Here is a 144,179-nt window from a genome sequence, read left to right on the forward strand (position 1 = left end):
AGCTCTTAAGAATACCACCTTAGCTCACTGAAGGGTGAGACTCAGTGATAGATAAAAAGGAAAAGGAGAACTGAAGAGACAACTCTTGACTCTCTTTCTTTTCCTATTGGGGTCAGATATTGGAGGAAGTCAGCTATTAGGGAAAAGGGTGCTACATTTAGTTGCCTTACAGTGTTTTTCAGTCCACTACAAGGGCTCAAGAAAAGACACCCCAGAAATTGGTTTATATCGTTTTTAAAAGGTTTCTCTACCAATTTCATTCATATACCCTTCGTGTTCATTCCCTCCTCTTTCCCTCTCCTAATTCTACTCCTCCATCCCCCAAACAAACCTCTCTCTGCTATCTTTGTTACTGAAATCCTGTGATTTTTAATATAAAACACCACCCAAAACATACATACATACACACACACACACACACACACACACACACACACACACACACACACACACATACATCCTCTAGTGGAAAAACTAGAGAATGTCACCCTGTAATCCAAATGCCTCAGAAAATCCTTGATTCCCCAAAATGGGAGAATTCTTTGGGGAAGGAGGTGTTGCTGCTGGTCTGATGGAAACATTGCCCCGAATAGCTCCTTTCCCCTCCTTTGATAGCCAGGGGCTTATGGGACAGTAAAGCTGTATCAAGGAGAGGGTAGGGTGGATTGTCCAGGGACACTATAGAATAAGAACAACTCTTCTGAGGTGGGGAGAGCTCAAAGATACGTCAGTCCCCCAATCTTCTGTCCCATAGAGTCTAAGAGTTTGGAAGGAGCCCTTCCCATCCATTCACATGTGATTTTGGTGCTGCACTGGAGGTTTCAGTGGCCCCATGGAACAGTGAGGTGGTTCAGTTTCTTGTCAGTAAGAGCACTAGAGGCTAGGAACACACCAACCTCCATGGTGGAGAACAGAAAAAGGGAAAGGAGGATGAGAAGGGATAAAAGAAGTCAAAGATAGAAGAGAGTGTGCAAGACAGAAGAAGATGGCAGGGCCCTGCTCAGACACGGGTGTGTTTGCAGGTCCTCGAGGTGCCTGAGGTGGAGGGGACCTCCTCGTCTGCTGTGCTGCCTGAGTCTTCTTTGCGTAGACCAAGGCCTATGTGGGTCTGCAGGGCTGCTGGAGTTAGCCATTCCTTGGGGAGACAGCTCTGTAGAAAAGGGATGCATGAGCTGAAGTAGGCCAGGCGATTCACCCAACGAGGTATCTCCCGACCACACAGGATCTAGGAGGAGCAAACACAGAGAAAAGGACAGGTTTGATGCTGATGATACATAGTGATATAGTAAAGGACTTTCAGAGACACCTCACTACCACCACCAGTGCAAATCCCTGGTTCTGGTTCTGTGCCCCTAAATTGAAGGATCATAAAGTCATAGTTATAGAGGAGGCAGAAAGGTATAGACCATTTGACCTAGTCCCTTCATTTTATAGATGAAGAGACTGAGGCCTTACACAGATCATATGTGGAGGAGCAATAATTCAAACGCAGATCTTTTAACTCTAAATCCAACAGTCTTATCATTGTCCTATACTTCCACCAAGGGAGATCCAGGGCATGACTTTCAGCCTTTGTGAACCTCCAAAAACCCAATGGTGAGCCTGAGAAGTACTCCAAGCAAGGGTGGGCTGGGGTCTTAATTGGGCTTGATGGTTTTCCCATTCCCCTACCACCTTCCCCTATTGTAGTGGCACCCACCTCTAGACCAAGAGCAGAAGCCCCTATACTATAGGCTTGGGTACACCCAGGTGGCTGCAGGGTGGGGCAAATGATTTGGGTCAAAACCCCAGATGTCGTTTTTCAGCATTCTGCTTCCCAGTTTCAGGCCTCAACACCTTCGGGATCTAGTGGAACTACTTGAGGGGACAAACTGTCCAAACAGAAATTTCTGTTACCTCAATGCCAAAACCTCTGCATGGTTTCTCTAATCTATTATTCCACTTAATGCCATGGCATCTTCTCCACTAGATAAATAGTTCTTCAAAGAGGGACAAGCTTGAAAGCAAATTTGTTTACCATTATCAAAGGGAATAATAGGAACCCCAAATCCCAAAGCCAGATTAGAGAAGGAAGGACTCTAGAGCCCTCTCAATTGAACAACATAGACTTTTCCAGCTGCTGAGAGAATAAACAAGGTGCGTTTTAATTAACCCTTTATTACATCATATTGTCTTAGGAAACACCATTGTGAAGTGAAAATGTAATATTTCATCAAGAATTAGAATATTTCCATAAAAGTAGTCTGTTGTATAGCTATGTACTTAACTTCAAAGAGCCTCAGTTTCCTTAGCTTAAAAAAATGGGAATTATATTTGTTTCACATCACTAAGAAGTTGTGAGAAAAGTAATTTATAAACTTTTTTCCTCTTATTTTTATGGCTATCTTTTCTTTTTATGTTATTTTCATTCCAAATATACCCCTCCCCTATCCAATAAGTCAACCCTTGTAACAAAGATTTAAAAAGAAAGGGGGGAAGTTGTTTAGCAAAACCAACCAACACATCAACAATGTCTGACAGTGGATGCCAAGTTCCACATGCCTAATTACCTATATCCACAAAGAAGGTTCATTTTATAATTTCTTCATTAGGGCCAAACACAATTACTACAATTTTCCTGGATTTGTTTTTTTGTTGTTGTTGTTCTTTATACATATCATTACTGGTAACTGTGTATATTGTTTCCCTGGCTCTACTTACTTGAATCTACATCAATTCATATGTTTTCTCATGCTTCACTGGCATGTTCATATTGTTTCTTCTTATAAACTTCCTATATTTATAAAATTTTTCTATTATTATAAAAATTTTCTATTATTATCATATAGAAAATTTTGTTTAGCCATGTTTCAATGGATAGGCATTGACTTTACTTCCAAAATTTTCTATTTTGAATATTTTGATTTATAACCCAGTTATTTCTGTCATTGCCATCTGTAACAGCAAGCAAAGTAGGATCTTTGCTGTTTTTCTGGATTGAGTTTTAGCCAATCAGATATATGCGTGTGGGTTCTAGCCAATCAAATACTGAGTAGAACTGTATATAAAGAGAGAGCTGGTGTTGCGAAAGCAAACATAAGGAGAGCCAGCATTGAAGGGGTGAGCCAGCATTAAGAAGAAGAAGAGAGCCGAGAGGAGAGCTCCCAGCTGAGGGAGAAGCCCTCTGAGAGCTGGGAGAGGAGACCTCTGAGAGTGGAGACTCTTCCATGAGAAGGAGGCTAAGCCCCTTTTGAGAGCTGTCAAAGTGAACTGAGCTGTTATCATTGAGCCCCTAGACTTCGGAAGTGAATTGAGATGATGGTCCTGGTGGTGTGTGCCAGTATTGTTGTTGTCCTATTGAGCTTTATTTTCCCAGAGGCCGAAACTTCAGAATGGAGCAGGAGCAGAGAACTGTCAACATGTGAATCTAGGAGAAGGTCGAGAGTGGTCAGTCCACAGAGGAAGAGCCATGGGACTTGGAAGTCATCCTCCAGTTAAGATGAAAGAAGACTTTATTTGGACACTAGGTGTCGATTAAGGAGATTGTTCTTACGGTGACCTGGGGTGGAGAGTGTGGTATTTTGAAAAAGGACTTTACTTGAATTCTTGGTATTGATTAAGGATGTTGTTATTTTTATGAGATATTGTGTTCGTTACCAAAGAAGACCATGCCTTCAGAGAAATAATAACATGACTAACACTTGACTTTGTTTTGAGTGAGGGAGGGCTGTGCAGGTCACTGGCCTCACTTCTCCCCCAGAGCCATCTGAATCCTGTGACTAGATATTCATCAGGATGACTGGAGATGACCCAGGATGCACTGGGAGACCTTGGTCCCTTTAGGCCAAGGTCTTTGCAGGTACTCACTTAGGGTGAGGCAATGCCCATTCATTGAATAAACCTGTTTAAGAAGTATCTAGGGCATGGCCCCTTTAATGAGACCAAGAAAAAGAAAAACATCAGGCTGGGTGAGAAACAGCAACAGTTACTATTGATAATCACTCTAAAACTAGGAGGGTCTAGAGGAGCCCTTAGGCAGGGGCCCATTGACTTTTCAGTTTCAGAGTACAGTTGGTTTAAGGTTTTGGATATACATATATATTAAATGTTATGTTTTACTTAAGGACATTGCTGTGAATGTTACGCTTTACTGTATTGAACAATGTTTAGTTTATTGCTAAATAAATAGAGAGTTCATTGTACTATGCGATTAGACCCTTGAAATTATTCATAGCAGCAGTCCCTATGCTTCCATGACTGGTTTTACACCATCCTTGGGATATATGGCTAACGGAATTTCTGGGTTAAAGGATATGAACTTTAAGTCTACATGTGTAGACTATGCTTGGTAAGATGGAAGTTACAAAGAAAGATAATTCAACAAGTATTTATTGAGCATCTACTATATGAAAGGAATTGTGGCTGGTGCTAATATATGTCATAGTCTGTGCTGTGAAGAAGATAACAGATGTGAAGGTCCTTTGAAAAGTTAAAAAGGTTACAAACATTCAAACTATTATTCCTTCACCAAATCTCCTCCAGTGCCCCATCATGGCATGGGGGTGACTGAGTTCTTGAAGATTTATGCCTGTAGAGTAAAAGCCCTGGTGGGTCATATCAAGGAAAAACTTTATGTATGAGCCCAATAATCATAGAATCACAGAGTGAACATTTAAGGGGACTTTAGAGGTCATCTAGTTCAAAGCTCCCGTTGTATAAATGAAGAACTAGGCCCAGTATATGTGTTGTCTGAAAACTAAACCTAGCTAAATTCGGGGAAGGTCATCAATAGAAAGTGAGCCACCAGGTAATGAAGTTATTTGGGGCCGTAAAAACTCTTTACTAAGACATAGAGGGGGTTGTGATTGAGGGAACAGCCACACTGATGAGAAATCACAATCTTGAGGCATTGAAGTATAACATCATTATTGCAATAATAATGATAGTACCCTAGGTCAGTCTGGCAAATCAAATAAGAGAACCATTGTACAAAAAGCATAGGATTTTTAGATTTGGTTATATTCTCATCAAACTAATATATGAGAGGATATAAAAAAACAGTTATCTGAAGAGGCACCCTCAAACTGCTCATTATACTGAAAAAACAAGATTATACTGGGAGCCTGGAGACCCAGGTCCTTGTCTTGGCTTACCACTAATTAGTTGTGTGACCTTGGGCAAGTCATTTTACCTCTCTATGTCCCAGTCTCCTCATCTGTGAAATAAGAGTTGGTCTATCAGATCTCTCAAAGTCCTTGCCTAACCTAACATTCTAGGCTTCTCTGAGAATCCAGTGCTTTTGGAAGCTTAATGGAGTTTAAAGATGAGGGAAGCAGGAAAGAAAAAAGAGACTGAGAGACAGAGACAGGGAGAGAGAGAGTCAAAGAGAAGGAGAGAGAGAGTGAGAGCACTAAGTAGCCACACAAACAGTAACCCTGGAATTTCAGGTTTGAAAAACTTGTTCAGATTAGGAAGCGGCAGGAACAGCAGCTGTTTGGGGTTTTGTTCTGTTTTCTGGCTTTCAGCCCAGAAATATTTCTGGCTTTCCCCTGATTGGTTTCTGTAAGTGTCTCAGGAGTAGGGAACAAGCTGAAAACAGTTTTTAGGCAACTCTGAACAACAGCTCAGCCATCATATCTCAGACTAGGGCAAGGTGCTGGAGGTAAGGGAAAGGTTCCCTTTACCTCTTCAAGTCAGGTCACACCACCCTACCTCAGAGTCAGCCTCTCAGTTGTTGTTCAGTCATTTTTCAGTCATGTCTGACTCTTCATGACCCCATTTGGGGTTATTTTGGCAAAGATACTGGAGTGGTCTGTCATTCCTTCTCTAGCTCATTTTACTAATGAGGAAACTGAGAGAAACAGGGTTAAATAACTTTTCCAGAGTCATTCAGCTAGTAAGTGCAAAGTCAATGTTATTGAACAGGAACCTAAGACTTCAGGAACCCACAGAATAGTATTCTATCTAAAAATGTGTCTCATCCCCCAGCTTATCAATGTCTAAATAGTCTAAAATTTGGGGTTCATTTCTAAAGCTTCAGGCTTCTCTTAATTCTTACCAGGTATCCACACAAATTCATCATAACTTGTCCAGAAAACAAGTGTGGGATCATTAAGGAAAAGTCATTCAAGGAAGGAATAATTTCCTGTTTTAATAGGATTAGTACATCAATAGTTCAAGGATGTAGTTAGCAAGAGAGCTGATCAAGTCTTTTATGAAGAAGAAACAAAACTCCATGAAAAAGAGAACGAAGTTAGTAAGAGAGTTAAGTAAGACAAGTTGGTGAGAAAAATTAAGCAACTAGTGAGACAAAGGGAAAGGAAATTAGGTGTGCTTGTCAAGATGTTAACAAAGTGGGGTAGTCAGGAGGACCTGAGTTCAATTCTTACCTATAACACTTAACTGCTATGTGTCCCTGAGCAAGTCAGTTAACCCCAATTGTCTCAAAAAAAAAGAAAGAAAGAAAGAAAAAGATGTTAACAAAGTGAGAAAGAAAATGATAACCCCCACAGGCTACAGTTCTCCTGGGGAGCAACTGTAATGGTAATTTAAATGGGAAAATCTTTCCCATTCATTAATAGGCTCATGTGACCTTCTTAAAATCACATAGAAGCCTAAGTCACATGTGATAGAAGGAGCTTACTGAACGGGTGGAACAGTAAAGGTGGAACACAATTGAGACAAAGTGAGAGCAGTTAGGACAGAGAGAAAGATGACACAGGCAAGCCTGTAACAGCTAGGTTTGTGAGTGTTTGTTTGTGAGAAGGCCCCAGCAGGCTGGGGAGGCTTGGGAATGGCTTTATCCCCTGCAGTGCTAATATGTATTGACTTCTTGGATACTATGATGAATTTGGCTTTTTGGTTTTGAGATTTGACTTTCTGGTATCTGAATAAATGTTTTTCTTCTGCCTTCTATTTGGAGAGTCTGTTATACTTTGCATTTGAGAACTACACTTGCATATCCATAGTTATCACCAGTGCTGTGAATATTAAAGGTCTCCTGACCCTGGTAGCAGGTAAAAGTCCTGCCTAGAAAAGTCTGAGCCTGGGCTTTGAGCCTCTGAATGTCTCTTCTTTTATGTGGTCCTCTCCTGAGCATAGGTGATCTTGGAGTATCAAATGAAATTTAGTAGGATGAGGCACATGGCTAGAATAGGGATCTGGAATGATAAACCATGTTCAAGTGGAAAAGGAAAAGGGGGTGGGGAGTGGGTGGGAATAGTAGCATTAAGAAGATATTTTTATATGAAGGTTTCTGTACCAAGAGTAGGAAAAAAGCATGGAGAGAGAATTTGGGAGAACAACGGAAGTCAAAACAGAAGCAATTGCCTATGTCATTAGAATATACTACAGACCACATGGACAGAAAGAAGAATAGATGAATTCAGATAAAAGTTCATAAGCCTAGAACAGAAAGATGGAATAATATGGATGAAAATCTTCCATTATCAATATCTTTGCTGGAGTTCTGTCTTTGTGAAAAGTCAAGTAGACAATACCTTCTTGGTTTGACTCAAGATTTTCATCTTTCAAACTGTGGAAGGCCAACGAAGGGAATTATATTTTTTCTCCCAAAAAGGAGTAACCGATTGTCAGTATAAAAGGGATGGGAATCTTAGGAGGTATAACTACTCCGTCTTAGGATTGGTGATAAAGAAAAAAAAATGGTGATGAGTGAAGTGAGCACAACCAAGAGAACATTATGTATAACAGCAGCAATTTTGTTTTAAGAATTCCTTAGTCATTTTGACTATTATAAATACAGAAAAATAAAGGACCTATGAAGAAAGATGCTATCTGCATCCAGAGAAAGAACTGATAAATAGAAGTGTGTATAGGGTAATTTTACATAGATGTGTGTATCTCTTTGTATCTAATGCAACCACCTCTAGGGCAAGGTGAGAGGAGGAAAGAAAAAAATAAATTTGTATGATAACATATGTATATATATACATATAACATATATTTCAAAGAAGTACATAATGGATTTTCAATTTCATGGACAAACATCTTTTTTATTCTATGTTACAGAAATGCTTGATTTAGTTCACAAATTTAAAATAAAATAAATTTTGAAAGAAAAAATGATATGTAGATTTCACAGGGTTCAGAGAAAGTCTATTTATTATTCCATGACCTACAATATTGCTGGGGAAGTCAGTCCAGGAAGGATGGGAAACTCTTGAGAACAAAAAGGAGATAAAAAGGGGATTTCTCATGTGAGCCATGTGAATGAACACACAACTTATCTCACAACTTAGATTTAAGGTAGAAGCAAGGGCTGGTAATGGATGGGGGAAGATAAAAACATGATACAGTCCGAAAAATAATGTCACATCAAAGATACTAAAGTTCAGACAACTGAAGATGGTGACGGAAACTACGGACAGTGAAAAGGATGGGTTTTAATTTTTTAGCTACACTGAGGGAAAGAGTTAAGTTCAAAGAAAGGATAGGACTCTTGCTCAAGGTTGATTGGACAATGACTGAGCTAAAAGTGGGAAGGGAAGTTAAGAATAACAAGAACAATGGTTTTTATTTTTTAGCTATATTGAAAAAAGTGGGAAGGGAAGTTAAGAACAATAAGAAGGATGGGTTTTATTTTTTAGCTATATTGAAAAAAAGATTAGGTTCAAATAAGGGATAGGACTATTGCTCAAGATGGATGGGTCAATGACACCCAATGACAGAGAAGACAAAGCTGTTCAGTTCTTATTTTGTTTTCATTTTCTATATCAAGAAGAATGATATTTGGACTGAAAGGGGCAGAGTGGCTCATAATGGACAGAGTGTTGGACCTGGAGTCAGGAAAACCTGAGTTCAAATTTGGCCTCAAACATTTATGAACTGTATGATCCTGCCTCAGTTTCTTCATTTGTAAAATGGGAAAAATAATACCTACCTCCCAGGGTTGTTGGGAGGATAAAATGAGATGTTTGTAGAAGTGTTTCACAAATCTTAAAGCTATATGTAAATGCTAGCTGTTATTACTAGGAAGTTGAAGTCCAAAATAAGTAAAGAGAAAATGAGAAAGCACTTGATGAGGTCTAGTCACAAGTCCCAAGTAAATGACAGTCCAGGTTATAGAAACAACTGGTACCTGTTCCTAAGATTGGGAAAATAAGGGCAATGCTATAGAAATAGTTTACCTAAATTTTAAGTAAATCATTTGACAAAGTATTTCATGTGATCCTTATGAAAAGAGGAGAGTTGAACAATAATAAGTTGCAGTACTTAGAAATGATTGAATAGCCAGACCAAAAATCTTGATGTCAGATTCAACAGAAGTCTTTAGATGAGCACTCCAGGGATCAGTGCTTGCTTGTAGGATACTTAACATTTTATTAATTACCTTGATAAAGGCATACTTGCCAAGCTAATCAAATCTGCAGGTGACAAAAACTGGGAGAGATAAGCTAACAAGTTAGATGACAAAGTCAGGATACAAAAAGATGTTCACAGACTAGAATGTTGGGTTGGCTCTAAAGAAGATGAGATGTAATTGGGAATGAGGTAAACTTTTATATTTGGGATCAAAAAGCAACTTTACAACTACAATATGAGAAAGAATGGCTAGATCCATTCATCTGAAAAAGACATATAGATATATCCTCAGAGTAATATGACAGTCAAAAAAAACTAATGCAGTATTTTTTTTACATTTTAGACAGTCTTTTAAATAAGCTTCAGAAAGCCAAAAAAACTATACAAATTAATTCCTTGGCTATTTCAAATACAATATAAATGGAATATGAACACTTTTCCAAAAAAAGACAATACAAATAAGCATTTTCAAGAACTTCTTTTATTGTGGGCAAGTCAACTTCTGCCTAAACCATAATACCTCTATGTAGATTGAAATATTAATAATTTTTCTTCAGTTAATAAGTATTTCTCAAGCACTTCTATGTGGCCAACCTTGTACTAAGTGTTGGGGATACAAAAAGAAAAAGCAAAGGAGCTCACCGTCTAATGAGGGAGACAATGTATAACTAAATATGTTAGTATAAGATATATGTAGAGGAGGTGGAAGATAACCTTAGAGGGGAAGGTTCTCTAGAAGAGCTGGAAAGAGCTTCGTAGAGGCACTAGATCTGAGTATTCAAAGAAGCCAGGGATTTTGTGAGGCAGAAGTGAGTAAGTTGGGAAAGAAAATCAGGTATTGAGAATAGCCAATGGAGAAAATGAGATAGATTAGGTTTTGCTGCAAAGATCAGCAAGTAGGCTGGAGGACTAGAATAGAAAGACTGGGAAGATAGGAAGAGGTCAGGTTATAAAGGATTTTAAAGGCCAAACAAAGGACTTTTCATTTGATCCTGGAGGTAATAGGGAGCCAGTTGAGTTTGTTGAATGGAGTGTTGGGATAACAGTTATGAGGAGGGAATGTGATGTCTAATATTAGCCATTTGTGCTTTAGGAAAACTACTTTGATCGCTGTGTATGTGGTGGCTCTAAGTGGGGAGAGAGTTGAGGCAAGGAGATAAATTAGAAGATTATTGCAATAGTCCAATTGAAAGGCAGAACTAGGATGGTAGTACTGTAAACAGAGAAAAGGAGGTCTGTAGAAGACATGTTGTGACAGTAGAAACAAGACTTGTAAGTGGATTGCATATTTGGGGTGATTGAGGGAAGAGTAAAGGATAGCACCAAAGTTGAGAAACTCAGTGGAAGGACAGTGATGTCTGGAACAATAATACAGAAGTTTGGAAGAGGAATGGGTTGGGGGGAAGGGGAAAGATAATGAGTTTTGTTCAGTTTTTGATGTTCAATAACAGTTGTTGCAAGATTGGATCTCAGGAGAGAAACTTGAGCTTGATATATAGATCTTAGAATTATCTACATAGAAATGATATTGAATCCATAAGAACTGATGAGATAGTGTAGGGAGAAAAGAGAAGACCTTGTGGGACAACCATGCTTAATGGGAATGATAATTAGAAATCCATCAAAGGAGGCAGAGAAGGAACAGTCAGACAAGTAGGAAGAAAATTGTGAGAAATCAGTTTTATGAGGGGCTAAAGAGGAGAGAAAATCCAGGAGGAGAAGATAATCAACAGGAAAAGGTAACCAAATGCTGCAGACAGATAAAGAAGGATGAAGACTGAAGCTAAGGCTGTTAAATTTGACAATTAAGAAATCATTGTTAACTTTGGAGAGAGCAGTTTCAGTTAAGTGATGAGTTTGGAGGCCATATTGTAAGAATTGAGAAGTGAAGGACAGGAGAGGAAGGGGAGGCACTGAGGTACAATTGGAACAGTTGTCCATATTCTTAACTCTCAAAAGTTCTCTGAAAGCTAGGCAATGGTAGAAGAGGAGGGAAGTCAAGTATTGTCCTTCCAAGTCCCTTCTCCTGTGCTATGCCCTAAAAAGTTCCAACAAACTACACTTGGCAGAGTCTTAATGGTCTCCTAAATAACGTGTAAAGGCTCCCAAATACTCTGTTCAGCACAGTTCTTAGACATTTTCTGAAGTAATGGTCTTTTGTGAGGCCCCAGAACTAGCATTGCTGGTGGACCTGAGGATTAAAATTACTTCTAAATACAAAGTTTTGTAATTCAACAAATGGCATTTTGCAAAGCTTATCCTTGATTACAATCTGCCTAGTGCTTATAAGGACTTGTCCCAACCCAAGTAACTGTGAAAAAAAAATTAAAAACTAGAATAATACAAACAAATTAACATTTGTGAAAAATACAGAAAAGGAGAAGAAAGAACTGAATTTCCTCTCAGAGAAGACTCTACTTCCTAGGGAGCTCCCAGAATATGTGGAGCTCTCCCCTTCGGGACTAGACTAGAAGTCTCACTCTCAGACAGAGTACCAAAACTTTTCTTAATAAAAATTACTCTGAGTCCCAGCAACACAAAAAGCGCTCGAAATTTGCCCAGTAGATCCCTGAAAAAAAAATAGGACATCCTAATGGATCCCTGTAATGCACAGAACAATCCAAATAGAGTTCTGAACTCATCCCACAATAGGACAAGAAGACCAAAAACAAACCAAAACAGAATTCAGATGAGTCTCAACACAAGTGACTCCCCAAAAAGGGATTAAGTACTTAACTTTTATTGGAATTAACCCTTCTGTTCCTGAATAAGGATCTAAAATGTAACAACAAAAACCAGGTCTGGGTTGATTCTCTCTTCCTCTTCCAGTCCACTAAGGAGCCACTCTCAGCCCTGGCTTCCAATCTCATTGTTCAATACTGGACCAAGATCAGACCTAAAGGGGCCCTGACCTCTATAGAGAAGGGTCAGTCTCTTTTTGTCACAAACTCCATCTCATTGCATCACTGCACTTTACATTACAGTCAAATTTCCAATGATAAAATAGACTTAAAAAACAACCACCACAACAGCATCAGCAGTACATTTTCCCATGGCTTGCATTTTCAACTGATCTATGGGGTACATGGAGGAGCATCATGGACCAGCAGATGTTGAGAACATCACCCTTGAGAACAGCTGCTTTAGGTGAACCAGGATGTAAACCCAGAGGAGTAATATTGTCACAAGATCAAAGCTCACTAAGGGCGGAGTTTAATTTCACATTTGCTGCAGAGCTGTGATAAGAGAAGGAAGCTGCTGCCAAGAAGAGATCTTGAGTCAGGCTCAAAAGATTTCTCCTCTGGCTCTTACCTTACCCTGTCCTTTCAAGCTCCCTGGTTTTAGCCATAAAAAAGCTCAGGCTATTCCCTTTACCTGTGGTAATCATATATTTCCTTTCTTCCAGAGAAGACAGGAGATGAAGATGAGGACGGAGAGAATTCCAGGCATGGCAGACAGCCAGAATACATGGGTTGCTGGAAGTGGGTCATAGGCTCATCACCTCAATCCAGTCTCCAATACACTATCATGCATTTGTTCCATAGTCCTTAAATTTTTTCTTTAAATGTTTCATGTGATAACATGTATTCTAGTTATTTCTCTTCCTTTGAATCCTCTCATGGTACTCAGGACAATGCCAAGAGATGTGAACTCAGTCTCTAAATCTCTACTGTGCATGCCTGAACATGGTAACTACTCAGCAGTCGTTATAGAACTTAGATGTTCCTCCTTCCTTCCTTCCCTCCTTCCTTCCTACCTTCCTTCTTTCCTTTCTTCTTTCCTCCCTTCCTTCCCCTAAAACTTTAAGCCCACAGTACTCTGAAGCCCATGCACTGGACAACAATAGGTCCCTGTCCAAACTCCACTTAATGGCTGTCTTACAGTGATTATCCCTAGTAACAGTTACTGTTGATTTAGTAATTTTTAGATTTCCTCCTCCCCCAGACCTATCATTTCATCATTATAAGGCAACTCAAACTCTTTGGTCTCAGGACTCCTTTGTACTCTTAAAAATCATTAAGGATTCCTACCTATGAACTTTTATTTAGATGGATCTATCAATATTTGCCATATAGTTTTAGCCTCACAAATACCCTGAAAGGATCTTGGGAACTCCCAAGGGTCCCCAAATCACAGTTTGAGAATTACTGATGTAGAAAACTTGCATGTGGAAATTCAAACTATCAATGAAGATCAGTAACTTATCTGCAACTTAGAAAGTTCCCTAAGTCACTGAGAGGTTAAGTGAGTTGCCCAAATAAATATGCAGCTAGTGTATTTCAGAAGCAGGGATTAAATCTGGGTCTTCTGATGTCAAGCTTGGTTGATCCATTATCCTCTATGCCAGAAGTTCTTATCCTGTTTTGTGTCATAACTCCCTTTGGCAGTCCCATGAAGCCTAAGGATTTTTTCTCAGAATAATATATTTAAATACTTGAAATTGTAAAAGAAATCAATTATATGGAAATAAAATTATCAATTAAAAAAACAGGTTCATGAACCCCAGTTTAAGAATTCCTATTCTATGCCATGCTTAATCTGACCCATATAGTCTACCCCATTTACTTTTATAGTGGGGTTTTGGCACATTCTAGACCACCTAAGTTTGGTGATGTCATCTTGGGGGTCAAAGTATGTGCCAAACCCCCATTACAATTTTATAAATGAGATCCAGAGAGAAGTAATGACTCAGACAGGTACTGGCAGAGCTGATACCAGGACCAAGGTCTTCTGACTCCTCTCCTAGGCCAGAAATAAAGTAAATGAATAAACCCAAGGCCCGTACTGAAGCTCACCTCTGCCAGGGCGTCTGAGAAGTGGTTGCAGTTCTTGTGCATGAGGTGGTAGGCATTGCCTTTGTACTCCTTCCCCAGCTCCTCCAAGATCTTGTCCACGTCTTCCTCTGTGAAGTCAGTGGTGCCCAGGGCTATGGCTTCTCTGTGGCAGGAAACACTAAGGTGAGAGAAGACCTCCAGCTGTGTACAGCCAACCCCTGTGGATAGTAGGGACAACCCTATTGACCAAGAGGCCTGAGAAGCAAAGGGGAAAATGGAGCTTGGTTCACCAGAAGAGTTCCTGTAGTGTGATAGAATGATCATTCTATTTATTTACCAGGTCAGCTTCTAAAGTCTTAAATGTGTATCTCCCAACTTGGAAAGCTATGGATCCTGCAATATATGCATGAACACACACACACACACACACATACACACACACACACACTCCAAAACACTGTGGTTCTGAGGGAGCACAATAAAAGGAACTGTGCCCTTTTGCAATTTCTTTCTCCCCTTTTCCGACTTCATTGGAGTGTCTGTGAGGGAAAAACAGGTATTTGCAGCTGGGGGAAGGAGAAGCAGAGTACTTAAAATCAATCAACAAATATTTATTAAGAGCCTACTAGAAGCACAAAAAAATAGTTTCGGGATGTTGAATATTGATTAGTACCCATTGCAATCACAACTCCATCAGTCGGAGTCATGTGACCTTGTGTGGACACAACCTCTTCAAACTTCGGTTTCCTCCTCTATAAAATGAAAATAACAATATATACACTACCTGATGCCCTATGTGGTTATAAGGATTAAATAAGATCATATCTGTGAGATGTTTTTTAATTATAAAATGCTATGCCAACTTAAGTCATACCTTGTGGCCCTCAGTACTATGAATATGGAAGCTTAGAAAATATTGTCTATTGGGTAAGAGAATTTGGGGTATACATTCTTGTGAGGTTGAAGAGTGAGAACCAATGCTGGCCAATGTGAAGGCAGAACTTAGGAGCCATAGCAATACATTTGGGACTTGTGAGAGAAGAGTGAGCAGCCAGAGCAAGAGTGCAATGGACTTAGAGCAAATCTCATATTTGTCCTGAGGGGGACAGGAAGTGAGAACAGAGATGGGGACTAGGGTTTTGACCTGGTTCTTCATACATTCTCCCAGGATACACCAGCACGGAGTCAGCGATAATGAAAGGCCATAAAACCAGATTCTTTCCAGCACAGCATATTTGAATTTTGAACATCTGAACATTTCCCAGTTTCTATTTCAGAAGAATACTTTGGGGACACTAAATGGCTTAGGACATTGGGTGACTTCATGTATAAGCATGCACAATCACTCTTCTAATTTGAAGACATAGGTCAAGGCCCATTCCTTCCTTCCTTTCTTTTCCTGCATTCAGTATATGTCATTGAACACTCCACTGATACCCTCATGTCCCCAGTTTGCCACCTCAACATCCTCTGGATCATATTTGTAACCTCCACTGAAGAAGCCCCTGGGATAGACCTTTGAGCTTCAGTCAGCTGAGGAAGGGGACAAATGGGCCAAAGAAGGAGTTTCCCGGAAAGGAGTTGAGGAAAGGAGTTGAGGAAGGGCTGGGGGAGGAAGGATCCTTACTTGAATTTAAAGGTTTCTCCCAGCTCCACTGCACTTCCAGGTGTAATCTCAAAGATGCCACTGAAAGGGTAGGGATGGCCCCCATAGGCAAACTCTAGACAAGGGAAGAAGAGATCATGAGAGTCAGGTAAATCAGATAAGATGCCTGAGACAACCATCATTAGGTTTCTCTTGGCCCATGTTATCATGACAGTAGTATTTGCCTTTGCCTCTGGGATCTTCCTATTCTGTGTCTCTCTCCCTGATAGCACCCCCTCCTTCACAACACTCCCAACTCTCTCATCATAAGCCTCTTGATCTTCATCAGTTTTCTTCTTCTTAGTCCCAATATTGTCTATAACTGGGCAAGATCCAAAATTAAACCCAGCCCCTACAGTATTCTGGCCTAGGGGTAGGGTACCAGTTTCTTAATTCCTGATTTTCCCCTGCTCTCTTTTCTAATCATAGTAAAACCCACCTGCTTAGCATGCTTCTTTCCATTTCAGTGAAGACAACAGACATTATTGATAAGAAAGAGAGATGAGGGCTTTGAATACAGAGATTCTTACCATTCCCAGAAGGAGGCAAGGGCCCTCTCTATACTATCTAGTTCCTTGGATATTCCTATAGGCAGACCTTATGCTCCCACAGGGTTTTTCCTGTCCAGAACATACATATAACCACCTTTGTCTTACTAGACATAGCCTAAATCATGAATAATTCTCAATCCAAAACTTGTGTCTAACTCAAAGTTTTCCTCTAACATGACAGCAAGTTCAATGGCAGCCCATCTACGGACCCCCAAAAGCATTCAAATGAAGGACAAGGGGACAGATTACTACTGGGTTTCCCAGCCCTGCCACTCACTACTCATATGGCCTCAGACAAATCACTTAACTTCTCTTGATCTCATTAGAAATGACACCACATTGGAACTGAAACACGTTAAGGTAAGATTCAACTATCAAAACATGAGCATTTCTTCATCTCAAAAGTGTAAGGCTCATAAATTGGAGATGCTACATACCAGAGCTTTCATATGCCACTCACCCTTTTTCCCCCTGCTTTTAACAAATCACAACTAGTCCATTTTTAAAGATTTTCCATCAATATGGTAGGACTTTTTGCTTTTTTTCAGTCATGTACAATGCTACATGACCCCATGGACGTTATACATGGAGTTTTCTTAGCAAAGATACTGAAGTGGTTTGCCATTTCCTTCTCCAGTGTGTCCCCATCTACAGATGAGGAACTGAGATAAATAGGAGCTAAGTGACTTGCCTAAGATCAAACAACTAGTAAGTGTCTGAAGTTACATTTGAACTCAGATCTTCCTGATTCCAGGCCCAGGGCTCTATCTAGTGCACCATCTTAACTGCCCTATTGTATACTTTACTAAATTCTATTTCCTTGTTTGCAGAAGAAACTTTTATTTAAAAACAAAACAATGCAGCTATATATTTAACTCTACAAAGGATGTGACGAGATCATCTTGCAGATATTCTACTTAAGAACTCTTAGTTTTTAAGCCTAGGTATGGTCAGACCACAGTACTCAAGAGTTTGAATTCTTGTGACTATCATGAGTTTTTTTAATGAGGGTTTTATTTCCATTCTGTTCAAAGTACTATAATAATTTCTAAAAGGAAATTCTATTGGAGATTTTTGCAGAAGGATTATAACATCTGTAAGGTGAGGGAGTTGGAGATGTACTAAATGACCACCATAGTCTCTAATACTTCTAAATCTATGGTCCTATAATATGCCTAGAGGTCTCTAAGGGGCCTTTCCTTTGAGCATTTTTCCAGAATCCAATGGTGGTCTAAGTCACTGCACCATCTGCGTAGTCATTTGACATTATGAAAATTTTCCCAGATTTTGGAGCCATTGTTTCACTCTGACTAGCAGATGTCCTTGTATCTAACCTGAGCAGAGTCTACAAAAATGACCCACTTCAAGAACTCTCCCATGCCTCTCTTCCCCCTTCCTCATGAGTTTCATTTCTCAGGTAAAAGTTGCCAAGAGTATTACAGAACATAGACCTATTACTTCTTCTGACCTTTACCTTCTGCATTTTTGAATAACCTGTGGGTACTTTGTGGGACCTTCTCCTCATGGGATTAGCCCATCACCCCACTTGGAAAAGCCCCAAATTAAATCAGCACCACCACCACTACCACCCCAGCTATATAGGAGGCTCTACCTCGGCCGTAAATCTCGATGCCTGAATGGAATACACCAATGCCCAGGGTAGAGGTGTACTCATTGATCCAGTACTGTAGGGAAAAGAAAAGACCATTAGAAGGGCAGTCACAATCCCAGGAAAATTCTTGTTCCACAGTTCATGAAACCCTTCCAGAAAAATCCAGCCCACTGACAACCAAAGTCATAAGTGGAACTCTAGGTCAAGGGCAGGCAGCCATATACAGAGTCAGATTAAAATAACTGGAGCAACCTAAAACATTTAGGAATTATAGAATTCTTCATGCTTTAACTGAGAATGAGTAATCAATATATTAATATTCTCTGGCTTCAGAAAATAAATCATTTGTCAGCATAAAGAAAGGAGCACTGAGTTGAAAGTTGGGCAATTTGGCTCCTAAGCCCAGTTTAGTCACTATCTAGATGCATGAATTTGGCCAAGTCACTTTACCTCTAAATCTAAATCTTACTGATTTGTAAAATGAGGCAATATCAGAAGTCTCTTCCAACTCTTAAATTCTGGAGCCTATCCTGTTATACAAATTATTTAAAAACAGATATTCATTATGAACTTAACAAACATATTTACAAAGAACAGAAAAAGAAGATTACATACTGTTATTACATACATACTTTTGTCAAAGTATATTTTTTCATTTAACACAACAGTGCCAATACCACCCTGTTTGTCAGTGTTTCCTTCTGAACATTCTCATGTTCTCTTTGGTGTATTTTTCTTGCTTTAGTGGCGCTTTTTCCTCTCTTTTTTGCTTCATTATCACTCTCCCACAAATCCCCTCCAAATTCTCCTCTCTTATCCCAAAATAAAAGCCCACCTTTGTAACAAATAAACATAATCAAGTAAAACAAATTCACACATTGGACCTATCTGAAGATGTGCCTCTCAATCTACAAACCCATTACGTCTCTACCATGAGGTGGAAAGCATAATTCATTATCATCCTTTGGAAGGCATGATTAGTCATTGTACCAATCAGTTCTTAAATCTTTCTAAATTATTTTCCTTTACATTAGTACAGTAACTATATAAATTATTTTCTTGATTCTGATCACTTCACTTTACATTAAAAACCTTCCTAGGTTTCTCTGAATCCATCCTTTTTGTCATTTCTTATGGCACAATAATATTTCATTACATTCATATACTGTAATTTGTTGTCATTTTCCAATTAATGGGAATTCACTTTGTTTCCAGTTCTTCACTACAACAAAAATAACTGCCATAAATATTTTTTTCAACAATTTATTCCTTTCCTTCTTTCTTCGATCTCTTTAAAGTATAGGCCTAGTACTGGTATCTTTGGGTCAAAAAACATGTTGAGTTTAATGATTTTATTGTATATAGTTCCAAATGGCTTTCCAGAATGCTTAGATCAATTCAAAACTCCACCAGCAGTGCCTAACATATTCCCGCACATACATGCTATTGTTATTTTCCATTTTTGCCATCTTTGCAACCTGATGGGTTTAAGACCAGAATTATTTTTATTTGAATTTCTGTTTGTGCAATAATATGAAGTATTTTTAGGTAGTTATCTATACATTCATGTACTAACATGGAGTATTTTTAGATAGTTATCTATATGTCACTTATTTTCTTTTGAGAACTGATTTTTCATGTCCTTTGACCATTTATCTATTGAGCAATGCCTCTTTATATATATTTGTATCAATTCCCCATGTACATTGCATAGCAGACCTCTATCAAAGAAATTTGCTGCAAAGATTTTTCTTAGTTGACTGTTTCTCTTCTCATTCTAATTACATTAATTCTTGAAAAATTCTTTCCATCTTATACAATCCATTATAGAATAAAAAATACTTTGTTTTAGCAGGCATGATTGTTAAAAGCTTTTATTTTCAAAACAATTGGCCACACTGGGGAACACAGCTTTTTAAAGGAAGTGGCTCCCACCCTTTACAGGACTGAATTGTCTTACATGCTAGCAAATAGAGAAAAAAATTATTTTTAAAAGGCTATTATGTGAAATAAAGGTGGGGATGTGGTTCTGACTGAAAATGCCATGGTAGGGGATTAGGGAAATGAGACCAAGTTGAGCTGCATCCAAGTAAACCAACATTATATCCTTGCTGAATATCTCTTCCATGCTGCTGTTGAATAAACTTCTCTTGTTAAATATTATATCATTTATAAGTGTCTCAATAATTCTCATCCCTAGCCTGAACCACCAGATTCACCTGGCCCTGAACATTTGGAATAGCCTATAGGATTCATATGTAATGATCTTGTGACTGAAGTGGGGAAAGAGAGGAACTCCATGTGATTGGATGGCCTGATATAGGAGACTGGTACTTTTAGCTACATACAGCAAGTCATCCCTAAGGGATCAAAAAGGGGCCTTCATTGATGCAGTTGGATTAGTCTCCCAGTTTTCAAGGAAATTGACAGGAGGAATAAAGACTTCCTTTGGCATTCGTTCTCTGCCTATTGTTAATGGCCCTAGAAAAACTGTATTGCTACCTTAAGGAAACCCAAAGCAAATTGTCAGCAGTTGGAAATGGAAGTGAATGTGTTTTTGATCTTTAAGGATCATACCTCAAAGTCAAAGAAAAAATTCATGAACTGAATAATAGCACAAGTAAAAGTTGTGAAACTGATGGGGACAGACACTGACCTATGGGAATTAAGTATAGTGTTCAGCCTGGAGATCTCATTTATAAAAAAAAAGTGAAATAGCCCTGCTGAAATCAGAGCCATAGAGGGAAATCATAGGAGTGAAAGAGAGAAGAAATAAGGAGCCTTCCCCAATAGTGTGGAAATTTTGAGCATATCCTATCACCACCCCTGGAGGGAGGAGAGGGCATATGGTCTTTGACTAACAAGAAGTTGGGGAGGCTGTAGGATATGTTTAGACAAGACTCTGATGAGTCACTGGAACAATGGTTGGTGAGGTCATGGTCCAAATGGGAGGATGCAGAGCTCCTCTCAACTTCCAGTTCCATTACTTTGCAAAATCTCACAGAAGATTTACATTTGCTAAGTCAGTTAAAACAGTTAGTGGCTCCAGATGGGAATTGGACTCTCTCCATTTTCAGATGGCTAAGATGGGGAGTTTCACATGTCAACCTAGCAAAGGTGATCTCTCTTTGCAGTGGGTCTCCACTGGGCCATTGTCAAGAGGGTGGGGAAATAAAATTTAAAATAAAATTAAAAAGGCATCTTTATGAAAGTAAATTATTAAATCAAATTAATTAATTTAAAAAGATAAGTTTGGTGGGCTGGCTATAAATTACCCTACTGTGGTCCCTTAGTTCCTATGATCTGTCAGTCAGGTGCTGTTAGCTATATATGCACACACACACACACACACACACACACACACACACACACACACACACCCCAATTAGTGAAATTTGAATACATCAGCAAAGCAACTATCTATGTAAAAATGGCTTGGGGCACTCTGGGGATAGCAGGATAAAGATGGCAGAGGATTTTGATACCTTTTCCTAAAAGGAAAAGTTGGTAGTCCCAGGTCACCCAAATACAACATGCACTCTTAGGAGTCAGTAGCTACATGAGTACTGATAGCGACCTCTCTGCAAGTTATTGTGCATTATGCTAAGTGGAAACCTTTGGAGCTGTCTAATCAGTCCTGTATAGTTAGCACCAAACATCAGATCCCAAGAGATGTGAAAGCTATTTCTTCTCTAATGAGGAAGATAAAGGAAGCTAAAGTACTTTGCTACTACCTTTCCACTTACAATAACCCTATGAGCCCCATGAGGAAGGTAGATGGTATCCAGAAATTTACAGTAGATTCCAAGATGCTGAACAGAGTTGTCATGTCAATTACTGTAACCATTCCAAACCTCCTATATAGTAGAACAGGCAGCCCAGGCTATGGGTGAGTGGTATGGGGTTATGCCTTTTTCTTTATTTCTGAGACTGAAACTAACCAAGAAAAATTTGCATTCACATATGCATCTATTATCCTTTCACCATCTTTTGGGACTAATTGAACTCTACCTGATAAAGCCATGGTCTGGGGAGCAAAGACCTACAAGATGTCTCTCTACCTGAAGGCATTGATATCTACCACAATGGCTTCATGTTGATCAAGGATAAGGCCATGGTGGCAAAGACTCTAAATTGGAAAGTAGCCTATATGAGGGGCAAGAGGTAGAAGATCAACCTGAAGAAAATACAGAGTTCAACCTACCCTTTCAAAAATGGTGGGATGCTATGAATGGGGAGAGCTGAAATTATTCCAGGCATGATCTGGAACAAACTTCACAAACCAAAACAGAAGCCCAAAAGCTATTGGACTCTTTGTCTCTACCTAAGTATACTGGAGACTCCAGTTTACTGAGTCATTTGCAAGTCTGTCTGTTTCAGGTAGGGTCCAGAACAAGCTACAGTCCTGGAGAACCCAAAACCAGTTGTCCAAAAGTCTCTTGTTCCTCATGACTCCTTGGTGCTGATGTTTTTAACGTCTCTGTCCATAAGGAAGTGATTAGTTTTGATGGTCACTAGGCTTCCTAAGCACAAGCTCCCCATAGTGATCAAAAAAACAGTTACTCATTCATTATTAAACCCTAGTAATAAACTCAGTTACTATTGAATGGATCATAATAGGTCAGAACATCACCCTGCAACTAGAGTTTTCTATTATAAGTTGGAGTATGTAAGATGATCCCTCTAAAAAGATGGGTAGAGCTAAAGAGGCCTACATTATTAACTGGAAAAGATCTAACCAAGACCATGTTTGTTTAGGACCCTGGTTCATTAGTGACCTTCATCAGCATTCACTTTTATTAGATTTTAAGTTCCAAATTTTTTTCTTCCTCTCTTCCCTCCCCATTTCTCCAAGACAGCATGCAATCTGATATAGGCTAAATGTGTACAATCATATTTAACATATTTCCACATTAGTCATGCTGCGAAAAAAGAATCATAACAAAAGGGAAAAACCACGAGAAAGGAAAAAAGAGAGAAAATAATGTGCTTCAAACTGCATTCAGACTCCAGAGTTCTTTCTCTGCATGTTGATAACATATTCCATCTTGAGTCTTTTGGAATTGTCTTAGATCATTGTATTGCTGAGAAGAGCTAAGTCTATCAGAGTAAATCATCTGATAATGTTGCTGTTACTCTGTATGATGTCCTCCTGATTCTGCTCACTTCACTTTGCATCAATTCATTTAAGTCTTTTCAGGTTTTTCTGAAATTTGTCTACTCATCATTTCTTATAGAATTTCTTATAGAGTTCCATTACATTAAGATATCACAACTTGTTCAGTCATTCCACAATTAATGGACAGCCCTCAATTTCCAATTCTTTGCCACCACAAAAAGAACTGCTATAAATATTTTTGTATATGTGGGTCCTTTTCCCTTTTCTATGATGTCTTTGGGATATAGACTTAGTAGTGGTATTGTTGGATCAAAGAGTATGCACAGTTTATAATCCTTTGGACTTAGTTCCAAATTCATTAGCACTCTTCATGAATATATTTGGACTTTACCACAGGCTGAGGCCTCCAGACTGAGCCCAGGTCTGATGTCCAGACTCCTCAGGTAGCTCAGTGGTACCTGGGTCCTGAAGGAAATTCTTTTTATCTAGTTCTCCACTGACTGTGCCCAATAAAAGATAAAGATTTCTTTTTCCCTTGACATAGACTAAGTATACAAATATGTAATTCAATCCTTCATGATTTGCAATCATGTTTTTTTAATATGAAGCAAAATCTGTATAAAAGAGTAAATAAAAAGAAAAGAGTATATAATAGTACCAGCTATTGGAAGAAACAGCTTGGAGAAAGGGTTGATCTTTTGAAATATACCTCAATCCTTGAAAGGGAGGACACAATTGGCAGCCTCAGTCCAAGATCTTTGTTCCAAGACATATCAGCAACTCAGTGGCTCTCAATGATCTCTTCCTCATCTGCCACAGCTCAGTTTCTCTCTCTCTCTCTCTCTCTCTCTCTCTCTCTCTCTCTCTCTCTCTCTCTCTCTCTCTCTCCCCTCTCTCTCCCCCCTGCTCTTCCTCCTTCCTCTCCCTTCCCCCTTCTCTTCCTCTTCTCCTCCTCCTCTTTCCTCTTCTCCTTCTCCTCCTCCTCCTTCTTCTTCTTTTTCTTCTTCTTCTTCTTTTTCTTCTTCTTCTTTTTCTTCTTCTTCTTCTCCTTCTTCTTCTTCTCCTTCTTCTTCTTCTTCCTCCTTTTCTTCTTTCTTTCTCTCAAAGGTTGGACCACCAAACTCCTAAACTTGGATTTGCTATAGGCAAATGTAGACTGAACTAACCTTAACCCTAACCCTAACCCTTCCCTACCTCTAGAAGCCTGGTTCCCTAAACTCTCTAGGCACTTGAACTGTTTAAGAAATTCCCCCCTTCCCTATCCTGGAGTCTGAGGTTCCCCTCTCCTGAGACCATGGGGTTAAAAGAACATAACTGCAGTGGGCCCCTATTGATCTCTCGCCATGACTGGGTCAAGGAATCAAACAACAAGCATTTATTAAGCACTTACTTTGCCTAGAATTCTCTTCTCATCTCCACCCCCTGGTTTCCCTAGCTTCCTTCAAGTCCCAGCTAAAATCCCACCTTCATTCCTGAAAGAAAGAAATCCTTTCCCAAGACTTCTTTACTTTATTGCCTCCCCTCTGCTGATTTATCTCCAATTTATGCTGAATATAGTTTTTTTTTACCTTGTCTCCCATATCAGACTGTGAACTCCTTGAGAGAAGGAACTGTCTTTTGCCTTTCTTTGTATCCTCAGTGCTTAGTATAGTGTTTGGCACACAGTAGACAATTAAGAAGTATTTATTAACTAACTGATTGGCAAACAGAAGGTCATAGCTCCACCATTACACCAGACGCCAGTATCACTTGAATTAAGAAATTGTCTTCACTGGAGCAGATTAACAATCCCAGAGAGGGGTAGTCACCCCTCTAAAGACCAAACTCTACTCAAAGTCTAACTTCAGCTCTCTCTAGATCAAGCACTATTGGCTTTGAACTCACCCTTAAAATAAATGTGGATAGTAGAATGGATTAGAAACCAGACTCCAATAACATGTTGTTTACAAGAGACACACTTGAAACAGAAAGACACACATAGAAATATTCTTAAAAATAAGAATCTATGATTCTTCAACTGAAGTAAAAAAAGGCAGGAGCAGCAATCATAATCTTAGACAAAACAAAAGTAAAAATAAATCTAATTAAAAGAGATAATCAAGGAACCTACATTTTGCTAAGTTACCATGGACAATAAAGTAATATCAAAAAATTTTACAGCAAATTTCTCTGAAAAGGGCCTCATTTCTCAAATACAAAGGGAACTGAGTCAAATTTATGAAAATAAGAGCCATTCCCCAATTGATAAGTGACAAAAGAAGATGAAGAGTCAGTTTTCAGAAGAAGAAATCAAAGTTATCAATAGTCGTCTGAAAAAGATGCTCTAAATCATTATTGATTAGAGAAATACAAATCAATACAACTCTGAGGTACCACCTTACATCTATCAGATTGGTTAACATGACAGAAAAGAAAAATGACATATGTTGGAGGGGATATGGGAAAATAAGCACTCTTGGTGGAGGTGAGTATTGGTCCACCATTCTGGAGAATAATTTGGAACTATGTCCAAAGGGCTATAAAACTGTGCATACCCTTATACCCAGCAATACCACTACTTGGTCTGTGTAACAGAGAAAAAGGAAAAAGATTTACATGTATAAAAATATTTATAGCAGCTTTTTTTCTGGTGTCAAAAACTTAGAAATGAAGGGGATGTTTATCATTTGGGGAGTGGCTGAATATATCATGTTATATGACTGTAATGGAATACAATCACACTATAAGAAATGATGAGCAGGATGGTTTCAGGAAAACCTAGAAAGACCTACATGAACTGATGCAGAGTTAAGCGAGAAGAACCAGGAGAACATTGTACATGTTAATAAGGACACTGTGATGACAATCACCTGTGAAAGACTACATTAATTGATACAATGATCCAAGACAATTCTGAAAGACTCATGATAAAAAAAAATGTTATCCACCTTCAGAGAGACAACTGATCAATTCCAAGTGCAAATTGAAGTGTGATTTTTTTTTTTACTCTCTATTTTTCTTGCTTTTTTATGACATGGCTGGCATGGAAATATATTTTGCATGATTTCACATGTATAATTGATATTATATTGCTTTCCTTCTCAATGTGTGGGAAAAGATCTGGAGAGAGAGAGAAAGAGAAACTGGAACTCAAAAAAAGTTTTTTAAAGAATTGCAAAAAATAAATAATAAAATTTTAAGTGGGTAACAAATTCTTAGCATTTTTGGTTTTAGAGACTCTCTTTGTCACTCTGAAGTGAAGCCTATGGACCCCTTTCTCAGAATAATGTTTTTAAATGCTTAAAAGCTATAGGATTACAAAGGAAACCAGTTGTATTGAAATATAGGTATCAAATATTTTTTTAAAAACTCAAGTTCATGGGTCCTAGTTAAGAACTTCTACTCTAAATTACTCTACTCTGAGAGAAGAGGAAAAGACAGAAGGGGTGACTAGGTGGTGCAGTAGCTAGAGCACTGGCTCTAGACTCAGGAGGACCTGTGTTCAAATTCAGTCTCAGAAACTTACTTGCTGTGTGACTCTGGGCAAGTCACTTAACTTTGATTGCCTCCAAAAAGAAAGACAGACATTGTACTAAAACTCTTTCTATAGGCCTAGTTCAAAGGTAGAGAGGAAGGGAACTGGGGGTGGGGAGTGGAGACAGTCTACATCCACCAAATCATCCCTAATTCCCAGGAGAGGTCTTTGATTCTTTCAATAAAGTTGTCAATGGGAATTCCCCATGTATTCCATAGGGAGATACAATCAAAGCCCCAGACTAAGGTGATCCCTGTAACCTCAGCAAGTTGATCAGGGATTTTCATGATCAACCCCCTGTAAGTGTATAATGCCTTAAAGTTTATCAAGAAAGCACTTGTCTTCTATTAGGTAGGATTGCAAATATTATTACTTCTATTTTTATGGACAAGGAAATTAAGGCCTTGAGAGGTTAAATGCCTTTCCCAGGGACATCCCCTTGTTTCCTGAGTTTGCTACTGGAGATTATCTACAAGAACGTGGAGCCTGGGGACTAACATAGGGGATGAATTTTGGAGACTGAAGAAGGTCCAACTTTAAAGGCTACATGGGGATCTCACCAGACTCAGATTGGCAAGGGGGTTACAAACCCAGGCTCCACAGTTTAGAAAGTAGGATGAGGTGGGAAGAGGTTGAGAAAAGGGAGCAATAGTTAATGCTGCCTGATTTAAACTGGCTCTGGTGCCTACAAGTACTACAGATTCACCAAGTTCAATTAAAAGCAACAAATTCTGCCTAATCAAGAGACAAATGAGGATGTGGGAGGGAGCATGACAGATGGACCAGTTCCCCTGCAGAGTTTCAAGGTGTTCACCTGCTCCAACATTGACCCAGAAGCAGGCTTTCCACAGGGGAGGCTTGTAACAGAAGAGAAACACAGAGGGGTCATGCCAGTTGGCAGATTCAGGAAGCTGAAGGAGGTCCTGGGCAGGGAGTCTGGAAGCCAGGCAGGTGTGGGCCCAGGCTCACTCACCCCTCCCTGCTCTGATGGTCCTAGGCAGAACATCAAAACAAAGCAAGGCATAAGGAAGACTCAGAAGATGGGGGAGGAAGAGTGGCTCACCTATAGCTCTGGAAGAAAAAATGGTCATGAGGCTGCAGCAGTCAGCTTAAAATGCCAACCCTGCTGAGATGGAGCTCTCTATGGCCACATACCACTGAGGGCAGAAAGGAGACAAATACTTAATGGGCTCTGAGGATTCTCCTGACACTGAAAATGCTGTGCAGAGGAAGGTAGAATTTGTTGTTATTCAGTTGTTTCAGTTGTGTTTGACCCTTTCTGATCCCATTTAGGGTTTTCTTGGCAAAGATACTAGAATGGTTTGCCCTTTCCTTCTTCAGCTCATTTTACAGATGAAGAAACTGAGGAAAAGAGGGTGAAGTGACTTGCCCAGGGTCACACAGCTAGTGTGTGTCTGAGGTCAGATTTGAACTCAGGAAGATGAATCTTCCTGCCTCCAGGCTTGTATTCTATCCACTGCAACGTCTAGCTGCTCCTTAGATATCATGGTATATAGGTAAAAAAAAAATTGTACTGGGAGCCAGGAGCTAACTAGCTGTGTGACCTCTGGCAAGTCACTTTTCCTTTATGAACCTCAGTTTCCTCAACTGCAAAATGAAAGACTGAACTAGATGACTATTTAGGTCCTACTCTAACTCCTATGTTCCCTATGAACTGGTCCAGTGGCATCAAACTCAAAAAGAAATGGATCCCTGAACCACATGTTGACTTAGAAAAGCACAACTTAACATTTTCTAGGTTGCATTATATTTTTATTTATTTTGTTAAATATTTCCCAATTACATTATCATTTGGTTGGCACCCTTGGAAGTTTTGCAGGTGGAGCTATGATTTTTTTTGATACCTCTGATAGTCCATCCCCTTTTATTCTGCAGTGAAGGAAACTGAGGCTTAGAAAGGCAAATGACTTACTTATCTAAGGATGCACAGAGATGTAATGACAACTCATGTCTCTTGATTCCCTCAAACAATCTGGGAGTGACAAATAGTAGAGTCTGACTGGAGCCCAGAATGCTGCAGTGAGAGGCAACATGGCTTAATGGATAGAGAACTAATAGTGGAACCAGGAAGACTTGAGTTCAAGACTTGCCACTGGCTCTGTGTGACTTTGGGTAGGACATTTAATCTCTCAGTGCTCTTGTGACCTCTGTAAGACTAAAAATTGCAGAAAAGTTACCAACCTACAGTGACAGAGGGAGTTCCTCACTAAGAATGCCCTATACTGATGAAATCGCAGGTCTAGTCCCTCATAGAGTATAGGAAGTGCAAGAAGGTAACTGAAGTGATGCTGGAAGGGTTTAACTGGAGAAATGCTAAACAAAAAGAATTATAATAAATCAAATCTGTACAAAATTTTAAAGTTTACAAAGTCATGTATTCACAACAAATTTGGAAGACAAATGATTCAAGGATTTTTATCCCTGACAAATGACACTGAGGCTTCCCCAATAATAGCTATTATTTACGTAGCACATTAAGGTTTGCCAAGTACTTTACATATATTATCTCAGTTAACCTCACCACAACCCTCTGAGATAGGTGCTATTATTACTCCCATTTTATAGATGAGGACACTGAGGCTAAGAAAGAGATTAAGTGACTTGCCCAAGGTCACACAGCTAGGAGTATCCAGAAGTAGAATTTGAACTCAAGTCTTCCTCTCTCCAAATTCAACATTCTCATCTACTGCACCACCTAAATGCCTAATAATCATTAGATTAAGAATTTGAACATGAGTTTCCTGACTCTGGGACCAGTGAACTGTGCTAGCATGAAAAAGACCTGAATTCTTTACAAAAGATCACTTTAATCAAACCTGTTTAGATGAACCACAGAGGTTTCCATACCTCACTATCCTCTGCATCCCTCTAACTCTTTCCATTCTCTCCCTAATCTCCTCTGGGGCTGAAAAAAGCCAAATAGCCGGCACTGAAATAAGACCTATGAGGTACCTTTGAGAAACACCTTCCCATCTGGAGGGGTGTGCCAAGATGTGTGTGTGTGTGTGTGTGTGTGTGTGTGTGAAAGAGAAAAAGAAACAGAGACAGACACACAGGAGAGATAGAGATAGAAAGACAGTGATAGAGAGGAGAGAAAGAGATGAAGAGTGACAGGGGAGGGAAAGACAAAGACAAGAAGAGAGAAAGACAGAGAGAGAGGAGAGAGATGGCAGGAGAGAGGGACAGATGGGGGGAGAGAGGTGAGGAGAGAGAGGGTGAGGGAGAGGGAAAAGAGAGAGAGCTAATAGAGTAAGAGAAAACATTGAGCCATTATCCCAAACACCAAAGAAATCCTCTGATGACACAAAGATGGATACCAGAGGAAGCTTTCACTGCCGGAGTCTAAGATCCAGAAAATCAGGTAGTGGGAAGCAGGTAGTAACCTCTTGCCAGGCAAGACCCAAGTCACATTGATTTCAGTGTAAAATAAGGAAAAGGAATGGATGCCCCATCAGAAATCTCTAGAACTTCTGCATATGGTGCAGATGAACTTCTTCTCCCCCAGTGACAATCCACCTGGGCTTACAGAAATTCAAAGTTGGAAGCGACCTTGGATATCATCTAGTACAACCATACAACCAGTACCAGAATGGGGAATCATCCTTACAACAATACCTACACACACACACACACACACACACACACATAAATGTAGTCATCCAAACTTTCTTTGAAAATTTCTAGTGATAGTGAACTCATTCTCTTCATAAGGCAACTCATTCTATTTTTTGGACAATTCTAACTTCCCTTGTCTCAAGCTAAAAACTGCCTCTCTGTCATTTCCACTCATTGCTCCTCATTCTTCTCTCTGAGGGAAAGCAGAATAAATCTAAGTCTTCCATATGAAAGCCTTTCAGATCCTTGAATACTGCTCTTACGATCCCTAAAGTTATTTATGCAGGCTAGACGTGCCCAATTCATTGGCGAGGATTTTTTATTTTGTTGTTTCTTTTTTTTGTACAAGTACAGGTTGAATTATTTAAAAGGAAAATCAGATACTATGATTCTGAAATCCTTATTTAACATGGTTTCCAATCCCCTTGCCATCTTGGTCATTTTCCTCTCATTTTTAAATCATATTTTATTTTCCCCAATTACATGTAAAAACAATTTTTAACATTGTGTGGTTTTTTTAAGTTTTGAGTTCCAAATTCTACCCCTCCCCTCCTCTCACCCTTTCCTGAGTTATTAACCAATCTCATTTAATTTATACAACTGCAATCATGTAAAACATTTCCATATTAGTCATTTTGTGGAAGAAAACTCAAATAAAACAAGGAAAGAAAGAAGGAAGGAAGGAAGGAAGGAAGGAAGGAAGGAAGGAAGGAAGGAAGGAAGGAAGGAAGGAAGGAAGGAAGGAAGGAAGGGAGGGAGGGAGGGAGGGAGGGAGGGGGGGGGAGGAAGGGAGGGAAGGAGTAAGGGAGGGAGGGAGGGAGGGAGGAAGAAGAATTCTATGCTTTGGTCTGTATTCAGACATCCTCGGTTCTTTCTCTGGAAGTAGATAGCATGGTTCATCATGAATTCTTTGGGATTGTCTTGGATCATTGTATAGCTGAGGCTAGTTAAGTCATTCTCAGTTGTTCATCACACAGTATTGCTGTTACTATGTACAATGTTCTGGTTTGCTCACTTTGCTCTATGTCAGTTCATGTATGTCTTTCCAGGTTTTTCTGAAATCAGTCTGTCATTTCTTATAGCACAATAGTATCCCATTACAATCATATACCACAAATTGTTCAGCCACTCCCCAATTCATTGACAGCCTCTTAATATCCAACTCTTAGCCACTACAAAAATATTCTTCTCTCTCTAGAGTTTTGATCAAGAAAAAGAAACAATGATGCATACTGCTCTTGGGATGGAGCCTGGAATCCATCCTCACCAGATTTTCCTAAAATCAGAAAATCTAGTGCCTCAGAATATTAAAAAACAAGGAGTTGATCGATGGCTTCAGTTCAGGTAGGTTCACCCTCAAAAGCCTGGATAGAAGTCCCCATGGTAGCCATGGAACAACCCCTGCTTCATCAGGCCCAATTTTGCCATAGATAGTTATGCCAAACTTTCCTCATTCACTTTGAGACTCAGTTTCCTTATCTATAAAATGAGGATAATAATATTTGAAACAACTATCTCACAGTGTTTTTGTGAAGCTCAAATCACCAGAGATATATCAAGGATTTTTCTATCTTTAAAGTACTTTGTAATTGTTAAAATTGTAAGTCTAGGGATGCAAGTGTCTGTGAGGTCAGAAAGCCAGCAAAAGACACACTCACTAGTAAGGAGAGTTGGAAATTCTTTGATCCCAGAACAAAAGACCATTTATTCTCTTTCAAGTATTATCAGACCCACTATATCTGGACAGCCCTTGACTCAGTCAATTGTACCTAGAGAGAAGTCAGAAATGAAATTCCACCCCATGTTGAAGTCAAGACATAGATGCTAAGATTACCTCACATAGAGACCTACGGAGCATATGAGTACAGCTGGAAAAGAGATTTTGGTGGGAGTTTCCTTCTGGTCCTCCAGAAGGAGGGAGAGGTTTTCAACCACATGCTCAAATCCCTGCCAGATGAAGAGTTAATAGCCCAATTATTGTCTGGTCCCTGTCCTACTCCCACCAATCTAATGGATAAATATCCCAAATCAGCCCAACCTAATGGTCCTTGGATATTTTTGAAGTGATAATAACTTAAGCACAGAAGTGGCATGACAGGTGACTCTCTGGATCAGTGGGTAGAGCTGGGAACAAAGAGAAGGGTAATAGGAATAAAAGGAAATAGGCATAAAGAAAATGAATGATCATATTTATTAATAAAATAATACTTGGCATTCAGACAGTACATGTCAGTACAGATCTTGACAAATGAATTCTGTCAACCTTACAGTGGATCTGGGAATTGAGGTCTATATCAATATAAAATGGAGAATGCAAAATAAATCTGCTAGTAGTTTTATCTGAATTATTCAGATTTATTGGCTAAAATATGCTCTATCTCTAAATTATGAAACAGACTTGCTGTCCTAAGTTATTTTTCAGGCATAGCAAAGGGTTGTATTGCACCACCGTTCCCCCTAAAAGTCTGCAAAATGACATATCTGACTTTTGAGATATGTGTCCCTTCTCCATATATGTATGTATGTATGTATATATATGTATATACATATACATATATATACCTATATATATTTAATAGTGCCTTTTATGTTACTATTAACTCAGGAGTATAATAATAATGTGTATGTAATATGTATTATTATTTTAATTATTCAATTCAACAAATATTTGTTGAGTACAGCTGAGTGTCACAGCAGATAGAGCAGTAGATCTGGACTCAGGAAGACCTGAGTTCAAATCCAGCCTCAGACACTTAATACTTGTGTGACCCTGGGAAAATCATTTAACCTCTGTCTACCTCACTTTCTTCATCTGTAAAATGGAGATCGTAATAACACCTGCCTTTCAGGATTGTTGTGAGGATAAAATGGAATAATGTTTGTTAAGTACTTTGCAAACCTTAAAATGCTTTATAAATTGCTAGCTATTATTACTGTGCTTGATGTTATTTGTCAATTACAAGACAAAATCAATTGATTGTAAATAGGATCAATTTTTTAAAAGACACAGAATAAATCTGATCTGGATTTATAGTCAGAGGACCCAGTTTTGACTCCTAAGTCTACTGTTTAGAAAGTTCCTTTGCCTCTTTAGGACTCAGTGTCTACCTCTATAAAATGAGGGAGCTGATTAGATCTCTATGGCCTGTTACAACTCTAAATCCTATGATGATGCTCATATGGGTGAGTAGTTCTGATCTTAGGAAGCTAGACCTGTCAACATGCTACCCATACCAACACTCCTATGAACTTATAGTGCAGCACAAATCTATAGTGATTACCCATGTACCACTATTCTCCCAAAATTTGGGAGAGGGGAGCCATTCTCTGGGATGGGGGTAGAAAGTAGGGAGAGAATGTCTAGATCTGTGATTTCATTGGTATGAGGAACTCCTAGTATGAAAATTTCATCCACTAATTCAGTCTACCCACACAGATTCCATCAATTAATCAACCAGCAAGCATTTGTTAAAAATCTATCATGTGCCAGGCACCACAAGACTTGCTGGGGATACAAAGGCAAAAGTGTCACAGTCGCTGCCCTCAGGGAACTTACCTTCTGTTGAGGGAGAAAACATCTACATTTGTGTGGTGGTCTAGCTCACAAGGAGCGATCAGCCCTTCATCTGAAGTTATGTGAAATCTAATGTTTTTGTTGCTTGTTCTTCATTCTTGAAGAGGGCCGATGACATCATGAGATTGATGTCTTGACTTGCAGGTGGATTTTATTTAAGTAGGCAGAGTTGTCCAGAGTCATCAGCCTCACTCTTTCTTCCAGAGTCATCAAAGCCCATTAGCAAGACATAAGTCAACACTACTGGCAATGGCCTGGGATGTAGTGGGGTATCTTGGCCTTTCTAAATTAGGTCTGTAGATCACATCAAGAAGAGTACGCTAAAGCCCTCACTAGCAAACAGCCCCCAGACTGCCATATTAGAAAATGAAAGAGTTCTAAGGATCTGATGTTCTCTAAGGAGAGAAAGATTAACTGCATTTTCACATCTACTAGCCCCAGTCTCTCTCCTGAGCTCCAGTCCTCTTGGACATCACCAACTGCCTCGTGGATAGTTCCATCTGGATGTTCCATAGACATTTTAAACACATATCCAAAACAGAACTATATTCCAGACAGGTTCTAGGTACGTTCCATGATCCGCTTGCTGTTCCACACACACACACACACACACACACACACACACACACACACACACGCACACACACGCACACACACACACACACGGATGCTCTCCCATGCCTTCAATCCACTCTTTCTCATAGTTTCCTTTAAGGTTTAGTTCATAGTCACTGCCTTCAAGGGCTGCATTTTATACCTAAGTTTATGTTGTGTTTTACTCTCCCATTTCCCAGGAGGGAAATTTTTTTAAGGATGTAAACTCCCTGAAGTCAGAGACTCCTATGTTTCTGTACTCCTAGTGCCTAGCACAATATCTAGAAGAAAAATCAATAAATGTCAGAAGAACGAGTGACATATAGTCTTAGAACTGCCTGGAATCTGGGGAGGTTAAGTAACTTGCCCACAAAACCAGTATGTATCAGAATCAGGATTGAACCCCTAATTTCTTGACTCCAAGGCCATCTTTTTCTTCATTACACGACATTGCCTCTCTTTCTCAACCTACATTCACCAATAGGCAAGAAGCCGAAGATTTGGTTTCAAATCCCACCACTAACTGCCTGGGGGCGGGGGAGCTAATTAACCTCTCAAGGCCTGAATCTGAGGCTGTAAAATAAGAGGTTTGTGCTAAGGTCAAATGAGAGAATATTTGTAAAGTTCTTAGCAGAGTGGCTGCCGCATAGTAGGCATTTAGTAGATGTTTACTCCCTTCCTTCCCTGTTGACTTCCCTCCCCACCCATCCACTCCACATCTAGCTAGCTCTATGGCTATTATTGTGGGAAAGGACCATAAGATTAAAGAAAGTTGAGGGCAAGCCAGGAAATCTTTCCAACCATGAATAATACAATATAAGACCCATTCTCCCTCCTCACTCAATTTTGCTTGGACAGATCCTTATTGACCTTATGACCAGATGTCTGGCTTCCTTGGCACTGAACACAGATTCAGTGTCTGACCATAGCTAGGATGAATGTACTAGTGACATTGGAGGGCACGAGGCAGAGACTGTAGGGAGGCTGGAATACCAGGGCCCTGCCAATCAACATGGCATCTACAGAATGACTCCAGCAACACAGTATTGTTTAAACACACACATCCACACAATATTTCCCAGGATATCAAAAGACTTCAGGTCCAGCTCCAGAATGTGATACAGCAGATACAATGCTGGATTTGGCTTCAAACCTGCCTTTGAGACTTAACCGTGTGACCATGAGCAGGTCACTCAATGTCTGTGAACTTTAGTAGAAGCAGTGGATAGAGTTCTGCTCCTGGAGCCAGGAAGACATGAGCTCAAATCCTCAGATACTTACTAGCTGGGCAATCACTTACCCTCAGTTTCCCAAGTGGTAAAATGAGGATAATAACTGCACCTACCTCACGGGGTTGTTTTAAGGCTCAAATGATAATATTTGTAAAATAGTTAGCACAGTGCTTGGTTCTGTGTAAATGCCTATTCCCTTCCCTACTTTTCTTATCTATAAAATGAGGATAATATCATTTGGATTACCTATTTCACAGGGTTGTTTTGAAAGGACCAAATGGGATAATATGTGTAAAAGGCTTTGTCAGGCTCCATGAGGCCAGATACTGTGAATGTGGAACATTGCACATATAGGGTATCACAAAGGATGCAAACTCCCTGATGTCGGAGACTCCTGTTTTTGTACCCTTTAATGCCTAGCACAATATCTAGAAGAAATAACAATAAATACCTGTCAGAGGAATGAAGAATATAGTCTTAGAACCTTAGGAGCTTAAAACTGCACAGAGACTTTTGGGACACTTTGTTCTTTCAGACTCCTCTGATATAGTAGCTACACTTTACCCCCTCACTTTTTTTGGCTCTAAAGTTTTTCTTGTTCCCTTCCCTGAGGAGGGAAGGGGAAGGGATTATATTTGGAAACTAATATGGTATAAAAATGAAAGATATCAATAAAAAAATTGTTAAGGCTCTATAAGAATAGGCTCTAAGTTGCGTGTCCTTGGGAAAACTCTTCATTTTTTTAGCCTGAGTTTCTTTTGTAAATGTATATTTACAGATATAAAAAGGGACTAACATTACTCACATTACTTATCTCATAGGATTGTTATAAGGATCGAATGATTTAATGTATGTAAGATGCTTTTTAGTCATAAATGCTATATAGAAAATGTGAATTATTTTACTTAATCTAATAATTTTGAAAGATCCATAATTTCTTCAGTGGGAATACTCTTTTCCATTCATGCAAATTACACCTCTGTCATATCTTCTTTTCTTGTGAGACATTTCCACGTTTAAATCATAAGATTTAATTGTACGATAATCAACCATGAAAGACGTAGCTATTCTCAGCAATACAACCATCCAAGACAATTCCAAAGACTTGTGATGAAAAATGCTATCCATCTCCGGAGAAAGAACTGATGGAATTGGAATGCAGATCAAAACATGATATTTTTCCACTTCCTTTATTTTTTTTCATGGTTTTTTTCTTGCTCTGTGTTTTCTTTCACAACATGACTAATGTGGAAAACAGGGACCATTTCTAGTCATCCTGATCTATATCTTGCCTCTGGACCCAAATGGCTCTGGAGAAGAAAGTGAAGTTGGTAACTTTGCACAGCTCCCTCACATAAATCCAATTAACTTGCAAGTTATGGCTTCACCTTCCTGATGTCATGGTCCTCTTTGAGAATGAAGGATAAAGGGGGCAGAGCCAAGATGGCAGAGTAAAAGCAGGGACTTGCTGGAGCTGTTCCCTAAACCCATCCAAATATCTGTAAAAAAATGACTCTAAACAAATTCTAGAGCTACAGGACCCACAAAATGACAGAGTGAAACAAGTCTCCAGCCCAAGACAGATAGACTCTGATAGGAAGGGTCCATCGCACCAGGCTTAGGATGGAACACAGTCCAGCATGGGCTGCACTGACATAGACCTGGCCAAAGCAGGCCTCAGGGGACTGAATCACTGGAAACTGTAGCAGTTTCCAGACTTTTCAGTCTACAAATGCCAAAGATAGCATAGAAGGCTGTGTCAGACCTGAGTAGGGGAGGAGCACAGTCTGGCCCCAACCGTGGGGCAGAGGCAGTGGTGGCAACTTCCAGCACAGACAGGATGGGGATCAAGCAGCTGATCAGTGGGTAATTGCAGGGATCTCTTTGCTGGTGCTGAGGCAGGATTCTCTTGATTTGCCTGTACTTGGATCTGGGTTGCTGTCCTGGATGGCAGTCCTGGGATCAGGTGGAGCACTGGTATGGCAGAGTTGGCTATGGTAGAGAGGTAACCCTCCTCACAGTTCCAAGACAGAAAAGAGTGCTTGTGGTCACTCACAGACCAGAGTACAGGCCAGGAAAGGCATAAACACGTCTCCTTTAATCATACCACCTTGGAAAAACTGAATATTTGTAGGCCCCTAGTAGTAGTTCTGAAAACAGCTGCACAAAATCCCTGAAGTTTGGGACAGTATACCACCCCTTCCCCACTAGAAGCAGAGTTTTGCCTTGACAAAGAGTTGGAAAGAAAGTCAAGTATTTGGCTGGGAAAATGAGCAGACAGTGTAAAAAAATTCAGACTATAGAACCTTCCTTTGGTGACAAAGAAGATTAAAACTATATATAACCATAAGGAGACAACAAAGTCAAAGCTCCTCCATTCAAAGCCTCCAAGAAAAATATGAATTGTCGCAGGTCATGGAAGAGCTTAAAAAGGATTTTGAAATTCAAGTAAGAAAGGTAGAGGAAAAGCTGAGAACAGAAATGAGAGTGATTCAAGAAAATCATGAAAAACAAGAATGAAGGACAAATGACAATCTGGAAATATGTGTTATATGATTAGATGTATAATCTATATCAAACTGTTCACTTTGTAGGAAGGTGAGGAGGGGAGGGAGAAGATTTGGGACTCAAGAGTTTAAAAAAGGAATGTTAAAATTTGTTTTTACATGTAATTGGAAATAATAAAATATATTTTTTAAAAAGATGATAGGATTTAGAGCTGGAAAGGGCTATGGAAGTCATCTTTCTAGCTCCCTCATTTTCTAAGAAACTGAGGTGAGGAGAGAAGTGACTCTCCCAAGGCCATACAGGGAATAAGTAACAGAACCAGGATTCAGTACTTAGCTGAGTCTATGATCCCGTTAGCGCAGGGACCAAATATTTGTAGATCAATCCATTAGTTGAAAAAACTCCCTCCTCCACCCCCCACAAATACCCCCCCCTCTTCATTCTATAGGCTTTTCATTCATGTGTTTCCCTAAACCAGTCAGAGAGAATCTATCCAACACACTAGAGTCCTTCCTAGCTTCTTTTAGTATCAGGAGGTTTCCAGGGTAGCATTTAGAAGCTGTGTAGAGGAGCTTGGTGTCTCAGTGGATAGGGTACTGGGCTGGGAGTCAGGGAGACCTAAGTTCAAAACCTGCCTCAGATACTAGCTGTGTAATCCTGGGCAAATCATTTCACCTCATTTTCCCACCTGTAAAATGGGAATAATTATAGCACCTACCTCCCAGGGTTTCTGTGAGACTCAAATAAAACAATATTTATAAAATTCTTGGCAAACCTTATAGTGCTATATAAATGCTAGCTATTATTATCATTTTCTCTAACTCTTGTGAGACACATGCTATCATGAGCCTCTTTTTATAGTTGAAGAAACTTAAGATTTAAGAGATCAAATGTTTGCCCAGGGTCACACAACTAGCTAGTAAGTATCTGAAGCTGGATTTCAACTCTGGTCTTCCTGATTCCCAGTTACTGTGCCCTATCCCCTGGGCCAGCTAGTTGCCTCAGAGATCCTCTTGACCAGCCCTGCACAACATAAGGCCTGCAGTCCACTTGTGGGCCACCAAAGGATTTTGGATGGCCCATGAAAAATGTAGAGGATATAAAAGAAAGTAAAGATGTAACAAGTGTTTTATTCATGCCCTATTTAACTGGCCTTCCACTAGTCAATATTGTGCTCACCATGTAACTTGGTAGGTGGGGTGCCACTGCACACTCTCTCCTGTTTGTCGTGTGACCTGTGGCAAGAGTCATGTCTTTTTGCTGTGTTTTTGGTCATTCATAGTGTTGAACAGGGACAAAGTGAATGTAACCATGCTCCAATGCAACTGACTCCCACTATGCAATGAGTGGCAACACGCAAGGGCTTCCCCTCTCTTTCTGCACAGCCGCCCTCCAAGTTACATGGGTGTCTGTCTGGTGCGCTCTCCATGGTCAGACCCTCATTTCAGTATTTCTTTGTATATGAACAGTTGTTGTGGAGATTTTTTGGTTCTAACATTAAAGTTTTTGGCGTGTCTTTGTAAAATGGATGATAAAAATAAGTGGAAGATCGAATCAGAAGGCAGTGCTTAATCCGGAGTAGACAAATAGATATTTGTTTACTACAAGAGAGACAAAATATTGTGCCTTATTTGCCAAGAAGTAATAGCTGTTCTGAAGGAATACACTCTTCATCATCATTTCAAATCAAAACATCCTGACTTAAGCAAACTGGACACCAATGGGAAAACAAATTAAAACATCCAAATTGTTGAAAAATCTCAGGGGGAACAATGGTTTTTCAACAAAGCAAATTCAGAAAATGAGGTGGCTACTAAGGTTAGTTTTCAAATTTCTAAAGTAATTGATTTTAAACATGATTCCAGAATACAATTAACTGAGAGTTGACGAGAAGCGTCATACATTCCACTAAATGTAAATAGCAAGTAAACCTGAAAAATGTACTAAAACTTGTACCATTTAGCAAAGTAATTTTTAACATTGATATATTCGTAATAAAATCTAATAATCCAATCATAATAATAAATAAAAATCTTAAGCAATAAGTGTAATTCATTGATATTAACTGAAATTTCCCTTTTTTAATATAGTTTATTTGCAAAATAGTTTAATTCTTAATTATACCTTTACTTGGAAAATTATTTTTAAAGGAGATTATTTTAAAAGAAATTGTACCTTTAATTAAAAGGTAATTTAAAGGAAATTATGCCTTCACTTGCTAAAAACCTGTCTGCAACCTGAAGAAGTTTAGTCTATTTTAATTTTGGCCCCTACCTACTGCCAAGTGGTACAGGTCTGCTCTTGACCAACATCTTTATTTTATGAATGAGGAAACAGGCTTGAGAGAAGTGAAATGAATTCCCCAGAGTTATAAAGCTACTTAGTGGCAAAACTAGAACTAGAATGCAGGTCTCCTGATTCCCAATACAGTGCTCTTTCCATTAGATCACATCCCCTCTCTCCAAACTCCAAAGTTAAATCTGAGCCACCAAAATCCCTGAGAGCTACTGCCTTACCGTGGCTTTCCAAAAGCTAGAAAGAAGGTTGCTAAAGATTTGATAAGTGACTTTAATAAGAGGATTGGCAGAAGTGATGATTCTTTTAAGCATCTAAAATGCAGTCTATTGATCTTATGTTCACCCCTTCCCTATTTCGTTTGTTACCATTTAATCCACATCCTTACCATCTGATGGCTAAATGACTACAGACAGATCTCAGAAATATCGTGAGTTTGGTTCCAGATGACCACAGTAAAGCAAATATCATAATAAAGTTAGTGACATGAATTTTTTGATTTCCCAGTGTATATAAAAGTTATGTTTATACTATACTCTACTATATTGAATGCACAATAGTATTATATCTAAAAAAATACACCAATGTGCATATCTTAATTAAAAAATACTTTATGGCTAAAGCCTGCTAAACATCATCTAAGCCTGCAGTGAGTCTTAATCTTTTTGCTGGTGGAGTGTCTTGCCTTGATTTGTTGGCTCCTGACTGATCAGGGTGATAAGTGTTGAAGGCCAAGGTGACTGGTAATTTCTCGAAGTAAGACAACAATGAAATTTGCTGCATTAATTGATTCTCACTTTCACTTGAACACTTAGAGGCCATTATAGGGTTACTAATTGGCCTAATTTCAATATTTTTGTGTCTCAGAGAGCAAGGTGGCCCCAGGAGAGTGAGAGAGTCAGGGAACAGTGGATGGAACACACATGATATTTATTGAATTATTGATTAAGTTTGTTGTCCCAAAACAATTACAATATTAACATCAAAGATCACTGATCAGAGATCACCAAAGCAAATATAATAATGAAAAATTTGAAATATTGTGAGAATTACCTAACTGTGACACAGAGACATGATGTGAGCACATACTATTTGAAAAATGGCACTGATAGACTTCTTTGACACAGGGTTGTCACCAATTTTCAATTTGTAAAAACTACAATATCTGCAAAATGAAATAAAATGAAGTATGCCTGTATACAGTAAGAGCTTTCTAATTGTTATTGATTCCAAATTTTGTTGTTGTTGTTCAGTTGTATCCAACTCTTTGTGACACCATTTTGAGGTTTTCTTGGCCAAGATGCTGGAATGGTCTGCCATTTCCTTCTCCAGCTCATTTTACAGATAGGAAACTGAGGCAAATAGGTTAAATGACTTGTTCAGGGTTACATAGCCTGTAAGTATCTGAGGCCAGATCTGAACACAGGAAGATGAGTCTTTATGATTCCAAGCCTAGCGCTCTATCTGTTCTATCCACATAGCTGCTGCGTCTCCAACTTGTCCTTCCTTTAATATATCTTACACACTGCTATCAAGATTCAATTTTCCTAAAATCATAAGATCATAGATTTAGAGATGGAAGGGAACTTGTAAACCATCAAGTTCAACCACCTCACTCTTCCCATGGATGCTATGCATTTGTGGGAGAGTGGGCCAAAAATTGATGGGGAATATTTGATAGCTGCTGGTCTCACTATGATAGCTTAATAAAAGTCTTTGTGAAAAGCTAATAGTATCTACTGAGTAACTGTTGATGGGAAGCACAATAGTGGGGTCTTGTGACCCCAGTAGTAGGTCTTCCCATTAACTGTCAGTCAGTAGACACAATTAACTCTTAGAAAAGGCATTTATTAAGATACAGTAAGAACAGTAGCATTAAAAACATCACTACCTCTGAAATCTAGGGTACAGTCTCTCAAAAATATATACACTATCCATGGTAAAAGTGAGCACAAGGTACAGTAGTACTTAGGCACAAATGTGGGAACGCATGTCGCCAAGGCTGCTCATTCCTCTCATAGTGCTCCCTCTCTAAGTCCTTCCCTTCCTGTGAAATACCCACAACATTCCTCCAGAGTAAATCGTCACTCCTGTGTAGGTTGCTCACCTGAGCTCCTAGGCACTCTTCTTCACAGCTCAACTCTTACTAACAGGGCTGCTTTCTTTCTTTGTTGCCAGAGGCCCTGATCCTTGAAGCTGCTTCTGGCCTCAAGTAACTCTGGAGCTCATGGATTGGACCACAATGGTTCCCTGTCCAAGCACCACTTAATGGCTATATTTTGGGCCCTCCTGGCTCAGAGTGATGTCTTTTGACCAGCAACCCTGAAGATCTTCTTCTCCCAATTTGATTTTTTTTATTTCTTTTAATTAAAGAGGCCACCCCTAGACTTACTTCTTTAAGAGGCCTATTTACTGAATGAGTGTTACCTCACTCAAAATGAGAACCTGAATAGGCCTAAGCCTACAAGGACCAGGGTCTCCCATTGCATCCTTGGCCATCTCCAATCATCCTGATAAATATCTGGCCACTAGACCCTGATGGCTCAGGAGGAGAAAGTGAGGCTGGTGACCTTGCACAGCCCTCCCTCACTCAAATCCAAGTCAACTGCAAGTCATGTCATCATTTCCCTGATGTCACGGTCCTCTTTAAAAACGAAGGACAAACACAACCACACAATGTGTACTAGTCATTCAGAGAACATTTGGACTGAGCACCCTGTGAGGAAGCTAAGCTGCTAAAGACCCTGGAAGTTATAATACCTCCCAGAGAGAGCTGAAGCTATCTTGAAACAGAAACTAGAGGACAGAATGGCCTCAATTTCTAAAAAACTCTCTGTGAGAGAGAAACAGGGAGAGAGTAGAATGTGATTGAATAGAATGTGACTGAACGTTTTCCAGGAGACTGACTCTAAATTTCATGTTATCAATAGCTTCTTCCTCCTCTAGTCTCACTACTCAGCTTATTAAGAGAGCCCAGCAGGGAATGAAAGAACTAATCAGAGGAGCCATTGATTATAAATCACCTGTCTCCACATTTCCCTTCTTTTTGTTTTTCCATTGCCTATACGTGGTCAGCATTGTTTGCCACTAAATGTTTCTTTGCTCACTTAAATCTACTTATTGACTGTTTGATGTTCTTCTAGACAAAGGTAGAATAATTTTATTGTCTTCTACATTAATGTCTTTGCTATAGAACATGGGTATAAGGGGAGAAAGTAATAATTAGCTACCCCAAAATTAACCATATGGAAAGCCATGTTTCCATCCTGGTGATCAAAGGGATTATCTAAGGGGTTAGTTTTTTAATGGATATTACTAATAATCTGTATTTTTTTAAGCTTTCTAACTTTGCAGAGAAAAAAATTCACATGGAACCAGAATGTTTGCCATAAATTGAAATTCTCCCAGATGATAGATCCCTTTGAACAAGGCTGGCCTTCAGACTTTCAGGTGGGGCAGATACCAGAAAAAAAGGAAGGAAAAGTAGAAGTAGGGAATGTTATACCCTGAATTGTCTCCAGTGGGGGACTAGTGGAGATAGGGATGACCGAAAAGAATCAGCTCCACCCACTTCCCCAAAGGGAAAGGAAGAAAAGTGCTCTTCAATCAAATTTCCCTTCTCATGTAACATGTACACATGTGTCTGTCTGGAGACAGTGTGTTTATCACAAGTCATAGCCAATGAGGGTTGGGGGAGTGAGGGAAGAAAATCCTCTCTCTGTCTTACAAGATCTGACTGCTGACTCCCACCTGGATCCACCTGAACTCACCTGAATTCTCCAAACTTCTCCTACTGTCCAACTTTGACCCTAGGGCTTGGCTATTTAAAGTCCTAGAAAGGAAGTGGCCCATTGTTCACCCAATGATGTTGCTTCCTTCTGATTCAATTGGATTTCATACTTTGTGAAAGGGTAACAGGGCGTTAACACATTAAAGCCTCCTCTGTAAGTGTTCCCTATAACTACATTAACTAAGCTACTGAGAGGAAGAGGGGAAGAGAAAAGAGAGAACCAAATCTCCTCCTCCCAGCATATGTAAAGTACCTGATAAACTTTAAAGCATCACGTAAATGTCAGTTGTAATTCTATGAAATCCTACAACATTGTAGAGGTGGTTCTGAAAAAGAAGTCATCAGAACGACATATCATTGTGTTGATTTAATTGTGGTGTCACGAATAACTGTCTGATTTTAAAGCAACTGGTCCCAAAACAGAGGCACTAAACATTTACATACCCATCTGCAGCAGACAGTAAGTCACTTACCTTTTCCGGAATTGTTCTTCAGAAAATGCTAGTTAAAATTAGACCAAGGAACTTCTGTCATGGATCCAGACACATGTGGCAGAAGAAAGAAAAATATGAAAGATACCTTATCTCAGAGGCTCCATAAATATGTGTTCACTGGGCCAGAGCACATCTTAACCCACACAGGAAAGAAACAGGGGCCATGAGAATGAAAGAGAGAGAGAAAAAGAAAAAAAGATGAATGACACGAAAATTGGTTTTGAACTACTTTGGGAGGAAAATGAATAAGCACTTATAAACATACAGAGTGCTCTTTTTATAACTCATTTTCCCACCATCTGTCATGAGCCCTAAAGGATTTCATTCCTAGGAAGGTAGGAAAGGCTAGGGCTGCAGTAGAATATAGTAATCTTCCCGCCCCGCCCCCCAGTCCCTTTTCATTTCATCAGGCATTCTTTGAATGAGTTTTATCTCTGATTTGCTATTAAAGATGCTTTCTGGGGAGCCACACCTGCTCCTTTCTTTTATTTCCAAGTTTTTTCTGGCTTCTGACCGCAGATGAAATGGTTAACCCTGGACCCCATCCCTTCCATTAGCAAAGACTTTCCTCTGGACCCAGCAGCTGGCTCTGTGTCAGCTTCAATTTGATTTTCTAAAGAGCTTTTAACTTCACCAAATACAAAAGCAGCTCAAACACCCTGGGCTGGACTGCCCATCATGTAAATTATTGCTTCCCAGGTCCTAAGACGCAGTTCATGTCAATATAAAAGGTCAGAAAATGCAGAGGGGCTTAGTCCAAGCATCCAAATACATCAGTACCTCAACAAAGGAAGAACAGAGCAGTTGCCCCCAAGGAAGGAAATGTGACTCAAATGAGACAGCTGGGTCCACAGTCTACTGGGAGGATTTGGGATATCAATGAAAATTGGGGGAGGGGGAGGAGAAAAGGAGAGAGGGCCAATCAGATACACAGCAGAAAACAAACCACCTACCCTACAGCATATGATATTAGAAACAGTAAAAGGGAACAAAGAAGGTTCCTATGAACAAGGGAAATGGTTGGGTAAGTTGTGGGATATAAATGAAATGGAATATCAATGTATCATAAGAAACAAAGAATATGAGGAATTCAGAGAAATATCACTAGCCCAGTATGAGTGGATGCAGAGGAAAGAAAGCAGAACCGGAAGAACAATGTGATTATAAAAACATAAATGAAAATAACACCAAGATTCAGATTAATTACAATCACAAATCTTGGAGCAGGAGATCAGATGAAGAAACAGTCTTTTCAGCCCCTAGCACAGAAATGGAAAGTTGCATACACCATCAGATGAGATCACTTTGTCAGTTTCACTATTTTTCTCATGTAGGATAGATAGTCCTGGGCATTCCTAGATTTCCTAGCATAAAGGCACTCTGTACTGTGAGTGAGCTATGATTTTCATCTTCTTCTGCATACAGTAGGAAAAAGACTGTCTCAGTTTAGCCAATTTTAAAAACTTGGGCTTTCTGGCTAAACTAAACAACTAGATGAGCCTGTCTCCATCCCTTTAGTAAGGGATGGCAGAAGTAGTTGATCTGAGCGTGCCTAGAAGAAGACCACCTACATTTTGTTACAAGGAACGGACCGATGGAAGAAAAGATGGAGTATTGGGATGACTGTCATATAAAAAGGTGTCAATAAACCTGAGGGATTTTTTGGTTTTGTTTTGTTTAAGAAAGAACTAGAGTCTAGAACTTTTGAGGCTTATAAAGAAGGAAAAGACCAGAAGTCTTGGAGAAGACTGGAGTCTTAGCTCTTGCTCTGCCTCTAACTCACTGTATAACCTTTAGCAAGTCAGTTCATTTCCCTGACCCTCAGTTTCCTCATGAGTACAATGAGGGAATACATACTAAATGATGTCTAAGATCTTTTTTACTATTCCCCTTCTGACAGAGCACTCACTGTCCTACTAATTAGTTAATTACACAACCTTCCTTGTGGCAAATCAACGTCTTTAGGCCTGTTTATCTGTCAATAATGTAAAAATATGACAGAATCACAATTCCAGGTTTGGAAGGGACATCCTAGGGCATATCAAATGATATAACATTGGTAAAGCACTTAGCACAGTGCCTGGCATATAGGAAGCTTTTCCCTTCCCCTTTATATAGTCCAACTCATGCCTGAAACATGAATCCCTCTGGTACATCTATGAGGAGTAGTGATAAAGTTTCCAATTAAAGGTCCTTAATGATGAAACCCCTTATCTCTCCCAAGATTGCCCATTCCATTTCTGGACAAAACTGTCCAACAATGGAATGGGCGATCTTGGGAGATAGTGGGTTTGGAAGTAGCTGTCCAAAAATGGCTAAGACAATTTTCCCCCTTATGTCAGGTTAAGATCCTTTTCCTTTTGCTCCTAGTTCAGTCCTCTGGAATCAAAAACAGTATGACAGGGCTTCAGATCATGTGCCCCCTTCCCAACTTTCTCTGTTCCAAGCTAAACATCCCTAGTTTCTTCAGCTAGTTTCTTACTTTCTTCAACTCCTGCAGCTGACTATCTAATTCTCTCACCATCCTGGTTGCTGTAATCTACTCACTCTCTAATTTGTCAGCTATTTTTTTCTAAAATACAACACTTAGAACTGAACATTCCAGGTGTAGTCTGACAAATGTCAGTTGGACCATTTCTTAACTTATTCCAGACACTATGATTTTATCTCAAGAGTTCAGTCAGGACCTCCTAATCAACCTAATATTACATTAGATTGTATGACTGCTAAGTCAAATCATATTAAGTTTTCAGTGCACTAAAACCCTCAGAGCTTTTTCACACAAACTGTTGTCTAAGCAGGACAGATATGGACCTCTTCACAGGATTTTCCTGATACATAACATTTTTCTTTTTGGTCTTCTTCAGTCATGTCTGACTGTGACGCCATTTGGGGTTTTCTTGGCAAAGATACCAGAGTGGTTCGCCATTTCCTTCTCCACCTCATTTTACAGATAAGAAAACTGAGACAAACAGGATGAAGTGACCTGCCTCGGGTCACCCAGCTAGTAATTGTCTGAGGTCAGATTTGAACTCAGGAGGATGAGTCCTCCTGACTCCAGGCCCAGCACTCTACCAGGTCACCTAGCTACTCTGCTTTTCTCCTAACCGTTTTATGTAACCTGTTCTTCTTAAGAAAGGAATATTTTTTCATTGCTATATTTCAATCATAAGTTGCACCCAGGGATATGCTAGAGCCAGTTTAAACCAGTTTGTGAGAGCCAATTGTTAAATTTTCAATGTAAGCATTTGTACCTTAGATATTGGTAAATAGTACAAATTAGGCTTGATCTGTTGTTCTCTTGATTATCTAGACTTAAAAAAGTGATAAAGAATATATTAATAATTCAGATTAAGACTAAAAGTTTTCCATGTGTGCTTCTTTTCAGAGACTCAGTTGTTTAACATTGAGCAGCACACCCCAGTTGTGTGCCATCAAATTGAATTTTCCTCTTTGTATTTACATTTTTATTTACCATTATGAATCAAATCCTGCATATTTGTGTAAAGACATCTAAGATCATAAATGCTATGCCCTCTCATCCATTGTATCTTGTGGATAATTGGGCTCACCTGAGTTTCTCCTACTCTCCATGTTGTCTGAAATGGCAATATTCCCTCTGAATGCTGGAATTTTTTTCTTTCTCCTCATTTTCAACTTAAAGACCTCCAACACTCTCTCAGTTGCCTCATCTGTCACTATGAAGAGTCTGTACTAGAAGATCTCTAAAAATTTCCTTTCAGTTATAGTAACCTATGAGTCTGCACTCCAGTATCTTTGCCAGATACCCCAAAATAGGGTCACAGAGAGTTGGACATGACTAAAACAACTGAATAACTGCCTACTAGTCTCCAGAAAAAGACATTTTTTCTCAGCCCTTGTTAGATGTATTTATTCCTAACCAAGAGTTCATTATTCTTGGATCTAAAGCCTTAGTCGAGAAATGCAAATCCCGTTCTTCAGAACCTACTTCTTAAATAGATGTTTACTTCCTATAGCCACCTTTTTCTTGTAAAGTCCCTAACTTTAATCAACAGCAGTGATTAAAAAAAAAAACCTGAACCACTAATGAAGATCTTCAGTTTCTTGCCCAAGAATTCTGTAATCCCTTGTTGTTTAGTCATTGCAGACCCAATTTGGGTACTGGCAATGGCTTGACATTTCCTTCTTCACTCATTTACAGATGAAGAAACTGAGGCAAACAGGGTTAAGTCACTTGCCCAGGGTCACAGAGCTAGTAAGTGTCTGAGGCTGGATTTGAACTCAGATCTTCCTGACTCCAAGCCCAGCACTGTGCCATCTAGCTGCCCTCTGTAATCTGTAGAAATGCTTATTAGCTTGCTTCTGGCAATTGTATTTATTGATGATTTGTTCTTAATGGAACCACACTAGTTCCTAGGGATCATTGCTTTTCCTTCTAACCGCCACCAGCCAGTATTGTCAGTTTTATAATTTCAGCAGAAATCATGTTGGGCAGAGCCAAAAAAAAAATGGTGAGAATTGTGCATAGGGCAGCATGTTTCTGAACCAGCACAGCTGGGATGGTTTTCTTCTCTCCCAGACAGCAAATACAGGCCAGGCCATAAAAGAACTGGTCTAGTTGGAAATCTGAGCAGGTGGTTATATTTATTATATGGACCCTCCCTTTGGCATGCTAAGGGAGTTATTTTCCATGATAGTTGTATGTTAAGTCTCTGACAGTCATGGTCCCTGGGGATCTCATTTCTCCCTGAACTCTACGTTGTTATTTTCCTCTACATTTTTCTCTGTTAATTTCCAGTTACCATCTAGCTGTCCCAATAAGATATATAATTTCTATGATTTCTTCTGCTTTGGGGTAAATATACATATTAGGCAGCAGTGAACTCAAAGAAGAGATAGTTCTCCCATAACACTCTTGACTCCCACCATCTGTACTCCCTGAAAGACTGGTAGGAATGGGTTTCTCTAGCGAGATCATTCTTTTCTTGGTTGAGCTGACTCTATCTTGTTCCTAAATAAAAAAACTCATTTACTCTTGTGTATTATATTGCTTGGAAAGCTAAAGTGGCACAGCGAGTGGCATGCCAGACCTGGAGTCAGGCAGACTCATCTTCCTGAGTTCAAATCTGGGTTTGTACTCAAAGACTTCTAAAAATTCTTTTTAATTATAGCAATCTATGAGTGTACTGCTAGTGTCCAGAAAAACAGATTCTTCACAGCCCTTGTTAGATATGTTCATTTCTAATTCAGAGTCCATGATTCCTAGATCTGAAGCCTTGATCAGGAAATGCAAATCCCATTCTTCAGAACTAACTCCTTTTTTACCCTCATTACTCTTTTTTTTCTTTTTCTTGCTTTTCTTTTTAAAATGAATTTATTTGTTTTTGGTTTTCAACATTCACTTCCATAACATTTTGAGTTCCAAATTTTCTCCCCCTCCCTTCCTTCCCTCCTCTCCAAGATGGCATGCAATCTGATACAGACTCTACATATACATTGATATTAAACATATTTTCACATTAGTCATGATATAAAAAAGAATTAGAAGCAATGGGAAGAACCACAAGAAAGAAGAAACAAAACAAAACAACAAAAAAAGAGAGCAAATAGTCTGCTTCTATTTGCATTCAGACTCCATAGTCCTTTCTTTGGATGTGGATAGCATTTTCCATCATGAGTCTTTTCGAATTGTCTTGGATCTTTACATTGCTAGGAAGAGCTAAGTCTATCACAGTTAGTCGTCACACAACGTTGCTGTTACTACATACTGTGTTTTCCTGGTTCTGCTCACTTTACAAAGCATCAGTACATTTAAGTCTTTCCAGGTTTTTTCTGAAGTCTGCCTACTTATCATTTCTTATAGCACAATACTATTTATTCCATTACATTCATATACCACAACTTGTTCAGCCAATTGATTTCCAGTTCTTGTTTACCACAAAAAGACCTACTATAAATATTTTTGTACATGTAGGTCCTTTTCCCATTTTTCTGATCCCTTTGATACAGACCTAGAAGTGGTACTGTTAGGTCAAAGGGTATGCACAGTTTTGTAGCCCTTTGGGCATAGTTCCAAACTTTAGAACCAACTTCTTAAATAGTCGTTTACTTTCTACAGCCACCTTTTTCTTCTGGTGTCCCTTTTTTCAATCAGCAGCAGTGACAGTGGGCTAGCATTCTGTTCTAGCAGTGATCTAGAAGTATATCTACTATATTTAAGATATTTGCAGTCTAGGGGTACAATACTCTCTTTCAGGTGTTCAGAATAAAAGCTGTTTTCACTGCTTGATCGTGGTGGGAAGTAGTTCCACCCCAAACAAGGAAGGTAACATAGTTAACTTACTCTTAACCATCTTAGATGCTTCCTCCCAAATACTTGTTTTATACATAGCCTGAACAAATATTTATTTAAGTAAAAAAAAAACCAGTGAAGTTATACAAGAGCAATTGTTTAGTTGTGTCTGACTCATCGTGACTCGATTTGGGGGTTTTTTTGGCAAAGATACTGGAGTGGTTTGCCATTTCCTTCTCCAATTCGTTTTATAGATGAGGAAACTGAGGCAAACAGAGTTAAGTGACTTACCCAGAGTCACACAGCTAGGAAGTGTCTGAGGCTGATTTTGAACTCATAAAAATGAGTCTCCCTGACTCTAGGCCTGTCATCTGTCTACTGTGCTACCTAGATATCCGCCTTAGAATAAAAGTGCTGTATGAATTCCTGGTACATATTTTTATACAGTTTTGTACAATTCAAGTTCATAAAAACACAGTTGAACAATCAAAAGATGATCTTATTATTCATAATGATATCATATATCATAATGAGAATTATTTGTGAAATAATAATAAAAGCATTTACAAAGGACTTTAAGACTTACATAACAGTCCTGTGAATTCAGTGGTATAAATATTATTATCCTCATTTTACAGATGAGGAAACTACAGATGAGGTAGCTAGGTGGCACAGTGGATAGAGCACTAGGCTTCAAGTTTTACTAGCTGTGTGACCCTCAACAAGTCACTTAACCACTGTTTACCTCAGTTTCCCCAAAGGTCATATTGAGATAATGATGGCACCTACCTCCCAGAGTTGTTTTGAGGATCAGATGAGATAATATTTGTAAAATGCTCAGCACAGTGGGTGGCAAATAGTAAGCATTATATCAATACTAGCTATTATTATTATTAATATAATAATTAAAGATAACATAATAATTGGAGAGATTAAGTGATCTGCCTACGGTAGTACAGCTAGTGTCCAGTGCCCAAGTTGTGATGCCTGACCCCCAAGTCCACTGCTGTCCTACTACATCCTTCCGACTTCTACATCCAAATTATTCTAAGTAGTCCAGGAAAATTCCCACATGCGAAAAAAAACTAATTGCCACCAAGGGCTGGTGACTCTATTGTCAATAAACTTGACAGCAAGCATCTTTTAAGCACCTTCAATGTGCCAGGCACTCTGTTGGGTGCTGGCAATGCAAAAATAAAAAATAAAACAGTATTTTATTCTTTTTAGGTAGATAGGTGGTACAGTGGATAGAGTACTGCACCTGGAGTCAGGAAGACTTGTCTTCCTGAGCTCAAAGCTGACCTCAGACAGTACCTGTGTGAACCCAGGCAGGTCACATAATCTTATTTGCCTCAATTTCCTCATCTGTAAAATGAACAAACCAGTCCAGTACCTTTACTAAGAAAACCCCAAACAGGGTCACAAAGATTGTGACATGATTGAATAACCACAAGGTATGAATAGCCATCAGCAGCTTCTTCAGAAATTTCTAATCTCAACTTATTTAGATGAAAATTATTTAAACCAAAGGCAGATGAAAATAAGGGAAGGGGTTGATTTGGGCCCCCTTACCAATGGAGTCTTCTCTGGCCACTTAATGAAATTATAAACTAGAAGGGGGAGATAATTGTGACAATGAAGGTCTGTCCCTTTAAACTTTGGAGTGATCAGATTTGCAGGTAAAGGTGTGAGACCTTAAGTGGCTCACACTCTGAACATTCTATTCACAGACAGGAAAGGGTTTGAAACTGGAAGTGGATAATTCTCAACTTGTAAAGAAAGTAAAAAGAAGTATTCTCCTTTCCTTCCTCTTTTAGACACCATACAAAAGTTCCTCTATCAGCTTAATGGAATTCTAGGTCAGCCAACCATTGGCCGGCTACAGAATAAACCATGGTCAACCATGCCTTTAAAAAACAAGCTAGCCAGCTTTCAGGGGCTTATGGCAAGCAGATGAATAAAAATGGTACTTCCCAAGGGAGAGGAAAAGAAAGAAGGAAGAGAGGGTCATTAGCCTTGGAGCTCAGGTTGCTTAGGGAGAAAATATGCTTGGTTTCAGCCATATGATACCTTTGTCCACCTGCCAAGTGATTAGTGGAATGATGGTAAAGGCTAACAGGGGTGATCTTCTCCCTGTGTAACTATGTTGGCCACTCAGGCCATTGCTCAGATACGTAAAGAAGTAAATATACTCTTCGCATAAAACTTTGGGTTACAGAGGGAAGTAGGACCTAGATACCTGGACTTGGTGCCAAGTCAACTCTGAGAGCCATGGCACATTCTGGAATGAAGTCTACTTCTATCCCCTCTGACAACACTTGAAAAAAGGGTAACTGCCATCTATGAATATTGGCTTTGGATTTAGTTTTTGTTAATAAACAATGTTGTTGCTTTTTAAAAATTATATACATTCTCTAATGAGTCATCCATAGAAGCTAAGAAGAAAGTCATCTGTACTTTAAGGAAGAACTCAGGTCTTGAGAAAGAATCCCTCTCCCCCTTTTCTCTTGTGTCTTGGAGAGTCATGGAGGGGAGCAGACTCAGTGACCCTGAAAGAGTGACATACCCAGTAGAGATACTGAACCCAGGAGGAGAAGTGAGAGGATATCATAGAAGAGAAAAGGACATGGGGGACCTATAGCATCAAATACATATTACATTGGTCCTGTGTGTTCCCTGTGTATGGGCCTCTCTGTTAGTATACTCTACGCATGTACCTTTTCTTCCCACTGACTTATGTATTTGTGGAGAGTTCTTCAGGTTTATGGGAGAAATGTTTTACACCTGATTCTCTTCCCATAACACTTCAGTGAATGCCTTTGGGTGGAGAGGGGAGGTGATTATCCCAGAGAGGGTATTACATAGATTGTTACCCTAAAAACCATTTTGCTCATCTTGGTCCTATTCTAATGCCTTATCATGGTGGACTGAGTTCCTCTAAGGTTGTGGAGGCTCTGGAAAATATTTAAGTGATGGATGGTGTCCACTATCTGAGGACCTGCCTAGCTAGATTGAAATCAAACCTCAAAATCAGTTGCTTTTTCATAGAAGTTACTGTGGTCAGTGGCCTGATACCTCTGGAAATTATCTATTAGTCTGCCAGCATGATGATATGCCCTTCCTATTTTATGGAGGTCTGCCAAGGAGGGTCCTGGTCCTTTGCCCATACAAACCACAAAATGGCTCCATCATTTTTATATTGCCACCAGAATCATTCAATAAAAACCTGACCTGCCTATGTTCTTAGATAAAAAACTGAAGCTTTATACTGTGACAGGTCAGCTCTCTTTTCAAGTCTGATTAGAACCTTTCCTTTCCTTTCCCTCCTTCCTTCCTTCCTTCCCTCTTCTAAAGAGAGAGGCCTAAGAAGCCCCCTTGGGAGGAAGACAAAAATACCTGCTGATACAGGAAGTATCAAACTTCATGATACATCAATCCATATTGATTAAGTGCCTACTATGTACCAGGCATCATGCTAAGATTTGAGAATACAAAAAGAGGTAAAAGATAGTCCCTGCTCTCAAGGAGTTTACAATCTAATGAGAATCACAGATTAGAAGGAACTTTCTGGCTAAAATTGATTTTTATTCAAACAACAAAGTCATTGAAACTGAAACCCAAAGGCAAACTAAAAGAAATGAAGTGTGCTAATTAGGACAATACTTTATGAAGGCTGAGGTAGGTGCAGGTTCTGGTTAGTCACCCTGCAGGTTCCTTTTTCTTTTCTTTCTCCCAGCAGATTCCATTGTTAAATCGAATGTCTCAATCAATCACTAAACATTTATTGTATGCCTACTATGTTCTAGCCACTGTATAAAGTGCCAGGGATACAAATATGAAAAAAAAAAAAGAAAATCTCTGCTTTCAAGGAACTTAAAAATCTAATAAGGGAAGATAAACCACAAAAGGAAGATGAAAAGGGGCTAAGGGTGGTTATAAGTGCTAGGGAAGGTGCCTGATGTAGGGACATGGGGAAGTCAGTCAGTGAAGTTCCAAAGTAACTCAGCCAGGTGACAGATGAAAGCCTGAGCTGAGCTCTCTCCTTAAATGGAGGCAATACTGAAGGATTACAGAATTTAAAGCAGAAAGGACCATGGCAAACTCCAGTCTTTTCCTATTATAGAGGAAAACTGAGATCCACAGAGGTTAAGTGGCTTACTTACAATCAGAGAGTAAGTAGTAGAGCTGGGTTTAAATTCAGGTACCTTGAGTCTAAAGCCAATGGTCTGAAAATGAAATCACACTCCCCTTCAAAAAAAATCATTTTGAGGGACAAGGAGGCAGGGAGAGCAAGTCTCAAGTCTCTCTGAATCACAGAATCTCAGAATTGAACAGGGACCTCTAGGGCTGCCTCCTTCAACTGGAAGAATTGCTCTACATCTCTAGCAAGGGGTTATCCAGGCTCTACTCAAAGATCTCCAATAATGGTATGTGTGTGTGTGTGTGTGTGTGTGTGTGTGTGTGTGTGTGTGTGTGTGTGTGTAAGTATGAGTCTTCCTATCTCATCCAGATTAAAAATACAGTGGTTACTTAGGGGTCTGATCTCACTGATGATCTGCACAGAAGTTTTGACTTACTCCATTTCCAACTTGAATCAGTTCCATAGCATGATGGCCTCTGACTCTTGAGAGAATCATCATACTGCTATGTGTTCATCCTTCGTTGCCGATGAAGACCATGCCATCAGAGAAATAATGATGTGACTTGTACTTGACTTTGTTTTGAGTGAGGGGGGGCTGTGAAAGTCACCAGCCTCACTTCTCCTCCAGTGTCATCTGAATCTAGTGACCAGATATTCATCAGGATGACTGGAGATGACCCAGGATGAGGCAATTGGGGTTAAGTGATTTGCCCAAGGTCACACAGCTAGTGAATGTCAAGTGTCTGAGGTGAGATTTGAACTCAGGTCCTCCTGACTCCTGCACTGGTGCTCTACTCATGGCACCACCTAGCTGCCACCACAGTACAGGAGGACTTTTTTTAAGTAGGGTGTTGTACCAGATGTTTGAGTATTAATAAAGACCTTTTAAAAACTTCCCCTAGAACTAAGAGCTTGGAAAGGTTTGTTGGGTAGCAGGATCCTGGGTATGAGGGATAGTTGTGGTACTATGGAGTCACATCATTTATGCATTTTATTTACCAATATTCAATTTATGTGAGAAGGAGGAAGAAGAGGAGGAGATGGAGGAGGAAAAGGAGGAGGAGGAGAAGAAGAAAAAGGAGAAGAAAGACAAGGAGAAAGAGGAGAAGAAGGAAAGGAAGAAGAAGAAGAAGAAGAAGAAGAAGAAGAAGAAGGAGAAGGAGAAGGAGAAGAAGGAAAAGAAGGAGAAGAAAGGAGGGAGAATAACAAAATAGTATGGTGATAGGGAGGGGGGATTTGTTCACCATTCCATTCAGGGAGTGAGAATATGCCCCTAAGCTGAGTATGAGGTGAGAGACATGAAGCTGCCCACCAGATCCCTCACCAAGCCCCTCTTTCTAGCACTTGGAGATGAGCTTGATCCAAATGGGGTGGGAAGGGGGAGAGGTGGGGGTCAGTGGGAGGAGGCAAGCCTAGATCAGGGAACTATCAGTTTTGGAAAACTTCATTGTTTGGTAAGATCTTAACCTTCCCAAGGGATAACTTTCTCCCTTTTCCACATGTTCTCTTGCTTTCTCTTGACAGAATCTAGACCCAGAGCTGAGTTCTAGACAAACCTACCTTTCCCTTTTCTTTTCCATGAGCTTTGGGCAGAGTTTGAGAAGATTGTTGGACAAATGTTCCAACAAAAAGCACATGGTCTATTCCTTTTCCTCTTTTCTTCTATATCTGATAGACGGTTAATTGATGAGGAAGGAAACTGTATTTTGTATTTTAGCTAAAGTTTGTTTACAAAAAAATGTATTCAGATACGAACACTTCTACTAAGAGAAAGGTCCAAATGGACAGTTTCCCCACTCAATTTCCACTTACATTTTTTATTATAAAATATAAAATCATTAAAAAATCAAAAAAATATAAAATCATGAAACAAAAGACAAATTTCAAGGCAAGATAAAATAAAAATATCACTGAAGTCCTTGTTTTGTTTAGAAAGGACAATAGTAATGTAAGCATCAATGTACTCAAGGAGAAACATCTTGCTAAAAACCAATCATTCACTCTCTAACTACAGTCTAATTTGGTAAAGGTAAACAAAAAGATGCCTCTTTTAATTGGCTTAAACAAGACATAATTTTTCCTTTCAGTTTGGTCACCATAAAAAAAGCGACTTAAGCTTCTTGGTTTCAGGGAATCAAGATCCCCTTCTTGAAATTGATAAATTAAGGAAGATTAATTAAGATCTTTGATCCAATTGACTCCAAATCTTCAAACTAGGACATTATCCAAATATTATTTCTTAAAATTTCATAATATATCTGAGGCTACATGCTACATGTATGCTACATGCTTCTACACTGGGCACAATAAATTGAGCAATCATGTTGTACAAATGTAAAGAGTTGTTTCGACTGACAGAGCAGGGTCTATATGTAGAATGGAAAGAACCATAGATTTTTCTATTTTTTAAAATAATTCTGAGCAATATTTCATTATTTCCTAGCCTAATCTAGAACTTGACCTGTGCTTCTGTGAGAAGTTCCTTGAGAAGGAAAGTAGTCTGAGCATTTGCAGGCCAAATGCCATCTTGGGTTCAATGGGAATGCTATAACTTTTTAAGATGGGTATTTCACACAGTCACAAGACCAAGGCAGTTCTGATCAGACCTCTTAGGTGATGACTTGAGAATAAAGTATGTTGCCACTTGGTGTACAATTCAGGTATTGCACTGCCTCTTTGAATAATAAATATGGCAAGATGCTGTCTTTCCACAAGCCCAAGGAATGTAATGTATGAGGCACTTGTTGTACTGCAATGTCTCATGTGTCACATGCATCCCACAGATGTCACAAACCTGGTATAAACCCAGGGCAGCTAGGTGGCACAAGGAATAGAGCACCAGTCCTGAAATCAGGAGGACCTGAGTTCAAATCCAGATTCAGACACTTGACACTTATTAGCAGTGTGACTCTGGGCAAGGCACTTATGCCTTGAGAAAATAAATAAGCAAAAAGGTTCATACCTGCTGAATGCATGAAAACTGAACACATTTAAATGCACGCAGTCAAGAAAGTGCAGAAGTGCACATGGACAGGGAGGGAGAGAAGCAAATACATCAGAGAATGTACTAGGTATTCAAAAAACAGAATTAACCCAAAGCACAATACACAGGAAACTGTGCTGGCCTTTCAAAAAAGAATCCAAAATATGCAAACCTACCCCACCAGATCTGCAGAAGCATACAGTCCCTAAATTCATAGAACCAGCATCCTAATCTATTTTTTGTTTTTCAGTTGTTTCAGTCATGCCCAAGCTTTCATGACCCTATTTGGAGTTTTCTTAGCAAAGATACTGGAGTGGTTTGCCACTTCCTTCTTCAGTTCATTTTACAGATGAGGAACTGAGGTAAACAGGGTTAAGTGACTTGCCCAGGGTCACACAGTTAGTAAGTATCTAAGACCTGATTTGAACTTAGATCTTCCTGACTTCAGGCCCAGCGATCTATCCATTGGATAGAACCTTCTCCTATTCTACTATCCCCACCCAAAAATAAAATCTGCTTTATTTTCCCCCTATGAATAGGCAAGCAGCTTTCAGCAAAGCTATACAGCTCTGTATAACTAATTCTATTGGAAATGAACTGACTAAAATTAGACACTTTAAAATGGATAGAGACACTTTGCAGGATATCAAATAATATTCTGGGGCTTTTAATTTTTTTTGGATGGATTAAAAAATGTCATTTGAAACAGTTTGGGCAATTGTCTCTCTCTGTCACTTGGCATGACTGTCTATTTCCTGTTTTGGCATCCAGCTGGAGCCAAACAGAAGAAGTACTAGAATACTGGAGAAAGACTAGAGAGGCATCAAAAACCAGAGAGCAAAAGAATCCATCCCTTCCAGCTCTAGCCCTCTCTCACACACCCTAGGGAATTCACCAAGAACCATGGAAGAGTGACCAGATTTCAGATGTGCCAATCTGCGGGAAAAAAGAGAAGGGCTATAAAGCTAATTCATTCTTAAGCACCAAACCAGAGAACCAAGGAGACAACACAGATGATTCCCAGCCCTAGTTTCTTTCCTGTACTACAATCCCACATCACCAACTGTCTAGTGGACATTTCAAACTGGATTCCTACAGACATCTCAAATTCACTGTGTCCAAAAATACCCCTAAATGGTACCTAGGATCTAAACTTTCCTGTGTCGAGGAACCTCATCAACCTCATAATAGCCTAGGTTCAAAACCCTAGTATCATTCTCAGCTCCTTACTTCCCTTATATATCCAATCATTTGCCAAATCTTGTTGCTTCAACTTTCATATCTCATATATTTATATACATAAGATATTTACATATATGTACGTGTGTGTGTGTGTGTGTGTGTATCCCTGTATATCTGCTCACACAGCTACTACTCTCCCCTGTCCTGAACTATTGGCATAACCTTCTAATTGGTCCCTTCTCCCTTTCAATCCTTCCTTCACAGAGCTGATAAAGGGGTTTCCTAAGGCATAGATCTGACTACATCACCCCCCACATACACATTCAACAAACCCCAGCAGCTCTCCATTACCTCCAGGATCAAAAAAAAGCCTTTTATGACATGCAAAGTTTTTTACAACCCGGTGAACTCTTCTGGAACTCTTACGGCACAGAAAGCTTACAGCACAGGTTTCCATGTTGTCTCTCTCACTGAAATGTAAGCTCTCTGATGGCAGGGACGGAGTGCTTGTCTTTCTTTATACCCCCAATGTTTTTTATGATGCTTTGTACAAAGTAGGTGTTTCATAGGTGCTTGCTGACTGACAATGCTGGTGAAGAGAATTGCCAGTGTCTTATATAGAAGTACAACAACGAGCAGTAATGGAGTGGCCATCAGAGACTTGGCATATGGGTTTGGTTCAGGTAGGAGGAAGGCTGTTTTTATGAGGTATATTCTCCTTATAGGTTATGCCTGACTAAAGTCAGTCTGGTGCTTTAGGTTCAGGATTAGAATGAAATAAGACTCTTGTAGACCATCTGGCAGTTAACAAGAGGAAGATTAATTAGCTCTAGCATGGAAAGGACACATAACAAAGATACAACATTGATTCAGTTGGGTGTAGCTTCTGCATTTATCATGGTTGTACAGCCCTCAAGCCCTGAGGGAAGAGTTCCTAATGCTTCATGAACTGGGTTTTTTCTGCTTATACTAAAAGGAAGTGATATCAATGATTTAGCATTAGTCCTCTGAACCAATTTAGTAGGGAGGATAATTTTAATGCATTTTAAGGGAAAAAAATAGCCTCCCCTGATTGGCATATCAATCAATAAATATTCAATCAGTAAACATTTATTAAGCACCTACTATGTGCCAAAGGGCTGCTAGGTGGTGCAGAGGAGAGAATGCCAGATTTTAAGTCAGGAAGATTCATCTTCCTGAGTGCAAATCTGGCCTCAGATACTTATTAGCTGTGTGATCCTGGGCAAGTCATTTAACCTTGTTTGCTTCAGTTTCCTCATCTGGAGAAGGAAATAGCAAACCATCCAGTATCTTTACCAAGAAACCCCCAAATGGGGTCGCCAAGAATCGGACATGACTGAAAACAACTATTATTTGCTAAACACTGTTCTAAACCCTGAGGATGCAAAAAAGAGGCAAAATATAGTTCCTGCCCTCAAGAAACTTACAATTTAATGGAAGTAGGGCCTGGGGAAAAGCTAACTCAGTCAATAAGACTGGTCATAACCCGGCCACCTTTTCAGTCTGCTTATACTCTTCTCCCCTCTCCATTCTTTGGTTGAGTTACACTGGCCTACTTGCTATTTCTCACACATAACACTCTCTCCCATTTCCATGCCATCATGGTGGCCATCTCCTATGCCTAGAATGCTCTTCCTCCTCACTTCTACTTCTTAGAAGCCCTGTCTTCCTTCATGACTCAGTTCAAATACCACATTCTGCAGCTTTGCATAAGATTACCATGCATCTACTTTATATGTAGGTGGCTGGGTAATGTGGTAGATAGAATGCTGGGCCTCGACTAGGAAGACCTGCATTCAAATCCAGCCTCCAGTACTTGCTAGCTGTTTGACTGTAGACAAGTTACTTCACCTCTGTTTGCCTCAGTTTTCTCATCTGCAAAATGGGGATAATAATAGTACTATTCCCAGGGTTGTTGTTAGGATCAAATAAAATAATAATTGCTGAGTGTTATAATACATAGTAAGTGCTATATAATTGTTAGCCATTATATATATTTTGTATGTAGCTACTTAATTAAATTAAAATATAAACTCCTTGAAGGCAGGGTAATTTAGGTTTTCTTTATATCTTCAATGTCTCATACCACTAATTCCTGGCCCATAGTAGGCATTTTATAAATGCTAATTGATTCAATAGTGCCATGAGGGTTATGAGAATTTAGGGAGTATAGCCTAAGAAAAGTCGTTAGTGCTAGGAAGGAAAGGTTCTTTAGAATAGAGCATAATTGAACTTTAATTGGGCTTAATTAATTGAACTTAACCTGAACATAACTGGGGCTTTCCCCAGTTATAAGGAAACTGGGGTGTTGTAATGGTAATTTAAATGGGAAGATCTTTCCCATTCAGTAATAGGCCCATGTGACCTGCTTATACCACATGGAAGCCTAAGTCACCTGTGGTGGGAGGAACTTGCTGAATGGGTGGAACAGAAAGTGTAGAGCAGAACTGGGAGGGAGTTGGTAAAAGAAGTTGGAGTGGAGGGAGGAGAGGACACAGGCTAGCAGACAGCTAGGCTAGTGAGTGTTTGTTTCTTTGTGGGAAGGCCCCACCTGAGAGTAGGGGAGGGGAAGGCATGGGAATAGCTTTGTCCCCTGCAGGGCTAATGTGTATTGACCTCTTGGTTACTGTGGTGGATTTGGCTTTCTGATGTTAGGGTCTAGCTTTCTGGTGACTGAATAATTGCTTTCCTTCTGCCTTCTATATGGAGAATACTTTGCAATTCAGAACTACTCTGGCATATTCAGTCATCATCAGTGTTGTAAATATTGCCTGGGCAATACATGTGTTCTCCAAGAACACCCAATTTCAAGAGAACTGAGAGCTTTTTTTCCATCATTGCAAAAATATCAAAAGCAGAACTTAGCATTTAGTTGATCTAGAGTGGTCTAGCTAGACCAATCATTTAATCAGTGTAATGGACTCCTACCAGAGAAACTCTGTTCCTCAATGCAGGTCAGGAACTTGTCCTAATTATAGTCTTAAACTGTAAGTCTATAGTCTATAGACTAACTCTACAAACTTAGACCCTAAGTCTTACTTAACTTGTAGTCTTAGAAATTCAATACCTGGAGCATTAAGAGGTTAAGTGACTGGCCCAAGGTCATGCAACTAGTTTGTTTTAGACGTACAGGTGGTGTAGTGGTTAAAGGCCTAGCCTGTGAGTCAGCACCTAGCTAGCAAGAAGAATTAAAATAGTTAAATTTTAAAATAGAAAGCTACCATATAGCCATATTTTCTCCTCATTAGGTATATTCTTCCTCAGATGCCTTTTCTCCTACTTGCTAACCCTTGCTCCAATCCTTTATAACAGCTGTTGTTGCTGTTGTCATTCAGTGGTTTCAGTCATGTCTGACTCTTCGTGGCCCTACATGGGGTTTTCTGGGCAAAGATATTGGAGTGGTTTGCTATTTCCTTCTCCAATTCATTTTACAGATGAAGAAACTGAGGCAAGCAGAGTGAAGTGACTGGCCTAGAGTCTCACAGCTAGTAAGTGTCTGAGGCCAGATTTGAAGTCAGTAAAATGGTCTAAAAAAGGAAATGGCAAGCCACTCCAGTATCTTTTCCAAGAAAACCTCAAAGGGGTCACAAAGAGTTGAGCATGACTAAAAACGATTAAGCTACAGCAACATCCTTTGATCACACAGCTAAATAGGCTGAGGCACAGTTTAAAGTCAGGAGTCTTACCTGACTCTCAGGTCCAGCACTGTATCCATTGGGCCACCCAACTGCCTCTTTTGAATAAAACAAAATATGCTGATATACCATTATGAGGGAGGGAGAAGGGAAGCAGGTTGGGAAGGGCACAACTATCTATTTGTCTTAATTAAATGGAAGGTTAGAATTCATGGGCTGACAGTGGTAATAGAACCCAGGAATTCTTTATGAGGAGTTGGGGTGGAAGGATTGCAAGGATACCCTAAAAGTTCCTCTCCTTCCCCACATCCCTGTGTGGACCCTACATGGCTCTCTGATATGTGAAACTGCACAATTTCATTTCTTTTTCCTCCATCAAAATGCAAATATTCCTGGCAAAGGTAACATATTAGACCTGAGGTGCAGAGAGAAACAGGGTCAGAAATCTATAACTGAGGGGCGGAGCCAAGATGGCGGAGTAGAAAGACGCACATACGCATAGCTCCGAACCCACAACCCACAGAACGGCTAGAGGGGACCAACTCACGGTGAATTCTGCACCCAGAGGCCACGGAATATTGGAGCGAGGGAGATTTCTGTTCTGGAGAGACCTGCAAACCTCTCGCAGGGGGTCCTTCACGCTGTGGACTGGGCGCCGGGACTGGGAGCTGAGTGCAGGCCTGCCGCGGCCGCGACACCATGAGGAAAAGATCCGAGCGGGCTACGGAGACGGGATATCCTGTGGCCACGCAGGTCCCTCCACCCACAGAGGGACCTGCAAACCTCTCGCAAAAGGTCCGTCGCGCTGCAGACGCGGAGCCCAGCCCAGACCTGCGGCGGCCACGGCTCCGAGAGGTACAGATCCGAGCAGGCTTCAGGGATGGGATCTCCAGCGGCCGCACAAGCCCCCCCACCCACAGGTGACGAGGGTCAGTGAGAGAGTCTCTTTGGCGGGTCGAGAGGGGAGTGGGGTGCCCCCATGGCTCGGGCCCCCCCAGGAGATAGAAGCTGAGAGGCGGCTGCAGACAGGGGCTCCCCAAGCGGGCGGGCGCCTGGACCCATTGTGGAAGGTCTGTGCATAAACCCCCTGAGGGAACTGTGCCTGAGAGGCGGCCCTGCCCCGACCTGACCATCTGAACTTAATTCTCACACTGAATAGCAGCCCTGCCCCCGCCAAAAGCCCTAAGGCGGGAAGCAGCATTTGAATCTCAGTCCCCAAACGCTGGCTGGGAGGATCAGGAGGTGAGGTGGGTGTGAGGAGAATATTCAGAGGTCAAGCCACTGGCTGGGGAGAATGCCCAGAAAAGGGAAAAGAAATAAAACTATTGAAGGGTACTTTCTCAGAGAAAAGACACTTCCTCCCTTCCTTTCTGATGAGGAAGAACAATGCTTACCATCAGGCAAAGACACAGAAATCAAGGATTCTGTGTCCCAGCCCACCCAATGGGCTCAGGCCATGGAAGACCTCAAAAAGAATTTTGAAAATCAAGTTAGAGAGGTGGAGGAAAAACTGGGAAGAGAAATGAGAGGGATGAAAGAGAAGCATGAAAAGCAAATCAGCTCCCTGCTAAAGGAGAACCAAAAAAATGTTGAAGAAATTAACACCTTGAAAACTAGCCTAACTCAATTGGCAAAAGAGGTTCAAAAGGCCAATGAGGAGAAGAATGCTTTCAAAAGCAGAATTAGCCAAATAGAAAAGGAGATTCAAAAGCTCACTGAAGAAAATAGATCTTTCAAAACTGGAATGGCACAGATGGACGCTAAGGACTTTATGAGAAAGACAGATATCACAGAACATAGCGAGAAGATTCGAAAAATGGAAGATAATGTGAAATATCTTATTGGAAAAACAACTGACCTGGAAAATAGAATCAGGAGAGACAATGTAAAAATTCTGGGACTACCTGAAAACCATGATCAAAAGAAGAGCCTAGACATCATCTTCCATGAAATTATCAAGGAAAACTGCCCTGAGATTCTAGAACCAGAGGGCAAAATAAATATTCAAGGAATCCACGGAACACCGCATGAAAGAGATCCAAAAAGAGAAACTCCTAGGAACATTGTGGCCAAATTCCAGAATTCCCAGGTGAAAGAGAAAATATTGCAAGCACCTAGAAAGAAACAATTCAAGTATTGTGGAAATACAATCAGGATAACACAAGATCTAGCACCCTCTACATTAAGGGATCGAAGGGAATGGAATAGGATATTCCAGAAGTCAAAGGAACTAGGACTAAAACCAAGAATCACCTACCCAGCAAAACTGAGTATAATACTTCAGGAGAAAAAATGGTCTTTCAATGAAATAGAGGATTTTCAAATTTTCTTGATGAAAAGACCAGAGCTGAAAAGAAAATTTGACTTTCAAACACAAGAATGAAGAGAACCATGAAAAGGTGAACAGCAAAGAGAAGTCATAAGGGACTTACTAAAGTTGAACTGTTTACATTCCTACATGGAAAGACAATATTTGTAACTCTTGAAACATTTCAGTATCTGGGTACTGGGTGGGAGTACATACACACACATGCACACACGCACACATACATAGAGACAGAGTGCACAGAGTGAATTGAAGAGGATGGGATCATATCTTAAAAAAAAAAAATGAAATCAAGCAGTGAGAGAGAAATATTGGGAGGAGAAAAGGAGAAGTTGAATGGGGCAAATTATCTCTCATAAAAGAGGCAAGCAAAAGACTTATTAGTGGAGGGATAAAGAGGGGAGGTGAGAGAAAAACATGAGGTCTACTCTCATTACATTTCACGAAAGGAAAGAATAAAATGCATACTCATTTTGATAGGAAAACCTATCTCATAATACAGGAGAGTGGGGGACAGGGGCACAAGCAGGGTGGGGGGGAGGATGGAGGGGAGGGCATGGGGAGGAGAATGCAGTCCGAGGTCGACACTCATGGGGAGGGAAAGGATCATAAGAGAATAGAAGTAATGGGGGACAGGATAGGATGGAGGGAAATATAGTTAGTCCTATACAACACAACTAGTATGGAAATCATTTGCAAAACTACACAGATTTGGCCTATATTGAATTGCTTGTCTTCCAAGGGGAAGGGGTGGAGAGGGAGGGAGCTAAAGAAGTTGGAACTCAAAGTGTTAGGATCAAATGTAATGTTCTTACCACTGGGAAATAAGAAATACAGGTTAAGGGGTTAAGAAAGCTATCTGGCCCTACAGGACAAAAGAGAAGACGGAGACAAGGGCAGGGAGGGAGGATAGAAGAGAGAGCAGATTGGTCACAGGGGCAACTAGAATGCTTGGGGTTGGGGGGAGGAGGGGATAAAAGGGGAGAAAATTTGTAACCCAAAATTTTGTGAAAATAAATGTTAAAAGTTAAATAAAAAAAAGAAGAAATCTATAACTGCAGATCACATGAGTTTAACTGTATTGTTAAATTATATTTAGTTTCTGTTGCAATTATTAATTGATCTAAGTCTTCCAGATTTACTGCCTTACCTGGGGGCAATAAATTATGCAGTAGTAATGGACAGATGGTTAAGCTCTACTGAGCTGATAATACATGCGTGCTGGCTTCTCATAAAGTGGTCTAGGGGTCTGCTACCATGATCAACACATGAATGCCACCTTCCCATTAAGTTAAGGTGATTTGCGATAGTCCTGTCCACCCTGACCCATCTCCCCAAATGTCAGTCATCGCCACACTTTGGTCCTCTCTGAACCCAATTCCCTTTTCCTCTTCCCTCCTTCTTCTTTCTCCCTTCTCAACTTTGCTCCAGCCTACCTTTCCCAACAGTTACATTATTCATTATCATGCACTTTATGATCCAGCCAAACTGGCTTTCTTGATATTCCTCACACTTGAAATTCCATCTCCCATGCCTTTGCTTACATGCTATCTCTTACACCTAAAATGCATCCCCTCCCCCTTCCTTTTGCCTCTTAGAATCTCTAGTTTCCTTGAAAGCTAAGCTCAAATTATTTTTCATACATGAGGCTAGGTACCTCCTCCCAAAAATTACCTTGTATTTATTTAATATACAATTATGTGTGTGTGTATATGTAGGTGTGGGTATGGATGGATGTGTATACACATATGTGTGTATGTATATGTATACACACACATATATGTGTGTATAGTCTCATCCAATAGGAAATAAGCTCCCTGAGGGCAGGACTGTTTAATTTTTGTTTTTGTATGCCCAGCACCTAGGATACTGCCTGAGACATAGGCATTCGATGGGTACTTGCTAATTTATTACTTGAAAACTAGTAACTAGTTGGATTGTGTGTGTGTGTGTGTGTGTGTGTGTGTGTGTGTGTGTGTAACTTGCCTCAATAGGATCCTCAATAGGATCACATCCCTGGAAAAGGCAAGGAATGTTTGGTATTCGAGCAACATGTGGGAATTAAATATTACAGTCGTTTATACCATATGGATAAGTTTAAGGTGATTGATGGAAGTGAGGGATGAGGGGAGATGAGAAGGATACCACTTCACATATTTTTAGGTTTTATTTAAGACCAGTCCTGTATGAACCCTCAGCCCTAGAGTCACAGGTTGGTGTTATTATATCTGGGAAAGGAAAAGTATATAGTCCCTTCCAGGCAAAGGCTGTGTTGTAAGCTGGGCCTGACTCAGGTGGTTGTGGTAGTTGAAGTTCAGGATTGGAGATGATATAAGATTCTTAAAGACTATCCAACAGCTAACAAAAAGAAGTTTCAGAGCAGTTCATCGTCGATCTCCGGATATTAAGTGATGACAATGAGAGGCCCAGCACAAGGACCATCAGAATTACAGAACAGGTGGTAACTCAGCTCAGTCATAGCTTCTCATCATAGGTCAATGTCAAATGAGACACTCAGAAAGGTTGTTACCCTCTTGCATAAAGCCTGTCCCAGTGTCTGCTAAGTCTTGTCCTGTACCAGCACCATCTCAATAATCTCTAGTCAGTCAGTCAGAACCTCTCCTTCCCTGGGAGCCGCATGGTAGTGACAAGGGCTGAAAGGAGGATGTGAGACCCCCACAAAGACCAGGGTACCAGGGGCAGGTCTTCTGGAGAAGAATTCATGACTCAAGCATTATTGAAGTCAAGGTAAAGATTTATTACACTTTTCAATGGACAAGAGTTCTTAGGGAACCTGCAATCTTAAAGGAGTATAAGGAAAGTTTATATAGGATATTCTATAATATCACTTGTGCCAAATATGCTAACTAGGGTTTTGGGGATGGGATTAGGGAGTGGTTAAGAAGTGGTCAGTTCTTAAAGGAACATGTATTTTTTGGTATCTATTGTGCAGGTATTTTACCCAAAATTCATCAAGAGGGCCTACCTAGAGATGTGATGTTAGGCCTAAAACATCACTGAGTCAACTAGCGGGCAGGGCTGGCTCAGAAAAACCTGGCTGCTCTCATAAATGTCTTGTTAGACAAGATAAATGTAAGGGAATATATGTATGTCTGCAAAAAGGATACATATGATTGGTCAGTGAGTAGTAAATGTCGTTATGACCCAGTGCACAGCTGTTCAGCCAGTACACAGCTGGTTCAGACTAATAAGTTCTATAGGTGCGGCCAGCTACTATAGCAGAAAGGGAGATAACGGCTAGGGAGAAATGTGATTTTTAAAGAGAAAAGTGATCTTAGAATTGGGGCCCAAACACAGGGACCCAAGCTCCCCATCAATAGTAGGGGATAGTGTGCAAAATCTTGCCCATTTAATGCCCTGTGCTGTGGGTATGTTCTTTTCTTCTTTGGGGGCTCTGTAAGGACTTCATCTACCATATTTTCTCTGAGGGACACAAAATTCCTACCAAGTCATCTTTAGAGTCACTTCCTTCCAAGTAAATGCACATAGTGAGGGTAAATGAGCCTAGAGATGCTTTAACGGGAAATGCATACCCAGAACTTCCTGAGAAACTTCTGGGAATTCTTACAGTAAAGTTATTCACTTGCTTGGGCATTTGGTGATGATGAACTTTCTGGGTACTCCAGGCTACATGGTAGCCCAGGGATGAAAGGATTTTTTGGTACTTTGGAATGATGTGATAGAGCTGTAGTGGTCCCTTGGTTGTCTCCACACTCTGGGACAGCTGAAAGGGAGTGAAGTGATTTCAGTGAGTGGTTCTCTTTGACTACAACTTCCCAGGTGACAAAATGTGATTTCAGCAAAAGATAAAAAAGAACTGCTTTTTTCTCTATCCTGACAACGGTGACAAGATTTACACAAAGAGAGTATTCTGGGGCCTCTACCTCCCCCTTGCCTCTCTTGTGTTTTCTTTTTTTAGTGTTGATCTCATGGGAATCAGAATGTCCCTGGAAAGCCTGGGAGTACTGGCAAGAAGCATCTACTGGTGCGATTATGGTTGTAGCAGCAACAGCAGGAGGGAACTGCAGAAGAGTAGGCATGGAGGAGGAAGGGAGGGAGAGAGAGAGAGAGAGAGAGAGAGAGAGAGAGAGAGAGAAAGAATCAGAAGAGAGATCTTGCTTGCTGTTTGATTGGACTGTGCTCAATGCAGGTAGAAATATAAAATAGCTAATCTACAGACCTGCAGAAAAAAACATCTGTCTATATCTTGATGAGTATTTTAATATTAGTCTCAAGACACAGAGTTTATCTCATAAGGGTATCAGTTTAATTGTTTAGTTCAGCAGAGGGCACATGATAATTCTGATGGGTATTGACATGGCCTACAAATAGTTGTATGTAATAGGAGGTCTTGACTCCAAAGCAGAGACCCTTTGTTATTCCTGTGCTGTTCCTTCCAGGCCACTCATCTAGCCTCATGGTTGCTATTCTAGATGAAGATTTTATCTCTCACAAGTTAGCCATTACTTCCTCTGCTCAGTCTTCTGAGAGGACTTGTCAGGACCCGCATCATTCCAGGTATCCCAGGTTAATGGGTTAATGGCCACCAGAGGTTATTTGTGTATGCCACTCTAGCAGTGCTATTGGTGCAGAAAAATAACTGCAAGAAGCAGTTTCTTGTAGGCAGAGTCCTAGAGGGCTAGCACAAGAGGCAGGGGGCTGGGGAATGAAGACCCTAGATTCTTGTTGAGTCACAATTTGTTTGTTTTGGGCACTAACACTAAGGGTCATGGGTGACTGCAGTCTTTAAAGGTACCATTTCCATTTAATAATAGAGGCCTCCTGTGTCCTACTCATCTCAACAGAAGGACCATCTGATATCACCCAACTCCTAATAGGCAACTCTGCCTGAAAGGTCAGCTGATGTCAACCTTTCTGAACCAACTAGGACATATTAACAGACAAGCAAATGTTTTCCAAAGGTACTATAGCAAGCAGTTGTTTTGGGGAGCTTGATGGTCTTTTGGTCTGGCCACCCCTTCAGTGCTTGTCAAAAGTTCTACTCAACCTGGTTTCTGTGGTCAAACATCTCTAAAAACAAGGGTCCCACAAAGTCATAAGGGCCTGGGGGAGAGTCAAGTCAAGTCTACAAGCAATTGTTAAGTTTCTTTGTGCCAGGCACTGTGCTAAACTCAGCCAAAAGCAGTCCTAGTTGTCAAAGAGCTCATAATTCAATGGTGCATGTGCAACTAAATATAAACTAGCTCTATGCAGGATGGATTGGAAATAAGCAACATAAGGATTATTATTAGAATTAAGGGAGATAGGGCTAGGCTTCCTATAGAAAGTAAGATTTTAGCTGGGACTTGCAGGAAGCCAAAGAACCCCAGAGACAGAGACAAGGAGGAAGAAAATTCCAAGCATGGGAGACAGCCAGAACACGTGTCCCCAGAAGTGGGTCCATCCTCACACTCCAATCCAGTCCCTCAGAAATACTATCACGTACTTGCTCCTACTGTACCTAAAACTGCTCTCATGCAGTAATATCGCTTTCCTTCATCCTTTGTATCCAATGCTCTATCTTTCCTCAATATACACCTCTGCCTTGAGGGAGGTTTTACTATGATCCTCCCAATTTTTCCTTCCTAGGAGAGATATCGAGTAATTGGATTAAGCCCATTTTCAGAGACTGCAGATAAGACTAAGGAATAATCTACTCCAAAATACTCAGGGGAGAAAAACAGAAAAGAGAAATGTTTCTATATAGGCAACCTGAAAACAAAAAATAAGTTGCAAAAAATATAGAACAAAGGAAATTATGAGAAGCTATTTTGCCCAACTATATGCCAGTGAAACTGAGAACAAATAAAACAGATGCATATTTACAAAATTATAAAAATACCTAAATTAACTTTAAAAAATAGAGAATTCCAAAAACTCAACATCATAAAAAGAAATTGAACAAGTGAAAAGGAACTTCCAAAGGGTAAGGGGATGGAGGAGCAGGGCAGGAAGAGGGGAATCAGCACCAGATGAATTTATAAGTGAATTCTATCATCCAATGAGCAATTAATTCCAATATTATAAACATTATTTGTAAAAATATATATATACATACATAATCAATTGGGAAAGAAGGATATTCTATTAAATATCTTCTATGAACCATTATGGTCCTAATGCCTAATCCAGAAGGAAAAAAAGCAGGAAACTATAAGACTATTAGCTCTAATAATTGATGCAAAAATATTGAATAAAATATTAGCAAAGAAGCTATAAAAACAACACCAAAGGATTATACCATATAACTAGGCTGGATTTATAGGAATGCAGGATTGGTTCAATATTAGTAAAACTCTAATCACAGTAGATCAGATTAATAACAAAACCAATAAAAAATCATGCAATTATATTCATAGGTACAGGGAAAGTTTTTTTGGCAAAATACAATGCCTATCTACATTATTTTTAAAGCCTTTGAAAAGCATCATTAGAAATGTGTATATTATCACATTAAACTGAATATATACTTTTTTAAAATGTAATAGAAATTCACTTTCATATTCAATTCTCTGTTCTTTGTATATGGAAATGCTCATTTACATTCACTTGTTGAATTCATAATAATTTTTGTAAAGAAAGCATGGTATTTTCTACATCTTTTGTTCAGATTATATACATCCCTTTGCCAGTAGAGAAACATACTGAGGTGCAGCATGAAGAGACTAAGTCCAACAACTAATGAAATAAGGATCAGAGCCAGGAGCGTGCTGGTAAATGATTAACAACTGGCTCTCCAAAATAAAATATACTCAGCACACATGCTTAAGTTTAATTGAAATTACTGTTTTCTCTATCACTTGTTGTAACACTTGCCAATTCCCAAGGTGTCAATGCTCCCACTAGAAATTTAACAATCCATTTGAACTGGCTGCAGCACACCCCTGAGCAAAGCTAAGGGTCTGCCCATTCCTGGTCCTGAGTCCTAGCCCTCTTTTCGTTCTTGTTGAGTTGTTTCAGTCATGTCTGACTCTTTGTGACCCCATTTGAGGTTTTCTTGGCAAAGATATTGGAATGGTTTGCCATTTCCTTCTTCACCTCATTTTACAGATGAGGAAACTGAGGCAAATAGGGTTAAATAATTTGGCCAAGGTCACACAGCTAGGAAACATCTGAGACCAGATTTGAACTCAGGAAGATGAGTCTTCTAACTCCAGACTCTGCACTCTAGCCTCTGCACCACTTAGCTGCCTGTGCCCTGTCCCAGTACTTATATGTATCACAAATTGGACACCATTTTTAAAATATGCTGAATTTGCGTATCACTGTGGTCAATCATCTCATAGCCACATGTGAACCAAAATCTGGTGCACAGAATGAAGTGGAGAAATTCTATGAAGAACTCGATGTGATCTTTGAAACCAATTCACACAAGCCCCTCATCCAATAGCTTCAGTACAAGATTGGGCACAGGGAAAAGCAGCAAAAAAAAAATGTCACAAGATTATGCTTTGTCAGGAAAAAATGAAAAAATTCAAAGGCTTGTAGATTAATATGAAACCACAGAGACGGATAACAAACATTTTCTTCCAGAAGAATCAGAGGGCATGGTATGGAGTAGGTGGTGGAGAGGGGGGCAGAATTAACATTTATATAGTGCCTACTATGTTCCAGGAACTCTGCTAAGAGCTTTAAAAATATTCTCTCATTTGCTCCTCACAATAACACCACTGAAAAGACATCACACAAAAAAATGAAATTATCTGAATCCTCACAGACAGGTAACTGACATAGCAGTCATTTCAGAAATAACTGTCTGTGCAATATCAGATCATGTACTGGTTAGAGAACAGGCAAAAATAAACCCTAATTTGGAAGAAAGGCTTAAAAAAGAGGATACAGCACTGACTACAATCACTTTGTATTCACTTAAAATTCAGATGCTAATATTACCAGCTTTATATCACTCTCAAAATCATAGGATGATAGAGCAGTACAGCAGAAACATTGATAACTTTGGAGTTAAACCTGGATTTGAAATCTTGCCTCTTGACACCTACCTTTGTAGCCTTGGGCATTGCTTAAGTTTTCTGTGCCTCAGTTTCATCATCTGCAAAATGGGATCTATGGATTAGATGGCTTCTGGGGTCCTTCCTAGATGTAGATCTATAATTTGATAATCTATGATCCAAAGTTAAAGTGCAATTCAACTATTGATCCCTTAGCATGACCTCATTCATCAGACATCCTAAGGCTGGAAAGGACCTAACTGAGGTCCAGAAGGGTTAATTTTCCCAAGATTGCACAGTTATTATTTATTTGGGGAAAAAAAGGATATGGTGCCCTTTCCATACAGGACATTGTTTCTTAAATCCTAAGTGGCAGCTAGCTGAAAGATGCTCCCTGCAGAGAGAGACACATGAGAAATTTTAATGGGGGTGAGGGGAGGGGAAAAAGAGAGATCCACTGAGAGGGTCTATATCCAAGAGAGTCAGAGGTCAGGTCTGAGACGCTTTTGAACCTAGATTACCTCATCTTTAAGAGAAGGATAATACGTCACTTGTGCAAAGCAGAGAGCTGGACTAGATAATCCCTCGAGGTTCCTTCTAATCTTATGATCTATGATAAACTAATGAATGCTAAAGTCTGCAGCTGTTCCTGCTTAATTCATGTGATTATTATTTTCTCCATCACTTTTGTAGCATTTACCGATTTCCAAGGTGTAAATGCTCACACTGAAAAACTTAACAATTTGCTCCAAATTACGACTCCAGAAGGCTTCTAAGCAAAGTTAAGGTTCTTCCGGCTTTTAGCTCCAAGTTCTGTCTCCCTACCCATACATATCATAAATCAGACTCTATTATCTTCTTTAAAATATGTTCAATTTGGTTCTCATTGTGATCAGTCCACATATGAATGATCATGGCCACATATAGATCGAAATTCAGCCTGGCATTTAAGGCCTTCCACAATCTGTCTCCCAATTACCTTTCCAAACATACCTCACTTCACTGTCCTGCATACATTTCATATTTCAGTCAAATTGGATGACTAGCACTTCCTATGTCTCATCTGGCCCAGAGTTAATACATAAGGCATTTTGCAGACTTCAGAGTGCCATATAAATATTAACTATTATCATGATGGTCTCCTGCCTTCATGTATTCATACAAGCTATTTCCATACCTGAAATGTTTTGCTTTCTCATATCTATCTGCTAAAACCTCCTTAGGAGAAACCCACTTCCTGCTAGAGAATTGACAAAGAATGAGACATACTTTCCAGACACAGACAATGAGGGAATTTATCATACTGGAATAAACATATTTTTGAGGGTTTTCTTTTTCTCTTTTTATTATTCATTGAAGGAGGGAGAGATAAATATTTGTCAAAAATTATAAAAATAAATTATTTTTTAGAAAGTAGGAAGTAGAAAAAAAGAAAGGAGATTAGCAGTACCAGATCTCAAATTATATTCTAAATGAATAATGATAAAAAGCTATTTGTTACTGATTAATAAAACACAAGAGTAGATCAGTGGGATAGACTAGATGGCAAGATCTAGAAGTAGACAACTATAGACCAGTATGGCAAACCAGTATCTTTGCCAAGAAAACCTTTAAATGGGGTCATGAAGAGTTGGACACAACTGAAAAATGACTCAACAATAATTCAATAAATCCAGGAGCACTGACTACTAGGGAAGAAACTCCTTATTTAAAAAGAACTGCTAGGAAAACCAAAAGGCAGTTGGGTGGAAAATAGGTTTAGCCCAATATCTAAATTAGTGGAGATGTGATAAGTTTATCTTGACTCAGTAATCCATTGCTAGGAAAAGTCTGCCCTGCTGGACTACTTAATCATAACCTATTGTAGCTAACACCATTCACTTGGTTACAACTACGTGACTTATAGGAACAGTATCCTGGAAGCAATAAACATCTACTAAAGAACATATTTTGTTGGGACTTTCTCTCCCTCTACATTTTATCCTATACCTAAAATTAATAAAGGAGAGAAGAGAAGTAAGGAATCCTTCTTAGGCAGCTTGGCTCAATAAATAGCATGTCATACTTGGAGTCAGGAAGACCCGCGTTCAAATCCTCCCTCAGACAGTTGCCAGCTTTGCAAACTTTGAAGTACTATATTAATCTACTATTATTATTATTAACTATATTACTCTAGGCAGGCCACTTAACTTCTTTGAATCTCAGTTTCCTCATCTATAAAATGCACATATGGGAGGGAGGAGCCAAGATGGCGGAGTAGAAAGATACACATATGCTAGCTCTGAACCCACAGCCCATAAAATACCTGTAAAGAAGAACTCCCAACAAATTCTGAAGCAGCAGAAGCCACAGAACAACAGAGTGGAGGAGATATCTGTTCCAGAGAGCCCTGAAAAACAGACACAAAAGGTCCGTCTAGCCCCGGACCCAGAGCAGAGCCCAGCTCTGCCTTGGCCGCATGGCACTGAGAGGAGCAGATCCGAGCAGGCTTCAGGGACAGAATCTCCAGCAGCAGTGCCGGTCTCTCCACCCACAGGCGTCGAAGGTCAGTGAGAGGTCTCTTTGGTTGGCCGAGAGGGGAGTGGGGTGTCTCCATAACTCAGGCCCCCTCAGGAGGCAGTGGACAGGGGCTCCCAAAGCAGGCAGGAGCTCAGATCCATTGTTGAAGGTCTCCTTATAAACCCCCTGAGGGAACTGAGTCCCATGAGGCCGCCCTGCCCTGACCTGAGCACCTGAACTTAATCTCACACTGAATAGCAGCCCCGCCCCCACTGAAAGCCCTAAGGCTGGGAAGCAGCATTTGAATCTCAGATCCCAAGCACTAGCTGGGTAGATTTAGAGATGAGGTGGGTGTGGAAAGGAAACTCAGAAGTCAAATAACTGGCTGGGAAAATGCCCAGAAAAGGGAAAAAAAATAAGACCATAGAAGGTTACTTTCTTGGTGAACAGGTGTCTCCTCCCTTCCTTTCTGATGAGGAAGAACAATGCTTACCATCAGGGAAAGACACAGAAGTCAAGGCTTCTGTATCCCAAACATCCAAAATAAATATTCAATGGGCTCAGGCCATGGAAGAGCTCAAAAAGGATTTTGAAAATCAAGTTAGAGAGGTGGAGGAAAAACTGGGAAGAGAAATGAAAGAGATGCAAGAAAAGCATGAAAAGCAGGTCAACACCTTGCTAAAGGAGACCCAAAAAAATGCTGAAGAAAATAACACCTTGAAAAATAGGCTAACTCAATTGGCAAAAGAAGTTCAAAAAGCCAATGAGGAGAAGAATGCTTTCAAAAGCAGAATTAGCCAAATGGAAAAGGAGGTTCAAAAGCTCACTGAAGAAAATAGTTCTTTCAAAATTAGAATGGACCAGATGGAGGCTAATGACTTTATGAGAAACCAAGAAATCACAAAACAAAACCAAAAGAATGAAAAATGGAAGATAATGTGAAATATCTCATTGTAAAATGCACATATGAATATCTTTAGTACCAATCTCATAAATATCATTTGTGAAGATTGAATGCAATAATATATGTAGAATGATTGCCCATCTATAATCTATATCAGATTGCTTACCATCTCAGGGAGGGTGGGAGGGAGGAAGGACTAGAATTTGGAACTCAAAACTTTTTTTAAAATGCTAAAAATTATTTTAACAAGTAAGTGAGGAAAAATAAAATATTATTTAAAAAATAATATATGTATAATGCTTTGTAAACTTTAAAGCACTATTTAAATGTGATCTTTTATTGCTATTATTATTAATATTCCTTCAAGGTTAAGCTCAGGCATCATTTCTTCCATAAAGCCTTCCGTAATATCCCTAGTTAAAATTTTTCACTGCCCTTTCAGATTTTCTGAGAGTACCTTATCTTTATCTTTACCTTGTTTTATATTTACTTGCATATATAAAGGAGCATGGATTTAGTTTAGCTAAAAGTTTTACATCCTTTACAAGATGTGAAATGACCTGTTCAAATCTGAAAGGATCTACCCTTTCATCCTCCCCTCCTTTAAACATTTATTGTTCTCAGAAAATCAACCAGAGTGCTTCGGGGAATATCTGTCAACAGTCCCAAATCCTAAATAGCTCTCTAATGACTACAATCCTAGCTTATGTGTAGGACATATTACATGCACATGTCATGATAGTACATCCATATACAAGCAAAGATGTCTAATCAATAGAGCAAAGCAATGCAACAGTACCATCAGTAAATCTACTAATAACAGAAAAATGTTCATTTTTTCTTCAGTAGATACCTGCAAACTAGGGCATTCAAGAGGGAGAGTTCTGAATTGAGAATCTCTCCAGTTTGTGAATGCTTATTCTTAATACTATAGTTCATGAGCCCCCACCACTATGTTTCCATTAACAATCAACCAGTTGTCACAATTAGCTTTTGGAAAAAGGTGATGTAGTAAAATAGTAACTGCAAAACATATGCTACTCAGAAACCTTGGATACCCTCCCATAAATGCACACAGTACCCATTGGAATAGTACACTCAAAATACAATGGCAATGAGCCACATGCATAGGGAACATATGTAGGCAAAACAACTTGTAACTTTGGTACAGCAGGGTTTCAACATCCTTTCTCTCTTTGTGGAATCCTCATGTTGCTCCCTTCTCAATTTCTAGCCACCTCTCCTTTCTTCTGCCAAGAGACTCTTCTCCTCAAAAGCTGCTTCCAGACTCAAGTGCACTCAAGTGTCTCATCGTACCTATCGATTTGGAGGATATGCATCTACTCATACTCTCTTATGGTGCCTCAAACTGTTTTGAAATAACTAACTTCTGAGTGGGGTATCTAACTCTTCTTCTATGACCAATGAGGGAAGGCTGAGGAGAGAAATTATAAGTTTGGTTCTTTCCCAACTGCTGGCTCAAGGCTTGATTCTCCCAGGCTAACTTTAGCTGAAGGGTGTCTCCAGGGCTTAGTTATTGAAAGCCTTGCAAGGGCATAGCCATTGTTGGGGGGGTGCAGTTATTCACTGACATTGTTCCCTTCTGACTCAATCAGAGGAAGATGTTCACACTTCCCAAAGGGATCATTGTGTGTGAGCAATTTGTCAGCACATGGACACCTCACCATCTGTAATTATATCCTATGAATATATTAACTGAGTTGGGGGAAGGAGGACAAATACTAAATCCACTCTCCCCTACACATATATGTTATATCCCCTTCATAAACTTCTCAAGGACAAGAATTACATAATTTTTCTTTCTTTTTTTTCTTCATATTTATTATTTCTTTCTCTTCAACTTTTTTTTCATTTTGACCTATTGAGAAGCTAGGCAATATGATATCAATTATACATGTAAAATCATACAAAACATATTTTTATCATTTTTCATATTTGTATTCTCAATACCTATTAGGGCCTTGATAGCAAGTATATTCAATTCAATCTCTGTTGAATTGAATTGAATACCATAACTCAAAGGAATGTGTAAATACAGAGGCAAAAGTGACATGTTTGGTAGGACACTCTTTGTGACCAAAAAGACCTCGGTTCAAGTCTCAGCTCTACTCCTGAAAATGGACAAGTGTCTCAGTTTTTTAAAAAAAGAGAAAACAGGTAGACTCTGAAATATCGATCTATAAGCTTTACTCTAATTCATGGCAAATTTCTAGAATGAACTATTAGAGGGATGATTCACAATTATTTAGAAAAGGAAGCAAAGAAGAACAAGCAGGAACGTGAGAGGAGAGACCATGCCGTATGGCACTCAGCTGAAGAAACTGGAGATTTTTATGCTGGAAAATAAAAGGTTTAGGGGAGATATATTAGCAGTCTTCAAGTATTTGAAGAGCTGTCATAGGGAAGACAAAGTAGATTTTTTTTCTGCTGGTTCCCATAGAATACAACTAGGAGCAATAGAGAAACAGATTTAAGTTCTATGTCAGGAAAAACTTCCTAAACTATTAGAGCTTTTCAAAAGCAGAATGGATTATGTTAGGAAGAGAATTCCCCATTACTAAAAGTCTTCAAACAGAGGATAGATTGTCCTTTGCCTGGGATATTGCAGAGTGTATTCCAACTTGGAGATTCTGAAATTTCTTAATCAGAAAAGCAAGGAGACTGTTTTCACAATGATGCCAAGGAAAAAGAACTCTTTGACAAAGAAGAGAATTCCTGGGGGGATGCTGTCTCTTATCATATGGTCATTAGTACCATACTGGCATAGGACATAAGGTCACATGGTCAATTATGCATTTCTGAAAGCCTGATGCCAGATGCTCTGTTCTCCAGCATATTAGGAGTGGGTGAGGACAGATGGACTAAACACAGCATAGTCAGAAATAAAAAAGGCTTCATTTCCCAGGATTTCCCTTGTTCCAAATGGACAAGGAATTCAGGGTCAGGGATTTTTGGCTAATAAGACAAAAGAGATGGACTTTGACTTTAAAAACTAGAATAAAATTATTCTTTTCAATAACTTCATTTAATTTTCAATAATTCAATAAACATTAATTTGCATCGTAAGCAGTATTACTGTTGTTGTATTCCCAGGCAATTGTTACTAGACATCATCTCCCTCTGACTGATAGATTGACTCTATCCATAATATTCATATCCTTTTAGTATACAAAAAATACAAATATTGGAAATTACAGGAGCAAAACAATAACCAAGTACAAAACAAACTATATCATGCCTGTGATTAGTACTTTCTAGCATATAAATATATAAGACGTGTTTATCTGCATAGGCATATACAGAGTATCCCAAATGTCTTAGTTTAGTTTTAAGCTATTAAAGTTTAAAGTATGTGCACAGCATAGAATATATGTATAAGTCCCAGATCATTTTGCCCTACAAACAATAAAAAACAAACAAAAAAGATCAAAGAGCATATGGTCCACTAAAATGGTCTTGTTTGAACATCTATTTTTAATTCCAGCCACTTATTGATTGGAAAAGGTATTCTACCTTAGAGTCAATTTTTAGTGAATGATATTCCACTTAAAATTCACCAATGTGTCTTACATTTGTATTATTTTTGTACCATTCAAAATGCTTTTGTATATATAACATCATTAGTAATATGCTAAAATGTCAATATTATTTTTATATCTTGTCTCCTATAATTAAATTTTTAAGGATTATTTCAACTAATAAGTGTTTCCTCTTCCCAATAAAACAAAGATCAGAAAATTCTAATTCATCCATTTGCTCATGTTGGACAGTCTGATGATAGGTCATAGATTCATAGATCTAATGTTGGAAAAACTCTAAAAGATCATTTAGTCCAACGCCCTTATTTTGCAGAGAAGGAAACTGAGGCTAAAAAAAAATTGAGCCCAAGGTCACACGTACAATGGCAGAACAAGAATTCAAACTCACTTTCTGTGCCTCTGGAGGGTGGTTGAGGGGCACGGATACAGGTCATAAAATAAATTACACTTTAAGGAACCACAATAGCATCTTTGCACAAAGAAATATGTGACCATCAAAGGCAACAGTGTAGAAAAAGGACTCGAGGAGATTGTGATTGTTGTGTGTAGGAGTCTGAATACTCAGGTTTTCCTCGATAAAAGAAAAAGGAGGACTGCACATGATGGCATTCACTAAATTTTACCATTCTCGTTATCTGATGAAGCTATGGGAGGAGAAGGTCATCCACGGTATCCTTTTGACACATTTGAAAGTCTTTCATGCTATTCTTACAGTCAAGATTAAGAAACATGGGCAAAATAATTTGCAGAGTTATGTTGATTAATATGACTTGATCCAATGAGAAGTCATTAATAGGTTAATGTCAATTTGGAAGGCAGTCTCTAATGGATCTATACTACACTACTGAATGTTTTCATTAGTGATTTAGATAAAGGCATAGATCTGCAGTACCAGATTTGCAAATAATACAAAATTGAGAGAGATGGCTAGCCCACTGAATCCAATCCAAAAAGTTTCAGCAGACTAGGAACACAGATCAAATCTATTAAGATGAAATTTGGTACAGATAAATGTAAAATCCTAAACCTAAAGAGGAAAAAAAAATTAAGTTCACAGATATAAGACAAGGAGGCATAACTAGTCAACAATTCATGTGAAAAAGACCTAGAGAAATTCAATTCAATGAAACAAAGGAAAATTTGTATGAACCAAATTGACCCCAATAATGTCCACAAAAAGAGCAATAAATGAAACTAAATGCTGAGGAAGTATTTTTTTTCTTACAAGAAGATTCACTGGAAGCGGGTAAAGGAAGGCATACATTGTGAAATTACAATTTCTCAAAACTACAATTTAAATAAATTTAATAAGTAAAAGTATAATGATATAAAATATTTTGAAAAAAAGAAAAATATCTGTGGATGGATTTTGAGCTCAATGTAAGTCAATAATACAATGTAGCAGGAAAAAAAACTAATATGACCTGAGTCTACATCAAGTGGGACAGGGTTTAAACCAGGGATATAAAAGCTTTGCTGTATGCCACACTATATGAACCAGTTTTGAGTGTCAAATTTTAGGAAAGACTGATTAATGGTAAGGTGAGGGGAAATGATGCAACATAAAGATCATTTGAAGGAACCAGAGTATGGAGAAAAGAAGAAATGATGGCTCTCTTTAAGCATTTGAAGGGCTTTCATGCTGGAGAAAGATCAAATTTATCCTGCTCGATTCTGAAGGGAAAATCTAGGAATAATGTTGGACATTGCAGAGAAGCAGATTTAGACTTAATATGTAGAAAAACTTCTTTAAAATTATAATTTTGGAAAGTGGAATGGGTTTCCTTGGAAGGTAATGGGTTTCCCCTTAGTAGAAGTCTTCGAGTGAAGGCTGACCACTTGTTGGGGATATTGTAGAGGAATTTCTAACAAAAATATGGGCTGGATTTGAATGTCTCTGAGATCTCTCCCAATTCTTAGATTCAATCATTCTGTGATTGAGGAAAACTTGGAGAGACAGAGTTCACTGAAGAAGGACAGTTGTTTTGATTGTTCATGAACTAGGGTGTCAGTCCTTTGATTTACTTGTTCTTATGGTTGTTGAGTGAGAGAACATCTGTCTTGAATTTAGTGTATTGTTAGCCTGAGTGCTTGCATGGGAATTGAGGGCCCTTTCATTTTTTCTGTAGAGGCTTAGACGTAAGCCAAATTCTGGTGTTCCTAGATTAAATACTGGGTGAGACATGAAGCATTGGGAGAACCATCATTGAGAAGTCCCCAGAACTGAAGATGGTTCTTGTAAATGCAGAACTTCTGTTCTGGGCCACAAGCTGTAGTCATATATACACATACATATGCATATATAGGTATATGTATATATGCAGGTATAAGGCAAGTAAAGGACAAGGAGAGTTAGAGACACAGGAGATTAGGACCAGGGAAGATAATTTCAAATTTTGGAACTGGAGGAAGCCTGCTGAATGGCTTAAATGGAGTGAAAGTAGAAGTCATAGAAACTGAGGTGTTTAAGATAGTATGATATGGTGATATTAGAAGAGGCTCCATTGTGGATACTGACTGTGACACCCATGGGAGGATGTTAAGGAGAATAGTAACTGACAGCTACAAGAATTGGGAGGGAATGATAAAATCAGATAGAATTAACTTCAAAGGTGACCTTAAACAAGTCATTTTCCAATTCTAAGCCCTGGTTTCCTCATCTATAAAATGGCAAGGTTGGACTAAATGACCTCTAAGATTTGACCCTTCCAACTTCAGATTTAAGCTCCTATGAAAAGGGGTTGTTGCATAATGGTGAAATTAAATCAACACGTACTTATTAAGTTTGTTTAGCTATTTATTTATTTATTAATTTATTATTATTTACTACTGTGACTCAGTGCTGGCAAAGTGTTTTAGAATGAACAGCAAAGAGCAAAGAATGAGATAGCTCCACCTCTAAGCCCTGTAAGACAAGGGAGTGAGGAAAGCAGCAGTCAGCATTACAAAGAGAAGATGGAGATGTAGAATCCTCAGAGAAAAGCCAGATTTTGTTTATCGCGGAAAAAATGGAACAAGTGTAGGAGAAAAAGACCCAGGGAAGGGAAGTTTGTTAATAATGGAATGGGGGAGATTCAAAAGACCCATGGAACAGATAGGCAAGGGATGATAGAGACTATAAGAGGATAGATAGGGCTAGAGTGAATTTGAACAACAAGTACAGAAAAGTAGCAGACTCGTGGAACTTGGAAACTTGGAGTTTGTGTGTAGGGTAGCTTTTCCAGATGACTGGGATTAGGGGAGTAAGAAGTTAAAAGGTATATGTTAGCCATGGGGGAAAATGAGTGCCCTAAGGGAGTAAGGGGCCATTACACTGCACTGCGAATAGAGGGCCAGGCCTAGAATCAGAAAGACTCATCTTCCTGAGTTCAAATCTTGCCTCGGACACTTACTAGCTGTGTGACCCTGGGCAAGTCACTTAACCCTGTTTGCCTCAGTTTCCACATCTGTAAAATGAGCTGGAGAAGGAAATGGCAAACCACTCCTGCATCTTTGCCAGGAAAACCCCAAATGGCTTCACAAAGAGTCAAATCCAATTGAAATGATCCAATGACAAAGAAAATAAGAGGCCCACAGGAGAAGCTTGTAAGTTTAAACAGCTTCAAAGTTTCATTTGTGAAAGAGTACCACCTACAGCAACGGAATTAAGAAGAAATAAAGCCCACAAACAAATCCAGATTCAGATCCAGGTCTGAAGAGCACTTCAGACAACTGAAGGCAATCTCTTCTCCTGCCCTTGATGCATATTTTTCTCCTTTTATCTCTTTGTTTCCTTTTCCTTTCCTCTACTTTTCTCTAATAATGAATTTCATTTCATTTCTATCCTACTTCTCTGCCATCCCATCCCTTTCTTCCTTCTCCCCTAAATAGACCTTAGTCTTTCCAGAGACACCCATGAACACAATGGAATAGTAACTTAAAGTCATTTCCTTGCTTTGGGGGAGGACTTGTATGCCTGGCAGTTCCTTGAACATATAAATTAATTCAGCACAGGCTTGGATGGTTCAAACTGACACCTATTGTCCTCTGCTGGGTTCTGGGATGCAACCCATAAAACTAAATAGAGAGAAAAAAGAAGGAAGGCTTTTCAGATACTACTTCCCACTGAAAACATTCCCTGACAGGTTTTGGTTTTGTTAAGGCTTAGAAGACAGGAAGGAAACAAATAATTACTAGGAGCCTACCATATGCTAGACACTATGTTAAAGACCTTACAAATATTATCCCCTTTGATCCTCAACAACTTTGATCCTCAACCTATTTCCCAACATCTCTGAGAGATAAGTACTATTATTATCACCATATTACAGCTGAAAATACTTAAACTAGAAGAGGTTTAGTGACTTGTCCAAAACTAGTAAGTGTCTGAGGCTGAATTTGAACTTAGGTCTTCCTGACGCTGTGCTTAACACTTTATCCACTGTACCACCAAGCTAACCCAAGGTTAGATTCCTTGAGCGGGGTGGATTCCCAAACAAGATCTGAAAGCAGAGACTGGATCAGATGAAAGTAGTAGAATTAAGAAGAAATAAGACCCACAAACAAAACTTATGCAACCCAAATTAGAAGGAAAACTGGAGGAAAAATTTACAGCAAGTTTCTCTGATAAAGGTCTCATTTCTCAGATATGTAGGGAACTTAGCCAAATTTGTAAAAATAAGAGCTATTCCCTAGTTGATAAGTGGTCAAAGGACATAAACAGGCAGTTTTTAGAAGAAGAAATCAAAGCTATCTATAGTCACATGAAAAAATATTCTAAATCGCTTCTGATTAGAGAAAAGCAAATTAAAACAATTCACATACCACCTCACCCTGTCAAATTGGCTAACATGACAGAAAAGAAAAATGACAAATGTTGGAGGAGATACAGAAAAAAATGGGAAACTAATGCTTCATGTAACTCCACTGATGGTGACGTTACAAACTGGTCCAAGTATTCTGCAGAACAATTTGGAAGTATACAAAAGGGGCTATAAAACTGTACATAAACTTTGATTCAGCAATACTACCACTAGATCTATATTTCAAAGAAATCAAAGAAAAGGAAAAGAACCAATATGTAAAAAAATATTTATAGTAGATCTTTTTGTTATGGCAAGAAATTGGAAACCAAAGGATGTCAACCAATAGGGGAAAGGCTTAACAAGCCTTAACAAGTATTTAATTATGATGGAATATCATTGAGTTGTAAGAAATGATGAGCAGGATGCTTTCAGAAAAATCTGGGAAGACTTATATGAACTGATGCAAAGTAAAGTGAACAAGACCAGGAGATCATTGTCCACAATAACAGCAATATTGTGAAAGATGATTAATGGTGAAAGACTTTGCTACTCTGATCAAGACAACGATCCAAGAGAAGATGTGGGAAAGTTGAAACACTAAATCATTGTTGGTGGAGCTGTGAGCTGATCCAACCATTCTGGAGACCAATTTGGAACTATGTCCAAAGGGCTACAAAAATGTGCATACCCTTTGACCCAACAATACCACTTCTAGGGCTGTATCCCAAAGAGATCATAAAAATGGGAAAAGGACCCACATGTACAAAAATATTTACAGCAGCTCTTTTTGAGGTGGCCAAGAATTGGAAATTGAAGGAATGCCCATCCACTGGGGAATGACTGAGCAAGTTGTGGTATATGAATATAATGGAGTACCATTGTGCCATAAGAAACGATGAACAGACAAACTTCACAAAAACCTGGACTTATACGAACTGATGCTGAGGGAAGTGAGCAGAGCCAGGAGAACATTGTACATAGTAACAGCCACAGTATGAGATGACTGATTTTGATTGACTTAGCCCTTCTCAGCAATGCAAGGTGCTAAAACAATTCCAAAGGACTCATGATGGGAAATGCCATCCACATTCAGAGAAAAAACTATGATGTCTGAATGCAGAGCAAAGCATACTAATTTTTTTGTTTTATTTTGTTTTTCTTTCTCATGGTTTCTCCCATTCATTATAATACTCCTATGCAACATGACTGATGTAAAAATGTGTTTAATAGGAATGTATGTACAGAGCCCATATCAGATTGCATGCCATCTTAGGCAAGAAGGAGTGAGGGAGGGGGAGAAAATTTAAAACTCATGGAAGTGAATGTTGACAACTAAAAATTAATTAATAAATTGAAACAAAAGACAATGATACAAGGGACCCATGATGAAAAATGCTATCCATCTCCAGAGGAAGAACTGATGAACTCCCTGAATGCAGACTGAAGCACATTTTTTACCTTCTTCATTTTTCTCAGATTTTTTGGTCTGTTTTCTTTTGCAACATATCAATACGGAAATACGTTTTGTATAACTTCACATGTATAATTGATATCAAATTGTCATTCTTCTCAAAGGGAGTAGGATGGGAGGAAGGGAGAGAATTTGGAACTCAAATCTTTAAAAAATGAATATTTAAAAAATTTTACATGTAACTGGAAAATATTTAACAAAATATAAATATATATTTTAAAAGAAGAAATAAGACTCAAAGGTCTCTTTTATGGAAAAATCATCCATGTTCCATCCTTGACTTTAAATGTTCTCCAAAGCTCTATCCTAGACCCACTTCTTTTCTTTATTTAAGCCTTCTCTTTCAGTGATCTCACTATCTCTCATAGATTTAAATATTTTCTCTATGACTCCCAAATCTATATACACAGCCCTAAACTGTCTTCTGAGTGCCAGGCCCACGTTACATGTCTCTTAGACATCTCCAAATAAATTTTGTCTCATAGGCATCTCAGATTTAATATGTCCAAAATGAAATTCATTCTCTTTTCCCCTAAATTCAACTCTCTTTTAAACTTCCCCACATCTGTCAAGGGTATCATTTTTCTAGTCACTTAGATTCACAGTCTCATCCCCATATCAAGTCAATTTCCAGATGTTATTGATTTTTCCTCTAAAACAACTTTTATATCTGTTCCCTTCTCTCTCCTTACATGACCATTACCCTTGTTCAAATCCTCATTATGGCTCACTTGGACTATATTACAATAGCTTCCTAATTGGGCTCCCTGCTTTCAATCTCTCCAGTTTTTAATATCTCCTCCACAAAGCCATCATACTGATATTTTTAAACCACTCAACTTGCCAAGTCACTCCCCTACTCAAGAAGCTTCAGTGACTCCCCATTGCCTTTAGAAACAAATACAAACTCCTGTGTTTGTTATTTAAAACCCTTTACAATCTGATTTTAACCTATCTTTCCAGACTAATTTCAAATTACTAATCTGCTCACACACACGCTAGCAACTAAAGCCTTTTTTCCCCAGCTACCCTCTCTCACCATAATCAAAATGTACACAGGGAAATACACATATTAGGGTGAGTCACAGATGCTTTACATGAAAAGAAACAGAATCTGACTAATAAAGCACGTAGTATATAGCTAAAGAAGAAATTGCAATTCTCACTCCTAAAACCATTAAGTCAGAAGAAGAATGTGGGGTGGGGAAACAGACTAACTTGGAGAAATATAGAGTCATATGCACTGCTTTGAAATCTAACTTCAGCAACCCCAGCATCTTTTTATCTTTTTATCCTCCTTCTAAAACTTTACACCAGTGGCTTCAAACTCAAATAGAAAGGGGACCACTAACTTGTACATGAAGATCCCTGCTGGCTGCCTATTTTCTTAGAAAACTACATATTAACATTATCTATGTTCCACTGTAATTTTTAAAATTTTACATTTTAATTACATTTTAATCTGGCTCTAGCCTACAGTGATAGTGTTTCAATGCAGCCAGGGGGGTCATCTATTAAACATCTTTCTTAAATCCAGAAGCCTAGTAGTTCTAATCCCAATTATACCATGGACCTCCACCCAAGCAACATCATTTCTTTGTACTTGAATTCTTCATATGGTAAACAAAGATCATAAGAGCTAATGTAAAATGTATCTATAGAAGGAAAGAGAATGTAGCCAGGGCAGGGAGGACAACCTAGGAAAGAAGTGAGGGACAGAGAGATTGGAAGTCACTATGAGAATGAAGGATGGAGTTTGGAGTTGCAAGAGAGAGGGAAAGGCAATATTATGATAAATAAAAGAATTTCCGAGTTCATGAACACAGGTATGGGGCCCTTGGGGGTAACAGCAAAATCAAAGAAGTAATGATCTCTGTGTGTAATTGTACTATAGATGTACTAAAAGAGTACATCATGGGAAAGGAAGATAGCAAGGAATCCGGAGGTTAGGCTGTATGGGGGAGTAATGATATGTATGCTCACATCCCCAAGTATGAGGGCAAGAGTTAGAGTAGAAAGAAACTTACGAACCAGGCATTGAATTCATTAAGAAACCAAGAAGAATATCCTAAAAAACAAGAATAGGATTTATAAAGGGATTTAAGATTTGCAAAGATATGTGCATATATACATACACACACGTATCTACGTATTTAAATATATAAACATTTTTGTTGTTGTTTAGTCATTTTCAGTCCAGCTCCTTGTGACCTCTTTTGAGGATTTTCTTGGCAAAGATACTGGAGCAGTTTGCCATTTCCTTCTTCAGCTCATTTTACAGATGAGGAAACTGAGGCAAACAGGATTAAGTGACTTGCTCAGGGTCACACAGCTAGCAAGAGTCTGAGATCAGATTTTAATTCAGTTTCCTGACTCTACACTCAGTACTCTTTTCACTGTGCCATCTAGCTGCCCATATACATATATATTGATATGCACACAGACATACATACATACATACATACATACATACATACATACAACCTCATTTGGTCCTCACAACAGCCCTGGGAAGTGCTATTATTATCTTCTTTTTCCAAACAAGGAATCAAATGCTGAGTGAGGCTATATGACTTGTCCAAGGTCACACAGCTGAGAAGTCAGGTCCTCCTGACTCCAAGTCCCATGCTTTGTTCACCATGCTACTTAGCTGTCTCCATTTGTTTATGAAGGTGGCACTCATTACACTCATATAAAAGCTACCTTCTGGAACGTAGACAGGTCTAGCCAGTAGATTGTGGCCCAGGCTATAAATGATAAGAATGATTTGTCCTCATTTTAGTCACATTTAAGCCTGAAGTTCCCGAACCTTACTGGAGCTGGAAGAGAAAGATAAAAATGAGTAGATCCCTTTTCCTGAAATATCTAAGTTAAAGCCCTATGTAAGTGTTAGCTATTCTTAGGTATTTTAATTAGCATATTCCTTACTAATGAAAGCCACTTTCCAACATAAATGTTAAAGTGATTAAGAAAATATCCACCACCAATGGAGGGGCTCCATCTCCCAAGAGCTCTGTAGAGCACACTGAATGTAAAGAACCCATGCCCAGGTCATGTGTCTGTTAGAAGAGTGTTTCACTAATTGACCTATTCCATGCCATATGGCGGGGTGACACTATTCCAAAGTCACCATCAACTATAAGTTCCTAATCCATAACACAGACAAATTTAAATTTTACATTCTGGAAATGAATCATTCCTGATGACCCTCTGCTGGAATGAAATCTTTCTCCCCATGATCCAAACTACATACCTGCTATCTATAAAGACTTGTGACCATGTTCTATTTCAGGGTGACCAAGTATTCCAGCCAAAATCTATACATATTATCCTGTTTCTCTGCACTAGAAAGCAAGATGAGAACCCATCTGACCTTCAACAATTCTGACCTTGCTATTCCTGGTGGTAGGAAACTCTCATTATCCATTTCATGTGATTGCCTGGGTGTCTTTTAAGTGCTGGTGGCAAGTCACAAAGCTGTGCTGACTGGGTCTAGGTCCATTCACTGTAATTGTATGCTGTCTAATTTTAGCTGTATCTTCACTCTAAGGGTTAACCCTGAAGAATTGTGGGTGGTTTTCTAGTAGAGTCAGTTGTGCTATAATGCAGCATATGTATTCCTAAAAAAATCACTGAGCTATGCAAAATTGCATAATAAAAACCACATGGCTCAAGGGAGAAACTGGGTCAGGGGCACAATACTCAAAAACTTCATGAGTTACACATTTTTGAAAAAGGAACTAATAAAAAGGGTAGCACAGTTTTATACATGTTAAATGGTTTTAAAATACATAAATGCTGCAATAAATAGTGGGAGTAACCATGGCTCTTCAGCTTGCACACTGGTTTTTAGGTGGTTAAATAGAAATAGAATGGCTCTTCTCCTCACCCCCAACAATTATCAATCTGTGGCTTGTCTAAAATTTCTTTATTGGTCCAACATTATAACTCTGGATTCTAAATTGGCTCTATTATCCAGGTGGCTAGGTTGACAGAATTGAAGGCCATGGGTGAGAAGGCCAAGACTGGGGGGCTTGGCCATGGAGAGAAAGAAAGGTAGAGATAAAGTAGAGAGACAGTTCTCTTCTACCCATAGCTTCTAATACACCAGAAGATACACAATAAATATACCTTAACCCTGAAAAAGCCCTGAAGTTTGCTTGCCTTCCAGTTTGCAGCTTACGTGTTACTGTAAAGTAGTGCAGCATTCCACATTCTCACTATTTCTTATGGATGAAATCAAGCATAAACATACTTCAAATTCATATGATGTTCAAATTTTCCCCTAATATATCAATCGAATTGGGACAAATCCACATTTTCAAAACAAGCATTATAGCAGAATTGACTTGTACTATATGTTATAAGCCCCCACCAGTGTGCTCCAATATTGATTATCAGTTGATATCAACTAGCCTGTTAGACTCCCCACAAACTGGGGGCACATTCTCCCACAAGTACACACAATAGATGAAACTTAGAGAGATCATTCAGCAATGGAGTGTGCTCACAATTCTAATACTGGAGACCTTTTTCTCCCTTTTGTGATGGTCTCATTAAATTCCTCTTAAGCATGCCATAACTTTCTGTTGGGACCCTTGTAGAGTCCTCAAGCTGCCTTTCTTTGGTGTTCCTAGTTTGTCCTTGGCTCCCAATACAGATGTTAACACCAGTTCCTGCTATTCCAAGGATACTGCTAGGATCCTTATGAGAAATTCATAATCTTGCAATGTTTTTAGGTTCACAAGTTCCTCCTCGTGTCAAAGAGACTAGGGGGAGAGGAGAAGCAGAATGACTCTTCTCCCCACCCCAATAATTATCAATCTGTGGCTTGTCTAAAATTTCTTTATTGGCCCAACACTATAATTTTGGGTTCTAAATTGGCTCTATTATCCAGGCACTATAGAAATAAATGAAACCTTAAGTAATCTCAATACACTTCCTGGATTACTTCATTTCATCCAACAGTCTTGAAGCTCTCTATCCCTTTCCAACTTGATTAGATTGTTTGCAATTAGTTTAATGCTTTTGGTTGGTTGACTGATATAGGTATCAAAATACAGATCATTTTAGTTATTTAAGTAAGGATGATGTACTTTAATCAGTTCTCATCCTTAAATAAAGCATGATGGTTGGTGTTGGAGATGCAAAGACAAGAGAGTTCACCAACTATGTTTTTTATTTCATCCTGTTCCAGATCCTCAGGATTTCACACCATCAATCATTCCCTCTTTCTTATATAATTACAAACATGCTTAAAGCTGTACTTCCTGATTCCAGCCAACCATGTATGCTAGCTCAGCACATAAGTAATTTGGAGATAATGAACCTCTGGCTATTTCCCACCACATATGACTCAGCACCGAAGGGTTTGAGCACGACAAACCCACCTCTTCCTTCTCACTGAAAGAGACACAGAGACAGTGAATGAGAAAGAGAGAGAGAGACAGAGAGACACAACACACAGAGAATGGAATGAAATGGAATGGAATGGATTGAGAATGGAATTTTTGTCTTTAAACATTTTAAATTGATGCAATCTTCCCTGTCCTCAGTGAACCAATTGGAGTGCATTTACCACATTTGTCCATATACAAAATGACTACCCAAATGTCGCATAAAAAGTCCCAAGCAATTCCTTCAGCATGCACTTAATCTCAAAATTTCAGTCTTTAGAAAAGGTCAAATCCTGCCATACTGGGTGGCCCTGAAAATCACCATCACCCACAAGTTCAAAAATTATGCAAATTCAACCAATAACAATTAACAGCATTTATCATTTTCTGAGCATAGTTCTTAACAATGCAGAGCACATTCACATATCTCTCTGGTAGCTAATTGCCTATAGAGATCACGTACTCTCTAATCACCCTGAGCCAAAAGGGGATGCAACAGGTCAGAAAAACCACTAGAAGGACAGAGGGGACTATGGAACTTGGCTTCCTCCATGTCACTCCTTCCCCACTTGGATGAAGCCACCCTGATCCAATGCTGTTTTAATTATACCACATGTGATAGGCCAGGCCTCTCTCAGATAAACAATTCAAGTTTATAATGAAATGAGACACTCAAATGACATCTTAATTAACAAAAGTTAATTTAAAAGTTTAAAAGTTAATTTAAAAGTTAATTTGTTAAAAGTTAACAAAAATTAACAAAAAATTACTTAGCCATGGCAGGGTGGGGAAGGAGGATATTCAGCAAGGATATATCATTGATTCAGCTGAATACAGCTTCCCTGCCTCTGTGTTATATCTCATTGCCCATAAGTCAAAAGCCTGAGGGAGGTTTAACGATGACTCTGTTTTCCCTAGATTTTTTTACCTAGATTCCCAGGAAGCTACATGAATGTCCTAAAGTTTCCTCTGAGCCAATTAAGGCCTCAGGATAATTTCAATACCTTTCAAGGAAAAATTAACCTAGGCTTCACGAGTCAAAACCTTTAGATATTGTTCCTGCTACACAAGAAAAAAACAAAACTCCAACTTCAGAAGGTGGATCATAAAGGGAAAAAAAAATGAAGGGTAAAGGAGTATAAGAAATAGAAATGAGGGTCTGGGTTAGGTTAAAAAGAGGAGGGGTTGTGGATCAAAAGCAGACCAGTTTAATTATAGATCACTAGTGTTAATGATTTCATCATTTCATCACCTCTGTCTTCTTTGTGAAGAAAAGATTGGATCACAAAGAGAAGAAAAAATAGAAGGATATGATGCAGAGAAGCATATAATTAATAATCATAACTATGAATATGAATGGGCTGAACTTACCCATAAGAAGGAAGAGGGTAGCAGGATGGATTAGAAAACAGAAATCAACAAAGAATCATTTATTTAAAAAAATACCTGAAACATAAAAATTCACAAATATTAAAATGACCAATTGGAGCAAAATTTATTATGCCTCAAGTCAAAAAACAAACAAATTGAGAATGGCAATGATGGCCTTAGATAAAATAACAATAAAAATACATGCTTAAAGCATATGATAAATAAGTAAAATACATTATGTTGAAAGATACTACATATAATGCAATAATATTAATATTCAATATAACAAGGGATTGACCACTGAGCTCAGTCTTTAGGCACAGATGGCACAAATGCATTTCCCCACATAAAAGAAACTGAGGAGTCTCCTGAAAGAGAGTAATAACAACATGTAATGGAAATTTATTGGAGAGATCTAAAACATGCATAGGTGTTCTGTGAGGGATTCTTCTGGTCTGTTGACTGAATGGTAAAGAAGAAACCTTTTCAATTTGCTGTGCATAATGGGTACTGGAGAATATATTCCAAAAGGCACTTATCAGTCTCTTACTCTCTCTTTTTACACCTACACTTGGTTTGGTGTTTCTCTTCATGTGAATTCTTCCTGGCTGACATTATCCAATTAGAAACAATGCTCTAATGCCATTACTAGTTCCATATTCCAAAGAGATCTGAAAAAAGGGAAAAGGATCTACAGGTATAGAAATATTTATAGTAGTTCTTTTTGTAGTGGCAAAGAATTAAAATTGAGGGGATGCTCATCAATTGAGGAATGGATGAACAAATTGTGATATATTAGTGTAATGGAATATTATTGTGCTAAATGAAGAACAGATTGCTTTCAGAAAAACCTGGAAAAGTAAAAAACTTGCAAAGTAAAGTGAACAGAACAAGGAGAACAATGTACAGAGTAACAGCAATGTTGTGTGATGATAAGCTCTGATTGGCTTAACTGTTCTCAGCAATACAATGATCTAAGACAATTCCAAAAGACTCAAGATAGAAAATGCTATCCACCTCCGAAGAAAGAACTAATGGAATCTGAATGCAGATGGAAATTTTCACTTTATTTTTTTCATAGGTTTTTGTTTCCTTTTGGTCAGGTTCTTCTTTCACAACTATGACTACTCTGGAAATGTTTTCCATAATTGAATATATATAACCCATATCAAATTACTTCCTGTCATAGGGAAGAGGGCAGGAAGGGAGAGAGAGAGAAAATTTAAAACTCAAAATTTTATTTAAAAATGAATGCTAAAAATTGTCTTTATATGTAATTGGAGAAAATAAAATACTATTTACATGGGGTAAAAATGTGACAGTGCTGTAAGGAAAGAGGCCTCAGGCCCTTTCACTCCAAAGCCAACATATAATAAACCTGCTATATTTCTCCATCAGAGTTCTAGGGATAGCACTGAGATATTTTTCTCTAAAACCATCAACTTGAGTCCTCATTCTAATGTAAAGGTTAGCTACCAGTCACTAGCTGCCCCAGTTCCATTTAACCAATTAACATTAATTAGCTTTACAAAGGGATATTCATTTTGAAGCTATAGCAAGAACAGAAATACAAGCATTTCTCCTATGCTTTAGGGATACACTCTTTCCTAAACCACTCTGGTCTATGAGGAGAGTAGGCTCAAATCTATTACATCTTCTGCATAACATTGTTCCATCAAGTTCACATCCAAATGTGATATCAGAATAAATACTAATCTCATCCACTAGACTGGGTTCAAAGATTTCGTCACTCCTAGATGCCAGATATGCTGGAAAGTGTGGTATGGTTGGAAAGCACTCCTGGACTCCTGGATCTCAGACAGTTCACACTCATGGCCTTTCAAAATTCACAAGGTCAGAACCTGCAGATGAATCTTTTTCACCTAAAACACAAGGGGGACAGCCTACAGAGAGACACAGAAGCACAAGATGGAATCTTGTGGACAAGAAATAACAAATAGAACAATTTGCTGGAGTACATACTGTACGAGAGAGAATAATGTGCAATCAGTTTTGAAAAATAATCCAGAATGAGATTATAAAGGTCTTTAAACATCAAACAGAGAAGTTTGCATTTTATCTTAATGGCAGTGGGGAGCCTCTGACGCTTCTTGAGCTGACCAGTGACACATCAGATTGTACTTTAAGAAAAATCGATTTGGACAGAAATCATCAGCATTTCTATATACTGCCAACAAAACCCAGCAGAAAGAGATGGAAAGAGAATTTCCATTTAAAATAACTGCAGACCATAAAAATTACTTGAGAGTCTACCTGCCAAAATAGATCAGGAAACTACATGAACACAATTACAAAACACTTTTCACACAAATAAAAACAGATCTAAGCAACTGAAGAAATATTAATTGCTCATGGTAGGCTGAGTCAATATGATAAAAATGCCAATACTACCTAGACTAGTTCACTTATTTAGTGCCATACCAGTCAAACTATCAAAGACTTATTTTATAGAGCTAGAAAGAATAGTAAGAAAATTCATCTGGAAGAACAAAACATCAAGAATATCAAAGAAATCAATGGGGGGAAATGTGAATGAAGCAAGTTTAGCAGTGCCAGATTTCAAACTATGTTACAAAGTAGTAATCATCAAAACAATCTTGTACTGGCCAAGAAATAGAGTGGTAGATCAGCGGAATCCATTAGGTACACAGTAGTAGCAGTAAATAGTAGTAAATGACAATAGTAATCCAGTGTTTGATAAACCTAAAGATCAAAGCTTTGGGGATAAGAACTGAGCATTTGACAAAAATGTCTTGGAAAACTGGAAAGCAGTTTGGCAGAAATTAGTCACAGATCAACATTTCACACCGTATACCAAGATAAGGTGGAAAATGGATAAACAATTTAGACATACAGGTTGAAATCATAAATAAATTAGGGGAGCTTGGAAAAATGCACCCATCATATCTATGTATGTGTGTGTGTGTGTGTTCATCCTTTGTTGCCAAAGAAGACCATGCCATCAGAGAAATAATGATATGACTTGCACTTGACTTTGCTTTGAGTAAGGGAGGGCTGTGCAGGTCATCAGCCTCACTTCTCTTCCAGAGCCATCTGAATCCAGTGACCAGATATTCATCAGGATGAGTGGAGATAAGCCAGGATGAGGCAAGTGGGGTTAAAGACTTGCCCAAGGTCACACAGCTAGTGAGTGTCAAGTGTCTGAAGTGAGATTTGAACTCAGGTCCTGCTGACTCCTGCACTGGTGGTCTATCCACTGCACCACCTGGCTGCCCCATATCTATGTATAATGAAAGAGTTTATGACTGAAAAAGAGATAGAGGGGATTAGAGGAAGTAAAATAGATATTTTTGGTTTCATGAAATTTAAAAACTTTTGTACAAACACAACTAATGCAGCCAGAAATAGAAGGAAAACAGGAAACTGGGGGGAGGGCAGAATTTATAGCAAGTCTCTCTGACGAAGGCTTCATTTCTCAAATATGTAGGGAATGGAGTCAAAACAATAAAAGTAAGTACCTCCCTAAGAGATAAATGATCAAAGGATATGAACTGGCAGTTTTCAGAAGAAGAATTTAGAGCTATCAATAGTCACATTAAAAAAAAAAATACTCTAAATCATTTCCGATTAGAGAAAAGTGAATTAAAACGATTCTGAGAAATCACCTCACCCCATCAAATTGGCTAACATGACAGAAAAGAAAAATGACAAATGCTGCAGAGGATGCAAAAATGGGACACTAATACACTCTTAGTGGAGCTATGGACTGGTCCAAGCATTCTGCAGAACAATTTGGAAGTACACTCAAAGGGCTATAAAACTGTGCATACCCTTTGTCCCCAAAGAATTCACATAAAAGGGTAAAAAGACCTATTTGTACAAGGGCATTTATAGCAGTTCTTTTTGTGATGGCAAGAGGCAGCTAGGTGGTGCAGTTGATAGAGCACCAGTGCAGGAATAAGAAGGTCCTGAGTTCAAATCTCACCTCAGACACTTCACACTCACTAGCTGTGTGACCTTGGGCAAGTCACTTAGCCTCAATTGCCTCATCCTGGGTCATCTCCAATCATCCTGATGAATATCTGGTCACTGATTCAGATGGCTCTGGAAGAGAAGTGAGGCTGGTAACCATCACAGCCCTCCCTCACTCAAAAAGCAAAGTCAAGTGCAAGTCATGTCATTATTTCTCTGATGGTATGGTTTTCTTTGGCAACAAAGAATGAACACACACACATTTTGTGGTGGCAAAAAAATTAGAAATTGAGGAGATGCCCTTCTTTTGGAAAATGGCTGAACAAGTTGTGATATATGATTGTGATGGAATACTGTTGTGATATAAGAAAGGGACAACAGATTGCTTTCAGAAAAACCTGGAAAGACTTACATGAATTGATGCAAAGTGAAGTGAGCAGAACCAGGAGAACATTGCACACATTAAGAGCAATATTATGAGGATGATCAGCTGTGAATGACTTAGCTACTCTCATCAAGATAATGATCCAAGACAATTTCAAAGGACCCATGATGAAAAATGCTATCCACCTCCAAAAGAGAATGGATGAACCTTGAAAGCAAATTGAAGCATGCTTTAAAAAAAAAACTTTCATTATTATTATTGTTTTATTTTATTTGTGGTTTGGTTTTGGATTTTTTTTGCAACATAGTTAATATGGAAATATGTATTGCATGACCTCACATATAGAAATTTCTTGCCCTAAGAGGGGAGAAGGGGAAGAGAAAGGGAGAAAAACTAGAACTCATTTTTTTAAGCAATTGGGGTTAAGTGACTTGCCCAGGGTCACAAAGTTAGTGAATGTCTGAGGCCAGATTTGAACTCAGGTCCTCTTGACTCCGGGGTCACTGTCTATCAAATGTGACAAAGTCTCTCAGACTATTTTTATGGACAAGATGGAGCAAGCATTATAGATTCAATGAGGTACAACTAGTTTGTCTAAGCAACTGGCAAAAGACTAGACCCAAAAAGAAGCAATTAATAGATTCTTATCAACTTAAAGTGGAGTGCCCCAGAGATCTGCCATTTACCTTGTATTCTTTAATATTTATATCAATAGGAGATGGGATACTTATAAAATTGTTGACGCAAGTGAAGGTATAACTACCATAATGGATGACACTCAGGATCCAAAAATATAATTGAGAGGTGAAAACTATGCACTGAATCTAGTAAGATAATAATGGTAAGTGTAGAGTTTTTGTTTTGAAAAATCAGCTGCACAAATGCAAGATAAGGTAAACATCAGTTTATGTTTAAAAAAAAAGTCTGGGAGGATTTTAAAGGACTTCAAGATCAATTTCAACAATGATATATGGAAATTATATCATAAGCTGCATTTAGAGGGGTATGTTCAAAATAAGGGAAATTCCCACTATATTCTATCCTGCACTTACTGTCATGCTCTGGGTATCATGTTTCAGGAAAGATATTCATTAGTGAGCATCCAGAAGTTGGAGATCATGGTGTTGAAGGGAAAGGAGACCATACTAAATGAGAACTAGTTAAAGGAATTTCAGAAGCTTAACCTGGAGAATCATAGATTATGATCATAGATGGAGGTCTTAAAGGAACCTCAGATGCCACCTAGTCCAATACACTTATTTTCCACTAATATGGAAACTCAGACCTAGAGAGATTACATCATTTGACCAAAGTCAAGCAGTTAAGCAAATGACATAACCAGGTCCTCTGATTCCAAATCTAGTGCCTTCTCCATTGGACCATGCTACCTCTGTCATAGCTGTCTTCAATCATCTCTCCCCTAACACTGCCACAACCCTGGTTCAGGCCTCATCACCTCATGCCAGGACTATTGCAATAGCCTGCTAGTGGTTCTGCTTGCCCCTAATCTCTCCCCACTCTGATCCATCCCCCATTCAGTTACCAAAATGGTATTCCTAAAGCACAGGTCAGACCATGTAACTCCTCTACTTAATAAGTTCCAATGAGTCCATGTTGCCTCTCGAATAAAAAAACAAAATCCTCTATTTGAAATTCAATGCCCTTCATAACCAAGCTTCTTCTTATCTTTCCAGTTTTCTTATACCTTACTCCCCATAACATACTCTTCAATACAGTGTCACTAGCTTCCATGCTGTTTCATAAACAAGACACCCCATTTCTCTCCTAGCATTTTCACTGCGCATTCCCATGCCTGGAATGGTCTCCTTCCTTATCTCCTCCTACTGCCTTTTCTGGTTTCCTTCAAGTTCCAACTAAACTACGGCCTTACATGAGAAGCCTTTTTCAACCCCTTTTAATTCTAGTAACTTCAGTTCTAATTATTTTTTATTTATCCTATATCTAGCATGTTTGTACATACTGTGTTTGCCTGTCGTCTCCCCCTTTAGACTGTGAGGTCTTTGAGGGCAAGGACTGTCTTTTGCCTTTTTTTTGTATCTCCAGAACTTAGTACAGTGCCAGGTAAACAGTGAATACTTAATAAATGTTTATTGACTATTTAAAAAGCTATCTTGATCCCAGAGGTCAGAACAAGGATCAACAAGTTGAAACCACAAAAGGTAGATGCAGGATTGATGTTAAGGTACATCTTTCTTACAGTAGATTTATTGCAAAGTAGAACATGTTGCTAGGGAGGCAGTACCCCAATCTCTTTTGGAATTTTTAACTTGTTAGGAATGTTGTAAAGTGAGTTCCTGGTCAAATATGGCTTGAACTCAATTACCTCTGAGATCCCCTTCAATTCTGAGATTCTGTAGAATGTCAGAAACACAAAATCTTACAAACTCAGTAAAATGAAAGGATTTGATTAGATAGTACCTTCTAGCTCTGAATGCACATTTCTATGTTTTTCTCTATGTAGATGAACATACCAATCTAGATTTCAGTTTAGAACCTCCAGGACAGAAAACATGAAAAAGCTTCCATTTGTCCAAGAACAACAGCTTACCCAAATTATCCAATAGTAAACATTGCTTTCCTTATTGAACAAATGGAGCAACAGATCCAGCCTACTCAAGTCAAAGAAAAGGGGCAAGGTCGGAGAGTCTGCAATTGTGACGACCACCTCACTAAAAAAAGGACCCATAGGGGAAAAAAGAAAGCTAATGTTCACTCTGGCCCTACAATCCATTGTATATGAGAACTTAAACCTGTTTATACCAGAAATGCACATGGGTCCAATCAAATTGTGAAAATAGATTTTATCTGATGACAATTATTTGAAACCATTTATAGGCAAGGTGAATTTTAAAAGTAATTCTCAAAGCAGGAGTAGGTGTTAGAGCTCCCATCACTATGGCATTTTTTTCCATATTCACTATTTTAAGATACACCCCCAGTTTTCCTCTCCCCCCCAAAAAAATACAACTCATATGGAGAAACACAAGGGTTCCATGCTGTAGGTAGATGCCAAAATATAACCTTTATACCATATATACCTTTATTTTCATTATAACACCTATCATTTATTTGGTGTGTGATTTCTGCATGTTCCCTAGGCAATCCTATTTTTGACTGGTATCTTTATCCAATTTTACTGTAGCATGAGTTTGGTACTGCTGCACCACCTTTGTCTATTTGCATTATATTTTCCTCAAAGGTAAGATTATCTTAAAATGTGTGTCCCTTGTGGATTCCCTAAAGGAGTCTTGAAAGAAACTAGGGCTACGGGATTCATGTAGCCCTTTACCTCCCATTAACTTGAGTGGTAGGATGAATAAGGGAAGCCCTCTACACAGAGTACAAGACAGTAAAAGGCTAACAACTGGTCCCAAAGCAAACCATTCTGATTCAAAACTATACTTCCTCTTACCCTTAATCTCTTGTGTGTGGATTTGCTTAAGGGATCACATGTGTAATATAAACCAGGCTATCTGCCCTACTCTTTTAGGGAGAAGATGTTGAAGCAAAATTGCAAAGTGTCCTCAGCCCTTTAAATGAGTATGGATCAGGAGTGGGTGCATTGTTGGAGATTAGGGGAGGATTGGAAAAAATTTTTCTGAGTTGTGATTTTGCAGAATTTTGCATTTGGATGCAGAACTTGTGACATAACACAGTCACTGTTAACTGAATCCTCTCAAGATCTGGATTCTACATTCCACAGCCAAAGTTCACCCCACAGTGGAACTCTCCTTTTAAGATTCCTAAATAATTGTTCTTCCTTACAAGAACTTGAGTTCTCCATGACTCCTGGGCTCTACCTGCCTTGAAATTCAAGGGCAAACCGGCTCAGCTCCAGAAACCAGAGGTTCCTGCATCTCCTGCAAGCCTGAACTTCCTGCAAAGGAAGGCAATCATATCTCCCCCTCCCCAAGAGCGCACCAACTAGTCACACCAGAGCGCTTTACCTTCCACTCCTGGGAGATGCGATGGCAGCAGCAGGAGCCAAGCACCGTGTCAATCTGTCTATGTGTCTGTCAGTCCGGACAGACAGCCGGTCTCTCCAGGACTCTGCGCTGGGCTCCTCTTATTAGCCCGGCTGTGTCCAATCACAAGGGGCATATATAGTTGTCATTGCACCCAACCTCCTACCATTTCATACTCACCATATCATAGACATTCAAAATCACCGGTTCATTTGCCATCGTTGATTGTAGAGAATACTGGGGGCAAATATTATTTCCCCTTCCCGTTGCAGCGTTGCCCCCCTCCCCCAGGTACTGTTTGCTTTGCCCTCAGCTATATGCAAAAGAATTCCTCATCGTACGACTTCCAAAGAAACTTGCATGAGGAGGAAAGGGGGGCTTTGGGGATCCAAAGTTGTTTTTTTCTTGCACCCCCACACACACAACAGTACAAACACACACTCACACCAGGATTCTTCCTAACACTGCGGCTCATCGGGGTTTTGGACTTAACGGTGCACCATCCAATCTTGTAATCCAGGAAGAAGTAAAAAAATCAAAAGTCAAGGCAATTGCAGGGAGCTCCAAACCCTAGCTCTGTCTTGCTACGTATGTCCACAGAACCCGGGAGAAAGATGGGGGAGGTGAAGGCGAGAGAGAGGAGAGGAGAGAAGGTTCTATCAGGAATGGTAATAGGAGGAAAATGGAGTAGATTCTAGGCAAAGTACACATTTAAAATGATGCATGAAAACCCCGAGCAATTTAAAGAGCTCTACACTCAGCGGCTAGTTCCCCTGGCAGGAGCTGAGAGTCCTCAAATAGGTTCCAAGTATCAGCTTGCTGCAGGCAGGCGGCTCTTATTCATAGGTACCTAAAATTTTTCTATCGTTTCTGATTTCGAGGCAGTTGCATTTTCCCTTTAAAAAGCCAGAAACGTGCATTTGAATAAACTTAAACAAATAAGCAACACGCATTTCAGTATGAATAATTTCACCCTGAGCCATTAGGGTAGAGTTTGTCGATTGCCGCCTCTCCTCAGGTTTCATAGAGCTGCCCACTAGGAAACTGTCCTAGAGATTGACGCTGATCTGCTCCTACTGATAAAGGTCACCCTGGACCGATGGAAAGAAGAAAATGCACGTGTCTATGTCTCTCTCTTCGTCGTCCTCCATGTCTCCCTTGTAGGAGCTAGGGAGACTGCTCAGGATCTGAAGCCCGCAGCTCAGTCCAGGTAGAAGGGGGAGATCTGTCCAAAGTGCTTCAGTTCCATCTGCTCGACCCTATGGGACTGGAATCGGGTGGATCTCTTCTCTGGGCAAGCTGTAGAGAGGGCGTAGGGTTCACTGGAATCTCCCACAGGCAGTCTCTGGGCTAAGGCGCCATCTAGAGCTCCCACATGCAGGAGCTCTCCAAGGTTCTGAAAGGAGACCCTGGACTGACTTCCAGGAGCGATGACCTGAGGTCCGAGGCTCTGCGTGGGACTTGGACTTCTTTAATTATCCCTGCCTTCAGCTGTTTAAGAGCTGGGAGGAGAGAGAGATGTAAAGGCTGGGTTCCCTTGCCTTGTTTTGGCTTGGCTTGCCTTGCCTTGTACAGCAGGACAAGGCAGGGGAGGGGAAAGAAGAAGGGGCAGCTCTATTTCTGAATCATATCATGCCAAATAAAACAATTCCCTCCGAACCGTAGTCGAAGCATTACTTGCAGCCGGTTCTAGACTGATGCATCTGGCGAGGGCTGGCAGAGGCACAGGGCTAAGTGAGCCTGGTAGTGAATGCTTCTGCTAATTGGAGAGGGAGATGGGGGAGGGGGAGTTCCCTCGTTGGCCGATTCCTAACCAGTGACACCCACTGGCAATTAAAATCTAAACCAGAGGAGAATCAACTGTGAAACCCATTGCGGTAAATTTCTTCCTGTTCCTGCTCCCTCCTCCCCCTGCACCCCCACCCCCACCGCCCCCTCCGTCTTCTTCAAAGAGAATAAAAAAGGGTAGAAGGAATGTGGAAAAAGGAGGAAAGGAAGGAAGGAGAAAGCGGGGAGGACAAGAAGGGTCTCTGCATTCAGTGAGGAAAAAATGTTAAAGTGGGAGTAGGGTGTAGGGGGTGGCCGTCTGTTTTTTAATGTTGAAGCACCAAGGGTTTGGGGCTGTAGTAGTTCCCCTCCCCCTCCCAGCACCCCCTTTCTCAATCTCCACCCCCACCCCAGTTTCCCATCTCCTAAAATAAATAAATAAATAGACTGAGAGCTGGGGATGGATGAGCTCATCTGAGTTGGAGGCGTAGCTCCGGCTGCCTGCCAGCTTGCAGCCAACCAGATCTGAATGAAAATTGCAGAGAACCTATTACATAAGAAAAAACCCAGCATTCCCCCCCACCCCTTGGCTGCAGGGGTCAGACGAGGCACACTGAGGTCGGAAGCAACCGGATTCTCTCCCCTGTTCTCAAGTGATAACGAAGGGACGAGAATCCCCTCAGCGCCGAGGCCCTCTGCTCATCCAGACCTGTTAAATAATACAGCTGGTGATTAACTTCGAGGAAGTAGTAGGAGAGAAAGAAGAGCGAGAAAGAAAGCGAGAAAAGAAGGGAGGGGGCACGGATGCAGAACATTTCTCACGTCTGTGAAAACATCACCGACTTTTTTCACTGCTTTTTTTCCTCAATTAAAAAGAGAGACAAATTCCTTTAATGAGTTGGAGGATGGTAGTAAAAGATACTCTGGATAAGAACAAGGATATCTAAAGAAACCACAGAGATGGGAAGGTGAAGATCAGGAATTTAGATATAATTATTTATTTAAAGGAGTGTGTGCTGGCACACCTTATTGCTCCATGAAAATGCACTTGGAAAGAAAGAAACTGGTAGGTGTCTATTGTGGATTTAAAATATAGGGTCCAAAAAGAGAGACGTGATAGCCCCATCTCTCTCTACCTTAGCCAAATCACATCCACTGAGTCCAGTTGGAGGTGCCACATTTTAAGAGGCACAGTGGCACACGAGCTTATTGAAAGAGAAACTAAAATTGAATAATGAAAATTATTATTGCAAATTTTTTTTAACTTGGGAGAGTGACTTTAGATTCTGGTTGAATTATTCTATATTCTGAGCACTGAACAAATTTGTGTGGTATATGATTTTTTAAAATCCACTCCCCAATGTGGACATTCCCCATATGGACATTCAGTACCTTAGCTTATTTTATCATAATTGCTATGGGGATGTAAGTGAATCATTCAAAGCCCACCACCAATGAAGAATCTCCTGATTGATTAAGAGACAAATCTGGACTATAAACCAACAAATAAACTGGAGTCTACAGTATCAGTGAGAAATATGAGTGATCATCCTTTTTGGGGGGTTTAGTGAACTCCTAATGTGAATTTCAGGAGGAGTCATAAACCAAGCTAAGTCTGGAGGATTAAACTGGCAAACTAAGATACTACTTAATCTGGAACTAGTTTTCTTTCAAATATACCTCTAATTACCTTAATTATAATTGCTTACATTTATATATCAATTTAAAGTTTGGAAAATTCTTTTTCTCTTATTTGATCCTATAGATATTATCCTCATATCCACATCCACAGATGTGGAAACTGACGTTTAGAGAGGTCAGACAGAGCAAGTGTTAGAGCCAGGATTTGAACCTGAGACTTCTTGACTCCGAATCCAAGTCCAGAACTACTTATGCTGCTCCCTAACCTTAATCTAGGCAGGTAGGTGGCAAAGTGGAGTCAGGAAGACTGAGTTCAAATCCAAGAAAGTTATTAGCCTTGTAACCTTAGGCAAGTTTCAGGCATTCAGCTGTGGTGACAGCAACTGAAGAGATTTGTGTGGGGCAGATATTTCTGAACTCAGAAAGTGAAGTAGGCCCAAGGACCAAGAGGTGAAGACTCACATTTTGATCCAAACTTTGATAAATCAAGCTTTAGAAAATTATTACAAACTAGTCAAATTAGTAGAGGATGTTCTTAGGCCAAGGGTGAGGTCTCCTGAAAGTCATTCAGGAAAAGAGCTGGTAACCCAAAACACTGGACTTCATTCAAAACTTAAGCCCTAGGGCCAAATCCCTCACAGCTGGTGAAGTCACTTGGCCTAAAAAAATGAAGACTTATAATTGGGAAAAGATTTAGGGGAGAAATAATAACTCCATTCAAATACATGAAGAGCACTCATGAGGAGAATGGATTTGACATATTCTGTGGGGTTCCAGAGAGGAAAACTTCAAAGAATGGATGGAGTTTAATGAAAGATAAAAGTTAGGTCAATATAAAGAAGGACTTTCTAGCTATTAGAGCTATCCAGTCGTGGAATGGACTGGCTCAAAGGGCAAAGCATTCCCAGTTAAGTTCCTCTTCATTTCCCACTTGGCTGCACTCCTGAATTTCATCAGAATCTCATAACCCTGAAAGATCACATTAGCCTTGAAACTCACATTGATCTGTACTCCCTGTCCCTCCCCCCTCCCCAGTTGTAGAGGGTGAAGGATGGATCACTAAAGAAATCCTCCCAGATCCTCCATTAAAGAAAGGTCCCTAGGGCAGCCATCTCTTTATTTCCCTCACCCACCCACCCTGCTTCACTCTGATGCACTCCTCTAGTCTTCATCATGTCCCAGCACCAGGTACCCCTCCTTCTCCATTCCCCAATTTTTCAGCTTCTTCTTATGTGTTGTTTCCCCCCATTAGATTGGGAGCTCCTTGAGGGCAGGGACTTTCTTTTGTTCTCTTTGTATCCCCAGTGATTCACACAGTGCTTAGCATTTTGGCAGATTGGATGCTGAGCCTAGAGTCAGAAAGACTCATCTGAGTTTAAATCTGGCCTCAGATACTAGCTGTGTAACTCTGGACAACTCACTATTTCTCTCATCTGTATTTGCCTCATCTGTAAAAATCAGCCAAAGAAGGAAATGGCAAACCACTCCAGTGTCTTTGCCAAGAAAAATCCCAAATGGGGTCATGAAGAGTCAGACATGACTGAAACTACTGAACAACAACAAAAGCACATAGCAGGCACTTAAATTTATTGATTTGTTGTTAATGGGAAGGTTCATTTGTTAAGGATACCACAGAGGAGATCCCAACAAGGGAGGTTTGGGAGTTGAGATGAAGATGAACTCTAAGCTTCCTTTCAACTCTAAAGCACTTTAGAATGCTATACAGATCACCACAAGTGACTGTGAGTATAAGTCAAGAACCCCACAGTTTTTGCTCCAGGATGTCACTGGTGGTATCAGTGGAACCAAATTACTGAGCAAACTCTTTGATCATAAATGCAACTTATAACAATGGCCCAAGCTTCAAATAAGATAGCTAGTTCTTGAGATAAATGCTATAGATACTATTGTCCCCAATTTACAGATGAAGAAATTGAGACTTGGAGGTTTTAAGTGACTTGCTGAAAATCACATATAGCTAGTATTTAAGGTAAGATTCAAATTCAGGTCTTTTTGATTTCCAGTTCAGCAGTCTTCTCCATTCGCTGTGGCACAATGTCTCTAGGTTCTGTCTATTCAAAATGTCTACTAATGTATCTGGCCCTGTGAATATGCATTGTCTTTAACAAATTCTCTTAAATAATTGGAAAGTTATTCATTGCTCATAGTTTAGCAATGCTAATATAATAAAAATTACTACTTATTAAAATAACTTACAGATTTAGAGTGCTATACCAATCAAACCATCAAAGACGTGTTTTATGGAGCTAGACAAGGTAATAACAAAATTCATTTCTAGGAACAAAAGATCTAGAATCTCAATGCTAATAGAAAAAAGTTGGAAAGAAAAGGGAATGGCACTTCCACATCTCAAATTACATTATAAAGCTGTAATCATGACATAGATTTGGTACTGGCTAAGAATTTTAAAAATATATAAGAAAGAATCAAAAACCATCAAAATCAACAACCCAACATTCAATAAACTTAAGAAAATAAATTACTTGAAAAAAAGAATACCCTATTTTAAAATAACCACTGGGAAAACTGGAAAGAAGTGTGCAGAAATTAGAATTAAACCAGCACTTTATTCTGCAATAATCTCCAAGTAGATATGTGGCATTAAGGCGAAAGGTCATAAAACTGAAAGCAAATTAGGAGAGAATGACACCATAGTTTTAAAACTATGTCTGGAGGAGAGTTCTTAACCAAATAATAAGAATAATAGCTAACATTTGTATAGTGCTAAAGGTTTGCAAGCACTTTGCAAATATTATCTCATTTTATCCCCATTTCAACTCTGGGAGGTGGGTGCTATTATTACCTTCATTTTATAGATGAGAACACTGAGGCAGACAGAAGTTAAGTGATTTTCCCACACAACTAGTAATAGTCTGAGACTGGTTTTGAAGTCAGATCTTTCTTCCTGATTCCAGATACATCACAAACGATAAATAGATATCTTGATTACATGAAATTGAAAAGGTTTTGTACAAACAAAATCAATGCAAATAGGGAAAAGGAGGAAAGCCATTGATGGGGGAAATAAGTAATTTCATCAAATGTCTTTGATAAGGATCTGATATACAAGATATTTAGGAACTGACCAAGAATCGTTACCTAATCAGTAAGTCATCAAAGGATATGAATAAACATGTCTCAAAAGAATACTTTCACATTATTAACAAACCATATAAAAGAATATTCCAAGTCACTAGAGAAATGAGCATCAAAATGGCTAGGATTTCACCTCCCACTCAGAAAATCTACTTTTTTCCTGGTAAAGCATTTTAGCAAAAATGACGAGATGAAAATAATGATAGCCTTCATATAAATTGGCTCACTTGAAAGCAATTTAGAATTCTACTAAGAAAGTGATTAAAATGTCAATACCTTTGATCACTGCTAGGTATATATTGCAATTTCATTAAAGACAAAAAAGAATAGCTCTACATATACTAGAATATTCATAGAAGCAGTTTTAATGGAAGATGAATGCTAGGAATAAAATAGATGTCCATCAATTAGGAAACAAATAAGATAATTTTAGTACAAGAACATAAAGAAACATTAAGTGTGGTGGGAGCAATATCCCCATGCTGATTTGGCTACTTTTTCTTTCAAAGGTATTGAAATTGTCCTTAAGATTTAACTGATTCAAGGGACTGAGGTTCAGGCATTTGATGTATCTTCCTGTTGCTTGAGTATAAAAAGCCAAAAGGTGTGCCAGTTTTACTCTGATGTTTTGGGGATGGGCAGGGAGGGAAGGGGTTAACCATGGGCACCATAGTGGCAAAAGAACTGCACTTGACTTTAACAATAGATGTCAAATAGATGTTCTCACTGAATATCCTTGCCAAATAGCCTTCTCCTGCTATAGACAAATGAAGCACCTTGTGTTAACTTATATGAACTATGAGTGTTTCCTTTCTTTAAAATATCAAACCTAAACTACCAGGAAATTGTCTTGAGTCAGTCAGGCCTTTCCTATAATACTGTTCTGTAAGAAATGATAAATATGAAGAATTCAGAAAAGCATCAAATGACTTGTATGAACTGATAGAATGTGAAATAGATAGAATCAGGAAAATATACATACAATACAAAAATATATATACAATACAAAAACAACAGTTTTGATGCAAATAACAACAACAAAAACACTAAATACCATGTAATTAGAATCTTAGCTCCGTAGTAGAGTTGATAAAAATGTATCTCCCTTTTTTCTTTGCAGAGGTAAGGGACAATAAGTAGAAGATGCTTCATATACTATCATACTCAGTTAACGTATTCATTGATTTTAATTGAACTGCTTTTTTTCTCTTTAGAATTCTTTTTTGCAAGAAGAGCTTGTTTGGGAGAAGAACGAATGGGGATATGTTCACAAATGAAAGCAATATATCAATGAAAATATATCAGATTTTTAAAATTAAGTATAATATTTCATAGAACTACTAACTTTTAAAAGACATCATGCTGTCCACCTAGATTTGGATTCCTAATTGAAGTAGCCCACAACTGAACAAATTTGGATAACTTTTCATAAAACAGAGTAGTCAGGTCTCCCTAAATCTCACTTAGGAAGGATATATGTAATCCCAGTTTAAATAGCCCCTCCAATAGAGACTTTGCATATTAATACTGTACCATTAAAAGAGAGGTAATGAAATTTGAGGGACTACTAGCTTAACAAAAATCTTTGAGTGAGTGATCTAGTTAACTCTCATGAAAGAAAGGATATATGGTTAACTGACAGCAGAGGGCTATCTGTGAGAGACCAAAGAAATTAATTGACATAGAGAAAGCATCTGAGTGAGACTCTGTTAGAACTAAAAGAACTTCTTTCCCAAGGAGATTTCTCATTTTTAAGAGACATTGAAGAGACATTTTGAGAGAACTGAATTTAGCTTTTAATCTGTGGAGAAGGCATTCTGTGGAGAGGACATCCCTGGAAAAAGACTTTTAACTGCCATCCTAAATTATTGTTGGACTGTGGTACCTATGTTTTGGATGAGTCAACAATTGCAGTCAATGGTTAAAGGCAGGGGTGTGCTACCAGCCAAAGACAATTGTTAAATTTCCACTGTGAGCATTGACACCTCAGAAGTTAGCCAGTTCTACAAATTGGAACTTGATTTATTGAATAGTTGATTTTTACACTTAAGTAAGTGATAGAAAAATAATGAATAAAAATAGAAAAAAATAGAAATAGAAAAATAGATAAATAAAAATAGAAAAAAATAATGCAAATCATATTATACAAATTTGTTTTATGCTTCAGAGAAATGGATTGTTCACATTTACTGGCTTACTCCTGGAAAAGTGACTATGGTGGTAATCCTTCTGACAGCTGAAATATTAATTTGTGTCTGCCTTATATATTACTGTTAATAAATTATTGTTATATAGACAGTAACATTAATGCTTATCTGAGCTTATGAGACCAGGGTTAAAGATTGGGAGAGAAGAGAAAATTTTGGGAAGAGAGATTTCTCTGGATTTGAACCCCAGTTTAGGGGTGAAGGTTCAGAGCTAATTAATAAATTACAGAGATTTTTACATCTTAGTCATTTATAAAGAAATACCAGAATATACTCCTTGGTTACCTTTCAACCCAATATGAGACAACTAATACATTTACAAGTCAAGTAGAGCTGAAGGGGAGAAGTTTAATGTGTTTGTTTTCAAAAGCACCTGAAAAGTATTGTTAAGTATTGACTTAATTAAATAAACAGTGCAAGGGCAGGAGTGGGCTTTGTATGGTTTGAGGTGGGGGAGAACACTGAGCTGTGGGAGAATTTTTTAAAAAGCAGAATCCTTTTAAACTAATAACAATTATAAAAAGCAAAGTGAAAAACATCAAGTTGATTCTGTACTCATTTTATTCTGAAGGACCTACATCTTAGGTAAATGTTTTGACCATTAAGATTAAACTGTACCCATATCCTGTATTTTAAGGTCTAAGTTTAATTGGCCAACATTTAAATGGATTAGAGCTACTAGTATATAAATTGATGGGTGGGGGTTTTTTCAGCTCTTCTCCATCACCTCCTTTCCCCCAATACTTTTTGGTTTAGATGTGGTTTCTCCGTTAACACATAGCTAATAGCTCTTAATTTTTCTTATGCTTTCTTAACTTCCAGGTCTATCAGGATGTAAGGGTAAAAATTCATTTGACATAAATATTTATATTGTATATTTAATTACCCATTTGCTCCTCTGGGGCTTATATTTTCAAGAATGATTAGTCTTTGTAATAAACTGATTATTATAGTCATTACATACACATATATATACATATGTGTGTATATATACATATATATTTATATACTATATATAAATATATGCACATATATTTATATATAGTATATGTATATATAGATTTGAACTCATGAAGGTAAGTCTTCCTGATTCCAAAACCCAGTGTTCTCTCCATTATGACACCTCACTGCCCTATTGGTATTAGGATAAGGGGGCAAGGGACTCAAGTGTAGAGGCCAGTGTAGAGTTGAACTGGTTCTCCATGGAGTCAACACAAGGAAGGAACAAGAGTATGGCCAGTGCATGGGGTAATGACCTGGAAAACAGTGAAGTTGTAGAGGAATTGAAGGTCATTGTAAAGACAAAAATCAGGGTTAAGGGTCATAAGGCAGAAGATAGAGTAATAAAAGATTATGATCAGACATTTCAGAATTCATAAACACAGAAGTAGAACACTTGAGTTAGATCAGATCAAAGGTATGACTATCTATCTATGTAGCTGAGGTGGAGTGGAAGAGTAAAAAATTAAGTATACTAAGGAATTGGGGAGGTAAGATGTTCAAAAGAGTTATCAATATGTACGTTAAAGTTCCATAATATGAGGGCAGGAGTTGGGATGGAGAGGAAGACTGATAGCCAAGCACTGAATTTGTTGAGGTGGACAGGATATTAGGTCATCAGAGCTCAGTGTGAGACAGATGATAGAGGGAATAGGACAGGAAAAGAGTTAACATGAAAGAACTTTGTTAACTATGGAGCAAATCATTCCAAAGAGCACAGTGGAAGAAGATGGCAAATTTGGAGTGGGACAATAAGTGGGAAGGGAGATGGGAGTAAGGAAACAGACAATGAAGGATGCGGAAATCAGTTCACAGAATGATAACCAGGGGTTCAGAATCACAATGGAGACAGCATACTGGGATAGGAGTGTGTTAACTAACCATTAAAGAATGAGTACAAGCAGAGTTTCAGGGGAGGCAAGTGATTAGTCTGTTCAAAATCATCATCCCTTGTAGCAGGTTGGATGTTGAATACTGAGAAGCATTGGAGAAAGGACTCACAACATGCAGGAACAGGTGATGATATGACCTAGAGGAATACCACCCAGGAGGCAGGAGCTGGGATACAAAGAACGTATCTGATCTGAGAAAGGACTCCAGAGCACTGGAAAAGGATCTGGGTCAAAACAGAGGCCACAAATGTGGCCTCTGAAACTTGGGCCAAAAGAGGCATCCCTAGAAAATCTCTGGAGTTAAAGGGATGCAAGGTGACTCAATGACTCCAACTTATATTTTCAAATATATCTCTCCCTATCCCCCTAGCCAGCAAGTCATTCCTCATAACAAAGAATAAGAAAGGAGAAAGCAGTGAGGAAAGCGTTCAAAAAAACAACTAAGCAGAAAATTAACCAACAGCGTATCCAATGTTTCACACACTTGGTACCCCACCTCTGCAAAGAAAGATGGGATATATTTTCTCCTCTTCTTTGGGACCAAACCTGATCATTCTAATGTCACAGCATTGAGTTGTTTTGCCATTGCGGTGGTGGTGGTTTTCATTTACATTGTTATAGTCACTGTATATATTTTTTTCCTTGTGCAGCTTACTTCATTGAATCAATTCATGTGTCCTCCCTTCTATATTCTTTTATCACTAACTATAGGACAGTAATACTCCTCCATATTCATATATAATACCAAAATTTGTTTAGTGACTTCCCAGTTTCAGAACATTATTAAAGAAATATTCACATGCACACACGCATACAAAACTCACTGCACCCCCACTCTCAGTCATCATTGCCATGCTTTAGCTCACTATACAAATAATATAGCTATGTTAGTTTATAAACAGTAAAGATCATTATTTTGAAACAGTTCTTTATATTTCTCTGACATTGTATGTTTTTCTCTGTCTTCATTTCTCTCTCTGTGTCTCTGTCTCTCTATCTCCCTCTGTCTCTCTGTCTCTCCGTACATACATATATATATATATATATATATATATATATATATATATATATATATATACACACACTGTACACACACCTATATACATGTATATAGTAATTGTTCAACTGTTTTTCAGTCATGTTCAAATCTTCATGACCCCATTTAGGGTTTTCTTGGCAAAGACACTGGAGTGGTTTGCCATTTCCCTCTCCAGCTCATTTTACAGGTAAGGAAACTGAGGCAAACAGGGTGAAGGGACCTGCCCAGGGTCACACAACTAGAAGGTGTCTGTGGCCAGATTTGAACTCAGGAAGATGAGTCTTCTTGACTCCAGTCCCATCACTCTATCCAATGCACCACTGAGCTATATATAGATATAGATAAACACCTGCATACAGCTAGGTGGTTGTATATGTGGGTGTTTACATATGTGTATGTATGTATATACATGTATTGAATGTATATGTGTGAGCATAACTTCCCTGCCGGTAGAATGCACCCCCCCATCTCCAAACCCTACTGTTAATGACATTGTCTTGCTATTTCATGCCCATAGGTCACGTGCTGATAAACTTGCTCAGGAAGCCAGGAAAAGGTGTATATGTATATATATATATATATATATATATATATATATATATATATATATATATATATATGGGCCCCACATTTAATCACCCCCCTAAAGGATATATTGTCTTATCAGTTTTCAATTTTCACTAGTGAGTGTGTCATCAGACAGCCTGCTGCCTTTATAGCACACTTCAGTGAGAGCTGTCTGCTCTGTATTGTCAGTAACAATGAAAAAAATCAAAATATCAGAGTTAGAAAGTAACTTGGATATAGATCATCATGCCCCTCATTTTTTGCTTTTGGGGAGTGGGTTGGAGGAAAGGGTAGTATTAAGTCACATCATATAAAAGTGCTATCTCTGATCTCTGGGTTAGGAACAAGCAACCTGTGAGATGTTTTGATGTTTTGGGATAATCTGAGCACATTTCAGACCTCCCTAATAGGCACTGGAAGGTAGACTGGAATGTAAACATTTCAACCATATTTTATATGCATGTACCAGTGTGGATTCTACATATCTTACTATAATCCCACTACTAATGAGCTAAATCCTAGCTCCCAGTTACTTAAGAGCCAGTGGGAATTGTTCAGGCATGACTGAAAGTGGAATATGGTCCATTATGGAACCTCAGAATATACAGTAATGTTTCTAAAGGAGCCATTAAAATTCACACCAGGAAAAAACAGCTAGTAACAAAACACGTTAGACATTATACAAGGTTAGCAAACTATTAAGTAGAGGATTGAGGGGAATCCTTAGGTATATCCCTCCTATCTTACTCCAAGATATTCAGGAGTCCTTACACATTAGAACTTTCTTTTGAAGATGAAAACTAACTAAAACATAGAATCCTGAAATGAATCCAAGATCTCTAACCAAAGGATTTCATAGCCCTCCCTAAGTATTATTGAGTAGCAAGTATCATTTTCTATTTTTACAGATGAAGAAACTAAGGTTCACACAATCCTAAGGGTGCAAATATAAAAACCCATGGCATAGGAAATTATCAAAGCACTCGTTCAGAATATGCAGACACGTCCTCTATTCAGCCTGAGTTGCTGGATCTCAAATCAAAGATTTTTAGCTGTATTCTGCCATTATTTTTATTGTCAATTCTCAGAAGTTAATAAGCCAGATTACTCTCTATAGACTGTATATTTAGAATTTCTATATAAATAGAAATATATTTACTGATCCTCACAAGAGTGAGTCCTTTCTCCCAACCCAAGATTATTTTATTGTTGATGTTTAGTAGTTTAGTTGTGTTCAATTCTTCATGGCTCCATTAACCATGGCATACCAAGCCTTGCTGGGCATGTTTGTTGTTTCCATGATAATACCTACCCATCTCATTCTCTGCCATCCCCTTTTCATTTTGCCTCAATCTTTCCCCCAACATCAGAGTCTTTTGCAATGAATCCCATCTTCTCATTATGTGGTCAAAGTATTTAAGCTTCAGTTTCAGTATTTGACCTTCCAATGAATAGCCTGAATTCATCTAAGTATTGACTGATTTGACTTTCTTGTTGTGCAAGGAGCTCTCAAAAGTCTTTTCCAGCTCTACAATTCAAAAGCATCAATTCTGCTGTGTTCAGCTTTTCTTAGAGTCCAATTCTCACAGCCATACATTGCTATTGAAGAAAAACATAGTTTTGACTATGTGGAAATTTGTCAGCAAGGTGAGGTCTCTGCTTTTTAGTATGCTGTCCAGACTTGCTGCAACTTTCCTTCTAAGCAGCAAGTATCTTTTAATTTCATGGCTGCAGTCGCCATCTGTAGTGATCTTTGAGCCCAAGAATATTAAGTCTGACAGTTATGGAACCAATTGCCAAGATCTTAAGGGGTTTTTTATATTAAGCTTCAAACCAGCTTTTACACTCTCTTTCTTCATCCTCATCAAGAGGCTTCTTAATTCCTCTTCTCTTTCTTGCATCAGAAGATTACCTTGAGGGGGTAGAGCTGAGATGGTAGAATAAAAGCAGGGACTTACTTGAGCTTTCCCCAAACCCCTCCAAATGCCTGTAAAGAAATTATTGTAAACAAATACTAGAGCATCAGAACCCACAAAATGACAGAGTGAAACAAATTTCCAGCCCAAGACAATCTGGAAGGTTGACAGGAAAGGTCTGTTGCACCAGGCTGAGAGAGCGGCACCATCCAGCACAAAAAAGCCCAGCATAGACCAGACCCCATTGAACCCAGAGCAGACTTCAGGGGACTGAATCACTGGCAGCTGTGGTAGTTTTAAGACTAATCAATCCACAAACGCCAAAGACAATTTAGAGGGTCTGTCGGAGCAGGGTGAGAGAGGACAGTAGTCAAGTCCCAGCTCTAGGTGGCAGTGGAAGCAGAGACTGCTTCCAGAACTCTGGGTCCACAGACAGTGGGGGGATTGAGCGACTGATCAGAGGGAAATTGCAGGGACTTCTTTGCTGGCACTGAGACAGGATTCTCTTGCATTGCCCATGCTTGGATCTAGGTTGCAGTCCTGGGGCAAGGAGGAGCACTGGTATAGCAGAGCTTGTGGCTGCAGTGGAAAGAGCATCCTCTTCACATTTCCAAGGAAAGAAATGCTTGAGGCCACTAACAGAACACAGCACAGGCCAGGAGAGGCGTATCACCTCTCCTTTGATCATACCACCTTAGAAGAACTGAAAACTTACAGGTTCCTAGAAGTATCTCTGAAAACAGCTGCACAAAACCCCTGAAGCTTGTGACAGTACACCCTCCAAAACGGAAGAAGAGTCCTACCTTAACAAAGAATTAAAAAGTAATTGGCTGGAAAAATGAGCAAACAGTAGAAAAAAAACTCAGACTATAGAATCTTACTTTGGTGACAAATAAGAACAAAACCTACAATCAGAAGACAACAAAGTCAAAGCTCCTATATCCAAAGCCTCTAAGAAAAATATAAACTGGTCACAGGCCATGGAAGAGCTCAAAAAGGATTTAGAAAATCAAGTAAAAGAAGTAGAAGAAAAATTGGAATAAGAAATGAGAGTGAGGCAAGAAAATCATGAAAAACAAGTCAATAGCTTGCTAAAGGAGACCTAAAAAAATACTGAAGGAAATAACACCTTAAAAAATAGACTAACTCAAATGGCAAAAGAGGTCCAAAAAGTCAATGAGGAGAAAATACCTTAAAAGCGAACTGGTCAAACGGAAAAGGAGGTTCAAAAGTTTACTGAAGAAAATAATCCGTTAAAAACTAGAATGTAGCAAATGGAAGCTAATGACTCTATGAGAAATCAAGAAATTTTAAACAAACCCAAAAGAAAGAAAAAATAGTAGACTGTAGAATATCTCATTGGAAAAAATGACTGACCTAGAAAATAGATCCAGGAAAGACAATCTAAAAATTATTCAACTACCAAATGCAGTTCCAAGTAGTGCCTGTATCTTTGTTGTATTTTCTGTGTCTCAAGTAAATTTTTCTTAAATAGGGAAAGGGGAGTAGGAAGCAAGGGTATTCTGGTAAATATTTAACAACTAGCTTTTTAGGTGGAAAAAAGTGTATATGTGACACATTTTTAAGTTAATCTTCATTATTAACATTTTCTCCATCACATTTTTATGTCTAGACAATCAACAAAACAATTAATGACACCCTGATTTGTAGCATTTCTAATTTCTGAGGTATAAATGCTCATACTGAAAATTTAACTATGGACTCTTATGAGCCAGTATGAACTGGCTTCAACATACCTCTGATGAAAAGAAATAAGAGATGGAAGAGAAGGAAGGAAGGAAGGAAGGAAGGAAGGAAGGAAGGAAGGAAGGAAGGAAGGAAGGAAGGAAGGAAGGAAGGAAGGAAGGAAGGAAGAGAAGTGATGGAGGAAGGGAGAGAGGGAAAAAAGGAAAGAAAGGAAGTAGAGAAGGAAGGAAGGAAAAAAGAAAAAGGAGAGAGAGAGAAAAGGGGAAAAGGAAAGAAAAGAAAAGAAGAATGGAGGGAACAATGGAAGGAGAGAGGAAGGGAGGAAGGAAACTGCCTTATTCTTGCCACCCCTTTATAAATAAATCCCAAATAGCTCAGTCTTCATTTGGAAGCATCCAAAAATGTGAAGTCCTTTGACTTGAAGTACCTCAAGAAGTCTTTGTTCTGAACTTCATTCTCCATCACCTCTGATATCGTATCTGATGTTTTGAGCATTCCCCATGGTTAAAATGATATGAGTTGTTTCCAATGTACAGGTCCTACTCCATTAATTCAACTCAGATAAGAACCTAATCATGATATGAAACTTTTGAGACCATGAAGGCTGGAAGTCTGATTTCATTTGTAACTAACTCATCCTGAGAGTGAAATCCACAAAGATCCCTATACCCATTAAGCCAAGAGGCCACCTGCCTCCCTCTGACCAGCAGCAGACATCCTCCCCAACCACAACGGCAAAGATTTCTTTGTAAGGTCACTATTGGAAGCTTGACAGGTCACTTCACTTTCTCTAGTTCCAAATCTAACAGCTATCCTGTTGCTTAGCTTTCCCCTGGAAGCCTGCTATCTCCCATCACACCCAATATCATCACAAGCATCCCTGGACGTTCTAAGATAGGTTGGGAGAGGATTGTAAACTCAATAGGAGTCCAGTAATGTGATTTGGAGGCCAAATAAACTAATTCAGGCTTAGGTGGTATGAACACATGCACAAAGCACCTAAGAGAGGAAGTGAGAATCCTGCTGTTTTCTACCAAGGTGACATCACATCTGGAGTATTGCATTCATTTCTGGATGCTACATATTAGGGAGAACATCAGTAAGCTGTCACATGTTCAGAAAAAAAGGCAATAGCCTTTCTATTTATTAATAGCATTCTCTTTCCCTCTTAAAGTTTTCATGCTTTGGAATTTTTCTATTTCTATCATAAATTCTAAAAGTACAGAGAAAGCTTAGCCTAATAACAATATCTAACATTTACATATCACTTTCAGGTTTGCAAAGCACTTAACTTATATTATTATCACATTTGATCTTCACAATCACCCTGGGAGGCAGATGCAATTATTATCCCCATTTTCCATATGAGAAAACTGAAGCAGACAGAGGTTAAGTGGCTTGCCCAGGGTCACACAGATAAGTCACTGGAGCTGGATTCAAACTCAGTTCTTCCAGACTCCAAGCTTAACATACTATCCACTGCACTACCTATCATTAGGCTGTGATCAGGTTTGATATTAAAATTAGTTATAGGGTTAAACTGAAAACATTGCTGTGATAAAGTTTTCTGCGTACTCACATTTACTCTGTACTTATATGTAACATTGTAAGAGTGGGAAATTAGGATATATCCTAAAAAGTTACATGACCATTGTTCAAAACAAAAAGTAAGTTGATCACTGTATTTTTTTTACCTTTGATATAATAGAGACAAAGAGGGACTCAAGTATTCTAGTTCATTGAGTTTTCTGGATTATTAAAAGTTACCCAGTTGGACTTATGGGCTGATCCAACCATTCTGAAGAAAAATTTGGAATTATGCCCAAAAGGCTATAAAACTTTGTATAACCTTTGATCCAGCAATAGCACTACTAGGTCTGTATTCCAAAGAGGTCATAAAAAAGACCTAATTGTACAAAAATATTTATAGCAGTTCTTTTTGTGGTGGCTAAGAATTGGAAATTAAAGGGATGCCCATCAATTAGGAATGACTGAATAAGCTGTGGTATATGATTGTAATAGAATATTATTGCGCTATGAGAAATGACAAGCAGGATGGTTTCAGAAAAACCTGAACTGATGCATAGTGAAGTAAGCAGGAGCAGGAGAACATTGTACATAGTAACAGCAACATTGTACAATGATCAATTATGACAGATTTAGCTCTTCTCGGTAATACAATGATACAAGACAATTCTAGAAGACATGTAATGGAAAATGCTAACTATATCCAGAGAAAGAACTATGGGTCATTTACCTTTGCAACCTCAGTCACTTATCTGTGTGACCTTGGGTAAGTCACTTAACCTCTGTCTGCTTCAGTTTTCTCACATGTAAAATGGGGATAATAATTGCATCTACCTCCCAGGGTGATTATGAAAATCAAATGTGATAATATAGGTTAAGTGTTCTGCAGCCCAGAGTCTGAATGCAGAGCAAACCATGTTACTTTTCACTCTTTTGTTTTTGTTTCTTGTTTTTTTTCTTTCTGATGGTTTTCTCCTTTTGCTCTGATTCTTGTTTCACAACATGACTAATGTGGAAATATGTTGAACATGATTGCACATGTATAACCTATATCAGATTGTTTGCTGTCTTGGGGAAGGAGAAGGGAAGGGAGGGAGGAAGAAAAATTTGGAACTCAGAATCTTACAGAAATGAATATTGAATACTATCTTTATATGTAATTGAAAAAATACTATTTAAAAAGAAAGAAATGACAAGCAAGATGATTTCAGAAAAACCTGGACTTATGTGAACTGATACACAATGAAGTAAGCAGCACCAGGAGAATGGTGTACACAGTAACGGCAATATTGTAAGATGAAAAAGTGAATTACTTAGCTATTGTCAGCAATAAAATGATCCAAGACGATCGCAAAGGACTCATGATGAAAAATGCTATCCACCTCCAAGGAAAGAATTAACATTGTCTGAATATAGACTGAAGCATACTATCTTCCTTCCTTCATTTCTTTCCCCTTCTTTCATTCCTTCTTTTTGTTCAAGTCTTTTTGTACAAAATGACTAATATGGAAATGTTTTATGTGATTGCAAATTTATAACCTATATCAGATTGCTTACCATCTCAGGGAAGGGGAAGGGAGAGAAGAGTGGAGGAATAGAATTGGGAACTCAAAACTAAAAAAAAAAAAAAATGTTAAAAATTGTTTTGACATGTAATTGAGGGAAAAATTATGTTTTTAAAAAAAAGTTACCCAGAGTTTCTCTGATAAAGGTCTCATTTGTAAAAGATAGAGAGAACTGAGTCAAACTTGTAAGAATACAAGTCATTCCCCAATTGATAAATGGTCAAAGGATATGAACAGGCAGTTTTCAGAAGAGAAAATCAAAGCTAACTATAGTCATATGGGAAAAAAAATCCTCTGAATACTATTGGTTAGAGAAATGCAAATCAAAACAACCATGAGGTGCCATTTCACACCTATCAGATTGGCTAATATGACATAAAAGATAAATGACAAATGTTAGAGGGGATGTGGGAAAATTGGGACACTAAAGCGCTGTTGGTGGAGTTGTGAATTGTTCCAATCATTCTGGAGAGCAACTGACATATCCTTTGACCAAGTAATAATAATATTGGGTCTGTTTCCAAAGAAGATTAGGAGAAAAGGAAAAGAACCTATATGTCCTAAAATGTTTATAGCAGTTTTCTTTGTGGTGGCAAAGAGCTGGAAATTGCAGGCATGCCCATCAATTTTGGGATGGCTAAACAAGTTGTGGTATAAGATTGTGATGAAATACTACTGTGCTATACCTGGAAAGACTTACACAAACTGATATAAAGTGAAGTGAACAGAACCTGGAGAAAATTATTCACAATAATAGCAATATTGATCAATGATTGATCATGAATAGCTGCTTAACCATTTTCAGCAGTACAATGATCCAAAACAATTTTGAAGGACTTATGATGAAAAATACTATCCACCTCCAGAGAACTGATGGAGTCAGAATGCAGATTGAACATAGTTTGTTTTTTTCACTTTCTTTGTTATTCTTATTTTTTTAGTCTGTGCTCTTTTTTGTAGCATGGCTAATATGGAAATGCTTGCATTACTCCATATGTATAATCTATATCAAATTGCTTGCCTTTTCAAGGAGAAGGGGTGGGAAGGATGAAGGGGAAGAATGTGGAAGTAAAAAATTTTTAAAGGGATATTAAAATATTTTGCTTGCATGTAATTGAGAAAACTTTAAATAAAAATTAAAGGGTAAAGGGAAAAAAGAAAACCCTAGTTAAAGTAATGATTCCAAAGAACATGTTTAACTATATCACTGCCCTACTCAAAAAATTTTGGTGGTTAGCTTAAGCTCTAAGTGTTCTTATCTGATCACCTCAACTTCAAGGGCTTCCCCCTCCCATCCTGAAATAGCTTGTTTTGTATATGTTTTGTATTTAGTCAGATGTATAAATGTTATTTCTCTGTAAGCTCCTTGAGGGCAAGGACTGTCTCAGTTTCATTTTTGTGTCTCCATTGTTTCACACAGTGCCCAGCACATGAGCCTTCAATTAATGCTTGCGATCGATTGATGATTGAACACATGCTAAAACCCTTTATATTTTCCTTCCTCGGTAAGTAAAGCATAAGGATGATAATTTACTTTCTCTCATGACAAAGGACCTTATCAAGAAAGGTGCTATGATTCAGTTGGAAGAGCCCTGGAGCCAAGAGAAGTCAATCTTAGTCCACAGGCAAGGCTCTGAGCATCCACTTCCCCGTGGGAATGATGATGTCTGTGATATAATGTAACATAATGCCTAACTCCCAGGGTTTTTACAAGGATCAAATGGGATAAATCTTCATGTAATAATTTGTTATGTTATGTCATAAAGTGTTATGTAAATGTGAACTGTGTATTAGTATCATCTAAACACCAAATTTTGCTACCCAGGACATATGATTTGGACTGACCATGTGATTTTTTTAGTGTAAAGAATTACCTCTACTAATGCAGATTTATGATCTGCAACTTTTAGTCTCAGAGACCTGCCTGGGGCACTAAAAGGTTAAATGAGTTGTCCAGGGTCACACATACAATCAAAGGTAGAACTTGAAACCCAGGTCTCCAATCCAATGACACTTCTTTATCCATTTGTATTGATAATGCATTTTTAATTTTAGTATAATCAAGTGCCTCTGATAGAATAATGTGATTAAAGAAGATCTTCCCTACCCATTCATGGGCCTGGGAAGATTTGTAGGAAGGCCCAGACCTTTTGTTAATTCTCTAATGAGGCACTGGTTCTTTGTGATGCCCTCTGGCTCCAAAAATATATAAATATTCTGAAGAGAGGTTTTGCTTTGGAACTCTCTCATTGGAAGAAGGTTATTTGGCCAGATGAGGTTCTGGGTAGCCATTCCCTGGCTTTAAATAACCAGACGTTGGTGCTTCCCTGTCTGGTAATTATGGTCAGATAGTTGGACCTGTCTGTTGATCCATGATATATGTATTGCTTATGGTCAGACAATTGGAAACCTACTTGTTGGTCTTTATTTCTCTTCTTGTATTTTTCTCTATTGGAATGATATATGTGCTTGATTTAAAGAGATCATTAACCCCTCAAAAGTTACCTTTCCTTTTAGAAAAACAGATCAAAGAACCATGATAGCAGACCCTCCTGTGTATGTCGGGATCCTTCCTGTTATACCACTTTACCTGTCTTTGATCCCTACCTAATGCTTACTTTAATAGTTCTAGGGTATGTGATTGTACCTGTGTGAATAAGCCCCATGATAATGCAGATTCTACTCTTCTGGGATGTAGGAGATAGTCTTCAGAAATTGCTGTGGTCAAAAAAATTCATCCCCTTGTGTAATGAGTAATGAATATCTACAAATTTAGCTTGATCTTTGGAAAATACCTGCATAATACATCATCAGTCTTGAACTTGAAGCTTTTTCAACTTGTAGAACATTTCAGAGTTTGCAATCCATAGAATAGCCTTCAAGAATCCAGGGTTTCACCTATGTTACAAGGAGGCTCAGCTTCTGGGATGTACTAGCAAAGAATGTAACAACCAGATCTCAAAAATATTTTCAGGACCCACTTTTAAGTTTAATCTGTATTACTTACATTTTCCCCATCACTTTCTTAAATCTAAGCAATTAATAAAACAACGTCAAGACCTGATTTGTATAGTTCACAGATTTCCAAGGTGTAATTGTTCACACTGAAAATTTAACAGTCAGTAAGCCATTTCTAGCTGACTCCCTGAGTTTAGGACTATAGATATAGAATTTAACTCAAATATACCTATTAATCATTGACTGTGTGAAGACAGTAGTATGAGACCCAAATTTAGTCACTTTACCAATCTGGCATAAAAGTAAGGTGTAGGATTTGTTGACCTCTGAGGATCCCTCTAGTTTTTGATCAAATCAAATAATATTTGCAAAGCACTTAGCACACAGCCTGGCACATTTTTTGTTGTTGTTGTGATTCAGTTGTTTAGTCATGTCCGACTCTTATTGACCCATGATTTTATCTTGACAAAGATACTCGAGCAGCTGGCCATTTTCTTTTCCAGTGGATTAAGGCAAAAGAATAAGGGGTTTATCAAGTGTTAAGGGAAGACTAGCTCCTCTGGTGTGAGGGGTTCTTGAGCTCTTTTCAGGGCTGCTCATCCACCAGTCACTCAACTCTCACTTGTGACTCCAAGAAGCTGTAGCATGAGCGGTGGCCACACTCTGGAAAAACCATCTCAGCAGATGGACTGAAACAGGTTGAAGGTAGCCAACAGGCTTCAAACCCATTGGTGAGTTAAGGGGATGTCTAGCCCCCAGCGATGACACCCCCAGTGGAATTGGCAGATGAGAACAACTGGTTCCAAATGTCATGAAGGAGGCTGAAGCAGAAGCAGTGGAGCACTTAGAGCTTGATCAGACCTCAAAGATGTCAAGGTCATCCATTCATTTCAGGTCATCACCAGTCATACTGACTTTTGTTGTGTCACTGGATTCCAGTGACTCTGGAAGACAGAGTGAGACTGATGACTGTGCAGTATTGCCTCTTAACTTAAATCCAATTCATACACATCATCCTATGATGTCATCGGTTCTCTTCCAAAATGAAAGACAAACTACAACAGTAAAACAAAAAGAGATTAACTGGCTTGCTCAGTCACACAGCTAGTAAATGTCTGAGGCAAGATTTTAACTCAGGTCTTCCTGATTAGAGGCCCAGAAGTCTATCCACTGAGCCACCTGGCTACTTCCTAGGAAGCACAGAGTCCCCCCATATAGTAGGTACCTAATGAAGACTTATTCACTTCCTTCTTGCCCTTCAATTTGATTCAATGACTTATTAATAATTGTTATTCAAATGACATTAATAACTTAATTATATTCTACATTATACTTATACCTACATGTGCATTAGTATTATCTCTGCAAATAAATTGTAAGTTTCTTGAGAGCTAGAGCTTATATGTAACACATGTTTTATGCTCCTTCTGCAAACCTGACAGCAACTGGTATAGAACTGGGCCCATAGTAGATCTTCAATAAATACCTGTTCATGGATTTTCCCTAAGTGCTCCTGCCAGTCAAAACAGAGCTAGAAAGGGAAGTGAAAAGTTACACTATTTCCTATCTACTATTATCTATCAGCCACCCCATATATCAGGTTAATTGACTCTCCCTCAGTTCCATAACCTTGTTCAAAAATTGTCCTGTGAAGTAATATGCCTGCTTGAATAACAGGAGAGAGTAAAAACCACTGAGTCAGCAAAACAGGTCATTTTCGCAAGCTAGTCCCAGTAGGCATAAGAGTGCTTTTTAAAAAAATAGCTTTGTATGTCACTGTCTCCTCTCTTGACCCTGATTTTAAAACACCAAAAACATTAGTCAGACAATATTTAACCTACCTTTTAAAGAAAAAATTCAGAAAGTTGGAATTCTTATGCCCAAAATTGTAGAAAAAAATGACCAGTTCATGAATGATTTTCTCACAGAATTGAATGACTCTTAGCAAGCTTCCAGGAGCCCAGGATACCAGGCCAAACTTCCAAAGGTAGCAGGCTACAGCTGTTCTCTTTCTCAGCATCCTACTTAGTAACTGGAATGTAAGAATGTCCCTCATAGAGGGATATGATGCTCATGACCCACCATGAACTTGAATGAATTTAGAGTTATTTTTCCAAATGTTGAGATGACTTGCACAGAGTTATTTCTACTCTCTAGTCCTGTTATGATATTAGACAGAATGTCAATTGTCATGGCAGGGGGCAAAGGCACTGTCTTCTGCCCAGGGATAAAACCAGGAAATAGGCCTGAACTTAATAACTACCCTTCTTCTAAAGTCCAACTCTGATCAGGTCACTTCCCTGTCTGATTAGCTGCTCCTTAATCCCTCTAAGATCAATTATGTTTATGACCAAACAAGAGAGAGAGACCATTATGAAATGCAAAACGGATATTTTGATTACATTACATTGAAAAGTTTTTGTACAAACAAAACCAATGCAACCAACATTGGGGGAAAGCAGAAAACTGGGAAAGAATTTTTACAACCAGTGTCTCTGATAAAGGCCTCATTTCTAAAATATATAGAGGATTGAGTCAAATTTATAAAAATACAAGTCATTCACCAATTGGTAAAGGGTCAAAAAATATGAGCAGGCAGTTTTCAGATGAAGGAATTAAAGCTATCTATAGTGATATGAAAAATGATCTAAATCACTATTGCTTAGAGAAACATAAATCAAAATAACTTGGAGGTATCACATCATACATGTCAGATTGGCTAACATGACAAAATAGGAAAATGATAAATGTTGGAGAAGATATGGGAAAATTGGAACACTAATGCATTGTTGGTGGAGTTGTGAACTGATTCAACCATTCTGGAGAGCAATTTGGAATTATACCCAAAGGGCTATATAACTGTGCATACCCTTTGACCTAGCACTTCTAGGTCTGTATCCCAAAGAGATCATAAAAATGGGAAAAGGGTCCACATGTACAAAGATATAGCAACTTTTTTGTGGTGGCAAAGAATTGGAAATTGAGAGGATGTCCATCAATCAGGGAATGGCTGAATAAGTTGTGGTATATAAATGTAATGGAATACTATAAGAATGCTATAAGAAATGATGAACATGAGGACTTCAGAAAAACCTGGAAAGACTTATATGAACTGATGCTGAGTGAAAGGAGCAGAACCAGGAGAACGTTGTACACAGTATCTGCCACATTATGCAATAACTAACTTTAATAGACTTAGCTCTTCTCAGCAATGCAAGGATCTAAGACAACTCCAAAAGACTCGATGAAAAATGCTATCCACATTCAGAGAAAGAAATTTGGAGTCTGAATGCAGATGGAAGCATACTATTTGCCCTCCTTTTCTTTTATTGCTTTGCTTTGTTTCTTCTTTCTCATGGTTCCTCTCATTGGCTCTAATTTTTCTTTACATCATGATTAATGTGAAAATATCTTCAATACGAATGGAAAAAAAGATCAATTGTGAACTCCTCAATTTGTTATTTAAAGTCTTTCACAACTTGCTTCTAGCCCACATATGCAGCATTAACATACATTACTCTCCTTTGTGTACTATACAATTCAACCATCCCTACCCATGACATTCCATCTTTTTCTCCATATCTTTGCACTAACTGTCCCACATGCTTATGATGAATTTCATTCCTACTTTTGCCTCTTGTTCAGTTATTTCAGTCGTGTCTGACTCCTTGTGATCCCATTTGGGGTTTTCTTGGCAAAAATACTGGAGTGGTTTGGCATTTCCTTCTCCAGCTCATTTTACAGATGAAGAAACTGAGGCAAATAGGATCAAGTGACTTGCCCAGGGTCACACAGCTAGACCATGTCTGACGTTGTATTTGAACTAAGAAAGATGAGTGTTCCTGACTCCAAACCCAGCACTTTATCCACTGTGCCACCTACCTGCTCCTACTTTTTCCTCTTAGAATCCCTAGTTTTCTTGAAAATTCAGTTTTTACATAATACTTTCTACATAAAGTTATTATTGTCTCCCTCCCCTAGCTGCTAATGCTTCTCCCCAACACATACTCATGTATGTCTATGTTGTCTCCCCTGACAGAATGTACACTCCTTGAAGGCAGATACTGTTTCATTTTTATCTTTTTCTCTCCAACACTTAGATTAGTACTTGACCCATATATAGTAGGCTTTTACTAAATGTTTGTTAATTGATTGATTGTTGTGATTATCACAGTAAAGACTATCCTAGCCACCTGTACTAACAAGTCTATACTATGTGTAACAGTAGCTAAAAGAATAATAAAACAGTAAGTAGCATATGGAAATTTAGAGCTAAAAGATATAACTTTTAATCCAATCTCTAAGAAAATAGAAATTCAAGGAAATTAAGTGATTTTCCCAAAGTCACAAAGGTAGCAAGCAACAAAGCTGGTGTCTGAATCCATATTCTCTGATTCCAAATCTAGCCCTTTTTCCTCATTTGATGCTGCCTAAGGAGTGGATGATTATCTTGTCCCCAGGAGGTTTAATGGACCTATTACCACTGTTAGCTCTTGGATAAATTAGTCTCCTGCAGTTAGGACATTTTTACATGCAAGAAGCAAGGTAGGGAGGTAAGAATTTGCTGTGTTGCTTCTTATTACAGTTAACTCAACAACTTATATCCAGACTGTTCACTTTACAGATGACACATGGCTAATTTACATCCTTCTGCTTTTACCCAGATCCTAGGATGATACCTTCCAACCTGAAGAAGATCAAAAAATGTAAGAGACTCTGTAGACTCCAATTTCATGCTTAAATGTTCCTTGGGGGGCACCTGACTCTTCTTTTTTCCCAGGACCTGGCAACGCATGGCTCAAATGGATCTGCCGGTACCTTGAGTCAGATTTTGCCAGGGAAGATAGAAGCCAGTTCTGAGCTCTAGTAATGAGAACATGAAGCCAGGGCAACCTTGTCCCTCTTCTGCTTCCTGTCAACAACTACATTGGACCACTAGGAGAGAGAACCAGAAGACAGGTATTTCAGGGAAGGTCAGGGCCTGGACCCAGCCGCCTCACCCAGAGTTAAAATGGCAGCAGCACTCAGAATACAGAGGAGGCAGAACTAAACAGGGCTTGCCCACCCTATCTGAAAATGCAGGAAGGAAAGTGACTCCCCTGCATAAAGTCCCAATGCAAAAACAAGCTGGAGATAGGAGTAAACAGAAAGATCAGTGAATTGAAGGAAAAATACTATAGATTAAGAAAAACCTAAAATATTAAGCAAAGAGAGTAATTTAACAAGGATAAAGTAGTACCAATAGAAAAGAATGACTCCAAGAGTGGTTCAAAGAAAGGAACCAGAGACAAAGAAACAAAATTGGGTAGAGGAAAACATACTGGATGAGTAAATAACTTAAAAGATAAAGTATGAAACCTTACTTAAGTAGTGAACTTCCTGAAAAATAGAAGGCTTCAAAGAGAAGTCAATGATTCCTTGGGACAAGAAATATTAGAACAAAAAGAAAAACCTGGAGGAAAAAGAGAAGTGCATGTGAGGCACCTGCTGCGAGAAATTACTGACCCAGAAAATAAGTCACAGAGATATAATTTCAGAAGCATCAAAATCCCTAAAAACCATGGCCAAACAAGAAGCCTAGATAGCAAATTTTAAAGTATCATAAAATAAAATTGCCCAGATCTACTAGAATCCTAGAGATGCAACCAAAAATTTTATTGAAATATAATTCATAACATCAATGAATTTGCAGGTTATAAAAACAGACATCATCAGCCTTTTTTCTCTATATGGCTACCAAAACTCAGCAGGAAGAGATGTAAAAGAAAATTCTATTCAAAATAACTATAATTTACATAAAATGTCTGGATGTCCACTTACCAAGACACACATAGGAATTGTATTAATATAACCACAAAACACTCTTTACAGAAATAAAAGACAAAATCAGATAATTTGGGAAATATCAATGCCTTGTGGTTGAGCTGTGTGAATGTAATAAAAATAACAGTACTATTTAAGTTAAATTATATATTTAGTATCAAGCTAATCAAACTTCCAAAGGGTCATTTTGTATAATTAAATTCATCTTGTGGAACAAGAGATCAAGAATTTCCAGGAAAAGAATTTTTTTTAAAGTGGGGATGAAGGCAGCTTAGCAGTATCAGATCTCCAACTATACTACAAGGTAATAATTATCAAAACTATTTGGTTTTTAAATATTAAAAGTTGAAAATATGAAAGTTAATAAATGAGACAAATTAGCACCCAGAAGTCATATACCCAGAAGCAATAAAACATAGCAACATTCAATAATAATCAATAAATTTAAGAACTCCTAATTACTGGGGTAAAAACTCACTATTTAATGCAAATTTCTTAGAAAACTGATAACAAATGTGGTATAAATTAGGTTTAGACAAGCCCCTCACATCATATATCAGAATAACCTTCAAATAGATTTATCACTGAAATACAAAAGGTCATATCATAAATAAATTGGAGAGGCATGGAAGTCAATACTCTATAACAAAAAATAAGAGAAATATTCTTCACCAAACAAGGGATAGAAATGATTTATGATAAGATATAAAATGGCCCATATTGATTTCTTAACATTTAAAAGTTTTTTGCACAAATAAAATCAATGCAATTTGAATTAAAAGAGAAGGGTAAGGAGATCAGCCAAGATGATAGAGTGAAAGGAAATTGAATAGTCAAATTCTCCCCAACAATTACTCCACAAAGATCTAGAAAACATTCCTAATCAAGGCTTGATCAGAAAATATAAGAAAAAAAATCACAGTGAATGACTTTTCTAGCCTAGGTCAGCATCAGTACACAGTCAGAAAGGTATGTGGGACACAAGGGAGAGGGTCTAGCTAGGAACTTACCATGCAAAGCCTTAAAGCATGGAGACTGATCTGAAGGACTGACAAGTATGTACCAGAACAGGAAACTTCAAATCTGGCACAGAAGTGCCTGCCCTTGTACAGAGAGCAGGAATAGGTGACACCTGGAAGCTCTGTCACTCACACATCCACTGGAGACTAGAGAAGAGACCTGCACTTAGAAGTGGTAGTCCAGGACAATGAGTGGTCACAGACCTAAGGCTATACACTGATCCAGGAGCAAGTAGAGAAGTAAGCTTTAGTTGTATGGCTCTGACCATTGGAATGGAGTGGAATCTCAGATCACAAAATAAGACTAAGCACAGTTCAGATACTCCTTCTAGAACTGTGCAGAGCCTGGCCTGAAAACAATCCTAAGGTAAAAAGTAAGGCAAGAAAATGAGCAAACAACAACTAAAAAGAATCTCACCATAAAGAGCTATTATTGTGACAGAGACACCCAAGACAGAAACCCAGGAAAAGCAAATTATTATAAAACATCTATGAGCAAAGCCTCAAAGGAAAATGCAGCTTTAGCACTAGAGGAAACAAGTAGAAAAGAAATGAGAGCTATAGAAAAAAGAATTGAAATGAGAATTAACAGCTGTCACAAGAAGAATAAATACTTTCCCAAGTAATAGACTCCTTGAAAATTAGAACAGACTAGCTTCTACTTGGAGGAAGAGCCAAGATGGTGGAGCAAAAGCAGGGACTTGCTTAAGCTGTCCTCCAAAACCCCCCAAATACCTAATTTTTTAGAGTCAAATATGACTCCAAACAAATTCTGGAGCTGCAGAACCCACAGAATGACAGTGTGAAGCAAATCTCCAGCCCAGGACAGCCTGGAAGGTTGACTAGAAGCGTCTGACGTGGGCTTGCGTCAACTAGGAGTGGAGCACAGTTCAGTGTGGGTCACACGGCACAGACGGGTCCTGAGCAGGCCTGAGGGGTAGAAGGAGGGATTGAATCACTGGCAGTGGTGGGTTTCTAGACTTCTCAACCCCAAAAGCCAAAGACACCTTGGAAGGTCAGTGGACATGTGTGAGAGAGTAATATGATCCCACCCTAGCCCCAGAGGGTGCGAAGCAGACTGGACAACTGCAGCTGTAGCAGCAGCTGTTTCTGTAGCATCCAGGTTCACAGATTGTGGGAGAATCAAGCGACTGACAGTACACCCCCCTCCAAGTCCCACTGGAAGCAGAAAACTACCTTGACAAAGAGCTCAAAAGTCAAGTAAATGGCTGGAAAATGAGCAAAAACTGGAAAAAGAATCAGACTGTAGAATCTTACTTTGGTGACAAAGAAGATCAAAATATACAACCAAAAGACAACAAAGTCAAAAATCCTACATCCAAGGCCTCCAAGAAAAATATGAATTGGTCTCAGGTCATGGAAGAACTGAAAAAGGATTTGGAAAATCAAGTAAAAGAAGTAGAGGAAAAATTGGGATGAGAAATGAGAGTGAGGCAAGAAAATCATGAAAAATAATAGCTTCCTAAAGGGGACCCAAAAAAATACTGAAGGCAATAATACCTTAAAAAATAGACTAATTCAAATGGTGAAAAAGATCCACAAAGCCAATGAGGAGAAGAATGCTTTAAAAAGTAGAATCAGCTAAATGGAAAAGGAGGTCCAAAAGTTCACTGAAGAAGACAATTCCTTAGAAATTAGAATGGAACAGATGGAAGCTAATGGCTTTTTGAGAAATCAAGAAATTATAAAACAAAACCAAAAGAATAAAAAAATAGAAGACAATGTGAAATATCTCATTGGAAAAACTACTGACCTGGAAAATAGATCTAGGAGAGACAATTTTAAAATTATTGGACTACCTGAAAGTCATGATAAAAAAAAAGAGCCTAGATATCATCTTTCAAGAAATTATCAAGATGGGGGCAGAGCCAATATGGCGGAGTAGAAAGACGCACATACACATAGCTCCGAACCCACAACCCATAGAACGGCTACAGGGAAGTAACTCATGGCGAATTCTGCACCCAGAGGCCACGGAACATTGGAGCGAGGGAGATTTCTGTTCTGGAGAGACCTGCAAACCTCTCGCGGGGGTTCCTTTGCGCTGCGGACTGGGTGCCGGGACTGGGAGCTGAGTGCAGCCCTGCCACGGCCGCAGCACCGAGAGGAAAAGATCCAAGCGGGCTTCAGGGACGGGATCTCCAGCAGCCACGCGGGTCCCTCCACCCACAGAGGGACATGCAAACCTCTCGCAAAAGGTCCATCGCGCTGCAGATGCGGAGCCCAGTCCAGACCTGCCGCAGCCATGGCTCCGAGAGGTACAGATCCGAGCAGGCTTCAGTGACAGGATCTCCAGCGGCTGCACAAGTCCCTCCACCCACAGGTGATGGGGGTCGGTGAGAGAGTCTCTTCGGCGGGTCGAGAGGGGAGTGGGGTGCCCCCATGATTCGGGCGCCCCCGGGAGGTAGAAGCTGAGAGGCGGCTGCAGACAGGGGCTTCCCAAGCATGCGGGAGCCTGGATCCATTGTTGAAGGTCTGTGCATAAACCCCCTGAGGGAACTGAGCCTGAGAGGCAGCCCTGCCCCAACCTCAGCACCTGAACTTAATCTCACACTGAATAGCAGCCCTGCCCCCGCCCAAAGCCCTGAGGCTGGAAGCAGCATTTGAATCTCAGACCCCAAACACTGTCTGGGAGGATCAGGAGGCGAGGTGGGTGTGAGGAGAATATTCAGAAGTCAAGTCACTGGCTGGGAAAATGCCCAGAAAAGGGAAAAGAAATAAGACTATAGAAGGTTACTTTCTTGGTGAACAGGCATTTCCTCCCTTCCTTTCTGATGAGGAAGAACAATGCTTACCATCAGGCAAAGACACAGAAATCAAGGCTTCTGTGTCCCAGCCCACCCAATGGGCTCAGGCCATGGAAGAGCTCAAAAAGAATTTTGAAAATCAAGTTAGAGAGGTAGAGGAAAAGCTGGGAAGAGAAATGAGAGACATGAAGTCAAAGCATGAACAGCAGATCAGCTCCCTGCTAAAGGAGACCCAAAAAAATGTTGACGAAAATAACACCTTGAAAACTAGCCTAACTCAATTGGCAAAAGAAGTTCAAAAAGCCAATGAGGAGAAGAATGCTTTCAAAAGCAGAATTAGCCAAATGGAAAAGGAGATTCAAAAGCTCACTGAAGAAAATAGTTCTTTAAAAATTAGAATGGCACAGATGGAGGCTAAGGACTTTATGAGAAAGCAAGAAATCACAGAACAAAGCCAAAAGAATGGAAAAATGGAAGATAATGTGAAATATCTCATTGGAAAAACAACTGACCTGGAAAATAGATCCAGGAGAGACAATTTAAAAATTATGGGACTACCTGAAAGCCATGATCAAAAAAAGAGCCTAGACATCATCTTTCATGAAATTATCAAGGAAAACTACCCTGAGATTCTAGAACCAGAGGGCAAAATAAATATTCAAGGAATCCACGGAACACCGCATGAAAGAGATCCAAAAAGAGAAACTCCTAGGAACATTGTGGCCAAATTCCAGAGTTCCCAGGTCAAGGAAAAAATATTGCAGGCAGCTAGAAAGAAACAATTCAAGTATTATGGAAATACAATCAGGATAACGCAAGATCTAGCAGCTTCTACATTAAGGGAACGAAGGGCATGGAATAGGATATTCCAGAAGTCAAAGGAACTAGGACTAAAACCAAGAATCACCTACCCAGCAAAACTGAGTATAGTACTTCAGGGGAAAAAATGGTCTTTCAATGAAATTGAGGACTTTGAAGCATTCTTGATGAAAAGACCAGAGCTGAAAAGAAAATTTGACTTTCAAACACAAGAATGAAGAGAAGCATGAAAAGGTGAACAGCAAAGAGAAGTCATAAAGGACTTACTAAAGTTGAACTGTTTACATTCCTACATGGAAAGACAATATTTGTAACTCTTGAAACTTTTCAGTATCTGGATACTGGGTGGGATTACACACGCACACATGCACACACACACACACATACATAGAGACAGGGTGCACAGAGTGAATTGAAGAGGATGGGATCATATCTTAAAAAAAAAATGAAATCAAGCAGTGAGAGAGAAATATATTGGGAGGAGAAAGGGAGAAATGGAATGGGGCAAATTATCTCTCATAAGAGAGGCAAGCAAAAGACTCATTAGTGGAGGGATAAAGAGGGGAGGTGAGAGAAAAACATGAAGTCTACTCTCATCACATTCCACTAAAGGAAAAAATAAAATGCACACTCATTTTGGTAGGAAAACCTATCTCACAATACAGGAAAGTGGGGGATAAGGGGACAAGCGGGGGGGGGGGATGATAGAAGGGAGGGCATGGGGAGGAGAGTGCAATTCGAGGTCGACACTCATGGGGAGGGACAGGATCAAAAGAGAATAGAAGTAATGGGGGACAGGATAGGATGGAGGGAAATATAGTCAGTCTTATACAACACAACTATTATGGAAGTCATTTGCAAAACTACACAGATTTGGCCTATATTGAATTGCTTGCCTTCCAAAGGGAAGGGGTGGAGAGGGAGGGAGGTAAAGAAGTTGGAACTCAAAGTGTTAGGATCAACTGTCGAGTAATGTTCTTGCCACTAGGAAATAAGAAATACAGGTAAAGGGGTATAGAAAGCTATCTGGCCCTACAGGACAAAAGAGAAGTTGGAGACAAGGGCAGAGAGGGATGATAGAAGAGAGAGCAGATTGGTCATAGGGGCAATTAGAATGCTTGGTGTTTGGGGGGGGAGGGGAGAAAAGGGGAGAAAATTTGTAACCCAAAATTTTGTGAAAATGAATGTTAAAAGCTAAATAAATAAATTTAATCAAAAAAAAAAAAAAGAAAAGAAATTATCAAGGAAAATTGCCCTGATATTCTAGAACCAGAGGGTAAAACAGAAATAAAAAGAATCCACCAATCACCTCCTACAAGAGATCCCAAAAGGAAAACTCCTAGGAATATTGTAGCCAAATTCCAGAGTTCCCACGTCAAGGAGAAAATATTGCAATCAACCAGAAAGAAACAATTTACTGAACGACTAACCTGTACAGTCGATGGAGTATTAAAATTTCTTACCTTACAGAAAAGTAGGGGAGAGCAGGATAAGGGGGATAGAAGGGAGGGTAAATCAGAGGAAGGGATAATCAGAAGTAAACACTTTTGAGGAGGGACAGGGGCAAAAGAGAGAATAGAATAAATGAAGGCAGGATAGGATGGAGGAAAATATAATTAGTTTTCACAACATGACTATTATAGAAGTGTTTTGCATGACTACACATGTATAACCTATATAGAATTGTTTGCCTTCTCAATGGGAATGGGTGGAGAGGGAGGAAGGGCTAGAAGTTGCAAGTCAAAGTTTTAAAAATGAATGTCAAAAATAGCTTTTACATTTAACTGGGAAATAAGACATGCAGACAGTGGGGTATAGAAACTTAACTTGCCCTACAAGAAAATAGAAGGATGGGGATAAGAGAAGAGGTGGGGATAATAAAAGGGAGGGCAGATTGGAGGAAGGGGTATACAGAAAGCACACTATCTTGGAGTATGGGAGGGGAGAGATGGGGAGAAAATTTGAAACTCAAAATCTTGTGGAAGTGAATGTTGAAAACTAAAAATAAATAAATAAGAAAACAAGAAAGATAATTAGAACAGACTACATGGTGGTTAATGTCTCCATGAGACAATAAGAAGTATTAAAACGAAGTCAAAAGATGGAAAAATCAGAAGTTTTAAGTATATCATATCAAAAACAACTGACTAAACAAATAGATCAAAGAGTAGTAACTTAAGAATCATTAGACTACCATCAAGTCACACACACACACACACACACACGCATGCACACACACACGCACACGCATGCACACACACACACACACACACACACACCAGAGCCACTGGCCACCTCCTGAAAGAAGCCCCAAAGTAAAAACTACAGTTTCGGCTACAGTGACAAAATCCAGAACTTCCTGGTCAAAGAAAAAACAACTCAAAGAAGAAAGAAAGAATTCAAGCACCCAAACATTGCAGTCAGGATCACATAGGATTTAACAGCCACTGTCATTAAGGATCAGAGAGAGCTTGGAATATGATATTCCATATGGCTAAAGAAAATATGCTTACAACCAAAAAGAAACTTGCCCAACTAAACTGAGTATAATCCTACATGGGGAAAATGAAGCCTTAATGAAATAGAGGACTTCCAAGCATTCCTGTTGAGAAGCTCAAAGCTGCAGAGAAACTTTGAGATACAAACACAACAGTCAAGAAAAGGGAAGGGTGTTAAAGATATATCTATAACAGGCTAAAGAGGGCCCTCACTCTTGTACAATATCCCAGGCAAAAGGTAGCATGTTTTCATTTCTTTCCTTCTCATATGATCTGAAAGATCAGTGTTTATCATTTATTGAAGGATTGGAGGGCAGGAAAATGATGGCAGATTCTCTGAAAAGGGAGGGAAGGGAGGTATCCCACAGTGGACCTCAGGGTACATGTTCATTGGTCATTGTTTGAACTGTAGGAAGATATGTAGAAGTTGGTGAGGGAGAAGCACTGAGTGACTGCTTTAAGCATTAGAATCAGCAAGATGTAGATTCATAAGGATTCATAAGGATTGTGGAATTTCTCTCCTTCCAGTTGTAAATTCAGTAGTAACTACTCTACATATAATGCATAATTCATCTTTGTGAAGGTTTTGAGAGTTAAGGTGGGTGTTTAGAAAGGGTCTAATGTGTCATCTTATTGGTCCTTGACTTGGAAGTTCTGCCTTTTGCCTTAAAGCTCATTTGGAAATGGCACATCAGCCATTTTTTCCTTCTTATTTTTTTTCCCATATGTAGCTTTAATGCTACTAGCAGCTGCCATGGAGTTGTAAGACTAATGACACCAGCATACAGGAGGGCTGCTAACCTGGCTCTTTGATCTGCTTTTCTAAAGGAAAGACAGTTTCAAAAGGGTCAATGATCTTACTTTAATTAAACATATATAAGTCATTCACTAGTCCAGTGGAAAAGTCAGCACACTGAATGTGAAGGAAGTACAAGCAGAGAAGTAAAGAAGGTAAAGGTCATTCACTAGGTCAGGAGAAAGGTCAACACCCTGAATGAGGAGAATATACAAGCAGAGAAACATAGAGAAATTAGCACAGAGATCCAACAGACAGGGCTCCAACTGTCTAAAAAAAGTGATAAGTACATGATCACCAGAGCAGGGAGCACCAAAATCTGGGTTCAAATATCCAGAGTGCTGCTTAACAATGACAACTCAGAGTTTTGTCTGGCCAAATCACAGAGACATTCTTCCCATAAGTGAGCCCCAAAACAAAATACTAACCTCCCAGTATATATAGTTTTCAAACAAAGAAAAGCTTAAAAACTTATGTGTCTCAGCTCTTAATTGTTTCCACATGGCCCAGAGCTTAATTGGCCCTTTGTCAGGGTTCTGTGTGACTCGGGATGTGTCACAGCTGTGAAATGAGAAGTCGAAAGCAATCAGTCATCCGTGATTGAAATACTTGTGTACATTTAGACCTGGGAACATGGCTCATGTTCCAAGGGGAAAAAGAATACATGTGGTCATGTAGGCCTATTAATGGATGGGGAAGATCTTACATTCCATTAAACCTACACCAAAATAGTTTGGAAAAAAAAAACCACTCTTCTGGAGGGAAGCAGTTATGTGAGTGGAGGAAAAGTCATGATCAAGGTAAGGGTTCAGAAGTAGTTTCTGGCAAGCAATGACCCAACCCATAGGAAAGTGGGAGCCACTGAAATGAAGTGACTAGCCCTCCTCACCAATATTGCAATGCAATACCCTACTCCTCATTGCTATACACACACACACACACACACACACACACACATACACACACACACACCTTCCCTACTAAAATATGATCTCACTGAGGGGAGGGACTACTTTGTTTTTTAACTTGCATCCCCAACATTTAGCATAATGCCTGGCACAAACTACTTAAGACATGCTTGTTAACTGCTTGCAACATTTTATTTATTTATTTATTTTAAGTTTTCAACCTTCATTTCCACAAAATTTTGAGTTCCAAATTTTCTCCCCATCTCTCCCCTCCCCCCACCCCAAAACACCAAGCATTCTAATTACCCCTACCACCAATCTGCCCTCCCTTCTAACATCCCTCCCTTCCCTTATCCCCCTCTTCTCTTTTGTCCTGCCAGGCAAGATAAATTTCTATACCCCATTACTTGTATTTCTTATTTCCCAGTTGTATGCAAAAACAATACTCAACAGTTGCTCCTAAAACTTTTAGTTCAAATTTCTCTTCCTTCCTTCCTCCCCACTCATCCCCATTGGGAAGGCAAACAATTCAATATAGGCTATATATGTGTAGTTTTGCAAATGACTTTCGTAATAGTCATGTTGTGTAAGACTAGATTTCCCTCCACCCTATCCTGTCCCCCATCTCTTCTATTCTCTCTTTTGACCTTGTCCCTCCCCAAGAGTGTTGATTTCTAATTGCTCCCTCCTCCCATTGCCCTCCTTTCCATAATCCTCCCCCACCCTGCTTATCCCCTTATCCCACACTTTCCTGTATTGTAAGATAGGTTTTCATACCAAAATCAGTGTGCATTTTAGTCCTTCCTTGAGTCAAATGTGATGAGAGTAAGCTTCACATTTTCCCTCTCACCTCACCCCTTTTTCCCTCCATTGAAAAGTCTTCTTCTTGCCTCTTTCATGAGAGATAATTTGCTCCATTCCATTTCTCCCTTTCTCCTCCCAATATATTCCTCTCTCACCCCTTAATTTAATTTTTTTGGATATGATTCCTTCCTGTTCAACTCACCCTGTGTTCTCTGTCTCTGTGTGTGTGTGTGTGTGTGTGTATGTGTGTGTGTGTGTGTGTGTATAATCCCACCAACTACTCAGATACTGAAAAAAGTTTCAGGAGTTACAAATATTGTCTTTCCATATAGGAATGTAAATAGTTCAACTTTAGTAAGTCCCTTATGATTTATCTTTCCTGTTTACCTTTTCATGCTTCCCTTGATTCTTGTGTTTGAAAGTCAAATTTTCTTTTCAGCTCTGGTCTTTTCATCAAGAATGCTTCAAAGTCCTCTATTTCATTGAAAAACCATTTTTCACTTGAAGCATTATACTCAGTTTTGCTGGCTAGGTGATTCTTGGTTTTGGTCCTAGTTTCTTTGACTTCTAGAATATCATATTCCATGCCCTTCAATACCTTAATGCAGAAGCTGCTAGATCTTGTGTTATCATGATTGTATTTCTCCAGTACTCAAATTATTTCTTCCTAGCTGCTTGCAATATTTTCTCCTTGACCTGGGAACTCTGGAATTTGGCCACAATGTTCCTAGGAGTTTCTCTTTCTGGATCTCTTTCAGGAGGTGATTGGTGGATTCTTTCAATATTTATTTTGCCCTCTGGTTCTAGAATATCAGGGCAGTTTGCTTTCATAATTTAATGAAAGATGATGTCTAAGCTCTTTTTTTGGTCATGGCTTTCAGGTAGTCCCATAATTTTTAAATTATCTCTCCCGGATCTATTTTCCAGGTCAGTTGTTTTTCCAATGAGATATTTCACATTATCTTCCATTTTTTCATTCTTTTGGTTTTGTTTTATGATTTCTCAGTTTCTCATAAAGTCATTAGCCTCCATCTGTTCCATTCTAATTTTTAAAGAACTATTTTCTTCAGTGAGCTTTTGAACCTCTTCCATTTGGCTAATTCGGTTTTTCAAAGCATTCTTCTCCTCATTGGCTTTTTGAACCTCTTTGCCAATTGAGTTAGCCCATTTTTAAAGGTGTTATTTTCTTCAGTATTTTTGGGGGGTCTCCTTTAGCAAGTTGTTGACTCACTTTTCATGATTTTCTTGCATCTCTCTCATTTCTCTTCTCAATTTTTCCTCCACCTTTCTTACTTGATTTTCAAAATCCTTTTTGAGCTCTTCCATGGCCTGAGACCATTGAATATTTATTTTGGATGTTTGGGATACAGAAGCCTTGGCTTTTATGTCTTTCTCTGATGGTAAGCATTGTTCATCCTTATCCAAAAAGATGGGAAAAGATATCTGTTCACCAAGAAAGTAACCTTTTAAAGTCTTATTTTTTTCCCTTTTTTGGTCATTTTCCCAACCAGTTACTTGACTTTTGGGTCCTTTGTCAAGAGTAGAGTATACTCTGGGGATCTGTAAGATCTCAGTTTCTCCAAGGTGGAACAGTCAAGCGTGTACACTGGTCTGGGAGCAACAAGAAACTTCTGTGCCCAGAATCTGTGAGTAGTAGAGTTTCCTCTCCATAGCCTCATAGCCTCCAGTTCCACCAAGACAGCACTGGGGGCTGAGATTCAGATTAGCTGCTCAATTTCCCCAGGGGCTTTTGTTGGGGACAGGGCAGCCATTCAGTGTGAGATAAAGATCAGCTGCTCAATTCCTGCAGGAGCTTTAGGTGGGGGCAGGGATGCCACATTGGGCTGAGATAAGAATCAGCTGATCAGTTCCCCCAAAGGTTTTACGATCCAACAATAGATGTGGGCTGCTGTGGGAGCTGTTGCCGCCCTATGAGGACTCTGCCACCGACGCCAGAAGCGGGAGCTATGGGAAGACCCTGCTCCCTTCTTGGCCAGCTGAAAAAAACCCTCTCACTAACCTTTGGTGCCTGTGAGTTAAGGGATCTGCAAACTGTGCAACTGCTGCTGGGGATTCCTCCCCCAATACCTGCTCAGGTCCTCCTCCCAGTGCTGTGCTGCCAAGGCTGGGCTTGGCTGGGCTCCAAGTCTGTGCAACAGACCTTTCCCATCAGTCTTTCAAGTCACCCTAAGCTCTAAATCTCCTCTACTCTGTTGTTCTGTGGCTTCTGATGCTCTAGAATTTGTTGAGAGTATTTTTCCACAGGTATGTCATGGGCTGTGGGGGAAGAGCTAGTGTATGTGTGTCTTTCTACTCTGCCATCTTGGCTTCGCCCCCTGATTGTAACATTTATACATCCACACACTGCTCTTAGTCCTTACCTCAGGGGAAAACCAAAATATGTCTAATCCATCTCCATATGACAACCTTTCATATATTATAAGAACTCAATCATATCCCTCATCTCCTTTTCAGGTTAAAAATCCACTATTCCTTCAAAAAATCTTGGTATGGCAGTCTTCAATCCCTTCACCATCTTGTCTACTCTCCTTTGGATGTATTACAGCTAGTCAATGTCCTTCCTAAAATCAGTACCCAGAATCAAATATACTGCTCCAGATGCAATCTGACAGGGCAGAGTACAGAGGGACATTTCTCTTCTTCATTCTGAACATTATGCTTCTTTTAATAGAACTTTTTTGATTGCACTGTTCCTCTCCATAAATCCTCTCCTCCAATCTGCCTGGTATTCCCAGTGTCCCCAGAAAGCAGAGAAGGGAAAGGAGGGCATTTCAGGCCAGATGAATAGCATGAGCCAAAGCACAGATGGGGAAAGCCCTCAGTAAACATTGGGAAATATGTTCTGGTTGGGAAATGTGTTCTGTTAACAAGTCCCTGACTGAGAGATGGATTCTGAAGCCTATGGCGAAGAGATCTCAGAGTTAAGATTTATCAAGAGCCTTGAGATTTATGAGTAGAAAGCAAGACAAATATTGCAACTAAGAAGAACCAACAATGTCACAAAATAGGCAGACAGAATAAAAGTGTCTAAAACACTCTCTCTTACTAATGTGTTAGCTCTTTTACATTCTCCAATTTTTTTCTTAAAAAAGGTCCAGAAATTAGTCAACCCAACAAAGAAGCATTGATGATGCCAAAGGATGCTTCCAAAAGGCAATATTAATGATGGGTAATCAAAAGAAAGGATTTAGAAATGGATGGCATGATCTGCTAGTATGAATGCTGGATCAAATTCAGAAATTTGGTTACATTCCCAGATGACCTAAATTCACCGTGATCTTGATCGAGTCACCTGACTTCTATATTCTTAAACTTCTTTATCTATACAATGAAGAGATTGAATGAGATAATCTCTAAGGTCTTTACATCTCTGTACTCTAAGAAAATATAAAGATGGTGAAAATGAGCAGAAAGGCAACCCTCAGAAACAGAAAGATTTGAGGAAGACATTTTTCCAGTCAAAAAAAATCTTAACAAATTAAGCTCTTGGTACTTGAAGCAAATGAGACAATTTTTGAAGCAATAAATAGCAGACTGAAAATGTTGAACAGATGAGTGGAAATATCAGAGAATAGACTCCTAAAATGAAAGAAAAAATAGAGAGAAAATAACTTTTATTTTCCACATTTCAATATATAACCTTTGCTATGAATGTCTGTTTTATGAAGGCCATGAAGATTGTTAAAATAAGAACTCAGATATTGTTACTGTAGTTTTATGAACTCATAATGTTGTGAGAAAAACTTGGTTTAAGAGTTGGATGTCACAGTTGCGAAATGTCTTGATGTAAAGCACCTCTTCCTTCAAAATTAGGAAGTGAGGTATTTATCTGAGATCCTTAGAAATCTATGAAAAGTGAGTAGAGAAAATAATTGAAGGTAAAGCCCCTCTCTTTATAGAGTCAAGAAGATGTATTTCATTCTGTAATCCATCAGGATCTATGGAGAATCTGTGGAGAAGACAAGAAGGAGATGAAGGGGAAATGTTCCTCTGTTGGAACTATTTTAGCCATCGTATTATAAACAGAGCTGTGTGGAGAGAAATATGTAAAGAATCTGTGAGAAGCTAGAAGTACAATGTATTCTTGGAAAGATTTTCCTATGTTCATTAAAGAGAGAGCAAAGGAAAAGGACTAATCCTAAGTAGTATTCAGATGTTTTAAGAGGTTTCAATCGTTATCTAGAGGAGGGCTTCTTAAACTTTTTTCACTCCCAACCTCTCTTCACGGTTCAGCAGCATTTGTTGGTGTTGCTTCATGAGCAGTGCAAAGTGTGTATGCCTTGTGTTCAAAACCAAAGCTGGGGAAATTAGCCCAAGGGGAGGAGCCAAGATGGTGGAATAGAAAGATACACATACACTTAGCTCTTACCCCACAGCCCATAAAATACCTGTAAAGAAGAACTCTCAACAAATTCTAGAGCAGTGGAAGCCGCAGAACAATGAAGTGGTGGAGATTTCTGTTCCAGAAAGACCTGAAAAACCAACAGGAAAGGTCTGGTGTTCACCGAACGTGGAGCAGAGCCCAGCCCTGCCTTGGCCATGCAACACTGAGAGGAGCAGATCCGAACAGGCTTCAGGGATGGAATCTCCAGCAGCAGCACAGATCCCTCAACCCACAGGTGCCAAAGGTCAGTGAAAGGGTCTTTTCAGCTAGCCAAGAGGGGAGCGGGTTTCCCCATAACTCAGGCCCCCTCAGGAGGCAGCAGCAGAGGCAGCAGCAGACAGGGGCTCCCAAAGCAGGCAGTGGCCCACATCCATTATTGAAGGTCTCCTTGTAAACCCCCTGAGGTAACTGAACCCAGTGTGTAGGCCCTGCCCTCACCTGAGTAGCTGAACTTAATCTCACACTGAATAGTAGCCCCATCCCGCCAAAAACCCCTAAGTGCTGGCTGTGTAGAACTGGAGGCAAGGTGGTTGTGGAGAAGAAACTCAGAAGTCAAGTAACTGGCTGGGAAAATGCCCAAAAAAGGGAAAAAAAATAAGACCATAGAAGGTTACTTTCTTGGGGAACAGGTGTCTCCCCCCATCCTTTCAGATGAGGAAGAACAAGGCATACTGTCAGAGGAAGTCAAGGCCTCTGCCCCCGAAGGGAACTTAAAATGGGCTCAGGCAATAGAAGGCCTTAAAAAACAAGTTAGCAGCTTACTAAAGGAGAACCAAAAAAATGCTGAGGAAAATAACAGTTTTAAAAAGAGCCTAACTCAGTTGGAAAAAGAGGTCCAAAAAGCCAACAAGGAGAAGGAGGTTTTAAAAAACAGAATTAGCCAAATGGAAGAGAAGGTTCAAAAGCTAACTGAACAAAATAATTCATTGAAAGAGAGAATTGAGTTCAGGGA

General features: G+C 39.1%; 1 protein-coding gene across 1 annotated transcript; it reads right to left on the bottom strand.

Moving 5' to 3' along the window:
* Positions 1–325: 325 nt before the first annotated feature.
* LOC140517198 (deubiquitinase DESI2-like) lies at positions 326–101,703 on the bottom strand. Its single transcript, XM_072628231.1, has 6 exons — positions 101,665–101,703; positions 101,467–101,532; positions 17,887–17,959; positions 15,706–15,799; positions 14,100–14,241; positions 326–1,225 (listed from the first exon to the last, which is right to left on the bottom strand). Exons 1-6 carry the CDS (start codon positions 101,701–101,703, stop codon positions 1,001–1,003), a joined length of 639 nt encoding a protein of 212 aa, XP_072484332.1. The 3' UTR covers positions 326–1,000.
* Positions 101,704–144,179: the final 42,476 nt, after the last annotated feature.

The sequence above is a fragment of the Notamacropus eugenii genome, chromosome 1, assembly GCF_028372415.1.
Source record: "Notamacropus eugenii isolate mMacEug1 chromosome 1, mMacEug1.pri_v2, whole genome shotgun sequence".
In the NCBI taxonomy this organism is placed as follows: Eukaryota; Metazoa; Chordata; class Mammalia; order Diprotodontia; family Macropodidae; genus Notamacropus; species Notamacropus eugenii.

Coding starts and splice junctions, on each gene's coding strand:
- LOC140517198 (XM_072628231.1), bottom strand. CDS start 101,703: ATGGCAAATGAACCGGTGATTTTGAATGTCTATGATATG. Junction 15,800..17,886: donor CATCGAGATTTACGGCCGAG/GTAGAGCCTCCT, acceptor TCCCTTGTCTAG/AGTTTGCCTATGGGGGCCAT. Junction 14,242..15,705: donor GGAGAAACCTTTAAATTCAA/GTAAGGATCCTT, acceptor TTCCTGCCACAG/AGAAGCCATAGCCCTGGGCA.